Source organism: Pinus tabuliformis, chromosome 8 (assembly GCF_031772625.1).
Source record: "Pinus tabuliformis cultivar Carrire ecotype Pingquan chromosome 8, CPIR1, whole genome shotgun sequence".
NCBI lineage: Eukaryota > Viridiplantae > Streptophyta > Pinopsida > Pinales > Pinaceae > Pinus > Pinus tabuliformis.
The window spans coordinates 1,327,467,400-1,327,611,578 of NC_142294.1; positions in this window are offsets into that span (position 1 = coordinate 1,327,467,400).

Consider the following 144,179-nt stretch of genomic DNA (forward strand, 5'->3'; position numbering starts at 1 on the left):
ATGTAAGTTGGTTGATGTACTGCTGCTGATTCATCATTTGAGATGAGACTACATCCTATTACCATTGGTGTACATATTGGTTTATAATCTTCCATGCCGTACTTTTTCAAGATCTGTTTCAGATATTTAGTTTGCGAAAGAAAAATACCATCTTTATTTTGTTGAACTTGTAGACCAAGAAAATAGGTAACCTCACCAAGCAAGGAAATTTCAAATTCTTACTACATTACTAAAGAAAAATTCTGACTCATGGATTCTTCATTGCTACCAAATATGATATCATCAACATAGAAAACAATTATGAGCAATTTATCTGTCAATTTTTATATATAGATTGCTATCTACTGATCCCTTTGAAAAACCCTGTTGGTGGAGATGTTTATCAAGATGGTAATACCAGGTCCTTGGAGCTTGTTTTAGACCATAGAGAGCCTTTCAAAGTTTTCATACAAGTTTTGCATCATTTCAAAGAATGAATCCTTTTGGTTGCTCAATATAGACTTCTTCTTCTAAGTCTCCATTAAGAAAGGCAGATTTTACATCCATTTGGTATACTTTGAATTTCAAAAAAATAGAAAGAGCAAGAAACATTCTTATGGCTTCAAGTCTAGCAACATGTGCAAAAGTTTCTTCAAAATCTATACCTTCTTGTTGAGCATATCCTTTACAAATAAGTCTGGCCTTGTTTCTAATAACTTATCCATTTTCGTTCAACTTGTTTTTGAATATCCATTTAATTCCTATGATATTCTTATCATGAGGTCTAGGAACTAATTCCCGGGTATTATTCTTTTCAATTTTCTCAAGTTCTTCATTGATGGCCTTGACCCAACATTCATCTTTGCATGCTTCATTTACATTTTGAGGTTCGGTGGAAGATAGTAATGCTAAATAGTTTCAAGCTTTTGTAATAATTCTTCTTGTCTGCACACCTGCCTCTTTCTCCCCTAAAATTTGAGTCTCTGTATGATTTTTCTGAACATACCTGGATGGATTCTTTTCTTCTACTGTTATCTCTTCTTGTGGTGCTTCATTGGTTTCTTATTCAGAACCAGTGTGATTTGATTTGGGAAAATAATCCTCATCTTCTTCATTGTTATAATCTTCGGTTTTTATCTATTTTGGATTTTTTCATGCTTCATCAACCACAACATCAATACTTTCAATAATTTTCCCGTCTTTTATTATAACATTATATTCTTTACTTCGGGAAGAGTAACCAAGAAGAATACCTTCATCTACTCTGGGTTCAAACTTACCAAGTTTTTCATCAGTCCTTTTGATGTAACATTTGCTTCCAAAAACTTGAAGTATTTTACAATAGGAGTCTTACCATACCAAAGTTCATGTGGAGTTTGAGTGCTGTTCACCTAAACATTTGCTTGGTTGAGAATAGTGATGGCGGCGAATGCAGCTTCACCCCAGAAGGTTGTAGGGGTTCCAAATTTATCTAGCATAGTTCAAGGCATTTGTTGAATAGTTTTGTTCATTCTTTCTACCACTCCATTTTGCTGAGGAGTCCTTGCGGTGGAGAACTACCTTTTTATTCCATGTTGTTCACAAAAGTCAAAGAATTCATCCGAGGTAAATTCCCCTCCTCGATTAGATCTGAGGCATTTGATTTTTCGATCTGATTCATTTTCAACCAAAGCTTTGAAGGCTTTGAACTTCTCAAGTGCTTCATATTTATGCTTTAGAAGACCGATCCAACACATTCTGGAAAAATCATCAATGAACAATATAAAGTATTCTTCTCCACGAGGTGAATTTTTCCTTGATGGTCCACATAAAACAATATGAACAGGTTCAAGAGGCTTACTAGTTGACCCTTCTTTTTCAATGAAGTGAGATTTGATTTACTTATCGAATTGGCATGATTTGCATATTATATTTTCAGGAATGCTAATATCTGGAAGATCACAAACAGCCTAGAATTTGCATGCTTTTCTTATTTGATAAAAACTTAGATGTCCCAGTCTTTTGTGCCATAGCCATTTTTCATCATTTTTGCATAGATAGCACTATTGTTGTCCTCCCTTGAGTATGTAGAAGTTGCTTGGAGTTCTTGTACCTTTGATCACAATTTCTCCTGTATCAAGCTCATGAACAACACATCCGTTTGATCAAAACACCACTTCATTTCCTTGATCACACATTTGACTGACACTCAAGAGGTTATGCTTTAGACCATCAACATACATAACATTCCCAGCTTTAACTTTTTCTTTCAAGAAAACAAAGCCTTTACCTTTTATGACAGCAGGAGTGTCATTTCCAAATGAGACATTCTTTTCCTTTTCTAAGGCATTATATGAGTGTAGTTTTTTTCTGTCACTTGTCATGTGTTTTGAGCATCCACTATTGATGTACTATTGGTTTTCTTGTCCTTTTGCATACAAGGCTATACCACATATTTTTGTTTTTCGGTTCTTTCTTTCTCCATATTTTGGGATTTAATGGAGTTTGCTCCTCTTGAGATGTTTTCCTAAATTTACTCCTGCATTGAGATTCTTCATGGGAAAAGTTGTTATAGATTGAGCATATATTTCATTTTCAAGAAGAGAAAAGTTATTATAGGAACTTTTCTTGATCCCTGTCACATTCCTTTGATTTCATGCTTCTCTAGTCATGATGGTTTTGTAAGCAACACATTGAGCATCTTTGTGTCCAAAATTATGACATGGAAAACATTGACCATTGAAGAAGTTCCTGCGATTATCGAATCTATTGCCCTAGTGATTATAGTTTCTATTCATCCTTGAAGAAAATTGAGTATGATTTACCTAAGGTTGGTTGTGACTTCTGTTCATCCTAGAAGCAAATTGAGCCTGATTTTCCTAGTGATCTTCTTTATGCTTTGCTGACGATTTTCATACTGTTCTGTGTTCTTTGCTGCACCAAGATAGATTTTAGTTGAGGTTGACGTCTTTTGAGATTGAGGTGCTTCTTCATTATATCCAAGACTTATTTTTATCAGAGGAGAACACTGCACTTTGATAATTTCATTTAAGGTTTCTGATCCTTTAGTGAATCTAAGATTGAGAGGTTTTGTTTTCTTAAGATCCTTTCTTAGACCCACAATTTCACATTCTAGTTTTTCATTGTGTTTTTCTCTTTCAGCAAGTTGATATGTCAAGGTATCTATAATCATATTATTATCTTCTAAATAGATTTTGATTTTAGAAATTTCTTCATGAAGCTCATCTTCTTCTAAAGCATCCAAAAATTTATTATCTTCATAAGCCATTAGAAGTCTATAGTCATTACCATTTTCATCTTCATCACTATCTTCATGAGTATAGTAGCTCTTTTTACTTACACTTTGTTTTCTATTCCATTTTGTATATTCCTTCCCTTTATCATGTTTATCTTTATGAGGACATTTGGCAGCATAATGATCGCCTCTACCACAGGCAAAAAATTTGAAAGGTAGTTTACCTCTAAATCTTTCGGAACCCCGTTGAAGCTTCTTAACAAAGTCTATTTCATCTTCTTCTTTTGAAATATGTCTTTATTCATTGAGTTCTTCTTTTCCTTTTGCTAAAGCTTTAAATGCGGCTTCTCTCATATTTGATGGGCCTCATTTTCTCATCTCAAAGGCAGTTAAGATTCTATGAAGTTGTGTCATAGTAATAGTATGTAGATCCTGTTTTTCTTCTATGGCAGATACTTTTGATTCAAATTTAGCAGACAATGATCTTAAAACTTTCTCAACTAAGGTAACTTCCTTTATCTCTTCACCCAAATTTTTCATGCAATTAACAACCTCATCTATATGTAAGAAGTAACTAGCAATTATTTCATCATTATGCATCTTAAGATTTTCATATTGAATTCAGAGAGTTTGCAGTTTAGCATGTTTTACTTGAGAGTCTCCTTCATAACTTAGAATGATTTTGTCCCATATTTCTTTGGCTGATTTGAGCTGCATAACTTTGACAAACTCTGATTGTGACAAACTTCCCAATAATGTATTGAGAGCCTTGGCATTGGTTTCATATTGCCTTTTACCTACCATATCTATAGGAATTGCTGATGGAAATGTATATCCTCCTTCCACGATTTCCCAGACATCTATTCCAAGTGATTGAAGGTAGGTTGTGGTTCTTATATTCCAATAAACAAAATTTCTCCCATCAAAGATTGGTGGTTTGTTGGATCCCCCGCTTTCTTGATTACTCATGATGATGGATCTTCCTTCAAGCGATCAAGCTTCTTTAGAAGGACCTGGTCTCATACCAATTGTTGGAAATAATACTGAGAGGGAGGGTGAATCATAATTAGTAAATCAATAATTTTTCATTTCCATAGGCAGATTTGTATACACTACTTTAGCTAAGTGAACCAGTGTTTACACGTGATTGTTATTAAAGCAATTAATGTATATGCAGAAAACCTTTTGATTTACCCAATCTATCATGTATTGAACTTTAACGAGTATGTCAAATATTAATTAGATAGTGCAATAAAAGTAGAATAAAGCATAAGCATCACACATGAACACCAGGATATAAGGTAAAAACCCAATGTGGGTAAAAACCACCCGATGCTGTCATCTCTGTCTTCTTTTAATAATCAAAAACTTTTGTTTACAATTTTGTACTGGTGTAGACTTATACCAGTACACAGGCTTCTACCTGCAAAAGTTTGCAACCTTCTCTAATTTTCAACTACTACTGGAAGGGAGCTACAACCCCCTAGCTCTTGTACTAGCCAATATGTTTGCTGGTATGTATATGCCGACCTACAGAAGGCTATGACCTTCTCTCTTCCTCCATGGACCACGTTTCATAAATTTTCATACTGGATACTCCTGGAACACAACACCACAATCTGAAGGTCACGTTTCATTCAATTTTCATACTAGACCCATCAATTACATTGAAGCTCAAAATCATTCACCACTACAATACAACTATCAAATACATCTGCATCAACCAGTCACTGAAACTCAAACATCACAACTAAATCAATCAATCACTTTGGCAATCCATCATAACTGTAGCAAATCACAATCAATCAATCTGATCATTCACAATATTGTCACCAGAATACAGTCACCAGAATATCGGAATATAGTCATCAAAACCCAAACCAGAACCCAGAACTCTACAACAGCAAACAGAAGCAACTAAAACATGTTTTATAGGGTATACGCTACTTCCATGTGTACCTGCGTGTATACGCACTTTTCTCAAATCCAAACAATGTATACATCTGCAAATATTTATTAGAACTCTGCAGCTATTCCAGACTTCATTTATACCTAGATCATATCATTTACATAATAATATATGCATCAGTATTTAGATCGAGAATATACATGAACAAAAACACATAATGATAGTTCATTTTATGCCTTAAGATCTCGATCCATCATTAGACCTAATCCATCATCATTCACTAAGGTTCATGCTTGGTTCAGATCCAGTAATGCACCATAACCCAATTGTTATAGACATTTTTGTGCCTTACAGCTATAAGCATGAAATGTACATAAACCAAGGGATCCTAAGTCCCTAAAGGTGTTGTTCCAGCTCCTAAAGAAACAAGGTCAACAAATTACAGCTTCTCCCAGAAGTTCTCCACCAGAAACTGCTCAAAACTAGTCAAAACAAGATCATTTCAAGTGCTCCACTAGCTGGCTGCGTTGCAAAGCACCCAAATACACTGGCTAGGTGCATTGCAACGCACTTGAATGCACTACCAGGGTGCGTTGAGCGTGAAATGACAAGTGGCAGAGTCATTCAACGAGGTGGAGAGACAATGGAAGCTTCCTGAATCTTCTCCAATGACACTTGCCTCACTGAATTCGACCAGTGATGAGTAAGAGGCTCTCAGTCTCTAAGTGGAAGAAAGAACTGACAGAGAGAAGCCACTAATCAACTCATGAGCTGAATCATCCTCTTTGCATACATCTATATATGGATCCCTCACCAAGAGATCCAAAGGCTGGAATTTTGTACATTGCAGAGAATTGTTGTTGGTTTTGTGATAGATATCAGAGTATTGGGTGATTTATGCTTTGTTGGAGGTGAAGAAGGGATTCTATGCTGGGAGGCTGATGCTGGATCAGGAATCATCGGTTGTAACTCCTCCTGGATCTTCTTGTTTTATCAATAAGTTGAGTTTCTCCTACATGCTTGTATATCTGATGTGTGTTATATTTGTATGTTTAGCTTAAATCTGATCCTAAGATTTTTATGAACATAAATCCATGTCTTTGTGTAGTTTCTCTCTTCTGTGAACTTGCAGGAACTTGGTGACGCTGGGCAAGTGAAGGAGCAGATCGGTGGAAGCTGGCAAAGAGAAGATAGATTGGATCGAACAACTAGTGCAAGACACAGGTCGTTTCATCTTAATCATGTTCGTTTATAGTTCTTAAAGGAGAATACAAGAGTAGTTTTCTTGTTTGTTTCTGAGGTCTCTGTCACAACCCAGTGGGATAGGGTTGTTCTGAATAGACACTTTTCCCGAAAACAAAATGGCGACTCCACTGGGGATCGTGTCTAGTTAGTTTATTTGTGTTTCTATTGTTGTTCATCTCATAAACTTAGGAGTAGCGAATCGAACTGCATTTGCCATTTACAAATGCAAAGTAGACATCTGCTACTCTAGTCCATTCACTGGGCCTGTTTATGATCTGAACAATTGACTCACAAATGATCTGATTACCCTTTGTGATAACTCTTAAACCTCTTGTAAATCAACCCTTTGATTGTACACAATTGATTGCTTTTACCTGGCCAAAAACCATAGATTAAACTGCAAATCGTGACCCAGAACCCGGAGACAATTCTCATTTCTGCTTCAGCGCAGGCTCTGTGAAGAGACTCTGCATTTTAGCGCAGTTCCCGAGAGCGCTACCTGCGTTGCAATTCAGTTTCTCTGTGTAGTAGGTGCGTTGAACAGCCTAGCCCTGCCCAGCTGAGGTTCTTTGCTCACTTTTTCCAGTTTTGCCTCTGATTTTTGCAGCCTGTGATCAGTGTGTTTGTCTATTTAAAAGCCCCTTTTCTTTGCCTTGATTCTGCCTCAGTTGTATAAAAGAAACTGTATTTGTTTTTTGTGTGTTTGTTACTTCATTTACAGTTTCCCATTGCAAAAGTAAACTAGTCATACTGTCGCCCTTAGATCTAGATCTGTCGTAAGTGTCGTTTTGATCTTAGGAGAGAGTATATTTGTTGTTGACAGTTGATTACGATTTTACTTTTTCCTTTGGCTTGAATTCGTGAATTTCTAGTGTCGAAACAAGTGTTTATTTCAAAATCATAAAGTGTCGTAATCGTCTCTACCTTTTGATTTCAGAAAGAAGCTTGTTTGTGTTTTTCACTTGAAATCGAATTCAAATTTTTACAACAACTTTCTTTTTAGGCATCAATATTAAGAAAGTGAAAAACAAATACATGCACAAGTGCATTTTCATATTGACAGTTTGTATGGCTTGATTTAGGAAAAGTGCATTTACAGTGTGCTCTTTGCTCTTTGAGAAAAGATTGTGTCTTTCTTTTCCCCTTGTAGCTAGGATTTTCATTGCTGAAAAAGATAAAAGCTTGCTTATCATCTTTAGATTGCATTTTAGGAATTACATCTACATCTCGTGGTGAACCCAAAAGGCAAACTTCATAAGAAAGATCAACCTAAAATAAATTCAATGAACTTAACAACGCTTTGTAACTTAACGCACAACATCTAGAGGTCTAGGCTAGAGACGTATTCCGGCGTCGTAAAGCCTGGTAACTGTTGTCCTCACTGATGGTTGGGTGATTCCTCCACTTTGAGACGATAAGTGACAGTACGGACTTGTGCTCCCACGTACCGTCGAGTATATATTGGAAGACCCCTATAGGCATAAAACCTTTATCCATAGGAAGCCGTGTCGGCCGCCCTACTAATCGCAATGCACCGAACACAACATTTGGGAAGATTGACTACCGTACCCTAAAAAGTATTCTGCGGTTTTGCGATTGGTTTGGCACTCCCTCTACCTAGACCTCCAGAGCAGTCCCTTTCGTTCCTTTTCAGACTCCTTAACAGAAAAGGTCCATCTGAGCACTTGTCACTTCAGGCTCATTAAAAATCGAAGGAGACTAGAGTCATCTTTTGTTTTTTCTCGACTCTTTAAAACTGAAAAAACAAAGTTGTGTCAAAGCGTGTTAAAATTTATTTTAAACGGAATATTCATACCCTTTTCCTGCGTTTATCTTTAGGTTGAGAAAATGGAGCCTACCAACCAAGGAATTCCCCTTGGTGGAAATCCTAGTCCCTTCTCCTCTTGGGGAGATGTTGGTGTGCCCCATATGGCCACATTGTCGCTTCCAGGACTGACAATTGGCTTGCCAGTATGGCTCTTCTCAACCAATGTCGTTCAGAACACCACTATTGCTGAACAATCGAATCAGCAATTAGACGAGTCCAGAGTTACCCACCAACCTTCTACTTCCTCTAATTCTTCTTCTCCTCCTTCCTCTTCGCTTGACGGGACTAGTAAAGCTAAAAGCCAAGTTCCTAAGGAGAAGAAGGAAAAGAAGAAGAAAGAGAAAAAGAAGAAGGAGCCAAAGGCGAATAAGGGAAAACGAGTGTCGTCTAATGAAAATCCACACACAGCACTGACCAGGCCTAAATCGCCATGTGTCATTTTTAGAGGATACCACTTTCACAGAGATTGTCCTTGCATCCCCCGGATACTAAGGGATTGGTCTCCTCGTTTGCACAATCCGGTGTCATCAACCTCTGAAGATCATGTTGAAAGTACACCGTCAACTAGTGAAAGTGAAGCCCCAGGACAAAAAGGGAAAGTTAGATTTCCTTGTAGACTGTGCGAAGGCGACCATGCCCTCCACCGTTGTCCCTTCTTAGACGAGGCTAAAAGAGTTTTGGATGATCGTCCGGTTTCACCGTTACGACTTCCTCCTGGATATAAAAAACTCTTGCCGAGTCTGTCAATAGTTGAGAACCCAGCTGGCCCGCTCAAGTGGTCAGCTGAAGCGTCTATCATTGAGGATAAACCAACTGAATCCATACCAGATGAAAGTCAAAAGGTCGAGGCGGCAGTTGACCCGGTCTTGCCTACAAAGGTTTTATCTTCGAATGATACAGTCACTAAAGAGAATAAGGAGGACACCGTCCAAATTCTCTTCATCAACACAGACTCCAATGAACATGGGGGCAATCCACCCATTCCTTTACCACAGGAAGGAAGTTCGTCAGAGCCATACCCGGCCGTCTACTCAGTCCCACCTCCAAGCAACCTAGTTGTATCCTTCGACTGGAATCAACTAGGCAAACCCCGTTTGCCAGCAAGCATACCATTCTGAATTATCGTTCAAATATATAGAATGGTCATGGCTGGTACCATCATTGATGAGGGGGCTTCTGTGAGTATCCTTTCCTCTATTGCTTGGAAAGCGCTTGGTTCGCCATCGCTGTTGCCTGAAATGAGAAATCTGACAGGCTTTGATAAAGGAACCAGTCGACCTTTAGGGATCCTTCCCGATGTGCCCATAACATTGAGAGGGAAGACAGTTCGCATGAACGTCATGGTCGTTCAAGGACCCTTGGATTATAACCTACTCCTTGGACGAGACTATATTTATTGCATGGGAGCCATCGTCTCCTCACTCTTTAGAGTAATTTGTTTTCCGCACGAAGGAAGAGTGGTCAAGCTCGTGGACCAGCTTTCATTTCCCAGATCACGCATAGCAAATAGTCATATACCGTCCCTAAATGGTCTCTTCACGCAAGAAATGTCTCAAGTCCCAGTCCGTCCTCCCGATGAGCGCGAGTAATCCGGGAGGATATGACTGAAACCCAGGGGGCATGCGTCCTGGTCTGCTTCGGCAGGAAAACTTCGGGTATAGAGTAGGTTTCCGCGGGAGAATGTGACTAGTCCGTACCCCGTCCGTGATTGGAAGAGGGGTTGTTCTAGAATAAAATTCTCTTGTCAAAGTTATGGGAGTTGGTTGATCTCGCCACTCACCTTTGTCTATTTCGGTAGACATCGCCGAGGAAGTGTTTTGTTTGCACTGCGAATAGAGCAATCTTTGGGTAACCTGTAAGAGGTAGGCCTCTCCCGATAGAACAAATGTTTTGTCTGCAAATTGAGGGGTAACCTTGAAACCATATTTTATACCTGGGGGCATGCAAACCTTTTGGCATGCAAGCAAGGGGCGACTATTTATTTTTTAAATTTTTAGGTCCTCCCTTTAAACCCGTAGGCTAACCCTTTAAACTCATAGGATTAGTCGTCACCAAACTTGTATAAATAAAGGATGTGGGGCAAAAATCTAAAAGTTGCCGTTTTTATATGAGACATTCTTATCATATGACTGGATTAATCGAGCAATTTTAGCGCATAGTTCAAGCTCGTTAAAAAATAAACATAAGATCGAGCAAATGTTTCCACCCGTGTTTAAGCTCATTAAAAAATGAACTATCCTCTGGTAAATAACATCGTGAATGAAACATTTTCAGCCATTAAAGCCTTGGTCGTGTTTGCACCGTCACCTCCACTTTTCCATTGGCCGATCGTTCACCTCCATTTGATTGTTTACCCATTTTGAGGAATAGCTGCGAAGAGTGATTTCACTAGCCATCCTTGTGACACTGCCATGATTGGAAAATTCCAAACCTTACCTGGAATCATCTGCTACCCATTTTATCACTTGTTCCTCAAAAGACAAGTCTTCTTTAAGCTCTTTTCATCTGACTCGTAAAATATGAAAAGATTGCCGAGTTTTGGCCTTCCAGCTCGTTAAAGCGACCGGAAGTGCTATCCCTCCTCTAGATTTTAATCTTTTTGGACCTGAGGGATTATTGCACAAAAAGATCGAGCGCTTATTTTGTTCGGCTCATTACAATTATCGAAAATTCATCCCTTCTGTATTATTTTATACTTTTTTGGACTTAAGGGATTAGATGACGAAAAAGGAATTCCGGAGTTATCTTTACGTACCTTTTCAGACTCCCTAAAAAGGAAAAGTACCGAGTTATCTTTTTTGTTAGACTCGTTAAAAAGATTAATAGCGACAAACTTGTCTTTAGACGAGAACGAGTTTCACTATCGCTAGGCTCGTTAAAACATAGCGATGGGTTTGCCCGAAGGGCGAATTATAGAACAAGCATATGTTATCCTCCTCAAGCTTGACAAAAATAAAGAGGTACTGGTCAGAAATGACTGGGGAAAATTTGGGAAGAAAACTCAAAGAAACTTTATTGGTAGCAAGTCGCTATTGAACATGACACTTCCACTCCGTGCCCGAGTCGGGTTGGGTTGTTTCATTCACCAGTCACATCACCATGGTCACGCCATACCATCCACATTTGGGGTAAATGCTACCGATCCATCACATAAGTGTCACCGACATGTTCAAGAGAAGTCATCCAGAGAAGTCACTCGTGTCCCATCCACTACCATACATTATACTTCACTCCTTCATGACCGCCACCCTGAACCGTATATCACCAGATCCTTTTCACCTCCATCAAAATCATTTGCTCCGTTCCATGTCATTGATGTGGGATTCATTAAGGCCCTCCTTTGACGGATCGCTTCTTGTCGACATCAGCTCATTATCCAAGAAGTGGATCTAGGAACACCCCTTCAGTACTTTGAAGCTTGCATGCCTCAATGGCAAGTTTCTCACTTCCGGCGACATGTATACATCAATGACCTTCGACCGAAAGATTTTGCGTGGTGTTCGACGCCAAGTCCTTTATTCACACCACGTGAATTGTACTGTAGTACCTTGAGGGTCATTATCATTATTGGTGATTCCTCTCGCGCTTGTTAACAGTTTACATCATTGACTGGTAATCAAGCGATGTCTTCCATGTTCGACTTCAAAACATTTCTCACATGGATCGACTTGTACTTAGAGTGAAGATCGGACGAGATTGAAGACCCCGGATCTAGTTTCATCCATCCGGGCTGCGATATATATTCAGGAAAAATAAAGACATTGAAATGTACATCATTGCAGCACAGATAATCATCCTACCAAAAGGGATGATGACTTCATCAGAATCATCAGTCTACCATCAGACAATTGTCTGTCCTATGTACATGAAAATCAATTTATAAAGTTGAGCATGTGAATGCCCGCCTCAGCTAGATCATGAAAACAGTATGAAGATAATGTATTGTATTGTATCTTATTACAGGTCTCCTCCCCAGCCGCAAAAGAACTTCGGATCCTCCTAATAAAGCATTTCACCCGATAAACAGCCTCATACTTTAGGGGGCAACTGTTATAGACATTTTTGTGCCTTACAGCTATAAGCATGAAATGTCCATAAACCAAGGGATCCTAAGTCCCTAAAGGTGTTGTTCTAGCTCCTAAAGAAACAAGGTCAAAAAATTACAGCTTCTCCCAGAAGTTCTCCACCAGAAACTGCTCAAAACTAGTCAAAACAGGATCATTTCAAGTGCTCCACTAGCTGGCTGCATTGCAAAGCACCCAAATACACTAGCTAGGTGTGTTGCAATGTACTTGAATGCACTACCAGGGTGAATTGAGCAAGAAATGACAAGTGGCAGAGTCATTCAACGAGGTGGAGAGACAATGGAAGCTTCCAGAATCTTTTCCAATGACACTTGCCTCACTAAATTTGACCAGTGATGAGTAAGAGGCTCTCAGTCTCCAAGTGGAAGCAAGAACTGACAGAGAGAAGCCACTAATCAACTCATGAGCTGACTCATCCTCTTTGCATACATCTATATATGGATCCCTCACCAAGAGATCCAGAGGCTGGAATTTTGTACATTGTAGAGAATTGCTGTTGGTTTTGTGATAGATATCAGAGTATTGGGTGATTTATGCTTTGTTGGAGGTGAAGAAGGGATTCTATGCTGGGAGGCTAGTGTTGGATTAGGAATCATCGGTTGTAACTCCTCCTGGATCTTCTTGTTTTATCAATAAAACTACTTGAGTTTCTCCTACATGCTTGTATATCTGATGTGTGTTATATTTGTATGTTTAGCTTAAATCTGATCCTAAGCTTTTTATGAACATAAATCCATGTCTTTGTGTAGTTTCTCTCTTCTGTGAACTTGCAGGAACTTGGTGACGCTGGGCAAGTGAGGGAGCAGATCGGTGGAAGTTGGCAAAGAGAAGATAGATTGGATCGAACAACTAGCGCAAGACACAGGTTGGTTCATCTTAATCATCTTCGTTTATAGTTCTTAAAGGAGAATACAAGAGTAGTTTTCCTTGTTTGTTTCTGAGGTCTCTGTCACAACCCAGTGGGATAGGGTCGTTCTGAATAGACACTTTTCCCGAAAACACCAATAATCGGCATACTAGGTCTCATCCTTCATCACATATTCGATACTTGCACACCCTAGCCTAATGATCTTCTCCTCCTTATACAATTTTAGTCCTTTCTTAATACCATGGACCAAAACCACTTAGGACCAATACCTTGGACCAAATACCTTGGACCAATACCATGGATCAAAATACCATGGACCAAATACCATGAACCAAAACTTAGTTTTCCAAGATATACGTGCTTTTCCTTCTATGAAAGTGCATGTGTACGTATAAGCTACTTGTATACAGTGAACCTGCGTGTATACCCAGCTTGGTCAAAGTGAACCTGCATATACCTCTTTCTTCATTCTTTGTAGTATGATCTATACTTCTTTGTGTTGTTAACCTGTTGTACTGTGATCTGTCATCTGAGTGAGTTGCCATCAAGGACAACACCTGTATCATAATGCCAACATATGGATGGAAGGCCAAACATCCAACACAAATTGTCCTTAGAAAAGCAAGTAGACTTCTCTCCTCTCCATCATTATTCTCTCTCTCTTCTATCTCTTATTATTTGTATTTGGATATCATTGTCTCTAGGTTCTGTGATATTTATCTTGGTGTGGCTAACCTTTTAGGTTTTGTGGAATAAAAATCAATTTTGATCTACTCGCTTTTGTTTGCTTGATTAAATGTTACATTATGTAAATTATTAAGAGTTTTCAACTATTTGTCTGGGAAATTGACCAATTAGATACACTTTCTTCTTGCATTATTTTTCCATATAAAAGTTTGACTCGCAAAAAAACATTCCACACTTTAAAATTACAAATTTTCATATAATTGTTTGGCCACAGAATTGCTCGTAAAGCATTTATCTTGTTGTTTTTTCAGTGTTTTATTTCAATTTTACAGGTTCAAAAAGTAGGAACAAACATTAGGGATGCCCCTTGATGTTGGCAAGCATTGGCCCAAATGGAGAGGAGGAATTGCTAGTGACATATAGGGTAGATTTTCCTACATGTTTGCTGATGTTTGCAACTAATTTTCAGTTGATATCAACTCTAAGGGTGTAAAAATGAGTGCTAACAAGAAGTCTATTTTAAACCTCAATTTTTCTTTATTGAAGTTACATATAAACTCCAACATCCACATACAAAATTAAAATAATGGAATTAAAATTTGATTTAGAACATGTTGACATTATTAATGCAACCAGAAGAAAAGAAAGGTTGTGATGGAGGCAAAAATTTCATACATAAACACTATTCTACAACATAATAAATACTTTAGTAATTTAGATGGACTCTAGTTCAATAAGTCAATAATTTAGACTTATTGGCATATAATATGGAAAAATCTAGCAGTTATCAATTGATTTATAATATTAATATAATGTACACACAATCTATGAATATAATTTAAAATGATTCATTCCTCGTTTAATACAAAATTTGAGGAGATGCAAATAAAAATAAAAGTAGGCAATGGTGGCTTCCTTGATTAGAGAAAATGAGTTGTTTTTATGGTCCACTCTAAGGGTCAATTCCCCTAGAGGCCCAAGTGACATTTCCTCCCCTCATTGGATGGTACAGTTGCATAAGGGATTTTCTTATTGTGGATGTGATTAAAAGCAAGTCATGGCTAGCGACTAGTAGAATACATATCCCCAGTCATGGTTGCTTAAGAAAAGGGGTGATTTTGTAGCTTGTGAGACACATCTACCACATTCTAACATTTAAAATTGAATACTTATCTCTTATTGGTGTTCATTTAAACCATTTCAATCAAACGAAAATAAATTTATTCGTTGTTATTGAAGGCACTGTGTCAATGATTGCAAGCTAACATCATTGCACACATGGTAAGTTAGAACTATGTATTTGCAAAAAAACGTACAGAACAAGGTATTGTAATTATTTATAAGAGTGATAAAACTTTGGAACTACATGATCGTTTTGTAACACTAGGATTGTATAATTGGAGTATTATCAAATTTATGAGAACACCAATTTTTCACCATCATTTAAATTGAACATAATATAATTAATGCAATATACATCCTACATTACCTATTATGCATGATTTGTGCCTTTGACTTAAGATTTGAATATACTTAGACCAATTTTTAAGGTGGACTACTCTAGTCATGGATTTAGTCGAACTTTGAATCCTCAAGGAATCAGACATGGAACTCTATATGAATTATGTTACTATTTGCATAACTATCAAGCCACTCATGGGATGCCTTTAAGTTATATTTTATAATGAGAGGGAAGTAAATTTGGTTATTCACTTAACGTGGCATTTCTATCAATGGAGTAAGATTACAGGGTGACTCCATAGACGTCACACTACTCACGTCACTATTGTTCTAGCATCAGAATTTTCATTGTCTTGAGTTATTGTTAAAATTTATAACATTAGGGATTCATAAATGGAATCATCCTTGATATTTGATAGTCATCCATGCCTATAGGATATATATTATGGTCATCCCTTCATGAGGATTTATTTTGTTTTGTCATTTTAAGGTTCATCATAAACCACATGGTGGCTTTTGGTAGAGAACACCCTCATAAAAAATCCATACTAATACATGTTGTGAAAGGTAACTAGATGCAATTAAATGATGCATGTAGATATGTAGGTCCCCGTAAATTGGGATATCCATAAAGAATGAAAATGTAACATCTCCTGTTTGATTCTCTATGTAAATAAAATAAAGACCAAGGTCATGGGACATGTATTCCAAGCTGAATGTTGGGTGAAACATAGTGATGGGTATCACTGGTGAATAATTAATGGCTATGGAAATCTGCAAAGGCATTGACAAAGGAAAAGTGACATTAATTGGAATTTTATTTATGAAAACAAAATAAAATAAGGGAAAAGGAAGGTGAAAAGACACATACTTGCATGAGAGGGAAATTGAAGGAAAAATAGATGAAAATGAAGATAAAAACGCTTTTGAGGATCAATTTCTAAACTTTTGTTAGTTCATTTTTGGATCTCTCTTCTATTCTTTCATACTCTTGCACACTTAGAGTATTCTTGGAGAAACTTGGCATACATTGGATTTGGAAAAAGAAGACAAAGGAAAGAAGGAAAGCACAAGGGAACAGGTGGATCAAGAAGTACAGATGGATTGCTTTGCAGGTAGCAGGTTGCATGCATGATTTCCTTGTTGATTTATGGATGCATGGCATATGCATGTGGTTTTTTAGTTATGTGTTGTCATTGGCATGTGGGATTTCCTAGATTGACAATGGTTTTAGCCTTGCCTTGCCATTTCCTAGATAACCATGGTGTTGTGAGTTTTTCCATTTGATTATTTTTTTATTGGTGCTCATAATTCCTTATGGCTATTGGTTGGAACAAATTCTCTAGAAGCCCTAGAACAAATTGGGTTAAGTTATTAGTCACGGAGCCTAGGTTGGGACAAGCACTCTAGATCCCTTGGTGGGTTGATTTACTAGTCCTTATAGTCAGGTCATACAAACATTATGGAGCACTGGAAGGTTGTGGGTTGAGTTACTAGTTCCTTGAGCCTTAGAAAATTTGGGTAGAGACCAATATGGTTAGTGTTAGTGATGTATGACTATGAGGTGTAATCATTTTCTGAGGGTTGAGGTGGTTGGCCTCTGGAAGCCCTACTTCAGTTTTGTTATGTTTATTCCATGAGATCCCACATTCATGCTTGGAATATGGCATGGGGGTGATTAAATGAAAGAGAGATTTGGTTCAGCCCAATCTATGGTTGAGTGGTACGTGGAAGTCCTTGACTTGGTTGGTATTTTCATATGTTAATAAGTGTTATTACCCTACTTTTATCCATGTATATTTGTAGTGATTATATTGGTGTTATTATGGTTGGGTTTCCATGGTTTATATGTTGGTTATTTTCTAGTTATATGATGTTTATATGATGTGTATCATCTATGGCTCTTGTCATGAATTAGTTAACTATTGATCGATTCATGAATATATGGACTCTAAGTGTTGTTGCAACTATGTGGAGAGGGCATAGGGCCTTCTCAGTGATTCTCAGTTGAATCCCAAACTTTTATGATCAAATATGCATTCACAACCTATAACTTACATGTTTTCCATTTTTTTGACAAAATTTATGTTATGTTCTAGGAAGTCTAGGTCAAGTATTGCCTTCAAGTTTGTATGTTAGATTTGTTTTCATGTCATTAATGATTCTAAGAAGTCTTAGGCAGTTCTAGGCAGTACTATGGAAGCTGACCTAGAATCATGGTTCATATATCGGGACCACACGCTCTAAATAACACATTTTGGGTAACAATCGCACTCAAGCAGTGTTCTGTGTGTGGTTAGAGGCCTTCAACTTCATCCTAGTAGGCTTATGCATGTGTTTGGGGGTTAAGTTGTGTGAAAAGGAGCCCCAGGTTAGGGTTTGGTCACCTGGGGTGATTCTTTGGCCCCCGAGTGTCCTTGTAGCCATGAGGAATGTTGTGAGCTTTCAGTTGGTGGTCATTTCTAAGCCCCACTTCCTTAATTGGAGCTAGGAGGTCGAGTCATGTCATAGTAACTCTTGTCTCATGTTTACCCTAAAAACCCAGTGAAATTGGGTAAATGTGGGAGAGGTGGTTATAGGGTGGTATCAATGCATGGTTCACACTTGGATTAGATGGACAAAATTTGTTTTTCATTCATGCATGTTTGTTGTCTATGTGTTTGTTATGCATGCATTGTGATGGCCACAACTGTGGTCTTGTGTTGTCATGATGCTGGTATGATGATGGTAAACTGGGATGACTGATATGTTGATTTCATTACATATACATATGATGTGTTTGTTGGCTTATGGGAGCCTGACCCAAGTTCGGAGTTATGTAGCCAAAAAAATCCCTACATTTCTGGCGCTTTCGGCATCAGCCTGTGGAGCGCAAACTGAAGTTTCACTAGAAGTAGTATGGGGGGATGCTAGAACCAAGTTTCCGCACCCTTGAGATGTCTGTGGTGTCTATTTAGTCCAACTATGCCTACCTTCACACAGGTCACTTCACATATTATTCTAATCTTCAATACCTTTGCGATATGTTATAATCGTCTTTCACGTAGCCCTAACCAAGGGTTGAGATGCTTTCATGCTACTATGGTAGTGACCTACGCTGTTTCCCCAAACTACACCACATATCTTACTTATCTTCTTAACATATCTTAGTTAAGTTCGTGCAAACATATATTCTATCTTTCATTCACTTAATCGACACAATTATATACATTCACGCATCATATAAACAATAGAAGTGAAATTCATACCCAATATATTCAATACATAAAACAGGAAATAGGTACGTAGAAATGATATGAAACTTCTCTTTATTATTACTTCCAATTGTCACAGAGTTGACTCGCCCCATGCACTCAGTTGTATGGGTCTGTGCACTGAGCTGCGGACTACTAGGCCTCTGCGCACTCAGCTGTAGAGCCTTCTCCTACTCTACGACCCAAAACTACAATTTACACTTGAGATCTATCTCGCATACATCATATGTCCATATTCCACTATGCTATCAAACTACTTAGAACCTTGCTTTATTTATACAACCCCATGGTCTGTGGACCATGGGTAGATCTCTACAGCCGACTTTATAATAACAAAATTAAGGGCGGACAACCCTATGACTCTTTTACAAGCTACGCACTCCGCGCCCACAAAATTCAGAGTCTTTTCATCGGAATTACAAATTTTGACCAAAATCTAGGCTCTAAGCCCCAAAAATTCACTTGGGGGATCCCACGCCCAATAGGCCCCCAACACAAACATCATGACTCGCCCTCGAGTAACTCTATTGGTGTGGAGATCTTTGCATGCAGACCACCCAATTCTTCCTGGATCGTTGTAAGATCAGCAATGCACTGAGCATTTGGCTGTTGTACCTCCTCTACGCATTGTTCAGAGACCGCTGTGGCTGAACTGCTGCCCTGAACCTTTTCCTGTGTTGCTTGCAGCTGCACGAGCTTTGCTTCAATGGAGGCTGTAATGATATATGCCTCATAAATCCACGGTTGTAGGTGCGCCTTCAAAACTGCTTCCTTATGCTAAGCAACATCCACCTGCTCCTTGAGCGTTTTCGCCTACTACATCCTCGCGAGCCTCTATGTAAGGGAAACCATCTACGCGGTCCCTTTTACTTCGTCATATCTTTGTTGTAGCTTTTGTGCCTCTGTCTCTAGGAACTGGATGTTCAGGTCCTCCTGCATGGTGGTGAGAACCTCGAATGGCTACTTGAATAGCTTTGTGCAGTCTATCACTGCACTGTTAACCTTCCCTATTGCGATATGGCGTGTTGTTCCTTAACCTCCACTGGAGCTTAAGTCTGCACCTTCAATTGCAGTTCAGCTATCTAAAGGTTCAGCTTCAATTGAACCCTGGCCATTTATTCCTTTTCCTCCCACACCCCTGCTGCTAATTTCCGAATGCGCGTCTCCACTGGTTCTTTTGCTTGGATGGCCAACTCCGAGACCATTTGGCAGGCTTCCTCCACCACCTGCATAATTTGTCTATTTTGTGCCACTACCTTGTCGCGCTACAATCTTAATTGTTCAATGTTGATGCATTGCTCGCCAATTACCTGGAGTGCACAACCCTCCCTCACTCATAGTTCTACAGTGATTCCATCTAGAAAAACATAGAGTGTCTCCCGAGGAAGCGCAGCCACACTTAACCCAATTCCCTTCAACCCGCTGACCATAAGCTTGTTGGCCTCATTTTCTATAACGAGTGCTCCATCTGGTAGCACTATGGTGTTGGTCATTTGAGCGCGCAACATTTCCTTGGCTGCGGACATGCCTACTGTGAGGCTGGTTGACACAATGGCAGCCTGTGGAGTTCGCACCTGCAACTCCTGCATCTATGCCAGGAGAGCCGCCAACACCATCTGGTGTTCCTCCTCAAACGGCTAGAGGGCCTTTGCAGTGACGTCCCTCATCGTTTCGCCAATATCGTGCAGATCCCCCTCAGTGCGGGTTATCGAGTTGAACGAAGTCTTTGAAGCTTTTGATTTCTTTCGCGGGCCTACCTGCTCTCTTGGGCACAGACGTTTTAGCTAGGTGGATGCTATTTGTGGGTCCATGCCACCTTATTCTGTATCAGTATCTGGCTCCGGTGAAGGCAACTTCTATCCTTCGCACTCTTCTTCTACTACCTTTTGTTGTTCTTTTGCCAACTTCACAACGTTGCGTGCCGCCTAGGCCTTAGCTGTTGCTGCTTCATTTCTGTGCTTTTCTACCAACTACACCATCTACATTTTCCCCTCTTCCTTTTTCCACTGTGCGGCAAACTTCTCTGCTTCCATCGTGGAGATGGCCGGAATGTACCACTTTGGTGGCCATGACTCAAGGACCATGAAGATGACATCGTATGTCACCAGATAGGGTGGCTCGTGCCACATCTTTGCGGGGTCCTTTCGTGCCTTGATGTAAATGTGGTGGAAATCTGCCTTGAACTCCGAGAAGCTCTACAGACTGTTGTAGACCATGGAAGATAACCACAGCTTGTGAATAATCCCCATTTTGATGTTCATCTCCATGAACACCCATAAGATTTTGTTGTCCCTTGTCCTTTTTGCATCCCTGGTTGCCCATAGCGAAGTGTACTTCGTTGCCTCTGAAAGTTCTTGCACGATTGTTAAGAACTGGTTATCTTCAGGCAATTCCCATGCCACCGGTACTATGGAAAAAAAAGCCATGCATAGTGAAAATTTTTTCCCTACTCCTGTGCCTCGCGGCAGTTCTCAAGGAATGCTCTGCATAATTAGTTTGGCCATTTGAGTTGGACCACTTCTACACATTAAGCTTCTAGTGCAACCACCGGCGCAGGCACCTCATCTGGGCGACACTTCCACATAACCTTTCCTGCCAATATCTGTGTCGTGACTTTAACTACAGGGTTGTTGATGTTAGAAATGGCATACCCTCTCTTCTTCTTCTCTAGTTTAAAATTCTTCTTCATGGCCTCCACGATGGCGAAATCATCACTCTTTCCCTCCGAGATGTTCGTTGGGTCCTCCCCTTTGCAAGGGAGTCGGGTAATTCTATGAATCAAATAGTCTGTGATGGGGATGGCCTCCTCTAGCCACAAGCACCCATCATGCACCAAGCAAAGCAGATTCCCGATGACAAAAATGGTCACTGGGGCGTGATGGTAATGCGGCACCCAGAGCAAGTTTAAAAATCCTACCTTCTCCACACCTCTCATCCATTTACGCGGCTCCAACTCTATGATTCTAGTTGGCACATATTTCTTCTAGCGCATTAGCTACACGGTTTCCAAATGTGGGAACTTCTCATGGTCTGCGAGATCCCAGTCTTCAAATTTTAGTACGGGCACTTGCCCCAAGTGCGCTCCTTCAAAAATAATGTCATCAGGGAGTAGCAGAGTCTACAGAGAGCTCTTGCTCTCATCTATATCTTTGGGCACCTTTTCTTTACCCTTCCGTAGAGGAACATATGTGGGTAGCCTGGTAAGAGAGTCTGCACCCTAGGTTTCAACCTCCATTTCTACATCCTCCTCCTCAACTAGGATTTCTTCAAATTCTTCCTTCTCATCAGCCTCCAAATTGATAGCCTTCCATTTTTCTTCCATGGTAAGCTTAGTCCTTAACAGATTCCTAGGGGATACGTGCACCAGTACCATGACCTGCTTGTCTTTCTTGGGTCTTGGGGTGTGTGCAAATTTAGGGATTTTTGTGACTATCCCAGCACTTTCTTGGGCTTCCACTTCCATAATGGCCTACACGGCTTCCTTGGTGGTCATTACTCTGGTATCCATGGCTTCTTCTGGTGCTGCCATAGTGCGATTCCACAAGTCTCTCAATGTTTCGGGTAATTTCTCAAGCAATGAATTCACCTTCAAAAGATCGAACAAGTCTGGGTTCATGAATGTCTGGGCACGCAACAGCTCAGTTCTCAAATTTCCAAGTGTTTTTTGCTCGATAGGCCTTTGTAATTTATAGCACCTTTTGAATTTGAATTCAACCACCCCACCCCCCCCCACATTCGGTCCATTGATGCTCGATTGGTAGCAAATTTTCAAGAATCTAGCCCATAAAGTTCACCTTAAATGCCTCCTGCCCACTCCATTTGGTCTCAAACCAAGAATCACGTCATGAATAGTGGCTATAACGGTCACTTTTTAGCCGACCTGCGCAGTAGCGAAGCTACCCTCGCACTATCGCGAACCCTGTGACACTTCACTACTGCGTGTTATCCTGACATCACACAGCTCCCAGGTAGAGTAGTTTATAGTCCCACACCTCCTTTCAGCTTCTTGGAGTGCTAAGACTGTGCTTCCATTGGCTAGCCAGATGGCTAGGCCACCTCTGTATGGTTTCAAATGGCTACCATTTACTTTTCTGGGGAAGAGTTCTCCATTTAACTTTACCAACTGCACCGCGCCACCATCTCTGATCTCCTTAATAACATATGGTCCCAGCTAATGCATTCTGAGCTTCCCTGGGAATTTATCAAACTTACTATCATATAAAAACACCAAATCATTCACCTTAAAGGTGCATGTCGATCGTGCCATGCCTTTTTGCATTGCTTTTGTACCTGCTGGTGAAATCTAGCCAAAAATCATTCTTCTTTGAGCTCCTCCAACTGTGTGAGCCTTTCCTCCAAGGCTCTGTGGTCCGTCATACCTGGGAGCACTGCTATGTGTAGACTAGGCACAATGTATTCCATAGGAATTATGACTTCCACTCCATAGACAAGCCTAAAAGGTGTCTGTCCCATCAATTTCTTGCATGTCGTCCTATAAGCCCATAATACTGCAGGTATGTGCAGGTCCCAATCACTTGGTTGCACTTTGCATACCTTTTTCAGCGCGTTGCTTACCTTGGTGGAAGCTTCAGTGTGTAGAACCTTCTGCGCGATTATTCTTCCTGCGTAATGTCTTCCCAACGTTAAGAGCCATTTGCACATTTGTCCCCCAAACAAATGTTTATTGACCATGCATTTCGGCGCAGAGTACATGTGCATCCACATAGGTTGTTTTCCATATACCTGCCACCACCTAGCCAGATGCATGCACAGATCATCCCATCTACTGTACTTTTCTGTCAGTCACACACAAGGCTTCCCAAATCATGTGCGCATCCTTCTCCTACATTCACGCTAGTCGTCAAAGCTTCCTTTATGCGTACCCCACCATCTCGTGGGCATAGCATGCAGTACCCAGTCCAAGGCCTCGAAGCATTACTTTTCTGGCACTTCCCTTTCAAATTTATCCAAGAAGGTATCTACCTCACTTAAACCATCATAAGTAGGTAGATCTCTTACTTTTGTCGATACACAGCGCAGTGACCTTGTCATCATATTACAATTCAGCATAGTTACTTCGTGTAACCAATTCTACCATCGCTCTATCTCCTCATCAGAATCTGAAGAACAAGAGCTCTTGCACTCCCATGAAACCTGCCCATCTGCAATGGGATTCACTTAGTCTTGCTCTCACGCTGTTATCTTGTAGATGCAGTCGAAATCATCATCACTTTCATAGTCACGCATCGACTCTGTATAGCGCGATCCTTCAACAGGGTCTAAGGGTATAATTACACGTAGTGATTTCTTCTCAAAAATCATCTTGTGCTTCTTCAGATTAATCACCCCGTTCATGTCAGTGGCCTAATCAATTCCTAAGAGTGCAGGGTAGGGATTGTTGTCATCAACAATATCTATCACTTCAAAGTTTTCCAGTGCACTCGCTCCCTCAATATCCATAGTTATTCCCTATAATCACCCCATGGGCATAATTTTCTATTGGTTGGCCATTCACAACTGAATTGAAGACCACTGTAGTGTAGGTCGCCCCATTCGTTCCTATGTCTGCTTCGGCAGAACATTTTCATCTGATCCTAAATCCAGGATGACTTGATCCATCTCATATTCTCTGTTCTACACAGTTAGCCTCATTTCTCTTCTCTTCCTTGTCATATGGTTTCCGATCTTCCGGACTACGTGCAGTTCCCTTGGCGTGGTCCCAGTGCATCTTTTAATGAGTTCTTGTAATCCTTTTATAGCCTTACTGTCTCACAGTAACTTCATACATGTTTCTAGGAACGTTGTGAGCATAGATGGGTACATCTTCGGCTCTGGTTTATCTTTTCTTCCTGAAGTGGAGGCATCATGGAAGCTCTTCTTAGCTTCCATGAAGGTTTCTCGAGTGCACTCCAAATCAAACACCGCTTCTTTCATCGGAGCTTTGTGAACCCAAGTACTATCTTTTGGTTGTTTTCCTTTATCATCTCCCATCATGATTCCATTTCAGAGCACAATGTTCACATTCGAATCTTCTTCGTGCAGCTCACACTTCATCATCTGCAGGTTTTAAGCCGGGGGAGGTGGTAGCACTCCTTTGTCACGCATCCTAGCTATCATCGTAGGACAATCTTCTGTCTCATGATCAAACAAGGTGCAATACAAATGCGATGCGCATGTTGGATTCATGCAATCATGGGCATAATGTCCTGGTCCTCCACAATTGTAGCATATCAACTGTCTGCGACCTCTTCTAGGTCCTCCTCCACCTCGAACTCATCCACGCCCATCCTATTCCTGCAATTCCTGCATTCTGGTCAAGGGGTAGCTTTTCGGCCTGAACTTTATATGTGGGAGTTCTATCCATCATCAACTCATAGCTTCTAGAAGTGCACTCATCGTGTCCCACCAACCTACAAAAGTTGTAGAAAAACTGTTGTGAATTTTACGTATACTTCTGTAACAAGTGACAGTTGTCCATTGCATGTTTTACATCTATTTGACAAATCGTGCACCACAATGCAAGCACCGTGCTAGGTCTTGCTTGTGCTTCCAGCCTTAAATGCATTGGTCCTCCTCTTGTGAGGTAATTTGTAAAAATCGGGTAGTGGTCCTTATCATGACCCTGGCCCTTTCATTTTACGCACCATACCTCTTCACGCACTTCTGGTTGAGTTGTCCTATCTTGTTTCAAACTCTGCATCTCAAGGCATAAATTCTTTAGCTACGCGTGGATCTACTAAAATCCCAAGTTGGGTTCCTACATGCAGCCTCATCATTATCTCTAAGGCCTCAGCCTGAGTCATTATCTTCTGTTGCGATAGCGCACTCCTTAAATGTGGCATTAGCGAAGCTACAAACCACTCATGATATTGTCCATTCGTCAGAGTCATATTAGCTTCGTGAATCATACATTTCAGCCTCTGATCCAACTCCCAAGGAGTATTACCTGGTAGCATCATGATCTCTTTGAATCCAATGATCAAATATGCTTTAGACTTCGGCCTACTAAATTCTTTATTTAGCGTCATTTGGATATCTGTGATTCCTGCATTTGGATTGTCATTGGAGTGCTTAATATACCAGGTCAGCGCGCGATCCTACAGTGCACTAACCAGTGTTTCTTTCTTTATATTGTCATCTGTAACTCCTTGCGCTTCCCATACAGCCCTTACAACGAACCAGAATTGGTCCAAATCCTCATTTCCCAATCCTTTGAACATAGGAAACTTCATTGTGCTTGCCATATTGAATCACGGTGGTGGTGGAGGTGGTACGGGTGAAGATGGAGGTGATGGTGGTGAATCTGGTGGCAGTGTGGGTGGAGGTGGTATTCGTGGAATTCTTTGCCTTATCAGATGTATCGCACTTCACGGAGAGACCTTCATGAGCTCTTCCTCATCCCCTCGCAGAGGTGAGATCAAGGGGCTATTTTTTGGTCCCTTATCTCCTTTTTTCCTGTAAGCTTTTCCACTTCACATAGCCCTAATCATCAAGGTAACTACATATCCCTCTTTTCACACAATACCATTTTAATCCAAGTATTCAAAGACTTTACGTACTTAGCTCGCAGTCCTTTGAGAAAGTGTCGCTCTACCTCTCTATAGCTGATTAAGGTGTCGACTACGAACTTAGTAATGAATTCTCTTATAACTCGATTAAGCTAATGATCAACGACACACGCGATCTTATCCTCTGATGCTTCAAACCTTTGCACTAACTCTAGGGTCCACACAATAAGATTGTCAAGTTTCCACCTTCCTTGGCTATCTGCTAGCTTTGCGATCCACTCGTATAGCTCAGTAGGGAAGGATGCGAAGAAGATTTCATGGATCTCCATGTACAGGTAGCAGTCTCACCACTCTTCTTTTGATAGCCACGGGTTCCTATTCTCCTGTGCTACAAACTCATGAATTCTTCTGTCCAACCAGCCCTCAATTTCCTTCTTAATTTGATACTAATGATATGACATCAAACATCTCTATGCAGATTCCCGTCCCAGCAATAGAAACATTTGTTGTCTTATGGGGACTTGACCCAAGTTCAGAGTTATGTAGCCAAACAAATCCCTACACTACTGGCCCTTTCAGCATTAGCCCACGGAGCGCGGACTGAAGTCTCACCCAAAACAGTATGGGAGGATGCTAGAACCAAGTTTCCGCGCCCTTGAGATGTCTGTGGTGTCGATTTAGTCCAATTGTGCCTACCTTCGTGTAGGTCAATTTGCGTACTTTTCTAATCTTCAATACCTTCGCGATCTGTTATAATCATTTTTCTTGTAGCCCTAACTAGGGGCTGAGATGCTTTCGCGCTGCTATGGAAATGACCTACGCTATTTCCCCAAACTACACCATGTATCTTACTTATCTTCTTAACAGATCTTAGTTAACTTCGCGTAAATAGATATTCTATCTTGCATTCACTTAATCAACACAATTATATATATAAAAAGTAGAAGTGCAATTCATACCCAATATATTCAATGCATAAAATAGGAAATAAGTATGCAGAAACGATATAAAACTTCTCTTTGTTATTACTTCCAACTGTTACAGACTCGAATCACCCTGCGCACTCAGCTGCAAAGCTTTCTCCTACTCTACGACCCAAAACTAGACTTTACACTTGAGATCTATCTCGCATACATCATATGTCCATCTTCCACTATGTTATCAAACTTCTTAGAGCCTTGCTCTATTTATAAAATCCAATGGTCCGCTGGCCATGGGTATATCTCTATAGTCGACTTTACAATAACAAAATTAAGGGAGGACAACCCTATGACTCTTTTACAAGCTCTGCGCCCACAAAATGTGGAGTCTTTTCATCATAATTACAATTTTTGACCAAAATCTAGGCTTTAAGCCCCAAAACTTCCCTTGGGGGATCCCCCGCCCAATAGTGTTAATACATATTGATTGTGTAGATGAGATAGCCTCCCCTGAACTTCATTGAGGTATGTTGATTATGTTTATATTTGGCTTATCTATAATGGTATGTTTGCAGAAAGTAGAAGATCAAGATGACTAGTAGAATGGGGGACTACAGTTCATGTGATTCTATCTACAGATCATATGAATGACATGGTGATGAGCACTCCCATGACATAGAAGATGCATTGAGAAGTTTGAAAACAAAAATCAAAAGTTGTAAGGAAGATAATGACATGATCAATCAATCACAAGAAATAATTTCCAGAGCACAGGAGAAACAAGTAGAAGTTAATGCATTCATCCTTTAGAGTCTATTAGATTCACAGAGACATGGGTCACTTAGGATCATCCATGGATAGGAGGAAAGGATGAATGGGGCATATGGCAGTAGGTCTCAATAAAGATACATGTTTGACAGGGATGACACAATCAGAGATGGTATGTTCTTGGATACACCTGACAACAGGGGTAATTATGACTGTGGGTTTTATTCTAGTTCTGGTTTAGAGAGAGATCATCATCATCGTCATCACCATATGTATAGGAGAAGTGAGAAGTAGTGCTTTCCGGAGGAGTTTAAAACAACAAAGCCTCCTACATTTGATGGATAAATGAAGAAGTCACAGGATACAAAATCTTGGTTACTTGGGATGAATAAGCTTTTTAGATTACATAATCATTTAGAAAATATGAAGGTCGTGATATCTACTTTCAATATTAAAGAGAAAACATACATTTTTTGGGAATATGTGAAGAATGTCTGAGGCATTCGGGAAGAGGATCTGACTTGGAGTGAGCTCGAGAACATTTTTAGGAAGAAGTATCTATCTGAAAGATACTATGACAACAGGGCAAAGGAGTTCTATGAGTTGAAAATGAGATCTATGACCAATGAAGAGTATACTAGCATATTCTTGGAGTTGTTGATATATGTGCCTTATCTTAAGGAAGAGAAAGAAAATATTCAGAGATTTGTCAGCGGGTTTTTGGTATCCTTCAATAACATGATTTATTTTGATGAGCCTAGGTCGTTGGAGGAAGCCATAAGAAAATTGAAGCACTATTATGAGCAATCAAAGCACAAAAATAAGTCTAAGAAGGATTGGAAAGGTAATGAGAAGAATAAAGGAAAGTGGGCAAGGAAGAGAGTAAAACCTCAGGATATAGATGACAAGGAGAATGCAGTGCCATACAAGAGGTTCAATGTGGCTAACAAAGGATATGGATTTTAGTCTAAGAAGCATAACAAGGGTGATGGAAGGAAGACTTTGTAGTGTTGGGCTTATGGTAAGGATCACTGCAGGATATATTTTCCACAACATCAGGTTGGTAGACCGCAAATTTACATTGCTCAGGAGTTACAGATGGTTGAGGATGTTGGATAGAGTGTTCCTCAGATTTATGTAGCAATGGATAATAGGCAGTTTGATCATCAAACATCTAGTATTGTGATGGAAGGTAAGCTTTGTGATCAAATTATTTCTATTTTGATTGAAACTAGATCTAACTATAGTTATATCAGTCTTGACTTGGTGGATAAGACCGTGTTTCTTGAATAAAGAAGTACATGCAGAGTCTTAGTTGGTGCAATTGGCTACAGGTACTTAAAAATATTTCATCATTGTGTAACAACTTTCACATTTGAGTTGAACGATATGTCTACATCAGCGCACGTAAATGTGATTCTGTTGGGATCAGATAGTATGTTGTTGATAAGGCTATATTAATATGATAAGGCTATTGAGTGCTTGGATGATAAAGGAGAGAATAGAATCTTGCAAGGTAAGAAGAAGCCTACATCGGTAAGAATGATTACATCTATGTAGGCAAAGTGTAGTAGTAAGAAAGGATGTGTTTTGTTTGTAGTTCACATTTCTAGTAAGAAAGGGAAGGATGTTATGTTGAAGTCTTAAAGAGATATCTGGTTTCACAATAGTTTTAGGATGTATTTCCAGTAGAGATTTTAGAGTTACCACCTCATTGGAAAGTGGACTTTTCTATTGAGTTGGTACTAAGAGCAACACCATCATCGAAGGAACTTTACCGGATGAGCATTGCAGAGTTAGTAGAAATGAAGCTACAATTGAAGGAAATGATTGATAAGGGATATGTTAGGCCAAGTGTGCCACCTTGGGGTGCACTAGTATTGTTCATGAAAAACAAGGATGGTACTATCAGGTTATGCATTGATTACAAGTAGTTTAACAAGGTGATGATCAAGAACAATGTACCCTTTGCCGAATATTGATGACTTGTTTGATCAGTTGAAGTGAACAACAATGTTCTCGAAGACTGATTTGGGATAAGGATATCATCAAGTATGCATCAAAGAAGAGGACATCTAAAAGACATCATTTTGTACCAGGTATGGGCATTATGAGTTTGTTGTGGTTCCTTTTGGTTTCAGTAGTGCTCCAACTACTTTCATGTGTTTGATGCATAGTGTGTTGTCTCCTTATCTAGACAAGTTTGTCATAGTATTGATTCATGACATATTGATATATTCTAAGAATGAGAAAGAACATGTAAAACACTTATTAGTCGTGTTGCGATTGCTAAGAGGGAATCAATTTTATTCCAAGCTTAGTAAGTACAGTTTCTTTAAGACAAAAATTCATTACTTGGGACATGTCGTTTCCAAGGAAGGCATAACAGTGGATCCAAAAAAATAAAAGCTATCATGGAGTAGGCAACCCCTAGGAATGTGGATGAGGTTAGATCATTCATGGGACTAGCAAGTTATTACAGGAGGTTGATCAAGAACTTCTCATAGATTTCTTATCCTATTACTTCCTTGCAAAGAAAAGGAAAGAAGTTTGAATAGATCTAGGATTGTGTAACTAGTTTTGAGCAACTGAAGTAGTTTCTTACAAATGCTCCAGTCTCAAATACTGTAGATCAAATAAATAGTTTGTGGTATGTATAGATGCTTACAAGAGAGGACTTGGTGGAGTCCTCATGCAGTGAGGACATATAGTACGTTATGAGTCAAGGAAATTGAATGAGCACGAGCAAAATTACGTGACTCATGATCTTGAGTTAATAGAAATCGTTCATGCATTAAAGATGTGGAGACACTATCGGCTTGGCGAGAGGCTCATTTTGATGAGTGATCATAGTGGGCTGAGATAATTATTTGACCAACCTAATCTGAATGCCAGACAAGCTAGATGGTTGTCCACACTCAATGAGTTTGACTTCGAGATCAGGTACATTAAGGGTAAGGAGAACAGGGTTTCATATGCTCTTAGTAAAAGAATATAGGTGAATCATATTGCAACAATGATCTCTTATGGGACAAACTTGGAATAATGGATCTTGCAGGACGGAAAATAGGATGACAAGTACCAATGTCTTAAGCAGAGGTTAAAACAACATGGTAGAAGTGATTAGGATGTGGATTATCATCTCACAAAATATGGTTTGGTTAAATTTAGAGACAAGATCTATGTGCTGGACAACAACAAGATCAAGAATATTATCTTGAGGGAATTTCATGTGAAGCTGTATTCAAGTCATCCGAGATATCAAAAGACATTTAAAATGGTTAATAAGTTCTATAACTTACTGAACTTGAAGAAAGAGGTGGCTGAGTATGTTACGGAATTTTTGGATTTTCAGCAGGTAAATCATAGTGTCAACATCCAGGTGGGTTATTACAGTCGATTCTGATTCCAAAGTGGAAATGGGAGGTCATTTCCACGGACTTCATTATAGGTTTGACAGGGACATCAAAGCAACATGATTCTATTATGGTTTTGATCGACATGTTAAGTAAGGTAGCACCCTTGATTGTAGTTAAGTCTACTAATTTAGTTAGGGAGGTGAAGAAAATAAAAGAAAATAGGAGACAAGGAAGGTGAAGAGACACAAAATTGCATGAGAGGTAAATTGAAGTAAAAATAGAGGAAAATGAAGAAATTAGAGGCCTCAATGATAAAAATTCTTTTGAGGATCAGTTGCTAGTATTTTGTGAGTTTAGTTTTGGAGCTCTCTTCTATAATCTCATTCTCTCAAACTCTTGCACACTTGGAGTATTCTTGGAGCACTTTGGCATACATTGGATTTGGAAAAAGAAGGCAAAGGAAAGAAGGAAAGCACAAGGGAATAGGTGGATCATCAACTACATCTAGATTACTTTGCACATAACAAGATGCATGTGATATTTCCTTGTTGATTTATGGATGAATGGCATATGCACGTGGTTTTGTGGTTATGTGTTGTCATTGACATGGAAGATTGCTTAGATTAACAGTGGTTTTAACCTTGCCTTGCAATTTCTTGGATGGCCATGGTGTTTTTGGGCTTTCCATTTTATTGTTTTCTGATTGGTGCTCATAATTCCTTATGGCTTTGGGTTGGAAAAAATGTTTTGAAATCCTTGGAACAAATTGGGTTGAGTTACTAGTCTTGGAGCCTAGGCTGGGAAAAATGCTCTAGAGCCCTTGGTGGGTTGAGTTACTAGTCCTTACAGTTAGGTTGAAAAAACACTATGGAGCCCTAAAAGGTTGTGGGTTGAGTTACTAGTTCCTGGAGCCTTGGACAACTTGGGTAGAGACCATTCTGGTTGGTGCTACTAATGTCCAACCGAGAGGTGGAATCACTAGTTAAGGGTTGAGGTGGTTGGCCTTTGGAAGCCCTGGTTTGGTTTTGTTTGGTTTATTCCATGAGATCTCACATTCATGCTTGAAATAGGGTGTGATGGTGATTGGATGAAAGAGATATTTGATTCAACCCAATTTATGGCTGAGTGGTACGTGGAAGTGCCTGACTTGCTTGATATTTTCATATGTTAATAAGAGTTATTTCCCTACTTTGATCCATGTATATTTGTAGTGATTATATTGTTGTTATTATGGTTTGGTTTCCATGGTTCATATGATGGTTATTTTCTAGTTATATGATGTTTAAATGATGTGTATCATCTATGGATCTTGCCATGAATTGGTTAGTTATTGATCAGTTGATGGATGTGTGGACTAATAAGTGTTTTTGCAACTATGTGGAGAGGGCATAGGGTCTTCTTGGTGACTCTAAGATGAATCTCAGACTTTTATGATCAGATATGCATTCATGACTTGTAGCTTACATGTTTTCCATGTGTTTAATGAAATGTTTTATATGTCCTAGGTAGTCTAGGTCAAGTTTCACCTTCAAGTTTGTATTTTAGATTTGTTTCATGTAATTAATTATTCTGAGAAGTCATAGGTAGTTTTGAGCAGTGGTATGGAGGTTGACCTGGAATCATGGCTAAGATATCGGGATTGTACCCTCTAAGCTAGACATTTTGAGTCACAATCGCACTCATGCAGTGTTGTGTGTGCGGGTGGAGGCCTTCAACCACATCCTTGCAAGATTTTTCATGTGATTGGAGGTTAATTTATCTGAAAAGGAGCCCCAACTCAGGGGTTGGTCACCTAGGGTGATTCTTTGGCCCCTGAGTGTCCCTGTAGCCTTGAGGAATGTTGTGAGTTGTTAGTTGGTGTTTAGTTGCAGGCCCCACTTCCTTAATTAGATCTAGGAGGTCGCGTCATGTCTTAATAACTCTTGTCTCATGTTTACCCTGGTAGGATGGTGAAATTTGGTAAATGTGGGAGGGGTGGTTACATAAAAGTCCTCCACGATGCTCTTCTCGACATATTTCTCATCATTTTGTGCATGCCAATTGTCATACACAACAAGCTCCATATTTTTATGTTGTGTATGTGTTATAGACATTTTTGTGCCTCGCAGCATGGAGCATGAAATGTCGATAATTACAGGGATCCAAAGTCCCTAAACATGTTGTTCTTACCCCTAGAGGAACAAGGTCAGCAAACCACAGCACTTCCTATCAGTTCTCCACCTGAAAACACTCGAAAACGGGCTATTTTTGGATCATGTCAGCTGCTCCACTGAGCATCTGCGCTGAATGTCAACTGCTCCTCCTTGTACCTGCGCTGAAAGTCAACTCCAATGAAGGCTACCTGCGCTGGGCGAGATTGGCCAAGTGGCACAGTCATTCTGCAAGGTGTCAACTGCCCAGGAAGCTTCCAAACTGACACTTGGTTCAAGGGATTCGCCCTGTGATGAGTAAGAGGTACTTGATCTCCATGTGTAAGCAAGGATCTCCAAGTGGACTCAAGAACTGAAGTTTAACTGAAGAAGGAGAGGACACAAGGCAGCTTTATGTCAGTCTCAAGCTGACTCATCCTCTCTTCTTCTCTCCTATATATAGAACTCTTCTATGAGGTCTAAGGAGGCTGGAATTTTGTGCAAAGCAAGGAAGTGCTATTGGTTTACAGTTAGAGATATTGGGTGATTTCTTTTATAGAGGGGAAGAGGAGATTTCTTGCTGCTGGGGAGGTGCTGCTGGATTGGAGCCATTTATGGTTGTAACCTTCTCAGAACCTTTTTCTTCTATCAATAAAGCTTTGATGTTCTCCTATATACTTGTATTGCAATGATGTATTGTTTCTATCTGTATATTTGATTCATTCTAATCCATGCATCAGTTATGAGTAAATGTTTCTTGTAGTTTCCCTCTCTTGTTCTTGCAGGATCTTTGTGTAGCTGGGCCGGCAAAGGGAGCAAGGAGCTGGGAACAAGAGGCAAAGAGAGAAGACAGGATCGACAAAAGCGAAAGACATCGGTTGGTCAATCTTTTCTTCCTTCTCTGTACTTTCATAAAGGAATATATCAAAGCTTTACTTTCAGTTGTTGCTAAGGAACTATCGCCCTTAGAGTAGGGATAGGGTCATTCCGAGTCGGATACTTTTCCCCACAACAAACTGGCGACTCCGCTGGGGACCTAGTATCTTGTTGGTTTATTGTGTTTCTTGCTATTCATCTCATAAACAAGGAGAGCACCAAATCGAACTGCAATTGAGTCCTTCAATTGCAAAGTAGAGGGCAGCTGCTCTGGCTCAGTTTCTGAGCAAGTTTATGATTTGAAGAGCTGATCCACAAGGACTCTTGTGCTCTTTGTGATAGCTTTTCATCCTCTTGATCACCCCTTAGATTGTACTTGACCTATAGCTTTTTATTTCAGCAAAAACAGTGAATTTTTGAGCTTTTTATGACCCGGAAACCCTTGTAAACGCAACTCTCGTGTCTCAGTGCAGGCTGTCCAAAGGCAGTCTGCATTTCAGTGCAGGTACTCCCTTCGGGAACTGCGCTGAGAGTCAGTTTGACAGACCAGAGCCTGCACTGAACCAGTTAGGCTATGTCTTCCTGAGGTTTCCCACTGAGTCTTGGCCCTGTTTTCACTGTTATTTTGCTGCTGATTGCTTGTCATTTGTACTTGCTGTAAACCAACTTTCCTTGCCATCATTCCGCCTCTGTTATATAACGAAATTGTACTTGTTCTTTGTATTTCTTACTCATTTACAATTTCCCATAACGAAAAGTAAACTAGTCATGGTTTTGGCCTCTTAGATCTGAACCTGTGTCAGGCATTTTTGTTGGTCTAAAGAGTTAGCTTGCTTGCTGTCCATAGCTGATTAGTCATTTTACTTTCGTTAGTATGGTTTGATTTCATGTATTTCCAGTGATTAAGCAAGTGAATCTTAAGGTGTCTTTTGATTTTGGACAAACTTGTTTACTTTCACTTTAAATCGAAATCAAAGTTATATAACCACTTTCTTTTTGTATCCATCCACATTAAGAAAGGGAAAAGAAAATACATGCATTGTGCATTTTGCATTTGACTGTGTGCTTGACGATTTAGGAAAAAGTGCATTAGTTTGTACTGTATGAACTGTGTGAAAAGATATGCCTTTCTTCTCCCTCAGTAGTTCAGATTTTCATCAGTCAAAAAGATTTGAAAAAAGTTTGCTTCTCATCTTAGACTGCATTTAGGAATTTGTTGCATACATCTCGTGGTGATCCTTAAAGGCAAACTGATAAGCAAGATCAACATTAAAATAAATCCAATTTACATAACAACGCTTTGTAACATAACGCAAACACATAGAGGTCTAAGCTAGAGACGTGTTCCGGCGTCGTTAAACGTGATATCTTACCGTTGAGTGGTTGGGTGATTCCTCCACGGTGAAGCGATAAGTATCAATATGGACTTGTGCTCCCACGTACCGTCGAGTATATTGGGAGACCCCTATAGGAATAAAGCCTTTATCCTTAGGAAGCCGTGTCGGCCGCCCTACTGATCGCGATGCAGTGAACACAGCATTCACGAAGATCGACCACCCGTACCGTAAAACGTATTCTGTGGTTTCGCGAAAGGTTTGGCACACCCTCTGCCTAGATCTCCAGAGCAGTTTCTTTTGGCCTTTTTCAAACTCTATAACTGAAAAAGTCCATCCGATCATTTGTCACTTCGGGCTCGTTAAAACATCGAAGGAGACTAGAGTCATCTTTAGCTTTTTCTCGACTCTTTAAAACTGAAAAAGCAAGTTGTGTCTAAGGCGTCGTTATAAAATTTATTTTAAGCGGAATAATCATCACCCTTCCCTCGTTGATCTTCGAAGTTAGTCCACCACAAGTGGAAGTTCCTGTAGAATCGCTAAGAAATCTTTTGGATAGACTAGATATGTCTGAACAACCGTCGACATCTAGGACTGTGTCGTCCGACACAGCTGCAGCAGAGCCTCCTGTTGCTACTCCAATGATGTTCGCTGGTATACCATCTGTCCCGGCAAATTGTCAACAACAAGCCGGAGTCCAATCAGGGACAACGACATGGTTAGTTCCTATTTCTTCATCTGGATTATCATTTGGTATTTCTTATGTTGAAACTCGCCAAATTGATCCATTTGGAGGTCAATTTGGGCAATCGATCCCCTTGAGTTCCGGATTGATACCATATGGGGGGTAGTATTCCCTTTCATTACCTCCTCCGGGAGGATGCCCATCCGTGAGTTCACAACAAAGTTCAGGTCAAACTGGAATTACATCCAGCGGTTGGGTACCAATACTGCCTCAACAACCAGGAGTTGTATATTCTATGCAACCAGTCCGCCCTGTGTCGAATGTTGCCACTATACCTGGTATGGTGATTGCGTCGCAAGTACAAGCGCTGCCTACTGTATGTCAACCCCAAGTTTCTCAGGTTGCCATACAACAGCCTCTTGTCTCGACATCTCAATCGCAACCTCAGGTCAGTGCCTCCTTATCTGGAGCGACTCAGGATCAAACAAGTACTGTGACTCCTCATCGTGGTCAATCATCTAGTATTGGGCATCAGCAAATGATCCAACAACCAGAGCTGGTTAGAACTCAACAACTGCAATTCTAGCAATCATATCAAGGACCTGAGCAACAAGTCTTTGTAAGTAATGGACAACCATACTATAATGGTTATACCCATCAACCTTGTCAAAGTTGCCAACATTATGCTGGTATGCAAAGACCCACTGCTCAGGCGATTCCGTCTTATCCTGGATATGCTTCGCCTAACCTGAATCAACAGTTGCCCTTTGTAGCAACTCTAGAATTACCAGATCTAAACCGGCTGACGAATGATCCAATTGCTTATGCCCCTTGGTGGCCAGCGATTCCACACAAACTTCCATCAGACATTCCTAAATTTAATGGAAATCCAGGTGAAGACCCATCGAATCACGTGATGACATTCCATCTATGGTGTTCATCAAACACCCTGAATGATGATTCGATAAGACTTCGCCTTTTTCAGAGGACGTTAACGGGTCCAGCGGCAAAATGGTATATTGAATTGCCTAGAGCTTCGTTCGACAACTTCAGTACCTTAGCTACAACCTTTTTAACCCATTTTCAATTACCGATAAGGTATGAAACGGGAACAGAACTCCTTACCAACTTCAAACAGACAACGGCCACTCATATATATGATTATATACACGAATGGCGACGTCGTCGTAGGATGGTAAAAACATATGTTCCCGATCAGCTATTAGCTGAATGGTTTATAAAGTCATTACTTCCGGCCATAACGGAAGATGTGGCCAAGGGGGGAGTCGTAATAGAAGAGCAAGTTATAGCTCGTGCGCAATATCTAGACTTGGTTTATACTCAGTCTGGCACGCTCTACGACAAAATACCTGACGCCCCTAGACCAGAATTCTCAATTCCTTCTCCTCCTAAATCAAACAATGACTCTCACGCCGGCGATGACGTGATTGGCAAGCACAAAATTTACAGTCAAAATGCAAATGAAAAACTTCTTGCCTCAGAAGTAAATGCCATGTCGACCGACAATGGCAAACAGCTGAAGCAACCAGGGGGCAAGAAGAAAAAGACAGGAAGAAAAAGGAAACCCCCGGCAGGGTGTCATATATGCGATGAGGATCATTGGACGAAATATTGTCCACATATAGCTGAAGTTAAGAAACTCTTCAAGAGTTCAAAAACCCCAGCAGTATTGACTGATCCGTTTCCTAATCCAAGTCAAAATCTGGTTTCTAATCAAAATGCTTCCGGATCCCAAGTGCTTATGTTGTCTACCTCGAAGCAACAGAATAAGGCTTTGACAAGGAGTAAAGATTACGAGAATCCAAAACTGTCGAACAACAAGGTTAATGAACGACCTAGTAGTTCAACAACAACTTTGACCGAAGTTGTGCCACCCATCGTTCCTGTGCCAATGATAAAGTCGCCAAAGGGAGTAGTACACAAATCGACATTTAATCCTCGTGCCAAAGGAGCACAGAATTATAATATAGTAAAGGACCTGGCCCAATCGCCGTCCACTATGTCGACACTTGAAGTACCACAAAATTGCCCCTCCCAAGAGCAAGCTTTATTATCAGCAATAGGTGGGATTGGCCCAATGGATTCCAATCTTGTGGCCTTTGATCATAAAGGATATGACCCTCAGTTACCAGCTCAACTAGCTTTCCTTATTCAAGTGAAAGCCCTCAACAAAACTGTTCATCGAACAATTATTGATGAGGGGGCATCTACATGTCTTATGTCGATGAGTTGCTGGAAAGATTTAGGCTCACCACCCTTGTCGAAATCGTCAACGACGTTAAAAGCATTTGATGGACGATCATACACTCCATACGGGATTTTAAGTAACTTGCAAGTTGAACTGGGGGGCAAAACAGTAGGAATTGATGTTGAAGTAATTGATGGACACCTCGATTACAACATCCTACTAGGAAGGCCCTGGATCTATGCCATGGCCGCGGTTGTGTCGACCTACTTCAGGAAGATTGCATTTCCCTTCCAAGAAGGAATTACAATCGTTGACCAACAAACTTTTCTCCCCAACAGTTCATAAGTTACAGGAAGCATTCCAATGATCCATGGAAGGAATCATTTGCTTCAAAATATCGGAATAGGTCTCCTAAAAGACCCTGCCTTAATGGGTACTTTCGCCCTACTGCCTCCAAGTAATCTGGCGGGAGTGGCCATGGTGGAAACCTACAAAATGAAATCTAATCCAATCTTCTGGTTGGATTCGGAAGATTCCTAAATATTTTGTCGGCTCCGAGGATAGTTCTTATCTCGCATCAGCCTCGTTAAAAAATGAAACAAGGAGTTATGAGGATAGTTCTTTTACTATGTCAACCTCATTAAAAAATGAAACAAATCCCCTTTTCAAAATTCAAAGGTAAACCTTCATTCCAATCACCAAGTTGAATGCAATGAAGCTTGGGGGGCACCCTCCTTTGACATGCGTTATTATGATGCTGGGGGCATGCAAGATTCGAGCAGTTTTTGTGCAAAGTTCATGCCCGTTAAAAAATAAACATAATTTGTGAGCAATCTTTCCCTAGCAGTTCAAGCTCATCCAAAAAATGAACCGGTAAACAACCTCGAGAAATGTAACCTTTGAAAGCCATATTAAAAGCCCTTGGTCGTGTTTATATGCCATCACCTCCATCCGTTCATTTGGCCAATCGTTCACCTCCATATGTTTGTTTACCCATTTTGAGGAACAACTGCGAAGAGTGATTTCACTTAGCCATCCTTGTGACACTGCCGTGATTGGAGATTTCCAACCTGTACCTGGAATCTGCTGCTATCCCTGTTCATCACTCGTTACTCAAAAGACGAGTCTTCTTTGAGCTCTTTTCACTGACTCGTAAAATATGAAAAGTTTGCCGAGTTTTGGCCTTCCAGCTCGTTAAAGCGACCGGAAAGCTATCCCTCCTCTAGATTTTAATCTTTTTTGGACCTGAGGGATTATTGCACAAAAAGATCGAGCGCTTGTCTTGTTCGGCTCGTTAAAAGTACTGAACACTCATCTCTTCTGTATTGTTTTATACTTTTTCGGACTTAAGGGATTAGATGACGAAAAAGGAATTATGGAGTTAACTTTCTGTACCTTTTCAGACTCTCTAAAAATGAAAAGGACCGAGTTTTCCTTGTCGTTAGACTCGTTAAAATGATTAAATAGCGACAAACTTGTCTTTAGACGAGAACGAGTTTCCCTATCGCTAAGCTCGTTAAATCATAGCGATAGGCTTGCCCGAAGGGCAGGTTATAGAACAAGCATATGTTATCCTCCTCAAGCTTGACAAAAATAAAGAGGTACTGGTCAGAAATGACTGGGGAAAAATTGGGAGAACATCGAAGCTTAATGGTAGCAAGTCGCTCTTGAACATGACACTTTTCTTCCGTACCACATCGGGTTGGGTTGTTTCATTCACCGGTTTCATCACCATGGTCTTCGCCAAACCATCCACATTTTGGGGTAATGCTACCGATCCATCGCATCAGTGTCGTTATATGTTCAAGAGAGGTCATTCTGAAAGTGTCAACCGTGTCCCATCCACTGCCATACATTATCCTTCATCCATTCATGATCGCCACCCTGAATCATATATCACAGTTTGTTTTCACCTCCACTAAAATCATTAGCTCCGTTCCGTGTCATTGATGTGGGATTCATTAAGGCCCTCCTTTGACGGATCGCTTCTTGTCGACTTCAGCTCATTATCCAAGAAGTTGATCTAGGAACAACCCCATCAGTACTTTGAAGCTTGCATGCCTCAATGGCAAGTTTCTCACTTCCGGCGACAGGTATACATCAATGACCTTCGACCAGAAGATTTTGCGTGGCGTTCGACGCCAAGTCCTTTATTCACGCCACGTGAATTGTACTGCAGTACCTTGAGGGTCATTATCATTATCGGTGATTCCTCCCGCGCTTGTTAACGGTTTTCATCATTGACCGGTAATCAAGTGATGTCTTTCCATGTTCGACTTCAGCGAAATTCTCACATGGATCGACTTGTACTTAGAGTGAAGATCGAACGAGTTTGAAGACCCCGGATCTAGTTTCATCCATCCGGGCTGGGATACATATTCAGGAAATATAAAAGCATTTTTCATGTACATCATTGCAGCAGATGATCATCCTACTCAAAGGATGATAATTTCAGCAGAGAATTATCAGTCTACCATCAGACGATCGTCTGTTCTATGTACCGAAATGTATTTATAAAGCTGAGCATGGGAATGCCCGCCTCAGCTAGATCATGAAAACAGAATGAAAAATAATGTATTGTATTGTATTGTATTACAGGGCACCTCTCAGCACTTGAATGAACTTCGGACCCTCTGGATAAAGCATTTCACCCGATAAACGGCCTCATACTTTAGGGGGCAACTGTTATAGACATTTTTGTGCCTCGCAGAATGGAGCATGAAATGTCGATAATTATAGGGATCCAAAGTCCCTAAACATGTTGTTCTTACCCCTAGAGGAACAAGGTCAGCAAACCACAACACTTCCTATCAGTTCTCCACCTGAAAACACTCGAAAACGGGCTATTTTTGGATCATGTCAGCTGCTCCACTGAGCATCTGCGCTGAATGTCAACTGCTCCTCCTTGTACCTGCGCTGAAAGTCAACTCCAATGAAGGCTACCTGCGCTGGGCGAGATTGGCCAAGTGGCACAGTCATTCTGCAAGGTGTCAACTGCCCAGGAAGCTTCCAAACTGACACTTGGTTCAAGGGATTCGCCCTGTGATGAGTAAGAGGTACTTGATCTCCATGTGTAAGCAAGGATCTCCAAGTGGACTCAAGAACTGAATTTTAACTGAAGAAGGAGAGGACACAAGGCAGCTTTATGTCAGTCTCAAGCTGACTCATCCTCTCTTCTTCTCTCCTATATATAGAACTCTTCTATGAGGTCTAAGGAGGCTGGAATTTTGTGCAAAGCAAGGAAGTGTTGTTGGTTTACAGTTAGAGCTATTGGGTGATTGCTTTTATAGAGGGGAAGAGGAGATTTCTTGCTGCTGGGGAGGTGCTGCTGGATTGGAGCCATTTATGGTTGTAACCTTCTCAGAACCTTTTTCTTCTATCAATAAAGCTTTGATGTTCTCCTATATACTTGTATTGCAATGATGTATTGTTTCTATCTGTATATTTGATTCATTCTAATCCATGCATCAGTTATGAGTACATGTTTCTTGTAGTTTCCCTCTCTTGTTCTTGCAGGATCTTTGTGTAGCTGGGCCGGCAAAGGGAGCAAGGAGCTGGGAACAAGAGGCAAAGAGAGAAGACAGGATCGACAAAAGCGAAAGACATCGGTTGGTCAATCTTTTCTTCCTTCTCTGTACTTTCATAAAGGAAAAATATCAAAGCTTTACTTTCAGTTGTTGCTAAGGAACTATCACCCTTAGAGTAGGGATAGGGTCATTCCGAGTCGGATACTTTTCCCCACAACAGTATGCAAATAGGAGTCTACTATGCATGCCCGTTGACATAAACAACATGCCCACTAGCGTGATGTGTAACACAATGTTTACTATGCAAGACTGTCGGAATACATAGTAGGCTCTAAACCCTACCATGTATGCAAGTTTGCATACATAATAGACCATTGTCCCACTGTGTCTCTCAACACGCATACATAAGGGGGCCTTGTGTATTCATGTTAGCATACATAGCAGGGCCTAGAGCCCCCCATGAACCTGCTTCTTATTTTGGAGGATGGTTAAACCCATAAGCCCCTAGCTACACAGTCCAGTTTACAAGTAATATGCACAATTAGATTCACTTAACATTTCTAGATAAGTTCTAAATCTCTAAGTCACCTTGTTCGTGTCTGAATTCAGTAACAATTAAATTCCATAAAATTCATCATAATTCATCATTAGATATGAATATGTGTGTGTTTCTAGAGTGATTAGGAGGAATGAATGTTATCCTCTCGAAGTTGACATGTTGAACTCATGACTTTGGGTTTTATTGTTATATAACCTTAAGCCCTATAAAATATCTTATCCTTACCAACATGTTAAAGAGTGGAATGCTTTGTATATATATATATATATATCAAATTTTTAATTATATAACATAAAAAATATCATTAATTATATAATTTACATATTTAATATATAATATTTATTAAACAATAAACATATTATTTATTAAAATTAATATATAGTTTTATATTAAAATATATATAAATATTATTTGTGGGAGAGTGATTGTCAATTGCCATGTTATGAAGTATTGTGTAAACTATGAGATTCAAGGTTCAAATCCCCATTAGATTAAACCAACAAATATATATATATATATATATATATATATATATATATATATATATATATATATATATATATATATATATAACTTCACTTTATAATATAAATTGACAAAATTAAATTTTATATGAAATTTCATTTAAAACATATTAATATCAATTTATTTCTTACAACTACCATATAAATTAAATGACTAATAAACCGTGATTCAAACCTCATTGAATATGTGTCACTATTCTTCTTCCATACTCTAATGTTGTTATTGCAAGTCAATTTATCATATAATGTCTATAATACATGGTAATCATATAGTTACTTAAACTACCTTCAATGTAATAACATTGATCCTAGTGAAACAAGGCCATATGTTATGTTTAGAGACAACTGAATGCTATGCTTCCGAAGTCCCTCCAACTATGGTATTATGTCTTGTTACAATGGGCCCAAATAAATTAACATTGGACAAGTAATTGTCGATGTCAAATAATTATTGACATCAATAATCAATGATCATGGAACTTCAACTCCAGACGAAACCAAAGGTGATAGTGCTTCTCTTTTCTAGTCTCTCAGATGAGCTTAATAAAAAGCTCTAGCAACTTAGAAAGAAATGAAATGGATCAGTTCTTAAAGGTTCTTTCCTGTAATTTTCCAGTCGGCGGCTTATCTTAAAATAGGTAAATTTTTTAGGATATTAATTGTAAAGTTAAATCACATGAAATTAATTAGAAGTGGCTGACATTTCAGATTACGCAAATTGTGGTGATATCTAGAATCATCGTAAAATCAAAGTATAATCTGGTTAGGATATTGAAAGGGAACTATCTTCATCTATTGCTGTATTGCCTAGAACTTGTCGTATCCAAAATGTTTAGAGTTGTAATATATGTGTTTCATTTCACTTGGAATGGACTAAATTAGAATTGTAAAATAGTTATTGGAAACTACACCATTTTTTTCCGAAACAATTTGATTATATGCTTTGAAATGACATGGGAATATCTGAGAAAATATATTATGAACAAGAGGTAGAGGAATTTGAGGGCCTTTCTGAATGTCATAGAAGAAGGTTCTCCGAGGAGTCCTATGGATAAGGACTTGGAGATGGGAAATGTGGATCATAGAACATGGAATTGTAGAGGCTTAAACATCTGTAACTAGAAGCCCAATAATGGTAGAGCAAGCTAGAAATCATGAAGTTATGGTGACAGCATTAAAATTAATCTTCAGTAGGAAGTGGTGCAAAGCAAGGCGCAAACCAGAAGGATGTGGCAATAATGAGGCAGATGATGCAGAATCAGCTCATTTAAATCCCAATGCAGAGGTTAGTTATGCTAAACCACTTAGAAGTAGCAAGAATCACAAAGGCCAAATAATCTGTAAGATCAGTCGAAAGAATGTTGTTTCAATTATTTTGTTGACATATAGACACTTGTACGTCTTGGATGTCTTATTGCTCACGATAATGTATGATTTTTTTGGTACATAGGATAAATGGTTTGGAAAGTTACAACTTGGACGTCTTATTGCTCGCGATAATGTACGATTTTTTTGATACATAGGATAAATGGTTTGGAAGGTTTTGAACTTTAATTAGACGCAGTTTAATGCTAGTGTGGTTTCAACATTAATTAAAAAAAATTTAATATTCACCTACATATTTTCCATTTTGCTAATCATAATCCAAAGGGTGTGTTGTAACCTGTTGTTGGCATGTCAACCATCTATCAGGTTTTTCGTAGTTGCTAAACCTTAGATGCTATAACAACAGCCTATCGGGAGAAGGAGTCGACAACCTATCAAGAGAAGGAGTCGATGAGATAAATATATGGTTGAGTAAGCGTTTGCTCTATCGGGAAAAAACCCTTCACTATCTAGAATTTTTGTGAAGTGGGCAGGATGCCAATCTCTATTCATCCCTACTTTAGGAAAGGCTACCCCATCCTTGTTTTAGGAACAACTACCCTCTCTCATTGCAGAGTGTACCAGCTTCCTTTGAGCAGCTCTAGAAGCAGATTGACCAGATAAGGAGATAAATCTTCAAATAGCATCACTAGGTGCTTTAATCAAGAAATGCAAACATTTATATATTGTGAGTACTTTTACTAGCCTAACTATGTATCTATTTGCAATAAAACATATATAATTTTTTTTATCATTGAGCATATAAAATTCACTGAACATATATCTATAAATATATATACACAATTGAATAGCATATGCAGTGTGATTATAAGAGCACTATTGTTAGTACACTAGGGATTCCCTAATGTACATAGGGGCCTCATCCTCATCCTCAATTTCACTTGAGATGCCCACCCATATAGTAATCATCTATAACCTCCAAGTTCAAGGGTTCAATAGCTATAGGGTTGGTTCCATGGCTCTATAATATTTATGTGCCATTGTAATCAAAATATTATGTGTTTCAGCATCTAGGTCCCTTATAGGGATAGATAGCAAGAACTTACATTGATGGCTGATAAGCATCAATTGAATAGTGACCCAAATATTACTATTTGTATGTCCATACTTGGATTGAATATAATAATAGGGCTAATTTCTACTTAGGGAAACAACAATAATAGACCAAACAGGCCCATCTTAGAAATATTTTGAAATCATTTCATTAACAGAGTTCAAGATGGAAATTGATCTGAATAAATACATAATTTTTTGAGCAGATTTCATAGAATCAGATGAGATGCATGGATTCAATGTAAAAGGGAATAGTCTCAGTGCCATGTCAAGAATCAGAATCAATGCTTAAATATGAATGGTGGCTTGCACCACTGTAGACTAGAACCTAAACCGATAAAAGGAACTTGAACTATTATGAAGAAATTATATATCGATGGAGATCTTTGCATGAAGACCTCCCAATTCTTCCTAGATCGATGTAAGATCAACAATGCATTGAGTGGCTGTCTGTTGTATCTCCTCTTCGCATTGTTCAGAGACCACTATGGCTGAACTACTGCCCTGAACCTTTTCCTGTGTTTCTTGTAGCTACGCAAGCTTTGCTTCAATGGAGGCTGTAATGATATATGCCTCATAAATCCATGGTTGTAGGTGCGCCTTCAAAACTGCTTCCTTATGCTAAGCAACATCCACCTGCTCCTTGAGCGCTTTCACCTACTACATCCTCACGAGCCTCTATGTAAGGGAAACCATCTGCGTGGTCAACTTTACTTCGTCGTATCTTTGTTGTATCTTGTGTACCTCCATCTCTAGGCACTGGATGTTCGAGTCCTCCTGCAGGGTGGTGAGAACCTCGAACAACTACTCAAATAGCTTTGTGCAATCTATCACTACACTATTAACCTCTGTTATTGTTGTTGTAATCGCGATGGCATGCTGTTCCTTAACCTCCGCCGGAGTTGAAGGCTACACCTACAATTGCAATTCAACTATCTAAAGGTTCAGCTCCAGCTGAACCTTGGCCATTTATTCCTTTTCCTCCCACACCCCTGCTGCTAATTTCTAGACACGCGTCTCCACTGGTTCTTTTGCTTGGATGGCCAACTCCGAGACCATTTGGCAGGCTTCCTCCACCACCTGCATGATCTGTCTATTCTGCGCCACTACCTCGTCGCGCTGCAGGCTTAACTGTTCAGTGTTTATGCGCTGCTCGCCAATTACCTAGAGTGTGCGACGCTCCCTCGCTTGTAGTTCTACAGTGATTCCATCCAACAAAACATAGATCATCTCCTGAGGGCGCGCAGCCAAATTTAACCCAATTCCCTTCAACCCGCTGACCATAGGCCTGTTGGCCTCATTTTTTGTAATGAGTGCTCCATCTGGCAGCACTATGGTGTTGGTCATCTGAGCGTGCAACGTTTCCTTGGCCATGGACATGCCTACTGTGAGGCTGGTTGACACAGTGGCAGCCTGTGGAGTGCGCACCTGCAACTCCTACATCTGTGCCCAGAGAGCCCCCAACACCATTTGGTGTTCCTCCTTAAACTGCTGGAGGGCCTTCACAGTGATGTCCCTCATCGTTTCACCAATATCATGTAGATCCCCTCAGTGAGGGTTATCGGGTCGAACGAAGTCTTCGAAGCCTTTGATTTCTTTCGCGGCCTACCTGCTCTCTTGGGCGTAGACGCTTTAGTTGGGTGGACGCTGTCTGCAGGTCCACGCCACCTTATTCTGTATTAGTCTCTGACTCTAGCGAAGGAAACTTCTATCCTTCGCACTCTTCTTCTACTACCTTCTACTGTTCTTTTTCCAACTTCACAGCATCACGCGCCACCTAGGCCTTAGTTGTTGCTGCTTCGTTTCTGCGCTTTTCTGCCAACTGCGCCATCCGCAATTTCACCTCTTCCTTTTCCCATTATGTGGTATACTTCTCTGCTTCCACCACAGAGGTGGTTGGAATGGGCCACTCTGGCAGCCACAACGCAAGGACCGTGAAGATGACATTGTCTGTCGCCAAATAGGGTAGCTCGCGCCACGTCTTGACGGGGTCCTTTCGCTCCCTGATGTAAACGTGGTGGAAATCTGCCTTGAACTCCGAGAAGCTCTACAGACTGTTGTAGACCGTGGGAGATAACCATGGCTTGCTAATAATCCCCATTCTGATGCTCATCTCCATGAACACCCATAATATTTTGTTGTCCCTTATCCTTTGTGCATCCCTAGTTTTCCATTGCGAAGCATACTTTGTTGCCTCCAGAAGGTCTTGCACGATCGTTGAGAACTGGCTATCTTTGGGCAATTCCCATGTCGCAAGTACTATGGAAAACAAAATCCATGCAGAGTGAAAAGTTTTTCCCTCCTCCTGTGCCTCACGGCAGTTCTCAAGGAACTCTCCGCATAAGTAGTTTGCCCAGTTGAGCTGGACCCCTTCTACACATTAAGCTGCTAGTGCAGCCACTGGTGCAGGCACCTCATTCGTGTGATACTTCTACATAACCTTTCCTGCCAATATCTACGTCGCAACTTTAACCGCAAGGTTGTTGATGCTGGAAATGGAATACCCTCTCTTCTTCTTCTCCAGTTTAAACTTCTTCTTCATGGCCTCCATGGTGGCCAAATCATCACTCTTTCCCTCCAAGATGTTCGCTGGGTCCTCCCCTTTGCAAGGGAGCCAGGTAATTCTATGAATCAAATGGTCTGTGATTGGGATGGCCTCCTCCAGCCACAAGCACCCATCATACACCAAGCAAATTAGTCGCCTGATGATAAAAATGGTCACTAGGGCATGATGGTAATGCGGTACCCAGAGCAGGTTTAACAATCCTGCCTTCTCCACACCTATCATCCATTTACGTGGCTCTAACTCTATGATTCCAATTGGTACATATTTCTTCTGGCACATTAGCTACATGGTTTCCAAATGCGGGAACTTCTCGTCATCTGCGAGATCCCAGTATTCAAATTTCAGTACGAGCACTCACCCCAAGTGCACTCCTTCAAAAATAATGTCGTCAGGGAGTAGTAGAGTCTGTAGAGAGCTCTTGCTCTCATCTATATCTTTGGGCACCTTTGCTTTACCCTTCCGCAGAGGAACATATGCGGGTAGCGTGGTAAGAGAGTCCGCACCCTGGGTTTCAACCTCCATTTCTACATCCTCCTCCTCGACTAGGATTTCTTCAAATTCTTCCTCCTCATCAGCCTCCAAATTGATAGCTTTCTATTTTTCTTCCATGGTAAGCTTAGTCCTTAATGGATTCTTAGGGGATACGTGCACCAATACCATAGCCTGCTTGTCTTTCTTGGGTCTCGGGGTGCGCAGAAATTTAGGGATTTCTTTGACCATCTTGGCACTTTCTGGGGCTTCCACTTCCGTAATGGCCTGCACGGCTTCCTCGGTGGTCATTACTCTGGTATCCATGGCTTCTTCAAGTGCTGCCATAGTGTGATTCCACAAGTCTCTCAATGTTTCGGGTAATTGCTCAAGCAATGAATTCACCTTCAGAAGATCGAACAAGTCTGGGTTCATGAATGTCAGGGCACGCAACAGCTCAATTCTCAAATTTCCAAGTGTTTTTTGTTGGATATCCCTTTGTAATTTATAGTGCCTTTTGAATTTGAATTCGACCATCCCCCCACATTCGGTCCATTGATGCTCGATTGGCAACAGATTTTCAAGAATCTAGCCCATAAAGTTCACCTTAAATGCCTCCCGCCCACTCCATTTGGTCTCAAACCAAGCATCACATCATGAATAGTGACTGTAACGGTCACTTTTCAGTGGACCTGCACGACAACGTAGCTACCCTCACGTTGTTGCGGACCTTGTGACACTCCACTACTGCATGTAGTCCTGACATCACGCAGCTCCTGGGCAGAGTAGTTTATAGTCCCACGCCTCCTTTCAGCTTCTTAGAGTGCTAAGACTGTGCTTCCATCGGCCAGTCAGATAGCCAGGCCACCTCTTTCTGGCTTCAAATGACTACCATTTACTTTTCTGGGGAAGAGTTCTCCATTTAAATTTACCAACTGCACCGCGCCACCATCTCTGATCTCCTTAATAACTTATGGTCCCAGCTAATGCATTTTGAGCTTCCCTGGGAATTTATCAAACTTACTATCATATAAAAACAACAAATCATTCACCTTAAAGGTGTGTAACTTAATATGTCGATCGTGCCATGCATTTTTGCGTTGCTTTTGTACATGCTGGTGAAATCCAGCCAAAAATCGTTCTTCTTTGAGCTCCTCCAACTGTACGAGCCTCTCCTCCAAGGCTCCATGGTCCGTCATACCTGGGAGCGCTGCTATGTGCAAACTAGGAACGATGTATTCCATAGGAATTATGACTTCCACTCCATAGACAAGCCTAAAAGGTGTTTGTCCCATCAGTTCCTTGCTTGTCATCCTATAAGCCCATAATACTGCAGGTACGCGAAGGTCCCAATCACTTGGTTGCGCTTTGCATACCTTGTTCAGCGCGTTGCATACCTTGGTGGAAGCTTCGGCAAGTAGAACCTTCTGCGCGATTGTTCTTCATACATAATGTCTTCCCAACGTTAAGAGCCATTTGCACATTTGTCCCCCCAACACATGCTTATTGACCATGCGTTTCAGCGTGGAGTACATGTGCATCCGCATAGGTTGTTTTCCATATGCCTGCAACCACTTGGCCAGATGCGCGCATGGATCATCCCATCTACTGGACTTGTCTGTCAGTCGCACACAAGGCTTCCCAAGTCATGTGCGAATTGTCAAAGCTTCCTTTGTGCATACCCCACCATCTTGCGAGCATAGCATGCAGTACCCAGTCCAAGGCCTCGAAGCTTTACTTTTTTGGCACTTCCCTTTCAAATTTATTCAAGAAGGTATCTACCTCACTTAAACCATCATAAGTAGTTAGATCTCTTCTATCGATACGCAGTGCAGTGACCTTGTCATCATATTACAATTTAGCGTAGTTACTTCATGTAACTGATTCTACCATCACTCTATCTCCTCATCAGAATCTGAAGAACAGGAGCTCTCACACTCCCATGAAATCCACCCATCCATGGTGGGATTCACCCAGTCTTTCTCTCGCGTTGTTATCTTGTAGATGCAGTCCAAATCATCATCACTTTCATAGTCACGCATCGGCTCTGTATAGCGCGATCCTTCAATAGGGTCCAAGGGTGTAATTACGTGTAGTGATTTCTTCTCAAAAATCATCTTGTGCTTCTTCAGATTAATCACCCCATTCATGTTAGTGGCCTAATCAATTCCTAAGAGCAGAGGGTAGGGATTGTTGTCATGAACAATATCTATCACTTCAAATTTTTCTAGCGCACTCACTCCCTCAATATCCACAGTTATTCCCTACAATCGCCCCATGGGTATAATTTTCTGCTGGTTCGCCATTCACAGCTGAATTGGAGACCATTGCAGTGTAGGTCGCCCCATTCATTCCTATGTCTGCTTCGGTAGAACATTTGCATCCGATCCTAAATCCAGGATGACTTGATCCATCACATATTCTCCGTTCTGCATGGTTAGCCTCATTTCTCTTCCCGTCCTTGTCTTATGGTTTCCAATCTTCCAGACTACATGTGGTTCTCTTGGCACGGTCCCAGTGCATCTTTTAATGAGTTCCTGTAATCCTTTTATAGCCTTACTGTCACACAGTAACTTCATACATGTTCCTAGGAACGTTGTGAGCATAGATAGGTACATCTTCGGCTCTGGTCTATCTTTGCTTCCTGAAGTGGAGGCATCAGCAAGCTCTTCTTAGCTTCCATGAAGGTTTCTCGAGTGCACTCCAAATCAAACACCGCTTCTTTCACCAGAGCTTTGTGAACCCAAGTACTATCTTTTGGTTGTTTTCCTTTGTCATCTCCCATCGTGATTCCATTTCAGAGCACAATGTTCACATTTAGATTTTCTTCGTGCGGCTCACACCTCATCATCTACAGGTTCTGAGCCGGGGAAGGTGGTAGCACTCCTTTGTCGTGTATCCTAGCTATCATCGTAGGACAATATTCTGTCTCATGATCAAACAAGGTGCAATACAAACACGATGGGTGTGTTAGATTCATGCAATCGTGGGCATAATGTCCTAGTCCTCCACAATTATAGCATATCAACTATCCACGACCTCTTCCAGGTCCTCCTCCACCTCGGCCTCATCCACGCCCATCCTGTTCGCGCAATTCCTGCATTCTAGTCAAGGGGCCACTTTTCGGCCTGAACTCTATATGTGGGAGTTCTATCCATCATCAACTCATAGCTTCTACAAGTGCGCTCATCGTGTCCCACCGACCTACAAAAGTTGCAGAACAACTGTTGTGAATTTTGCGTATACTTCTGTAACAAGCGGTAGTTGTCCATGGCATGTCTTACAGCTATTTGACAAATCACACACCACAAAGCAAGCACCATGCTAGGTCCTGCTTGTGCTTCCAACCTTAAACACATCGGTCCTCCTCCTGTGATGTAATTTGTGAAAATCGGGCAATGGTCCTTGTCATGACCCTGACCCTTGCATTTTACGCACCATACCTCTTCACGCACTTCTGGTTGAGTTGTCCTATCCCGTTTCAAACTCTGCATATCAAGGCATAAATTCTTCAGTTGCGCGTGGATATGCTAAAATCCCAAGTTGGGATCCTGCATTGGGGTCTCATGTAGCCTCGTCATGATCTCTAAGGCCTCTGCCTGAGTCATTATCCTCTGTTGTGATAGCGCACTCCTTAATTGTGGCATTAGCGAAGCTACAAGCCACTCGCAATGTTGTCCATCTATCAGATTCATATTAGCTTCGCAAATCATACATTTCAGCCTCTAATCCAGCTCCCAAGGAGTCTCACCTAGTAGCATCATGATCTCTTTGAATCCAATGATCAACTATGCTTTAGACTTCGGCCTGCTAAATTATTTATTTAGTGTCGTTTGGATATCCGTGATTCCTACATTTGGATTGTCATTGGAGTGCTTAATATACCAAGTCAGCGCGCGATCCTACAGGGCACTAACCAGTGTTGCTTTCTTTATATTGTCATCTGTAACTCCTTTCGCTTCCCATACAGCCCTTACAATGAACCAGAATTGGTTCGGACCCTCATTTCCCAATCCTTTGAACACAGGAAACTTCACTGTGCTTGCCATATTGAATTGCAGTGGTGGTGGAGGTGGTATGGGTGAAGATGGAGGTGACGGTGGTGAAGCTAGTGGCGGTGTGCGTTGAGGTCGTATTCGCGGAATCCTTTTCCTTATCAGATGTATCGCACTTCACAGAGAGACCTTCACGAGCTCTTCCTCATCCCCTCGCAGAGGTGAGATCAAGGGGCTATTTTCTGGTCCCTTATCTCCTTTGTTCCTGTAAGCTTTTCCACTTCGCGTAGTCCTAAACATCAAGGTAACTGCATATCCCTCTTTTCGCACAATAGCATTTTATTCCAAGTATTCAAAGACTTTACATACTTACCTTGCGGTCCTTTGAGAAAACACACTTTTCCTCGCTATAGCTGATTAAGGTGTTGACTGCGAACTCAGTAATGAATTCTCCTATAACTCGATTGAGCCCATGATCAATGAAACACACGATCTTATCCTCCGATGCTTCCAACCTTCACACTAACTCTGGGGTCCACACAATAGGACTATCAAGTATCCACCTTCCTTGGCTATCTGCTAGCTTCGCGATCCACTCATATAGCTCAGTAGGGAAGGATGCGAAGAAGATTTCGTGGATCTTCGTGTACATGTAGTAGTCTAACCACTCTTCTTTTGACAATCGCGGATTCCTATTCTCCTGTGCTACAAACTCATGAATTATTTTGTCCAACTAGCCCTCAATTTCCTTCTTAGTTTGATTCTAATGATACGACATCAAACATCTCTATGTAGATTCCCGTCCCGGCAATAGAACCATTTGTTGGCTTATGGGTACTTGACCTAGGTTCAAAGTTATTTAGCCAAACAAATCCCTACACTACTGGCCCTTTCAGCATTAACCCACGGAGCGCGGATTGAAGTCTCACCCAAAGCAGTATGGGAGGATGCTAGAACCAAATTTCCGCACCCTTGAGATGTCTGTGGTGTCAATTTAGTCCAATTGTGCCTACCTTTGCACAGGTCACTTTGCGTACTTTTCTAATCTTCAATACCTTCGCGATCTGTTATAATCATTTTTCGCGCAGCCCTAACTAGGGGCAAAGATGCTTTTGTGCTGCTATGGCAATGACCTGTGCTATTTCCCCAAACTACACCACATATCTTACTTATCTTCTTAACAGATCTTAGTTAACTTCACGTAAACAGATATTATATCTTGTATTCACTTAATCAACACAATTATATACATTCGCGCATCATATAAAAAGTAGAAGTGCAATTCATACCCAATATATTCAATGCATAAAATAGTAAATAGGTACACATAAATGATATGAAACTTCTATTCATTATTACTTCCAACTGTTATAAACTCGACTCGCCCGTGCACTCAGTTGCAAAGCTTTCTCCTACTCTATGACCCAAAACTAGACTTTACACTTGAGATCTATCTAGCATACATCATATATCCATCTTCCACTATGCTATCAAACTACTTAGAGCCTCTCTCTATTTATACAATCCCATGGTCCACTAGCCATGGGTAGATCTCTATAGGCGACTTTACAATCACAAAATTAAATGCGGACAACCCTATGACTCTTTTACAAGCTCCGCGCCCACAAAATGTGGAGTCTTTTCATCGGAATTACAATTTTTGACCAAAATCTGGGCTCTAAGCCCCAAAACTTCCCTTGGGGGATCCCGCGCCCAACAATGTTAATATGGATTGATTGTGTAGATGAGATAGCCTCCCTTGAACTTCATTGAGGTATGTTGATTGTGTTTATATTTGGCTTATCTATAATGGTATGTTTGCAGAAAGTAGAAGATCAAGATGACTAGTAGAATGGGGGACTACAGTTCATGTGATTCTCTCTACAAATCATATGAATGACATAGTGATGAGAACTCCCATGACATAGCAGATGCATTGAGAAGTTTGAAAACAAAAATCAGAATTTGTAAGGAAGATAATGACAGGATCAATCAATCACAAGAAATAATTTCCAGAGCACAAGAGAAACAAGTAGAAGTTAATGCATTCATCCTTTAGAGTCTATTAGATTCACAAAGACATGGGTCACTTAGAATCATCCATGGATAGGAGGAAAGGGTGAATGGGGCATATGGCAGTAGCTCTCAATCAATATACATGTTTGACAGGGATGACATAGTCAGAGATGGTAGGTTCTTGGATACACTTAACAACAGGGGTAATTATGACTGTGGGTTTTATTCTAGTTCTAGTTTAGAGAGAGATCATCATCATTGTCGTCACCATATGTATAGGAGGAGTGAAAAGTAGTGCTTTCCAGAGGAGTTGAAAACAGCAAAGCATCCTACATTTGATGGATAAATGAAGAAGTCACAGGATACAGAAGCTTGGTTACTTGGGATGAATAAGCTTTTCAGATTACATAATCATTTAGAAAATATGAAGGTCGTGATATCTACTTTCAATATTAAAGAGAAAACATACATTTGGTGGGAATATGTGAAGAATGTCTGAGGCATTCGGGAAGAGGATCTGACTTGGAGTGAGCTCGAGAACATTTTTAGGAAGAAGTATCTATCTGAAAGATACTATGATGACAAGGCAAAGGAGTTCTATGAGTTGAAAATTAGATCTATGACCGATGAAGAGTATACTAGCATATTCTTGGAGTTGTTGATATATGTGCCTTATCTTAAGGAAGAGAAAGAAAAGATTCAGTGATTCGTCAGTGGGTTGTCGGTATCCTTCAATAACATGATTGAGTTTAATGAGCCTAGGTCATTGGAGGAAGCCATAAGAAAATTGAACCACTATTATGAGCAATCAAAGCACAAAAATAATTCTAAGAAGGATTGGAAAGGTAATGAGAAGAATAAAGGAAAGTGGGCAAGGAAGAGAGGAAAACCTCAGGATACAGATGACAAGGAGAATGCAGTGCCATACAAGAGGTTCAATGTGGCTGACAAAGGATATGGATTTTAGTCTAAGGAGCATAACAAGGGTGATGGAAAGAAGACTTTGCAGTGTTGGGCTTATGGTAAGGATCACTGTAGGATATATTGTCCACAACATCAGGGTGGCAAACCGTGAATTTACATTGCTCAGGAGGCACAGATGGTTGAGGATGTTGGACAGAGTGTTCCTCAGATTTATGTAGCAATGGATAATAGGCAGTTTGATCATCAAACATCTAGTATTGAGATGGAAGGTAAGCTTTGTGATTAAATTATTTCTATTTTGATTGAAACTAGATCTAACTATAGTTATATCAGTCTTGACTTGGTGGATAAGGTTGTGTTTCTTGAATAAAGAAGTACATGCAGAGTCTTAGTTGGTGCAATTGGCTACGGGTACTAAAAAATATTTCATCATTGTGTAACAACTTGCACATTTGAGTTGAACGATATGTATACATCAACGCACGTAAATATGATTCTGTTGGGATCAGATAGCATGTTGTTGAGTATGGATTCGTTGTATATTCACAGGACTAAGGTATATTGATATGATAAGGCTATTGAGTGCTTGGATGATAAAGGAGAGAAGAGAATCTTGCAAGGTAAGAAGAAGCCTACATTGGTAAGAATGATTACATCTATGTAGGCAAAGTGTAGTAGTAAGAAAGGATGTGTATTGTTTGTAGTTCATATTTCTAGTAAGAAAGGGAAGGATGTTATGTTGAAGTCTTGAAGAGATATCCGGTTTCACAACAGTTTTAGGATGTATTTCCAACAGAGATTTCAGAGTTACCACCTCATTGGGAAGTGGACTTTTCTATTGAGTTGGTACTAGGAGAAACACCATCATCGAAGGAACTTTACAGGATGAGCATTGCAGAGTTAGTAGAACTGAAGCTACAATTGAAGTAAATGATTGATAAGGGATATATTAGGCCAAGTGTGCCACCTTGGGGTGCACTAGTATTGTTCATGAAAAATAAGGATGGTACTCTCGGGTTATGCATTGATTACAGGTAGTTTAACAAGGTGATGATCAAGAACCCGTTTTTCGCATATTGATGACTTGTTTGATCAGTTGAAGTGAACAACAGTGTTCTCGAAGATTGATTTGGGATCAGGATATCATCAAGTATGCATCAAAGAAGAGGACATCTAAAATACAACATTTTGTACCAGGTATGGGCATTATGAGTTTGTTGTGGTTCCTTTTGGTTTTAGTAATGCTCCAACTACTTTCATGTGTTTGATGCATAGTGTGTTGTGTCCTTATCTAGACAAGTTTGTCATGTATTCATTCATGACATATTGATATATTCTAAGAATGAGAAAGGGAATGCAAAACACTTAGTAGTCGTGTTGAGAATGCTAAGAGAGAATTAGTTGTATTCTGAGCTTAGTAAGTGCAGTTTCTTTAACACAAAAATTCATTACTTGGGACATGTCATTTCCAAGGAAGGCATAACAGTGGACCCAAAAAATATCAAATCTATCATGGAGTAGGCAACCCCTAGGAATGTGGATGAGGTTAGATCATTCATGGGACTAGAAAGTTATTACAGGAGGTTGATCAGGATCTTCTCATAGATTTCTTATCCTATTACTTCCTTGCAGAGAAAAGGAAAGAAGTTTGAATAGACCGAGGAGTGTGTAACTAGTTTTGAGCAACTAAAGTAGTTTCTTACAAATGCTCCAATCTCAAATACTGTAGATCAGATAAATATTTTGTGGTATGTATAGATTCTTACAAGAGAGGACTTGGTGGAGTCCTGATGCAAGAAGGACATATAGTACGTTATGAGTCAAGGAAATTGAATGAGCACGAGAAAAATTACGTGACTCATGATCTTGAGTTAACAGAAATCGTTCATGTATTAAAGATGTGGAGACACTATCTGCTTGGCAAGAGGCTCATTTTGATGAGTGATCATACTGGGATGAGATACTTATTTGACCAACCTAATCTGAATGCCAGACAAGCTAGATGGTTGGCCACACTCAGTGAGTTTGATTTCAAGATCAGGTACATTAAGGGTATTGAGAACAGGGTTGCATATGCTCTTAGTAAAAGAGCATAGGTGAATCATATTGGTACAATTATCTCTTATGGGACAAACTTGCAATAATGGATCTTGCAGGAAGGAAAACAGGATGACAGGTACCAATGTCTTAAGCAAAGGTTACAACAACAGGGTACAAGTGATTAGGATGTGGATTATCATCTCACAAAATATGGTTTGGTAAGATTTAGAGATAAGTTGTGTGCTAGATAACAACAAGATCAAGAATATTATCTTGAGGGAATTTCATATGAAGCCATATTCAGGTCACCCAGGATATCAAAAGACATTGAAAATGGTTAATAAGTTCTATAACTTACTGAACTTGAAGAAAGAGGTGGCTGAGTATGCTATGGAATTTTTGGATTTTCAGCAGGTAAATCATAGTGTCAGCATCCATGTGGGTTATTACAGTCGATTCTGATTCCAAAGTGGAAATGGGAGGTCATTTCCATGGATTTCATTATAGGTTTGACAAGGACATCAAAGCAACATGATTCTATTATGGTTGTGATCGACATGTTAAGTAAGGTAGCACCCTTGATTATAGTTAAGTCTACTAATTTAGTTAGGGAGGTGAAGAAAATAAAAGAAAATAGGAGAAAAGGAAGGTGAAGAGACACAAAATTGCATGAGAGGGAAATTGAAGTAAAAATAGAGGAAAATGAAGAAATTAGAGGCCTCAATGATAAAAAGGCTTTTGAGGATCTGTTTCTAGTATTTTGTCAGTTTAGTTTTGGTTCTCTCTTCTATAATCTCATTCTCTCAAACTCTTGCACACTTGGAGTATTCTTGGAGCACTTTGGCATACATTAGATTTGGAAAAAGAAGGCAAAGGAAAGAAGGAAAGCACAAGGGAATAGGTGGATCATCAACTACATCTGGATTACTTTGCACGTAACAAGATGCATGTGATATTTCCTTGTTGATTTATGGATGAATGGCATATGCACATGGTTTTGTGGTTATGTGTTGTCATTGACATGGAAGATTGCCTATATTGACAGTGGTTTTAACCTTGCCTTGTAATTTCCTGTATGGCCATGGTGTTATGGGGTTTTCCATTTGATTGTTTTCTTATTGGTGCTCATAATTCCTTATGGCTTTGGGTTGGAAAAAATATTGTGAAATCCTTGGAACAACTTGGGTTGAGTTACTAGTCCTGGAGCCTAGGTTGGGAAAAACGCTCTGGAGCCCTTAGTGGGTTGAGTTACTAGTCCTTGGAGCCAGGTTGAAAAAACACTATGGAGCCCTAAAAGGTTGTGGGTTGAGTTACTAGTTCCTGGAGCCCTGGACAACTTGAGTAGAGACCATTCTGGTTGGTGTTACTGATGTCCGACCGTGAGGTGGAATCACTGGTTAAGGGTTGAGGTGGTTGGCTTTTGGAAGCCCTAGTTTGGTTTATTCCCTGAGATCTCACATTCACGCTTGTAATAGGGTGCGATGGTGATTGGATGAAAGAGATATTTGATTCAACCCAATTTATGGCTGAGTGGTACGTGGAAGTGCCTGACTTGGTTGATATTTTCATATTTTAATAAGAGTTATTTCCCTACTTTGATCCATGTATATTTGTAGTGATTATATTGTTGTTATTATGGTTTGGTTTCCATAGTTCATATTATGGTTATTTTCTAGTTATATGATGTTTAAATGATGTGTATCATCTATGGATCTTTCCATGAATTGGTTAGCTATTGATCAGTTGATGGATGTGTGGACTAATAAGTGTTTTCGCAACTATGTGGAGAGGGCATAGGGTCTTCTTGGTGATTCTAAGATGAATTTCATACTTTTATGATCAGATATGCATTCATGACTTGTAGCTTACATGTTTTCCATGTGTTTAATGAAATGTTTTATATGTCCTAGGCATTCTAGGTCAAGTTTCACCTTCAAGTTTGTATTTTAGCTTTGTTTTCATGTAATTAATGATTCTGAGAAGTCTTAGGTAGTTCTGAGCAGTGGTATGGAGTTTGACCTGGAATCATGGCTAAGATATCAGGATTGCACCCTCTAAGCTAGACATTTTGAGTCACAATCGCACTCACACAGTGTTGTGTGTGCGGGTGGAGGCCTTCAACCACATCCTTGCAGGATTGTGCATGCGATTGGAGGTTAATTTGTTTGAAAAGGAGCCCCAACTCAGGGGCTGGTCACCTAGGGTGATTCTTTGGCCCCTGAGTGTCCTTGTAGTCTTGAGGAATGTTTTGAGTTGTTAGTTGGTGTTCAGTTGTAGGCCTCACTTCCTTAATTAGATCTAGGAGGTCGCGTCATGTCATAATAACTCTCGTCTCATGTTTACCCTGGCAGGATGGTGAAATTAGGTAAATGTGGGAGGGGTGGTTACAGAAAAGTCCTCCACAATGCTCTTCTCAACATATTTCTCATCATTTTGTGCATGTCAATCATCATACACAACAAGCTCCATATTTTTATGTTGTGTATGCAAATAGGAGGAGTCTACTCTGCATGCTCATTTACGTACACAACATGCCCACTAGCGTGATGTGTAACACAATATTTACTATGTAAGACTGTCAGAATACATAGTAGGCTCTAGACCCTAGCATGTATGCAAGTTTACATACATAATAAACCATTGTCCTACTGTGTATCTCAACAAGCATAATAAGGGGGCCTTGTGTATTCATGTTGGCATACATAGCAGGGCCTAGAGCCCCCCTATGAACCTGCTTCTTATTTTGGAGGATGGTTAAACCCATAACCCCCTAGCTACACAGTCTAGTTTGCAAGTAATATGCACAATTAGATTCACCTAACTTTTCTAGATAAGCTCTAAATCTCTGAGTTGCCTTGTTCGTGTCTGAATTCAGTAACAATTAAATTCCATAAAATTCATCATAATTCATCATTAGATATGAATATGTGTGTGTGTGTTTTTAGAGTGATTGGGAGGAATGATTATTATCCTCTCGAAGTTGACATGTTGAACTCATGACTTTCAGTTTTATTATTATATAGCCTTAAGCCCTATAAAATATCTTATCCTTACCAACATGTTAAAGAGTGGAATGCTTTGTGTGTGTGTGTGTGTGTGTGTATATATATATATATATATATATATATATATATATATATATATATATATATATCAAATTTTTAATTATATAACATAAAAAATATCATTACTTATATAATTTACATATTTAATATATAATATTTATTAAACAATAAATATATTATTTATTAAAATTAAAATACAATTTTATATTAAAATATATATAAATATTATTTGTGGGGAGATTGCCAATTTCCATGTTATGAAGTATTGTGTAAATTATGAGATTCAAGGTTCAAATCCCCAATAGATTAAACGAACATATATATATATATATATATATATATATATATATATATATAATATAAATTGACAAAATTAAATTTTATATGAAAATTCATTTAAAACATATTAATATCAATTTATTTTTTACAACTACCATATAAATTAAATGACTAATAAACCATGATTCAAATCTCATCGAATATGTGCTGCTATTCTTCTTCCATATTCTAATGTTGTTATTGCAAATCAATTTATCACATAATGTCTATAATACATGGTAATCATATAGTTATACTTAAACTACCTTCAATGTAATAACATTGATCCTAGTGAAACAAGGCCACATGGTATGTTTAGAGACAACCGAATGCTATGTTACCAAAGTCCCTCCCTCCAGCTATGGTATTATGTCTTGTTACAATGGGCCCAAATAAATTAACTTTGGACAAGTGATTGTCGATGTCAAATAATTATTGACATCAATAATCAATGATCATGGAACTTCAACTCCAGACGAAACCAAAGGTGATAGTGCTGCTCTTTTCTAGTCTCTTAGTGCTTCTCTTTTCTAGTCTCTTAGAAAGAGATGAAATGGATTAGTTCTTAAGGGTTCTTTCTTGTAATTTTCCAATAGGCGACTTATCTTAAAATAGGGAATTTTTCAGGATATTAATTGTAAAGTTAAATAACATCAAATTAATCAGAAGTGGCAGACATTGCAGATTACGCAAATTAAGATTGCATTGTGGTGATATCTAGAATCATCGTAAAATCCAAGTATAATTTGGTTAGGATATTGAAAGGGAACTATTTTCATCTATTGTCGTTGTGCCTAGAACTTGTCCTATCCAAAATGTTTAGAGTTGTAAAAAATGTGTTTCATTTTTCTTGGAATGGACTAAAGTGGAATTGCAGAATAGAGTCTGGGTAGAATTGCTAGGCTTAATGTTGAAATACATCTACATTTGATTGGATGTATTCTATAAAATCTACTATGATTGGATGTATTCTATAAAATCTACTATGGTTGCATTTTGATAGAAATCAAAATGTTTTGGAAATTACATCAATTTTGTCCTAAAACAAATTTTGTTTTTAGTTTTGAAATGATAGGGGATGTAATCCATAAAATTTGTTGTGGTTGCATTTTGATAGGAATAAAAATGTATTGGAAATTGCATCATTTCTTTCCTAAAACAATTTTTTAATATGCTTTGAAATGATATGGGAATATCTAAGACAATATATTATGGAGAAGAGACAGAGGAATTTGAGGGCCTTTCTCAATGTTATAGAAGAAGGTTTTCCAAGGAGTCCTATGGATAAGGACTTGGAGATGGAAAAGGTGAATCATAGAACATGGAATTGGAGAGGCATAAACATATGTAACTAGAAGCTCATTAATGGCCAAGAAAGCTAGAAATCATGAAGTTATGGTGACAACATTAAAAGTAATCTTTAGCAGGAAGTGGTGCAAAGAAAGGAGAAAACCAGAGAAGTATGTAGCGATAATGAGGCAGATGTTGTAGAATCAGCTCATTTAAATCCCAATGAAGAGGTTAGTTATGCTAAACCACTTAGAAGTAGCAAGGATCACAAAGGCCAAATAATTTGTAAGATCAGTCGAAAGAATGTTGTTTCAATTATGTTGTTGCCATATAGACACCTGTCTCTATGTAGGGACCATGAAATGGCATTGGATACATGTCAGGTTGGCCATGCTATAAAGAATACAAACTATGAAAGTCTACATATCATGAGCTATTTTTTTAGCTTATGTGTTTTTCTCCACTTCAAAAATGCATAATCATATTATGCTAAAGACAAGTGCGAAAGTAGTATATTATTACTACTTTCGGGAAAGGCTATATTACTACTGTGACATATGTTTATGTTGGAATTCCATTACATTTGAGTTACTTATTACTCCTTACCTATGACAAAGAAGGGACTATAGCGATCGATATATTGTTGACAAGTATTACATCTATTTGACCTATCACTGTGTTTTAATTTTAGCCAATGTTTTAATAAAAATGTTTTGGCGAACAAAATTTTATTGAAAGTTACAACTTGGACGTCTTATTGCTCGCGATAATGTATGATTTTTTTGATACGGATAAATGGTTTGGAAGGTTTTGAATTTAATTAGATGTAGTTTAATGCTAGTATGGTTTCAACATTAATTCAAAAACATTTAATGTTCACCTACATATTTTCCATTTTTCTAATCATAATCTAAAGGGTGTGATGCAAAGGGTGTGGTGTAACCCGTTGTTGGCATGTCGATCATATATCAGGTTTCTCGTAGTTGTTAAAAGTTGCTAAAACTTAGATTCTATAACAACAGCCTGTTGGGAGAAGGAGTCGACAACCTACCGAGAGAAGGAGACGATGAGATAAATATATGTGTTTGCTCTACCCAGAAAGAACCCTACACTATCTAGAATTTTGGTGAAGTGGGCAGGATGCCAATCCCTATTCATCCCTGCTTTAGGAAAGGCTACCCCATCCCTCTTTTAGGAACAACTACCCTATCTCGTTGCAAAGTTTACTGGTTTTCTTTGAGCAGCTCCAGAAGAAGATGGACCAGACAAGAAGATAAATCTTCAAATAACATCATTGAAGCACTTTAATCAAGTAATGCAGACATTTATATATTGTGAGTACTTTTACTAGCCTAACTGTGTATCTATCTGCAATAAAACATGTATAATTTTTTTTTATCATTGAGTATATAAAATTCACTGAACATATATCTATAAATATATATACACAATTGAATAGCATATGCAGTGTGATTATAAGAGCAATATTGTTAGTACACTAGGGATTCCCTGATGTACATAGGGGCCTCATCCTCATCCTCAATTTCACTTGAGATGCCCACCCATATAGTAATCATCTATAACCTCCAAGTTCAAGGGTTCAAATAGGGTTGGTTCCATGGCTCTATAATATTTATGTGCCATTGTAATCAAAAGATTATGTGTTTCAGTGTCTAGGTCCCTTATAGGGATAGCTAGCAAGAACTTACATTGATGGCTAATAAGCATCAATTGAATGGTGACCCAAATATTCCTATTTGTATGTCCATACTTGGATTGAATATAATAATAGGGCTAATTTCTACTTAAGGAAACAACAATAATAGACCAAACAGACCCATCTTAGAAATATTTTGAAATCATTTCATTAACAGAGTTCAAGAAGGAAATTGATCTGAATAATACATAATTTTTTGAGCAGATTTCATAGAATAGATGAAATGCATGGATTCATTGTAAAAGGGAATAGTCTCAGTGCCATGTCAAGAATCAGAATCAATGCTTAAATATGAATGGTGGCTTGCACCACTGTATACTAGAACCTAAACGGATAAAGGGAACTTGAACTATTATGAAGAAATTATATATATTTAAAAGTAGAAGACTCAAAAATTTCCATAGACTCATATAAATTTGAGGAATCTAAAAAGATCAGATAAAAGGAACTAAGGAACTTGAAGGATTATGAAGAAATTATATATATATATATATATATATATATATAAAAGTAGAAGCTCAAAAATTTCCATAGACTCATATAACTTTGAGGAATCTAAAAAGATTAATTTTGCAACAAAATAGTTCAAGAAAACAATAAATAAATAAATAAACTTTGATATGAAAAATTAACTTGCAGAACAGATGACCTTTTTTACATTTTAAAATAACAGTTTTTACATTTTAAAATAAATTATTTGTAGAACAGATGACAATTTTTACATTTTAAAATTACTTGGTGGGGATCACAAGAATAATCTGTGTGGCTATTATCGCAGAAACGATCTGTAGTAACTTTCAGAAAGTATTTCTTATTGAAACATTTCGTAATTCTCGCCACTCATAACAATTGATACAGAAACACCCATTGATACAGAAACACCCATAAATCCTGTTGCGACCAAGAGGAAGAGTTATTATACTGATGCAACATGGGTTGCATACTATCGACTTTAAGTAGAAGGGGGCACGTGGTGCATACATGCCCAACTCGAGCAGGAGCTCTAGATCAAACGATAAGACCAAAAAAAATACATATTACTAAGAGTATTTTATATATATTTTTTGCAACTTCTTACTGATTTCAATAAAATTTGTTTCAATCAAGCACATCCGCACCCGCACATCTATACCAGCATCCTATAACAATGCATGGAATAAATCTGTATTGAATGTCAATAGATCCAACTTCCAAAGTTGTGTACATCCAATTCTTTTAACCAGGTCAAGAGCCATGTATAAATAATACATTGATATAAAACAATCTCCAATTCTTTTAACCAAATCAGGATCCCTTATCAATAAAACATTAATGAGATCACTGTATCAATAAAATATTGATAAAAAAATAGAAATACTCTTTGATACTGATGCAGAATATAGCTTAAATGATTATGAACAAAACATAATAGGTTAGTCTTTTTTACCCTGTTTCAAAATTACATGGGATACTTCAAAATTTAAAGGAAGAACCCAAATGTGTATAATTTATTTCTTTACTGTTATTCACAATAATATTTGGTGCATTCAAACATCATAGGATAATATTCGGTGCATTAAAAAATCATATAATAATGGTACTGTGTTTTCATATTTCATAGGCAAGTGGATCTAATGTGAAAAATGACAAAAATATAATTTATTTCTTTACTTCTATTTACAGTAATATTCGATGCATTCAAATATCATAGGATAATATTCGGTGCACTCAAAAATCATATGATAATGGTACTGTGTTTTCAAATTTTATAGGCAAGTGCATCTAGTGTCAAAAATGACAAAAATACTTTACACTTCAAGCAATTCCAGTGACTGCAATTTCATAAAAACTTAACCATAATGTCAACAACATTACACAGAACAGGCAATACCGCAGGGACTGCCGCTACGTAGTTGCCTTGTTTTTCTATTCTATTTTGTGAATTCTTTCGAGTGTCCATAGCAGGGATAGAAATAAAAAAGTATTTTAAAGATAGAAATAGGAAAATATATTAAAAATAACATGGAAAAACCGTAAAAATAAGGGTTTTAAAAATTGTAATATACATTGACAGAGTTAAAAATAAATTTGGTGGGGTTTTTGAAGTGTTTTTTAAGATTACTAAGTAAAACCCCGCATCCAATTTTTTTTTAAACGAAGTATTTAACAAATTTGATTACGTACCATTTCTATATTTGTTATTCCAACATTGAGACCATCACCAAACCATAGAGGTAAAATCCACCGGATTTTCGTCGTAACCTAAGCGGCAGTCGTTTAGTTGAATGTCTCCGGAAGTGCCATTGCATATCTGAACAAGCCTGGTCTTCGTCGTAGATGGGCATCGATGACACTCATAGTGCTCTAGATTTGCTAAGCACTGGACAAGACCATAAACAATACTATTGGACTATATGATATTTTTTTAATTGAGGTTGGTATGTTTTTAATTGAGATTTCAATGATTTATTTAAAGATTGAAAATATGGATTAGTATTCATATTTTTTATATTATTTTAAGTTGAGGTTAAATTAATGGTTTTATATGATATTTTTTTAATTTAGGTTAGTATGTTTTTAATTGAGATTTCAATGATTAAGTTATTTTAAAGTGATTGAACCTATGGATCAGTATAGATCTATCTTAAGTACAAACTATATTTGCTAGTCAACACTTGGAAATGACAACCCATGCACTAAACTCATAGCCCAGAGTCACCAAGTCCACATGTTTTAATAATTAAAAAATGACTTTTCAAGTCACAAATGGCCAAAATTCAAGAAGCATCCATCTAATCACAAGTAATTTTAGAGTCCTAAAATGACTTTGCAAGCCACAAATGGCGAGAATTAAAAAAAAATCCATCTAATCACAAGTAGTGTTAAAGTCCTAAAATCATCCATACAATCAAAAAATGTACTAAAAGTATCCATCTTAATGTCTTATATGATATTCATTTTTAGTTGAGGTCAAAACAATGTTCCCATTTTTTTCCGAAGAAAAATCCGTAATTTTATTCAAAAGAAAAAAATTACATGTTGTAGATGCTATAAGCATATGCAGAAGGCTGTCCACGAAAGGGACAAGTTACAAGAAAAAAGAAAAGATAAAATAAAAACCGCAGACCTATACTTTTCTGCCCTTTTTCTTTTCCACCCTTCTCCAACCTCCCGAATCGGGAGTGGGTGAAATAATGGCAAGCTGGTTTTCCGGAGAGGTCAATGGAAGTTCCTTGTCAGATTCAGATCCCTCCGATCCATGTGTTCTTTTTATTCCACTAACTTCCAGTTGAGGTTCATGCTGCTGTTGAGTAATATTTGGCCCCAAATTTGCTTCTGGAGTAGATTCTTCCTGATTGTGCTCCTGTCCTGAGAAAAATTCAGATTCCATTTGGTTCTCTGGAGGTTCTGGTTGCATGTCCTCCTCTTCTTCCAGCAGGTCGATCTGCTGCCAGCCCTTGGGCTTTTTTTGTTGTTTCTTTTTCCCTTTGGGGTCTTTTCTGGTCAGCGGACAGTTGTATTGGAGATGACCGGTTTGCAGGCAGTTCCGGCATCTAAAAGCAGTGTTCTCATAGTCAAGCGGTTGAGTCCTGGATGTGTTGTTGTAAACCAATGTGACATGATCAGGCAATCCTTGACTCAGGTCTACCTCAACACATATTCTGGCAAAAGTGACAATTCCTTTGCTAACTCTGTCTTCATCTATTTTTAGGAAATTCCCCAATGAATTCCCAATAGCTGATAAAACTTTGTAGTGCCAAAAATGCAGAGGGAGGTTATGGAGCCTCACCCAAACAGGCATTGTAGAAATTTTCATAGTGTTTGCATCAAACCCATCAAACCATGGAGTGATGAAAAGGCCAACATTGCCCCAAAACCAAGGCCCCTGATGAATAATACTGTCTCGTTCCTGTTCAGTACTGAAGCAGACAATGAAAAATCCCTTTGAGCAAAGGTGTACATCACAGTTTGTTGTCCATGAGGAGTAAATCCACTGATGCAGAGCATCGGATTTTGGCCAGAAGCCATTGAATCTACATATGACAGCGTTTTTGGAAAGTTCAGAGTGTAGTTCAATTACCTCAGGTAGATGTACTTGGAGCATTGGGGTTTCCTTTGTTTGTTCCACTATATAGGGACCTGGTAACTCTGTTTCTGGCGCTGGTTTATTCTGCGTTTTTCCTTTTCCTTTGACAGCGTCACGGAAGGAGCCTGAGTATTTTGTGCTGTCCCCATTGCAACCACCACGCAGACGCAGGTTGAGAAATATGGTTGAGTCATTGTTGATACCATACTCCTGAAGAGAGAGGTGGTCCTGTAGACAGCGTCCGGCGAAAATCAGGTTTTGGTGATTGATGGGAGTCCCAATCTGGTTCTGTATTTCCTTCTTTAGCTCCTGTATAAGCAGCCCCCTATTGAGCCTCATACAGTGATGGCTTCCGTCTGTCTTTTTGATAAAGATATTAATCCGTTTTTCACCCACGCAGCTTGTTTTTATAATTTTGGGGTCACAAAATGTAAAAATGGTCGATTTTCCTTCAAGCCCCACTGTACCCCAGCTGATATTAGCTTGTCTGTCTCTTGAAAGATTCAGATTTGGGTAATGCCGGTCATTTTTTATATATTCTGTCACCGTACCGCTACCTATGTGGCCCTTTGTGGTCGACCCTCCTTCCCTCGTGCTGAAATACCTCAGAGAAGGTTGGGGCCAGGATGCTGAAAATCCTTCTTCGCTTATCCGCTCACACATCAAGCCGATAGTGTTAAATCTGATGACAGGGGATGGCGCAGGCAGAACAGGGGATGGAATGACTGTATCAGAAGTCAGTGAGCCAAGAACCCCAGCCTCCGACCCATCGAATAGTGGCGGGAAAAATCGTGAACAACGCTCCGAGAAGGAAAACAGAAGGACAGAACCCCCGCCGAGGAAGCCGAGTTCCTGGAGCTGTGTATATGACCAGAAAAACCCATTTTGGATTTGAGAAAGATGGAGTGTTACCTGGACCGGACGTATATTTTCCTTCCAGAGCAAGGGAAAGCCAAGCGACCGGCTACCTCCTTCTAGCGCGATATAGCGAGCCTGGGGGAAGGACCCTGCACTGGTCAAAGGAGCGATCGCCATGGAGAGTTGAAGCACAGTTCCCGCCTCTGGTTCCTCCGTCGTTCAATCTCATTTGTTCGAACGTTCTACTTTCTAATATCCTCACCCATGAAATTTCCCTCCAAAACAATGTTCCCATATGATTATGATATCTTTTATATTTTTTTAAGTTGAGTTTAAATTAATGGTTTTATATGATATTTTTTAATTGATGTTGGTATGTTTTTAATTGACATTTCAAAGATTAAGTTAGTTAAAGAAGATTAAAAATATAGATATACATAGATATATTTTAAATACCAACTATATTTCTTAGTCAACATTTGGAAATGGCAACCCATGCACTAAACTCATAACCTAGAGTCACCAAGTCCACATGTCTTAATAATTAAAAAATGACTTTCCAAGTCACAAATGGAGAGAATTCAAGAAGCATCCATCTAATCACAAGTAATTTTAGAGTCCTAAAATGACCTTGCAAGCCACAAATGGCAAGAATTCAAAAAACATCCATCTAATCACAAGTAGTTTTAAAGTCCTAAAATCATCGAGACAATCACAAAATGTACGAAAATCATCCATCTTAATGTCTTATATGATATTCTTTTTTACTTGAGGTCAAATCAATGTTCCCATATGATTATCATATTTTTTAAGTTGAGGTTAAATTAATGGTTTTATATGATATTTTTTTAATTGAGGTTGGTATGTTTTTACTTGAGATTTCAATGATTAAGTTATTTAAAGAAGATTGAACCTCTGGATTAGTATAGATCTATCTTAAGTACCAACTATATTCGCTAGTCAACACTTGGAAATGACAACCCATGCACTAAACTCATAGCCCAAGTTGTAAGACAATCAACTGGAAACCAAATAAACTGTATATTAAATGATCTCAAAGAATTATGTACATGTTGTACATATAAATACATATAGGAAACAATTGAATTATTTCCTGGGAGTTCTTGGACTCCAATAACTACCCAAACTGACCCAAGGTTTGATCTAGGTGGATATTGGTGGCCACCTGCCAAGTCCACTTAGAACCCCACCATTGTTTCTTTCAGCTTTTCAGTTTCCTTAATTATAGCATAGTTTACTATTTTTAGCAGCTTTTTTGGGTCCTAAACTTCCAGAGCCGTTTTGAGGCCCTAAACGACATTTTTTTGGGAAAACTTAGAGCAACATGGGTCCATGGACCGACGTTGCTCTTCCCAAAGTTGTAGTTCTCGGATAGATATTTCCAGCGAGATATTGTGCACGTCAAACGGAGATCGTATGCCAAAGTTACGACCCCAGGAAGTTGATGTACCAACTTACCCAAACAGGGCCCACAGTTTGGCGTTTCATCTTCTAGGGTTAGGTTTTTGGATGTTTAGGGTTTTCCATTGTTTCTCAACAATAAATAGGCCTTCGAGCCTCATTTTAACATAGTTCAGAGGCATGTAGCTGCCACATCTCTTCTCAGAGATAAGCTACCATCACCATAGCTGGTTTATTTCCATTCTTGTTTGTAAGCATATTTTAGTATATTACATTAATGAAATGAAGTAATATTTCCGCTGCATCTCTGTGTTTATGGTTATCTCTGTAATTTGTTGCATTCCTGTTTAAATTCGGATCAATGGTATCAGAGCGATCTTCTTTTTCTTTGTTTTTCTTTGCATGTCCCTAACGAGGTCGGGATATAAGGAGTTAGGGCTTGAACTGGTCGAACCTTTGAAAGACTAGCCTTGCAAATCTCGATGGCATCCCATGGCGGATGAAAAGAAAGATGAGGGGGCAGGAGATCCTATCAAAATCTTGCTCGAAGAAGCCCTCGAGCGACAAAGAAATGTGATGATGGACAGCTTTGCCTAGATCCTTCAGCGGTTACCCAGGGGCGACGCATCAGCTTCCAACAGCTACTCTAGAAACGCCACACCGTTTAAGGTACAAGTTAATTTTGAAATCCCCATATTCGAGGGTCAGATAGACACAGATGTCGTCGATAAATAGTTATATCTGCTAGAGGGTTATTCTTTTGTTCATGATTTTTCTAGTCGGGAAAAGATTATTTTCGCTCTTCTCAAAGCAGCCGTGCACGTTAAGGACTAGTGGGAAACCTACTATGAGGAGAAGGATGAAAGTACAGGCTCACTATTTTCATTCGCACCCACTTGGGATTCATTTCGGGATGCCATCAAGGAGCAGTACTACCCTTTCAGAAGCTATGAGGATCAATACATAAAGTGGATCACACTGCGGCAGGGAAGGGACCAAGATGTGCCGGAGTTTACCAATATTTTCCATATCCTTCGCACAAAGTTGGGTATCAAGGATTCGGAGTAGCATTTGGTACTCAAATACCACGGATGCCTGCACAAGTACATCTAGGAAGAAATAGAATTCCTAAACACCCCCTCGCTCGACATGGCATACTGATATGCTGTCAAGGTCAAGAAAAATTTTAAACATAAGAAGCGAGACTTTGGATCTGCAAATCCAAAGTAAGGGAAAGGTGCTCCCAAACCGCAGAACAAAGGACAAAGCCTAAACAGGGTGACCCAAGACAACCTGACAAAGCTGCAAGCAAAGAACAACATCGTGAAGCTGAAAAAGGACACGGGAAAGTGGTGTGAGTTCCATAAGAGCTCCACTCACAACACAAGTGAGTGTTGGGCCAAGCAGTCACTGGTGGCCAAGCTAAAGGTTTCAGAATCAGATGCATGTTCTGATTCTGAGTCAGAACTCGACAAGGGGAATGACAAAGGGAAGCAAATTATCGATGCGGAGCCCAACACCACTGTTTCCACTACGAAGATCTAGAAGGAGGAACCTGAAGATCCAGAGGAGGAGGAGCATCTCTTCCACTCCCAGATGTGGGTAAAGGGCTCTCCACTACAGTTCATTATCGATAGAGGGATCCAAAAGAACCTCATTTCGATAGAGGTCGTGAAGCGGCTCGGCTTATTGACTACAACACATCCACCACTGTACACCATCAGGTGGCTTCACCAAGGATGGGATCTTGGCATGAGCTAGCAGTGCTGCCTTCCATACAACATCAAGCCCTTCACAGATGAGGTATTGTGTGACATTGCTCCCCTTGAAGTTTGTGATGTATTATTAGGACAACCATACTTGTGGAAGTGACATGTTGTATATGAATCAAGGCCCCATGTTGTTATTGTTACTTTGGAAAATAAGTTATACAGGATACTGGAGGTAGCACCGCCTACTGCCATCTCCTTGGTTATTGCAAAACAATGCAGTAAGCTCATTTCCAAAACCGAGATTTTTTTTTTCCTAATGAATGCCCTCAAGGAAAGAAGAATACAATGGCCACGACCTCCAGACAGGGCCCCTCTACACGAAAATTACAGATGGGCAAGGTCGTGGAGGAATATGAGGACAACTTCACCTCCCCTGCAGGGGTTCCTCTGCACTGTCAGGTCAAGCACTCCATCGATATTAACCCAGGTGTGTCACTGCCCAATGGACCAATCTATTGACGCTCCATTCTAGAGAACAATGGAATCAAGAGGCAGATTCAGGAGCTACTGCAAAAAGGTCACATCCATCCAAGTTCATCACCCTATGGGAGCCCGATCGTGTTGGTACAAAAGAAGGATGGGACGTGGAGACTCTGTATTGACTATCAGGCACTGAATAAGATCATTGTCCGTAATATGTACCCCGATCCCACAGATTCATGACCTCCTGGACCAACTGAAGGGGGGAAAATATTTCAGGAAGATCGATTTGAAGTGAGGATATCACCAGGTACCAATCGAACCCTCCGATGTGTGGAGGACTGCCTTCAAAGCCAAGGAGGGCCTTTTTGAATGGTTGGTTATGCCTTTCGGATTAACGAATGCTCCTACAACCTTCATGAGGCTAATGGACGATATCTTGTAGCCATTCACCAACGAATTTGTAGTGGTATACTTGGATGACATCCTAATCTTCAGCCAGAGTTGGGAAGAGCACCTCCACCACATCTGATAGGTTCTCCAAACACTATGGCAACACAAGTTATGTGCCAATTTGGAGAAATTCACTTTTGGCATGACCCAGGTTCAATATTTGAGATACATTATTTATGAACAAGGGGTGCATGTGGATCCAGCCAAGATCCAAGTCATTCGGGATTGGCCATCTCCAACCACTCTGATAGAGCTCCGCAGCTTTCTAGGTCTTGCCAACTTCTATCGCAGGTTCATGTTGGGATTTTCTCATATCACTTGGCCCTCAAGTCAAGTCACCAAGGGAGGAGTGAAAGAAAAATTCTTTTGGTCTGAATCTCAACAGAAGGCATTCACAGAGTTGAAAGATCGCCTCTGCACGACACCAGTGCTCACATTACCAAACTTGCAACAACCATTTGAGGTTGAGACAGATGCCTCTGACTATGCTATTGTGGTAGTCCTTACTCAACACGGGCATCCAGTGGCATATCACAGTGAGACAATTTCATACACAATCCTGAAGTATCCCACTTATGGCAAAGAGATGTATTCCATTGTGCAGGCATGCCGACAATGGAAGCATTACATTTTGGGAAAGGAAACGGTCATCCACACAGACCACCGACCCCTGTAGTTCATACAGACCCAAGGGAAATTGCAGAATGATCTCCATGAGAAGTGGTCCACATACCTACAACAGTTCCATTTGAATATCAAGTATAAGAAGGGTAGCACCAATAATGTTGTAGATTGCCTCAGTTGACCATCGATCATGGTGTTAACCACCGTGCTCAACTCTTGAGGGCACGAGACTTCTAATTAGCCACTTCTCTACAAAAGCGACCCAGAATTTGGCCACACATACCAAAAACTCTTGGAGGCTCAGGATGTTCCATATTTTCACCTCCAGGATGCCCTATTATGCCACCTAGGTCACCTTTGTGTTCCTTCAAGCGAGCATGCCAAGATGATTTTGGAAGCACACTACAGTTGGGCTACTGGGCATTTCGGGGTCAAGAAAACAGTGGCAGTACTGGAGAAGTATTTCTATTGGCTAAATCTTCAACAGGATGTCAGGAAGTACATCAGATCATGCACTGCCTGCGCCATTGCCAAACTGACCATCAAGAAGCAAGGCCTCTATACCTCGTTGCCTACCCCTATTCAACCTTGAGAATCCATCTCCATGGACTACAAGTAAGGCCTCCCTTCCACTAAGCATGGAAACAACTGTGTTTTTGTGGTCATCAACAGGTTCTCGAAGATGGTCATTATGGCAGCCTGCAAGAAGAATATCACAGCAGAGGCCACTGCTAAACTCTTCTTTGAACAAGTGTGAATACACTTTAGGATCCCACAGTCTATCATCTCAGATCGAGACATCAGGTTCCTCAGTACTTTTCGGTCCAGTATCTGATCGATGTTGGACACCAAACTCACTAAGTCCACAACCTTCCATCCTCAAACTGATGGCCAGACAGAGGTTGTCAACAGGATGATCATACACATTCTGCGCATGTACAACTCAAAGCATCCATGCACATGGGACGAGAGCCTCCCCTATGTTCAGCACAGCTACAACCGGGCTCTCCACAGCTCGACTAGCCACAACCCTTTTTAGGTGGGCTTGGGATTCCAGCCATTATGTCCCATTGATGTGGCCATGCCATTTACAATTACTCACATAGATTTAGCTCATGTCTAGTCTAAAACAAATAAGGAAAACAACTTCATTGAGCACATCCAACATATTTTCAAGTAGGTCCATGACATTCTGGAGAAATCAAATGCCAAGTACAAGCAGCGACATGATCAACATCGGGTGCCACACAAGTTTCAGGTGGGCGACAACGTCTGGTTGCATTTGCAAAAGGCACGCCTTACCAGATCCTATCAGAAACTTAGACCACTCTTATATGGTCCTTACACCATTACCAAGTCTATGGGAGACAATGCGTTTGAGCTCAGCATTCCCCCATTCCTTGGCCTACACCCAGTATTCAATATGGACCACCTTCGGCCATACTTTCCACCATTACTAGACACATCCAACATTGCAGAACAGCTCACACCCACAAAGTTAAATCCATATTGCATGGAACAAGCTGTAACTGATCAGATCATGGACACACAGATCAAGCACACTCGCCAGCAGAATATCCAACTGTATCAAGTTGTCAAAGCAAGCCAACTCCTTCACCAGGGCAAGTGGCTCACTAGGGACCAAGTTCAGTAGAAGTTTCCTCATCTCATGGAGAAACTCAATGCAATGGGGACCATTGCTTCCTAAGGGGGGAGGAATGATCCAGGTGGATATTGGTGGCCACCTACCAAGTCCACTTGGACCCCCACTATTGTTTCTTTCAGCTTTTCAGTTTCCTTAATTGTAACACAGTTTACTATTTTTAGTAGTTTTTCGGGTCCTGAACTTCCGGAGCCGTTTTGAGGCCCTAAACGACGTTTTTTGGGAAAACTGGGAGCAACATTGGTCCATGGACCTGTTATCACCCCAAGAAACTCTCTTAGGTTGTATATCAGAGATGCTGGGGAACATTACAAACTCAGCAAAAATGTTGGAAAAATGGTGGATGAATGAAAGAAATGTTGCATATTCAAGCCAGATAACCACTTCTACTATGCTTAACCCCGAACATGGGTGAACACCCCTAGACTACAAGGCTTTAGACCACCAATTACTCATAGTTTAAGGAAAATGTGATGATGGAGAATACTGATCACACCAGCAGATGCACAGGACCCTGTGATGGCCAGCTACAACTAGTTAAAAGGTCTGTAAATCTGTTTCCTAATACACAGACAGGATGGCAGCTCTCTGGCATTAAAATAACAGAAACCTGCATACAAATTCAATGATACATGCTAAATTCTAACATAGAGGTGGGATGATAGCCCCTCTAATGCTAAACATCAACAACACATGAATAAATGCATAGCAGGCACAACCTAGAACAAAGAAGAAGAAGTGGAAAGTGAGAAATTAATAGCAAAAGAAGCTTGCATTAGCTAAAAATGAAGACCAGACGCTGCAAGTATCACAATAGTTACAGTCTCCAGAAGTTGCACCTTACAACAGAATAACATTCATCAACCCTTCTCATTTTGAGTTCTGGATATATATAGAGGTTGGTTACAAAATTGCTCTGCTGTGTTATACGAGGAAGGGTAATAATGGGCCAACAACCATATTAACTCTTTGGAATGGGCCTCTACCATGATCTGACTGTGTCTGCGCATGAATTCGACTTTCTCTGGTGCTCTGCAGTCCTCCTCTGAGTAGGTGGCGTGAAATATAAATGAAACCCATAACCATTGAATGCTTTGAACTGCTTGAGGTTGTCATGTTCCCTTCTCGACCATGTTGTTGGTTAATTGCAGTTGTTGAAGAGTAAATGCGCCAAACACTAATAGATGGCTGCTGGATTGCACAGACGAATGGCGGATATGACTCGGCGGGAGCACGAAGGCAGGAAGACTGAGTATAGGAAAATACACTATCGGACGCGGAAAAGCGGACTTGAAACTTTATACAAGGGAGTGGTGAGCCATATCGGGTCCGACACCTGATATCGCATCAGCGGAATGGAATGGTCAACATTAACATCAAGCCCTGACCCTGCGACTTGCGATCGCCGATGAACATCGCATTGGCACTTCGGAAGCGGGCGCAAACAAACGTTGGCCGTTGGATCGTTGGGACTGATCGGACGACGGAGGAGCGATCACAATATCACATTGGCAGAAGCCAAGGGGGGAGCCTTTAAACACACATGGATGCGGTTGCGATCAGCGATTAAAGCCCGGACCCGATATAGGAATTACTGCTTTTTAAGAGTGGAAGGAGAAAATGACTATTGAGATGGGGAAAGACGTTGTGAAGGCGTGCAGTCATGTGGCTATGGTGATATGGGATTTTAAGCTTAGCGCTTGGGGCTTTGAGGGAAAGCGGGTTTATACAGAGTTTTGGAGGAAAACAGAGATAGCGGGGTTATGAGAGTATAAGGAAAATGAAGGAAAAGAAGAAAATAGACTGCTGCAATCTCTCTTTTAGCATAATCACATGGCCAAGCTGGTATTTGGTCCTCCAAATGCTGAAGTATGTAGCAGAGCTAACACTAGCTCCTTCTGGGGATGAGATCCTCCCTGTGAGGTCTCAAGAACTACAGACCAATGCCTTCATAAAAAACAAGCTTAAAAACATTTGCCTAGTATTCCATTGGGCATGGAGTCTAATTAAGTCTACATTAAAAGAACACAGTTACAATATTAATGCCGGAAACTTGAATCTTCAAAAACTGCCCATTTGCTGGGCCATCAAAATTGTTTCTGCTGCTCTCAGTCAATCTGTTCATCATAGAATAGCAAAACAGGATTTATTTCATCTTCTACCTCAAAAAGTTTGGGGCATTTGAGCTCATTAGGTAGAGATGATCTATACTTCATCCCCTCTCTGTATGTTCTCATCCTTAGATGTTCTTCATAGAAGCCTTTGTACTCCTACTGAATAGCCATGACTGGTGTGTACTTGTCTATGTCATCTGTGGTCTGCACAACTAATATGAATGGTGAACCACGGTGTTCTTGTGCAGGGGACACAAAGACATCATCTACTCCTTCACTTTTCTCAGAACATTCCTCATCCAAGGAGGAGTCCCAAAACTGCGCATCTTCTTCCTCTGTCATCTGGCAAGTTGCCCTTTCATGCTGTGTGGAGGCCTCCTAGGCAGGCTTCAGAATATCAAGACTGAGATGATCAACCTCAGCCTTGAGCATTGAATTATATCCTACCTCAGTGCCTAGTGGGCAACTGTGAGGGATTGTCATTTGAGTAGACAGAGAAACATAAGATGATGGAGAGCTTTCCTCTCCCTTTTTGATTGCTGGACTGGGGATAATAGCAGGATGGACGATCAGCAGATCTACATAGTCATTGGAAGCTGGGCTGGCTTCGAGCTCTTCGAGGAATGGTGGGGCCTGCTGCTGGCTGCCTCTGCTGATCAGCTTGTTGTTATGCAAGTACAACAAACTGGTGAGCAGTGCCTCTGGATAATGCTTCTTCATAGGCAGCTCTGGTTAGGAAAGGGGCACTGCCCTTGTCTTCCAAACCATGGACCTCATCCTTTTCTTCATACTACTCTTCTTCCAAGACTATATTCTGACAAAGGGTCTTCACCCTTTGATCTTCGTTTGCATCTTGATTTCTCTGCAAAATCTGCAACTGCTCCTGTGCTCCTCTATATGGATTTTGCTTTGGAAGATTAAAGGAACAAGGAGCTCCTGCTTCCTCTGAATGCTGCTCAGCTTCGAGTTTGGAAACTTTAGAGGCTAATGCCTTTATCATCCTGGCCAATATATCGATCTTAAGATCAGAGGATGATGAGGATTCACCCCCCTGCCTTCTCCTTTCAGCATCTCCTTCGAGTCTTTCTGCAGCCATGATATTTGATTCTACTTCAAAAGTTGCATCTTGCATATCAGCCAAAGAAGTACATCTTAGTTCTCTTAATAATAAGCAGAAATCAGAGTCGAAGGCATTGGCATAAGTAATCATAGCAGAAGCAGGGGTCGGTTTTATTTCAGCTGGCATTCTGCTATACACATGATTGAATCTGATGTTAAAATCAGACAGCAACTCACCATCTTCCCTCTGCAAGTTCCCAAATTCAATATGATAAAAGAGCAGATCTTTATTATCCCCCCAATGCCTTAAAAACACATCATCTAAAGCCTCAATGTCTGCAATAGACCTAGGGGGTAAATCTCTGAACCATTTTCTAGCCTCCCCATCTAGGCTTTGGACAAAAACCCTCATCCAGACATCCTCTTCATTGATATCCAGGTTATCAGCATAGCTATAAAAGGCCTCTAAATGCTCTTCAGCTGTTACTCCTTCTGTACCAGTAAACTTCGGCATGTATTCCTGATAATCTCCTGCAGGCATGGGGTTCAAAGGACCAGAGGTCCATACCTGGCAGCAACAATTCATTCTATCTTTGTGAGAGCCTGCTGACCTGCCATGACTGAGGTATATGAAAGGGATATTGGTGGACTGAGTGGAATGAATAATTGAAAAGAATGATAGAAACAGAGGAATATGATGGACAACGTGGATTCTTCTTTCAACTGAGGTCCGAAAGGGAAATGAATGACTAAGGAGCTGAATGAATCTCTGAAGGTGACATTCACTAACAGAGATACATGTAACTCTTAAGGCTTACCTGATCTTGGTGCTCCTTATTTCAATATTTTCTTCTATTAAATGATCTTCCCAGGATCAGGCAATGGTTCAGCTGGTGATTTCTGAAGATTTCTCCAAGCATGCCTCACCAACTGCGCCAGAACTGCAATGTGGAGTTGCCGAAGGTTGGTCTTCCTCCAATGGAGTCACCAGATAGATGATTACAACCAAAATATGTGCCCAGACCTTGTTTATCATCAAAATTTGGAACTGTGTCATTCTCCCAGGGAAGCTAAGCTTCAATCTCCTCTCCCCTGCAACGGCGCCAATTAATGTTATCACCTCAAGAAACACTCCTAGGTTGTATATCAGAGACGCTCGGGAACATTACAAACTCAGCAAAAATGTTGGAAAAATGGTGGATGAATGAAAGAAATGCTGCATATTCAAGCCAGATAACCACTTCTACTATGTTTAACCCTAGACATGGGTGAACACCTCCAGAATACAAGGCTTTAGACCACCAATTACTCACAGTTTAAGGAAAATGTGATGATGGAGAATACTAATCACACGAGCAGATGCACAGGACCTTGTGATGGCTAGCTGCAACCAGTTAAAAGGTCTATAAATCTGTTTCCTAATACACAGATAGGATGACAACTCTCAGGCATTAAAATAACAGAAACCTGCATACAAATTCAATAATACATGTTAAATTCTAACACAGAGGTGGGATGACAGCCCCTCTAATGCTAAACATCAACAGCACATGAATAAATGCATAGCAGGCACAACCTGGAACAAAGAAGAAGAAGTGGAAAGTGAGCAATTAATAGCAAAAGAAGCTTGCATTAGCTGAAAATGAAGACCAGACGCTCCAGGTATCACTGTAGTTTTTTATAAAACCAGCTCAAGAAAAGATAGAAAAGAAAGATCAACGCCTTAGAATTCAGCCTCTTCGAGGGGGCAACCTCCTTTACATTACATAAATGAACAATTCTTGGATGATACAAATGACAAAACCTCCTTTCTATATATAGGAGTCTAAGGAGTCACAATATAATCCAGCCGACCTAACAATAATAATATAAAGCCACAAAAATAACAATAGAGGGATTCTATGGGGCACAGAAATAACAATATGGGGGTAATAGGGGCACAAAAATATAAATAAGGGGTATAACTACAATAGTAATGGGGTAATCACTAGTATTATAGGGACCCAACATGCCCCTCTCCTTCAAAAAAGTGTTGTCCTCAACGCTTGAGTAGTTCTGGATACTTCTGCATAAAATTCTCATCCTCCCATGTGGAATCTTCAGCGGATAAGTTCTTCCACTTGATAAGATACTCTGAAATTGATCGATTTCGTAGCTGTCGAGTTCTTGTTTCTGTGACTGCTTCCGGTTCCAATATAATTTTTCCTTCCTCGTCAAGTTCTGGCAATATTGTTTGAACTGGGAGCTTGTCGCCTATAACCTTCTTTAAACATGAAACATGGAAAACTGGGTGCAATCGAGAAGCTGCAGGAAGCTCCAATTTGTATGCCATAGTACCAATCTTTTGCAACACCTTGTACGGACCATAATACTTTGGTGATAATTTATTATCCTTCTTAGCTTGCTTTAGGGACATTTGCTTATATGGTTGTAGCCGTAGGAATACCCAATCACCTACATCAAAACTTCTTTCACTGCGATGTTGATCTGCCTGTTGTTTCATTCTATTTTGTGCCAACACGAGGTTATCCTTTAAGAGTTGGAGGACTTGTTGTTGATGTTCGATGTGATGTTCCACTGCCTGAACCTTAGAATTTTCTCTTAAATATGATGTGATGGATGGTGGTTGATACCCATAAAGTGCCATAAATGGGGTCATTTTTGTTGCTGTATGGAAGGAAGTGTTATACCACCATTCAGCCAGAGGCAACCATTTGACCCATTGTGTCTGTTTATCAGATACAAAGCAACGAAGATATCCTTCCAAACATTTGTTTACTATCTCAGTTTGCCCATCAGATTGAGGATGATAAGATGAGCTATGAGCTAACTGAGTACCAAGACAAGAAAATAATTCTGTCCAAAAATTTCCAGTGAAAATGGGATCTCTGTCACTTACAATAATCTTTGGGTTTCCATGTAGCTTTTGAACTGTTTCCATAAATGCAGTAGAAACTGTACTGGCTTTAAATGGATGTGATAATGCACAAAAGTGTGCATACTTGGTAAGTCTGTCAACTACCACCATGATGACACTCTTTCCCTCAGACTTGGGTAAACCTGTGATAAAATCCATTGAAACCTCCTCCCAACGTTGGCTTGGAATGGATAAAGGTTGTAATAGACCCGGTGTCTTAATTGTTTCAACTTTATTTTGTTGGCAAACCAAACATTCCGCCACAAACTTTTGAATATCTGATTTAAGGCCATCCCAAAAAAATTCCTTCTTAACCCTGTGGTAAGTTTTTAAAAATCCTGAGTGCCCTCCTAAGGGAGAAGTGTGCAATTCCATAAGAATCTTTTGTTTTAGCTGGGAATTCTTACAGAGGTATAAGCGATCTTTGTACCATAACGAATCATTTTTCCAGCTAAATGTATCAGAAGTACTGGAATCTTGTTGTAGCTTTCGAATAAGTGCCCACACTTCTTCGTCATTCTTCCATTCCTCCCTTGCTTCGTTTATCCAATCTGGTTGGATAATAGAAATGGCACACAACAATGCTTCCACATCCTCATCCTTTCTTGAGAGTGCATCTGCCACCACATTTTGCTTCCCTTTTTTGTAGATGATTTCAAAGTCATAACCCAACATCTTTGTGACCCACTTTTGTTGCTCTTCAGAGGATAATCTTTGTTCTAAAAAGTATTTAAGGCTATCATGATCCGTTTTTACCTTGAAGTGTCTTCCCATTAGGTAGGGTCGCCATTTCTTAAGTGCATGGAGTATTGCCAACATTTCCTTCTCATAAATAGCTTTGCTTAAAAACTTTCCCTTGATTGGACGACTTTCAAAAGCAATGGGTCTTTCATCTTGCATTAGAACAGCACCAATTCCATTTCCTGAAGCATCACATTCCACAATAAAGGTTTTTGTGAAGTCCGGTGTAGCTAAGACCGGTGCTTGGCACATTGCCTCTTTAAGATGTTCAAAGGCCTTTGTTGCTTCCGGAGTCCATGAAAATGAATCTTTCTTCAATAATGTTGTTAGAGGTGCTGCTATTCTCCCATAATTCTTAACAAACTTGCGATAATACCCTGTCAACCCAAGAAATCCTCGCAGATGCTTTATGGATGTGGGGATTTTCCATTCCTTAATGGCTTTAATTTTGCTAGGGTCTACCTTAACTCCTTCATGAGATACAATATGACCCAAATATTCCACCTCCTGGACTCCAAAGAAACATTTGGATCTTTTTGCATATAATTGTTTCTCCTCCAATAGTTGTAGCACCTTGTCAACATGTTCAACATGATCCTTCCAAGACTTGCTGTAGATTAGTATATCATCAAAAAATACTAACACAAATTTTCTAAGGAATGGTTTGAAAATTGAATTCATCAAACCTTGAAATGTTGAAGGTGCATTGGTAAGGCCAAAAGGCATGACCAAAAATTCATAATGACCCTCATGAGTTCTAAATGTCGTTTTCGGAATGTCTTCAATCTTCATTCTGATTTGATGATATCCCGAACGAAGATCCAACTTGGTGAAGTAAATTGATCCATGCAATTCATCCAGTAATTCATCAATGACAGGAATGGGGAACTTATCTTTAATAGTGAGCTTGTTGAGCTCCCTATAATCTGGACACATGCGCCATGATCCATCCTTCTTGTGCACCAATACTACTGGAGCTGAGAAAGAACTTTGACTCGGTTGAATTATACCAGCCTCTAGCATTTCTGCAACCATACGTTCAATTTCACTTTTTTGGACATAGGGATATCTGTACGGCCTGATGTTTGGAGGAACACTTCCTGGAATCAGATGAATAGCATGATCATGATCACGCATAGGTGGGAGACCTTTGGGAGTCTCAAATACCTTGGAATGATTGTCCAGGACTTTTTGGAGATCTGGAGAAATAGATGATTCCAATGTGGAAACATCTAGCGAACATAATTGTGCAATTACACCTCTTTGCTCCTTTTTTAGAAGCTTTGTCATGCCATTAGAGCTGATTATCTTTCCTGGTTTCCCTGCAATACCCCTTAATTCAACTTCCTTTCCTTCCATAGAAAATTTCATGAAAAGTTCTTGAAAATTAAAAGCTATTGTACCCAAGGATTGTAGCCATTGGACTCCTAGTACAACATCAGCACCTCCCATTGGAATGGAAAGCATTGGGCTAGTCAATACATATTCTCCCATGGATAGCTTGATATTATGGCACTTTCCAGAACAATTTATTGTTCCTCCATTTGCAATCATCACTTGACACTCTGGTGCTGGATATAGGAAGCAATTCAATTCTTTTGCTACCCTACAATGAATAAAATTGTGGGTGCTTCCTGAATCAATCAACACTATTACCTTTTTCTTCTTGATTTGTCCTTCTATCTTGATGGTTTGAGGAGTGGTAATTCCCGCCAATGCATTACAAGATATGGTCGGATTTATTTGTTCTTCATCTAGGCTTTGTTCCTGGAATATATCCTCTTCTTTTGACCTTTCTTGCTCCTTTTCTTCTTCCTCTTCACAATCTATGTAGAATAATTTCTTCTCAGCACACTTATGACCTTTTGTGTATTTGCTATCACAATTGTAACAAAGCCCTTTTGCTCTTTTTTCTTCCAATTGTTGTGGTGTCAACCTTGTAGGTTGTGGAAGACTATGGGCAACAACACTTCCGTCTTTATAGTTGTGAATGGTATGCTTCCTAGTTGCCATAATTTTGCTTTCCATTTTTCTTGCTAACCTGAATGCCTTCTCTAATGAATCAGGTTCCCAAAGGCGCACATCATGTTGGATATTATCCTTTAAAGACCCTATGAACACATCAATCCTATGCTCCTCTGGAATATCTTTTACCCTTATGTTCAATTTTTGGAACTCCTCAATGTGCTCCATTATTGAACCCTTTTGTTTGAGACTTATCAATTGGCTAAAAAAAGTGTTGCTTTTTGTATCCTCATAATGTGCTATCAATTCTTCCGTAAAAATTGCCCAAGTGATAAATTGTTTACGAGAACAAAGCCATTGATACCATACAAACTGATTTGGTTCCAAATATAAAGTTGCCATACGTACCTTTTGTGTGTTTTGCACATTATTGAGATCGAAGAATTGCTCCATCTGTAATATCCATGTGGCGGGATCCTTGCCATCAAACTTCCTCATATCGATTTTTGGAACATGGTGAGTCTTCGATCCAACATTAGAGTCTATGGAATCATGATTAACATTTCTTTTGTTCTCATCATGAGTTTCCTTTACTACTCTTTCACCATTAGTGACCATTTCTTGTAGAAACTTATTCATATTTATCTTCAATTCTTCCATCTTATCATCCATGCCATCAATTTTAGCGTCCATGCCATTCACCTTAGCTTCCATACCCTTTATCTTAGATTCCACGCCATTTATCTTAGCATCTGTTAGCTTTTGTGAGCGTGACATTTGTTGCACTTGTTCTTGTAATTTTGATATATCATGTAGCATTTCTTCCTCTTCTTCATGAGTCATGCTAGAGCTTTCAGGTTCCTTACTAGGTGTTTGCATTTTCTTTCCTCGGGGCATCAGTTACCGATAATAATGCTTTACTATGCCCTTTGAATTCCTTCAAACCAAGCTTATGCAAAAATTAAAAAAAAACTACACACCTTTTTTCACTTTGTAGAAGCCTGATATTGAATCTGATGTATCTCTGTAATTTCGAATCATCCAGTTCTGAAATTGTGACCTGTAGTAGCCTTCTATGTCCTCTTTCCAATGCCACTAGTCTGATCCAAATTGGATTCTCCAAGAAAGAGTTATGCACAATCTCGCGCAGTGACCTTCTTACGAAATTTCAATCTGATGCTTAGAAAGAGAGTTAGGACGATTTTCCCCAGGTCACCTGTTTTGAGTGTAATTCAGGAGTCTGCAAAAAGACCAACTTCCTCAGATCATATCTCTGAAAATATCGCGCGAAAAGCTCTGAAATTTGGACCCAAGGTTCAGCGCGATTTCTTCTCAAATGGGTTTTTTTGCGACTTCTGAAACGTCACAGAAAAAAAGTTATAGCGAAAATGCCACGATGACCTGTTTGGAGCAGCGAAACCCTAGAATCCAAAGCTCTGATACCAAATGTTATGAAACCAGCTCAAGAAAAGATAGAAAAGAAAGATCAACGCCTTAGAATTCAGCCTCTTCGAGGGGGCAACCTCCTTTACATTACATAAATGAACAATTCTTGGATGATACAAATGACAAAACCTCCTTTCTATATATAGGAGTCTAAGGAGTCACAATATAATCCAGCCGACCTAACAATAATAATATAAAGCCACAAAAATAACAATAGAGGGATTCTATGGGGCACAGAAATAACAATATGGGGGTAATAGGGGCACAACAATATAAATAAGGGGTATAACTACAATAGTAATGGGGTAATCACTAGTATTATAGGGACCCAACATAGTTACAGTCTCCAGAAGTTGAACCTTACAACAGAATAACATTCATCAACCCTTCTCATTTTGAGTTCTGGATATATATAGAGGTTGGTTACAAAATTGCTCTGTTGTGTTATACGAGGAAGGGTAATAATGGGCCAACAACCATATTAACTCTAAGGAATGGGCCTGTGCCATGATCTGACTGTGTCTGCACATGAATTCAACTTTCTATGGTGCTCTTCAGTCCTCCTCTGAGCAGGTGGCGTGAAATATAAATGAAACCCATAACCATTGAATGCTTTGAACTGCTCGAGGTTGTCCTGTTCCCTTCTCGACCATGTTGTTGGTTAATTACAGTTGTTGAAGAGTAAATGTGCCAAACACTGATAGATGGCCGCTGGATTATGCAGACGAATGGCAGATATGACTCGGCGGGAGCACGAAGGCAGGAAGACTGAGTATAGGAAAATACACTATCGGAGGAGGAAAAGTGGACTTGAAACTTTACACAAGGGAGTGGTGGGCCATATCAGGTCCAGCACCTAATATCGCATCAACAGAATGGAGTGGTCAACATTAACATCAAGCCCTGACCCTGCGACTTGCGATCGCCAATGAACATCGCATTGGCACTTCGGAAGCGAGCACAAACAAACATGGGCCGTTGGAGCGTTGGGACTGATCGGACGACAGAGGAGCAATCACAATATTGCATCGGCAGAAGCCAAGGGGGGAACCTTTAAACACACATGGATGCGGTTGCGATTAGTGATTAAAGCCCGGACCCGATATAGGAATTAACTGCTTTTTAAGAGTGGAAGGAGAAAATGATTGTTGAGACGGGGAAAGACTTTGCGAAGGCGCGCAGTCATGTGGCTATGGTGAAATGGGATTTTAAGCTTAGCGCTCGGGGCTTTGAGGGAAAGCGGGTTTATACAGAGTTTTGGAGGAAAACAGAGATAGCGGGGTTATGAGAGTATAAGGAAAATGAAGGAAAAGAAGAAAAGAGACTGCTGCAATCTCTCTTTTAGCATAATCACACAAACAAGATGGTATTTGGTCCTCCAAATGCTGAAGTATGTAGCAGAGCTAACAGGACCCATGTTTCTCTTCCCAAAGTTATAGTTCTCGGATAGATCTTTCTAACGAGATATTGTTTGGGTCAAACGAAGATCGTATGCCAAAGTTACGACCCCAGGAAGTTGATGTACCAACTTACCCAAACGGGGCCCACAGTTTGGCATTTCATCTTCTAGGGTTAGGCTTTTGGATGTTTAGGGTTTTCCATTGTTTCTCAACAATAAATAGGCCTTCGAGCCTCATTGTAACAAAATTCAGAGGCATGTAGTGGCCACATCTCTTCTCAGAGATAAGTTACCATCACCCTAGCTGGTTTATTTCCATTGTTGTTTGAAAGCATATTTCAGTATTTTACATTAATGAAATGAAGTATTATTTCCATTGTATCTCTGTGTTTATGTTTATCTCTGTAATTTGTTGCATACCTGTTTAAATCTGGATCAAGGTTAATCCAGAGGATTAGTTATCTAATAGTCCCCCCTTAATCCGAAGGGATATACCAAAGTCCAAGAATGAGAGCTCAAAATGTAGAAATGCATCTTAGCCAAGAGCTGAATGTCTCTCAATCAACTCTAGAACCTTCATAGTGGTTCTCAGAACAACAAAAAGTGTGGTTTTAAGGTGACCACAAACTCTGGAACTATCATAGCAGTTCCTCGAACAATTCCAAACATGGAAGTGCTCAATCAACTCAATCAACTCAAATCTGACTCAGGCTCGCTTGACATCTCAAACTCGAACCTGTAGCAGAGCATCCAATCAACTAAAATCTGACTCAGGCTCTCTTGACATCTCAAACTCGAACTTGTAGCAGACCATCAACCATTCCCCCCTTGTCGGATACAAGGTGAGAAGTGCTTTTCATTGCTGCAAGGCTGCTCATCACTTTGGAACATTTTTTTCGATATGCCTTGTAAATCTTCTTGGTTGTTTTGGTCCAATCCCAAGAAGCAATCTATCCAAAATTTACCTTCTCTCTTACTATAGACTTTTTTCTAGAACATCTATTTGTATGATGATTTCACTTTCCGCAATGTTCACATGGGTGAAGATCAAAAGACTGATCTTTCACATATCCAACCCTGTTACATTGTTGGCATCTATAAACTTGTTTTGGAATGACACCGTCTAGAAATTCAACGCTTTGGAATTGTATTGGTTTAGCAAAATCTGGTATGTGAAAAGATACATCCAGAATATCCTCTTTGTAACCCAAACCAGTTATGTGTTTATTGTCTCTAATCTCTTCCCATGGCCTTATGAAAGTTTTGGGAATATCAGGCTTCTCATAAGAACTTTCAGTTGCATTTCCTTTTGTAGATTTTCATAAAGGTTGCTGAAGTGGTTGTAAAATAGTTTCAAGAACAGGATCTTCAAGAGAAATTTTTGGTCCTGCAGAAACATTACTCTGATTATTTTCTAAATGATGATCTAGCTCAAACACACTATTATTCGGAACAAGAACGGGTTCAAAATTCTTCTTTTGCAGTTCTTCTTACTGAAACTGGGTTTCTAGTTCCAAAAATTCAATTTTGCTTTTCGCATTTTGCAAATATGACTGGATGTCAGAGAGCATGTCCTTGCTGACTTGGACACTGTTATGCATAGAAGATGACATTAAATTGTTTAATAACTGTAGTAAATCATCGAGTTTTGCCATGTTTTTGAGCAATCAACTTTAAAAATGGGTGTCGGCTACCACTGAAAATGCACCCAATACAAACAAATTTGTGATAATTGGGTGTCGGGTTCAACCGATCAAGCACCCATCTACAACATAACTTTAACTTCAAATCTTCAATTCAGACTTTGACTTTCCAACTTTAACAAAAAATCTTCTAAAATTATCTGTCTTCGACTTTGACTTTACAACTTTAACAAATTTTGTGATAAAACACAAAAAAATTCTAAAATTATTTTGTCAACGATTTGAACCTATGACCTTCAATCCACCAAATAACTATGTAAATTTTACCAACCACTATGCCTTTGATTTTCTTGTTTTTATAATCATAAGTTAACCAAATTAAACTTTAAAAGGCAATAATAAAAGAATGATGTCGACTTCTTATTTCTTTCCTTGGAATTGGTCTCCTAAAATTGTTGCAACCTTCTCGTACACTGTAGCATGTAAACTGCCCTTGATTGGAAATCCAATTGAAGTTTCCTACTTGTAGTTAGGGTTTTAGTGCAAATGAGTCATGAAGTAATCTTGCCACCAATTATGATTTTTCAATTACCTGTCCTCCTTTACTCACATATCCCAAATATCCATATATCCCAAATATTCTTCAAATCCTTTCAAATTCAAAATGTATGCAATACTTCTGAAAAGATATAAATTTGTTTCTTCTCTTCTTTTAAGAAAATTGGCTTTTGTGGTTTAGTGGTAAGTTTCAAAATAGCCTAGCAAAGAGCTAGGTTCAAATCTTATTAGCCTCCATAAACAATTTTATTTTACCAATGGCCATACACTCTTCAATTAAAATTTTATCCACTCACTCTTCAATTAAAATTTTAGCTACTCAGCCACCATAAAATATATATCCTCCCCAGAAACCTAGAAAATTGACCACCCTTTAATTAAACCAAATAAATTGTATATTAAATGATCTCAAAGAATTATGTACATGATACCACTGTAAGACAATCAACTACAAACCAAATAAACTGTATATTAAATGATCTCAAAGAATTATGTATATGTTGTACATATAAATACATATAGGAAACAATTGAATTAGTTCTCGGGAGTTCTTGGACTCTAATAACTACCCAAACTGACCCAAGGTTAATCCCAAGGATTAGTTATCTAACACGAGTCACCAAGTCCACATGTTTTAATAATTAAAAATTGACTTTTCAAGTCACAAATGGTGAGAATTCAAGAAGCATCCATCTAATCACAAGTAATTTTAGAGTCCTAAAATGACTTTGCAAGCCAGAAATGGCGAGAATTCAAAAAACATCCATCTAATCACAAGTAGTTTTAAAGTCCTAAAATCATCCATACAATCACAAAATGTACGAAAAGCATCCATCTTAATGTCTTATATGATATTCTTTTTTAGTTGAGGTCAAATCAATGTTCCCATATGATTATTATATTTTTTTATATTTTTTTAAGTTGAGGTTAAATTAATGGTTTTATATGATATTTTTTTAATTCAGGTTAGTATGTTTTTAATTGAGATTTCAATGATTAAGTTATTTAAAGAAGATTGAAAATATGGATCAATATAGATCTATCTTAAGTACTGACTATATTTGTTAGTCAACACTTGGAAATGACAACCCATGCACTAAACTCATAATCGAGAGTCACTAAGTCTACATGTTTTAATATTTAAAAAATGACTTTTCAAGTTACAAATGGCGAGAATTCAAGCAGCATCCATCTAATCACAGGCAATTTTAGAGTCCTAAAATGATCTTGCAAGCCACAAATGGCGAGAATTCAAAAAACATCCATCTAATCACAAGTAGTTTTAAAGTCCTAAAATCAACCATATAATCAGAAAATGTATGAAAAGCATCCATCTTAATGTCTTATATGATATTTTTTTTTAGTTGAGGTCAAATCAATGTTCCCATATGATTATCATATTTTTTATATTTTTTTTAAGTTGAGGTTAAATTAATGGTTTTATATGATATTTTTTAATTGAAATTGATATGATTTTAATTGAGATTTCAATAATTAAGTTATTTAAAGAAGATTGAAAATATAAATAAGTATAGATCTATCTTAAGTACCAACTATATTTACTAATCAACACTTGGAAATGACAACCCGTCCACTAAACTCATAACCCAGAGGCACCAAGTCCACATGTTTTAATAATTAAAAAATGACTTTTCAAATCACAAATTACGAATTCAAAAAGCACCCATCTAATCACTTTGCAAGCCACAAATGACGAGAATTCAAAAACATCCATCATCTAATCACAAGTAGTTTTAAAATCCTAAAATCATCCATATAATCTGATTGGTGCATCTCAACTGCTCACATTAAAGCTATCACGTCAATTCCCACCTTACCATTCAACTATTACATCCATATTTGTTTATTGGAAAATAATGTAAAAGCTGTGTACGTAACCCTTAATTTCCACAACTTTTGTGTTTCATGTGCGACTAGAGCAAGTCAAATTTACATAAAGTCTATGGGTTATTGTGAAAAGATATTTACCCTATAACAGCACAATCACAGTGTAAATGGGCTAAAAATTTACATAAACATAAAGTAGTTTATGAGATTTACATAAAGTAGTTTATGAGTTAATTTTTTATTTATTATTATTATGAATTATTACGAAAAGATATTTAATTTCTATTAACATAATTATATTATTGAATGTGATTGATATACATTAATAAATTTATATTTTAGAGATATAATAATCAATAATTATGTTATTAATTATTATTATATTAACCTAATATCTTATAAATTTAAAATAATATTATTGTATTTTTATTAAACATAAACTTAGTATTAATATAATTTAAATCTAATACTAATATAAAATATTGTATATTTAATAAATAATATTAAATTTTACAAAGAAATATTAAATAGAAATTGCCCATAAAAATATTAATAGTTTAGTATTAATTAAAAAATAAGTTATTTACCAATATGGCTCTTGATATATACAAATAAGTAATATAACAAGAAGCCATGGAGTGGCGTGGAGGTAATTGGTTTTGATCCTTATAATTATTGTCTAAAATCACACAAAAATATTAATAGCTTAGTATTCATTAAAAAATGAAGTTATTTAACAATGTGACTTTTAGATACATACAAATAAATAATATAACAAGAGGATGTGGATGTAATTGGTTTTGATCCCTATAAAATATTTCATCTAGATTTGGTATTTGAATTTGACTTATGCAGAATCATCTTTTTCATTTGAGAATAGGTTAAGTTATTTAACAATGTGACCCTTAGATACACACAAATAAATAATATAACAAGAGGATGTGGAGGTAATGGTTTTGATTCCTATAAAATATTTCATCTAGCTTTGGTATTTGACATATGTAGAACTGTCTTTTTCATTTGAGAATAGGTTAAGTTATTTAACAATGTGACCCTTAGATACATACAAATAAATAATATAACAAGAGGATGTCAAGGATGTGGAAGTAATTGGTTTTGATCCCTATAAAATAATTCATCTTGATTTGGCATTTGACATATGCAGAACAGTTTTTTCCATTTGAGAATTGGTTAAGTTATTTAACAATGTGACCCTTAGATACATACAAATAAATAATATAACAAGAGGATGTGGAGGTAATTGGTTTTGACCCCTATAAAGTATTTCATCTAGATTTGGTATTTGACATATTCATAACTGTCTTTTTCATTTGAGAATAGGTTTGACATGTAGATACAAATTTAGGTTGTAGAATATAATAGGTATAAAATTATAGAATTGTTGGCTTAATCTTTTTGGTTTATATAAATTTATCCTGATTTTTTTATTGGTAATTCATTTAATTGATTTTTTGTAAGGTAATATATTTTGTATAATGATGGAACTGTATGTTTAGTTTAGAGATTAGATTTTAAATTTAATTTCATTAATAAATTATTAACCAGTTTTTTCAATAATTTAATTTCTTAATCCATAAAAGTGATATTGAAGAATCTTCAATTTTACTTAAAATTAAGTAGAGAAATAATAACATTAACGAGCCAAACAAAACATTCAAAATCAAACTAAAATTATGTTTAGCAAAAACCTTATCATATAAACACAAATCCAAATCATGCTCCCTGGAAACAAAATATTGCAAGAAAAAAATAAAGTTGAAAAAAATATAATAAAGAAAGTTTATACCCATCAGATTACATATTTGAATCCTCCAAATTTATAGCAATAAATGTGCAGTGATAACTATACTTACTGAGTCATAAAGCAAATATGAAATAAAAATTGAATCCGATCCATATCCTTGTACACTGGCACATACCTAAAACCAGATTATAAACTTGCATGCGCAGATATAAAGTTGTTTCAATTATATTAACCAAAGTCGTTTCATGGGCACCACTCGACCCACGAATTTTCCCGAAGCAGTGGCGGGGACACGTATTTGGTATTTTTTAACAGTCAAAGCAGTGTCAGGGATAGGTATTTGGCCATCAAGTTAGCCATGGTGGCGTTTCAATTAAAATTATCAGGAAAATAATACAGTTCTTGGATTAATCTGGGCGCTCCACGGGGTTATTCGACTATATTCTGCTCACACTCAATCTTATTTATCCATTATAAAAAAAAAATCAACTAACCTCCATCGTTATGGATATAATTAATTTTTTAAGTCAAATTTATTTGAAATTTTGTAGAGGATTATTGAAAATACAAATTTGAATATGAAATCTACACAATTTAAATGCTCCAAAAATTTTAAATACATTAAAAAATATATTTTAAATATTTAAAAATCAAAATTTAATTAAACATTATACCTTGTATTTTTACTAAAAAATCATAACTTAAAATAGATAAAGAAAATCACTCTTATGTTTTAAAGTAACTTTATGAAATATTATTTTTTTCATAATCTTATGAGATTCAAATTCATCACCTAATCAAAGTTAGGAAAAGTGAATCAATCAATATGTCAAAGTGAGAAAAAAATACTATCTCCACATTATTTCAATTGACAAGAAATAAGTTCTTTATTGAAGTGCTTTATGGGTTGACATTGTCTTTTCATTGATTCAATAATCAATGTAATATCTATTATTTATTTTTTAAATTATTGTGGATTGGTAGTTTGTTAGAGTAATTTAGGCTAGGCCTAGGATCAAACCTTTAAGTTGCCACTTTACCACCAAGAGTACATCCGATCTACCTGTAAGAAAAATATACTAGGAATATATGACTTAGCAAGAACATCCTATATTGACTATGAACATAATAACTCACTAGGTCCACTTATTCCTTTAGCCAACTATTCTTCTAACATCATCACAACACGCTTAACATGTCATTTCGGGGAGGAGTTAACAACCCATCTTAAACACTTGGTCTACCCTTACTTGATGATTAATGTAATATCTGTTATTAACAATCACATAGTTAAAGTGAAAAGACAATAGCTTCTCTAGTAACTAGCGGGTTTAATTCACCTTCCAACCAGGTTCTACTCTCTTAAGACATGTTAGCCTCTGTGGCAAAAATTTGAACAAGTTGAAAATCCTGATGAGTAATTCCTCTAAGTCCAAATGGGATATCTTGATATTGAGGTGAATAAAATCAGTTGTTGTGATTCAATCTCGCGTCTTACCCAATCATTTTCAATTATGTAGTTATAATATGTACAAGAAAGAATTGTAGATTTGTGAATAAACTATATCAATATAATTAATAATGAAAACCTTAAGATATTTAGTATGGTTGAGAACAATAGATTATGGCTTTCCATTTTTCATGGTTGATTATGGTTAACCATGTTTCATTATTTTTACCATTAGTTAACTTTTGTTACACATCGTATATCATGTGGAACAATGTTTGACTATGATTGACTTAATTCAACCATGGTATACTATTTTTTAATGTGGTTGATTATAGTTTACTATGGTTAACCATTTTTTATTATAGTTGAATTTAGTGTTACTTTTGTTGACTATATTTACAATTACTATGTTTCCCCATATTTTACTATGCTTGACCATGTTTTACTATTATTGACCATAGGTGACCATGTTTCATTATGGTTTATCATGTTTGACTATGGTTGATCATGGTCAAATTTAGTTTTAGTTAACTATGTAAACTATCATTGCCCATGGTTAACTTTGACTCTCCATGTTTGACTATGGTTGACCATCGTTTACCATGAGTGACCATATTAACGGTCGTTGACTATGACATGGTTAACCATGTTTTTGTATGTTTATCTTTGATTGACCATGGTTGTCTATGGTTGAAGATGCTTGTACACAATTCGCTAAAGTTAAGTTTGGTTTCCTATGGCCAACATATGGTTGATTTTGTTTTGATGTTTCAGTTACAATGGTAAGATTATGGTTGAATTTAGTTTATGTTTGGTATAATATGGTTGATTATAGTTTACTATGGGCTCATTGTCGTTTACTTTTGATTATTATGGTTGACTACATTCAACCATGTTTAACCATGGCTGACTAGGTTGATTATGATTCACTTTGGTTTGCCATAGCTAGATAAGGTTAGCCATGGTTGATCATCATTAATTATGATTACTATGGTTGACTACATTCAACCATGTTTAACCATGGTTGACTAGGTTGATTATGATTCACTTTGGTTTGCCATGGCTAGATAAGGTTAGCCATGGTTGATCATTATTGATTATGTTTAACGATGGTTTGTATGGTAATTCCACATTGCAATGTTCATCATGGTTGACTTATATTGAATTGTTAGCTTCCTCAATTGTTATTTTGAAATGTGACATCTATTGAGGGTTATCTCACATTCCAACATTTCTTAAGGGTTATTGTTGGTCTAATTTATTTGCATAAATTAGGACATAATTTTATCAACTTGAGAGTCCATAAACTTACAAGCACACCACTATATGTGAAGAATTAGCTTTATATTTTCCTTGTCGTCACTTAAAGTTAAAGAATAAAATTGCGTGTAGGAAATTTTAAATAAAATCTAATTTTAGGGCTATCATTACTTAACAAAAGAACAATTTTGAAAATGAAATTCAAACTAACATAACATGAAAATGTTAAAACTGACTAAGTTAATGGAGTGGAAGTAACAAAAATTCTAACTTGCAAAGCAAACAAAAGATTCTAGTTTATCAACTAAATCTTTAGTGGCAGAATGGAACTAATACCCTTCAATATAGGATGCAAAAATTTACAGAGGCAAAAAATAAGGTTGTGGAATTTTATGCCTTGAGAAATACCCACACAATAGTTCTCTTTTCACTTATCTAGATTATTGACTAAAGAAGAAATTTTAACAAGACATTGTTTGAATGAAAATTATTTTAAAAATTGAAGAGTACAACTAACTCAAGTCTAATTGGTTGATCAACCATACATTAGGGTCTCTACTAGTAGCAACTTTGGTTGTAGTGTCTTTATCCTACTCCATCAAGTGGATTAAATACTTGCAAAAACATTCATTTGACTCCTCAATATTTACTCAATCAAGCAAGCTTAGACTTGGTTTCAAAATCAAATATCAACTCTATTCAAAGGAAACTAAAGTGGTATAGGAATAGTGAGAAATTTGTACATACATAACCATGAAATGAAAATAAATTAAAAAAGCATTTACTAATAAATGAAAGTCATAATAAACTACCTTATGTAAATGAAAGAAATGGTGCACATTTCAAAGAACTAGGGGTCCTCCATGCATGAAATTGCACATTAATAAATATATATATATATATATATATAAACTCAAATTTGTTGCATATATTAATTAAAAGAATGCAAGTATAGTGCCTTTAACTAAAAGTTCAACTATAAATGGAAATATTCACACCACTCCCATGCCTTCACCTCTACAACTATTTTTACAAAACAAAATAAAACAAACATGCTAATAATCTTCATTCACGCAACTGATCTCTTAATTTAGTAGTCTTCTAGATCAAATTCAACTTCAATGATGTCCTGAGATCATGCAAAATCGAAATTGTGTGCAGTTCTACGAATACATTTCCCAAAACATGCATTTTCTCCCTACTAAGTGGTCACATTGATTATGCATTGATTGCACCCTTGTGGTTGGTTTTTCATAGATCTAGGAGTACAACATCTATCTTAGGAAACCTAGCAGAAAAATCCATGTCTTCAATTTTAGCCAGAACACCTAGATATATCTCAACAAATTAGGAATTTCCATAACACATTATTTCTCGTAAAATTTGGTAAAAATAAATTTCGAATGTATAAAAAATAAAAATGAGATGATAAAAATAATTTTTTAGTGGTTTTATTGGTCAAGATGAAGACAAAGTATGACAAAATTGATGGGTAATGGATTTATTATGACTGAAATTACATCTATATAGATGGTCATTTTTCAACAAAAATAAGGATCAACATCTCCTCCAAGAAGCAGGTGTTACATGTCTTCACGCATACAAATTGTACTATTTGGATCTTTGAATTTCCCTTGCTGCCTTCTGGAGAACATATACATTGGATATAGATTCTCTTTCAATTGACTTCCTTGGTCTTTTCTTAAGTACCTTTACCTTTAAACTTTATCTTTTTTCCTTTAATGTTTTATTTTGTTGATGCAATGGATAGGCCTGCTTTGAAGTTACAATATTTTTCTCTTGCAACTCTTATTCTATAAATTAAGCCTAGCAATTTCATTAATAATATTCATGTTTTTCTTGGAGAGAAATTCATTCTATGTTTTAATGTATCTTTCTAAAACCTTCAACCCCTCCACCTGTCTCTTTAATCTTCTAATTTTCCTCTTATTTTTCCTCATATTTGCCTCTAAAACTTCATGGGAGTTTTTACTTTGGCCTCTTGATAAGTTCCCTTTAAGATATACACAAAATCTTCTTCAGGTGATGATTCTTTCTCTTTGGTGGTGAAAGGTTTCTACTCTATTGTATGGTTCTTCATTTTTTCCATTGTTGTGGATGGTTCCCCTTCTTTAGCCTCTAATGATTCAACATAGTCATACAAAATCTGTTGATCTTGTCCCATTTCTAATGCTAATGTCATAGGTGTAGAAAATTTTGTCCTATTCCTTTTAACAAATTTTAAAAAATGGTTGTTCCTCTTGCTAACTTCTTTCTTTGCCCTATTTGATGATTTATTTAATCATGACTGATGAGCCTCATAAATGGGTAATTATATGGGCTCATTTTATCTCCTAACCTAGTCAAATCAACCATTCTCTTAGCTTATTGTATGATTTTCTGATTATATTTATGCTTATAGGGTGAGTTGAGTTAGTTATGATGCCATGTGGTCTAACATGTATTTAATGCAGATTATTGATGGATTTCGAGGTCAAAGTCAAGGATCCAGTGGTCAAATGGAAACAATAACTCGAAGTAGACAAACGAGAGGACTTATAGGAGAGAATCCCCCTCATTTATTACTCCTCACTTCGAATTCCCCTTCATTCAACTCGGAGTACAAGCAGCCAAATCATGCACTAGAAGGCAGCCGAGCAAGTGGAGGATGACTGATAGTTATCTCGAGTTTTGGGAGCCAAACCTCCCTGATTTTAAGGAAGCTGTTGGTAGCCTTAGATGTATAAGTAGAGAGGCCTAGGGCCTCACTAAGGTTAGAATTTTTTTCTTATGTAAACTCTGCTCAAATTTCGAGCTTATTATTTTGTGACAGTTTCATGTAATCTTGCTATTGTTTTGATAATGGAGATGGAATCCTTTTTGAGCTAGCATTGAGTTACCTCAGAGGGCTGAAGCTCTTGGGTTAGGGCCCAATCCAAGCAACCAAGCTTCTCTTTACTTGTATTTGTATGCTTTACTTCAGTTTGTAGATTAATTTGTTGTTAGATGTATTTTTCTTATGGTTAAGAATAGGTTGCTTTTGATGATTTAGTAGTTTGCTTCCATTTGTGCTTTTTGTAGCAGGTTAAGCAGTGATTAGAGAAGATTTCAAAGGCTAGCAATAGTTCCTTGGCCTCTCTTCCTCCCTCTGGGACCATGAATTGAGGAAAAGACTCTCTTGCTTCCCCAAAAACACAGATTTTCCTCATCCCTAGGACTTCTAGTGTTTGCGGCTCTTTAGTAGGTTGATAGTCCAGTTTTACTTTGTTTTAGATCTGTTTTATCATGTTCACTTCCTGATTTGCAATAGTCCTCTTTCATGCTTTCCTTTATTGCAGCATTTCCCAACATTTTCTTCTACACATCATAGTTTAGGCCATTTTAATGCAAAATTCTATTTTCCTAAGATGCACTCATTTCATTTGTTGCTTGATTTTCTTGGTTGACTGTCAATTCCTATGCAGCATATCTCTTCCAGCAGCAGGCCAGCTTATCAACAATCACATCCTCCATCTGATCCATGCCCTACAGGTCTCTCAAACCTCACCTCAATTCTGCCCTAGTTTCCTTCATTTTTCATAGAACTTCTTCCTCTCTCCTTCAGCAAATCCAATTGTCTTTCTATCTCCTGGTGACTCATGGTAGACCTTAAGCGCTCTAACACATCATTCCAACCTTCATCCACCTTTTCTACCCACTCTCACACCCTCAAAACAGTGGAAATTTCTCTCGGCCTCCTCCTGTAGGCCTCGTCTAGTTTCCCTGTTTTCCTCTGTAGTTTTCTTGTCCTTTTGTAGTTTTTCTTGTAGGCTTTCTTTTGAAGGCTGAGTGTGGAAAAATCCTCCAGAAGGCCACCTAAGACCTCCTAGGACCCATCCACACCATCCTACATCCTCCCAAGCTCCAAAACCACCCTCTAACGCCACCTGTTTGCTGCCACACTCACACACAATAAATTAGATGCATGATTAAATTCACATAAAAGACATAAAAATCCAAAAATATGTTTTTCACTTATTTACTTCTAGAAATAGCATGGTTAGATGTTGCTTACTTCCTTGAGTAGGTAATGGCATTTCTTTCATGGTTTTCATAGTGTTTTTGGCAAAAGTAGAATTAGCTTGTTAAGTAGGGTTTACTAGGTTTTGCTTTACATTCTAGTCTTTCTCCTTCCTGCGATTAGAATAACCTCTGTAGAGTAATCTTTCTTTCCTTTCATCACACATAGAGCTTCTTATGAAATCTATAGAAGTTGGCTTGATCTCCTAGTGATCTTGCACCGGCTGACCAAGTGACAACATGCAGTGAGAACTAGTACTTGTGCATACAGCACCGACGCTTCCAAGTTTGTTACGAACTACCGAGTTGATAAAAGTAAAGTTGGCAGCCCAGGAGTTGCAACATCCTTGCTGCAATAGTGGCACTCACCACTTTTTGGTGCTGTTGCCAGGGAAGCGTCAGATTATTCTGTGATTACTGCTTTCTTCTATTTCTTCTTTCGACATTCTGCTAATAGTAGACTAGTCATTTCTTTTCTTTCAGTTCTGCATTTCCTTGCTTTCCTTTCCAATTCTGCAAATTTAATTTCGGAAAAAGTAGACTAGTCATTTCCTTTCTTTCAGTTCTGCATTTCCTTTCTTTCCTTTTCAATTCTGTAAATTTCCATTCAACAAGTTCATTTCAATTAGTTGCAATTTGTTTTGTTCAATCACAATTTCACTTTTTGCAGGTACTATCAGTGTGGGGAAAAAGAAAAACCAACCAAAAATATTTCCTTTCATGCCTCGTAGGAATAGAGGTAACTCAGAAATTTTTTTTCCCAACACCCCGACTGCTTCACATAGCCAACCTTCTCTCTTCTTCGGTGGCTACGATCAAGAAGAACCCTTGGGTGAACAACCAGACATATTTGAAGAACCTATAGGGGAAGAAGAAGAAGAAGAAAAAATTCCTTTGGAGCCAATGGCTGAAAACCGAAATTCTAGGGGAAATGGAGAAAGAATAGAGGGTACCTTTCCCATTCAAGAGACCAATGGGGACACAAAAATGAAAAATATAAGCCCGTCAGCCCTACCTCACTTCCATGGTCTGACTACAGAAGATCTTGACACCTTCTTGTTTGAGTGTGTTGTCATCTGTCGAACTTATGACTATGCAGAAGATGAGCAAAAGTTGAAACTGTTCCCTTCTACTCTCAAGGATGCAGCATTGTGCTGGTTCATGGGATTACCTGGCAATAGCATCACAACTTGGGATCAAATGCAGTAAGCCTTTAACAACAAGTATCGAGACTATTGTAGGTCAAAATATACTAAAGAAGAAATCTTCCGAATGACCATGGGGAGTGATGAGTCCCTGGAAGACTATGAAGAGAGGTTCCAACTCAATTACAAAAGGGCTAGGTGTACACTTGACCCTGTCACACAGAATGAGTCAATCTTGCGGACAAGATCGACCTCCCTAGTATCTAATGATATCTAGTGACAAGCAAGCCAATCAAAAACTATCTTTCTCTAAATATACGATTATAAACAAAGGCAAACAAGTGTTTTAGGCCTACCTTGGGTCCAATGCAAGTTTGTGGAAGCCTCGCTCCTTTGATCCAAATGAGCTCCCTTGTCGCGAATCTGCAAACACAAACAAGCAAACAAATTAAATAGCACCTGAAAAGCCAATATCATAAAGCATACTTATCATGATGATCAAGGAATTCATGAAACAAATGACATAAGACAATTTGTTGAGAAAAATGAATCTGATTGTATTAATTCAAATCAAAGAAGAACTTTACAACCTGTGCCTTGATGCTGTACAAGCTCCTCCCAGGGTCCAACAAGAAGTCTCCTCTACTTTGACAAGTTTCACTCTCATCCCAATGAAGCCAAAAAGGTATGTGATCTCTCCTCTCAAGCTTAACTAGGAAGTCTCAGTTCCACCATCATTTACCCTAAAAAATGTTCAGCTTCTAACCTCCCTAGCAACCAGCCCAATGCCTTAATTTATAGTGCAATGGAGGGAAGTTACTAGGTCCTCCTTCAAAGGGATAAAGCCCTCCTTCAAAGGGATAGCTCCTCTCATCAAGGGATTAGCTCCCTCTCTTTTGGGATGCATGAACCACCTAAGAGCGAACAATCCACGTCAAAATTCCTTCTAGAATCATCTAGAATTAACCCAAAGTGAGTTTTTTTATAATAAACTTGCGCCTTTTTGAATTTCACAGGGGTCCGCACCCACCCCTTTACAGACAGAGCAGGTAGGTCCGTAGGTAACATGAACAAAAGGTGCAGGACCACAGGTAACAGTGAGAGAAAGTGTGGAACCAAAGCTTTATTGATTTTTAATGTCTTTCTCTCATTTTCAAAGCTTGACTTGAAGAGCTGAGGTCCGAGACTTGCTTAGGAGGACAGTACAAGTGATGATAGACCCATACTGACTGCAAATAGTCATGGTGACAATATTTTTTTGTAACAGATTGCCCCCTAAAGTGTGAAGTCTGTAGTAGATGAGGATTTCATTTATTATCTAGGAAGAGTGAAGTACTTTATCATTTCGAGGATCATCTTATGGAGAGCGCGGTTGGAACCTGTAAAAACATTCAATGCAAAATATATATATGAGATCATCATCGCTGAGGTAGGCATTCCCATACTCAGATCAACACTGACTAGAAAACTAACTACTGCTCTGATATAGGAATGATCTTGTAATACATCATAGATATAGACACATGTAGACACAGTATGGACGCAACCATCTATTTATGAATAGTCCACAGTATAATGAATACAAAATTCCTCGCAGCCTAGATGGCGGAAACTAGATCCAGGGTCTTCATTTCTACTTCCCGAGATAGTATGATTCTATCCATGCGAATGAATGTGTTGAAGTTGAACATGGTAGAAACCACTTGATTACCAGTCAATGATGTAAACTGTTAACAAGTGTGAGAGAAATGACCAATAATTTCAATGGCTCTCAAAGTACTCAGTACAATCCATGAGATGTGAATAGATGTGTTGATGTCGAACATGTCACGGAATCCTTTGATTAAAGGTCAATGATGCAACCTATCGTCGAAGGTGAGAAACCTGCCATTGAGGCATGCAGATCCCAAGGTACTGACAATTTCTAGATCATCTTTCTAGATAATGAGCTGAAGTCGATAGAAAGTGACCCGTCGTAAGCAAGCCCACAACACGAAATCATAGATCAAGTTTGAAGAAATTTAGTTGCAAGGACTGACTCAGGGATGGTCAAGATGGATGACAGATATTTTGCAGATGAATGGCTTATTGGCACTAGCCTCTTGAACACATAACGACACAGCAGATGGTTTGGTGACAATTGACCCAAAGTTAATACCCAGAAACCGGCTGAAGACGTTCAATGTGGTTTAATCAACTGTTAGGCAAAGGATTTCCCAACCCAGGTGAATCAAAGTGTCGTGTTCAAGAGTGGTTACAAAGTATGACAAACAGGCTCATTTTTCTCTCTTTCCCCCACCATTTCTGGCAAGTACCTCTTTATTTTTGACAAGCTTGAGGAGGATAACATTTGCTTGATTATAAGCTCATCCTTCGGATGAGTCCAACTTAGTTTAAATTCGAACCCTAAGAAGGAGTGGTCCGTTCTTGTTTGTAATTGAATAGGTCCTTTACTGCTAAATTTTAATGAGTCGAGTATAGGAGAAACTCGACGTTTTTCAATTTTAGAGAGTCTGAAAAAACTTAAGAAGACTCCAGGGTTGACCTTTCTTTGTAAATTTGTGTCTCCCAAGCCCGAAAACGTATAAAATAATACTTGAGAGAACCGCTTGATCTTTATGAACAAGGAGTAATTTTTGTAATTAGTGCCTTTGATCCGACAAAGTAAAAAAGCGATCAACGACACGTCGTTTTATAACCAATATCGAATTTGAAATGACAAAAATCCGGCAATCTTTTCATGTTTTTATGGTCAGAAAAAGAGCTGTAAGTGGACCGTCTTTTTAGTTCCGTTTTAATGAGTTTAAAAAGAAAAACTCGGCAATATTTTCATGTTTTAGGAGTCAGAAAAGAGCTTAAAGATGACTCTAAATGTTTTTTCGTCGAAAATGACCGATTTCACCTGAAAAATCCGTTATCCTGCACAAAAATTGAAACATTACTCATACCTGTTTAAAATAGATAAAAATGCTTCAAAAATTACCTTTTCAAAGTGAAAAATAAACAAATTAATAATTTATTCATCCAAAAAACTTATAAAAAGGGCTTTCGTCAATTATTTTTTATCGTTTGAGATTTGGGTGAGAAAAGAGGGCTTTTGGTCAGAAACTTCCCGTGAAGATTACGGAAAACCCGTCCGTCGGAATCGAATGTCGTCTCCTCCAGGTAATCCACATCATCCTACTCTTCAATTTCTTCCATTTCAAATTGATTTTTAGGGTTTGATTTCATTTTTTAGGAGCTTTTAGGTCAAAAAACCCGCGCGCAGGGGCCCGCAGGTATAACACAGGGGACCCGCGTACCCCGACTTTTTCACAGTGGGAAAAAAGTCAGGGGCCCGCACCTGCCATGAAGGCAAGGTGCGGACCCACGCACTGTCTCTAACAGAGAGGGTGTGTACCCCACACAAAGGTTTTTAAACCCTAACAAACTCAAATTTCGGATTTAAGAGATCTGTGGTTTGTGTCTTTTGAATCAGTGATCGGAGAATCCACAGTATGGACATTTTTATACCAAAAAATTCCATTTTATACATTCTAATTCGCCTTTTTGTTGGATGTAGAGTATACATCATGCTTGATTGGCGAGAACGGGAGCATGAGGACGTAGATCTTGCCGCGATAAATCACCAACCTTCGATTGATGCATTGAAGGCATGCGGCTTATACAAATTCTGGGCCATACCTGGCATGAGAGCCTAGGTGGACTTCTTGCAGTGGCTGGTAGATAGGTGGAGCATACAGGACCAGTGCTTCTTCATTGGTGGCCACCAGCTCGAAATAGAGCCGGCAGACATATACTTTTTGACTGGTTTGCCTAAGAGAGGTGAACATTTGACTCTATTCGGGACTAGGCCAGGTGGCCAGTCTGTCGATAGCCTCCGGCTAGAGTACTGCAATGTCCAGACCAGAGACAAAGGGATAGATATCAAAACCATATCCCGTCCTGAACTCATGGTGATCGCGTTTACTGTTACCAGAATTTGCAGGAGTGCCGCACTACATGTTGCCACTAGATCCCAGATGTAGATGGTAGTTGACTGCTTTCGAGGCACCATCTTCAACTGGTGCGATGCTGTGTTGGCTAATGTAAAAGGCCAACTGGCTAGAGCCAAAAATGGACAACTAAAGACCTTCGGATATGGTGCTTTAGTTGTGAGCTTTGGTCTGGAGAGGGTCCCAATGTTGGTCCCACAACACCTCATTGTTGGAGCTGGACTTCCTCGAGAGCCCAAAATGATGAGATGGGTTGCAGTTATGGCCCGTCATCCTGACGAGGGGACAGAGGTCGTTCGATTCAAACCTGAGTATTTCCATTGGTTGGAAAACCAGGTTTTTACTATTCAGGACTTTCCTTATGCTGGGGTAGATTTTCGCGGTGACCCAGACATGGCTCTTCCACCATGAGAGCAATGGGATGACCCAGGTAAAATCATTTTCAACATTTTCCTAATTTTATTTTTTTTCGTTTTATATCGCCCTAAAACTGATAGTAAAAGTTTCAAATGCAGATGTGGGCCCACAGCGACTAGCCGCTCTCCAGCCTTACGAGAGGAAACAACCAGCTGCAGCGGCACCAGCCCCACAGGACGAATCAGCAGAGACCTTGGCCGAATTGGAGAGCCATCTAGAGCGCTTGACAGGAGACATTCCAGAGACCGGTATAGATGACATTCCTCGTCGACTTCAGCGCTATGTGATTGGGGTCCCAGGACCTTTTAGGAGGTTCCTTTGTAAAGTGGCCCGTGCAGTGGTTTCTTATCGAGATCATCACCAGTGATAGGATGATCGCCTATCGTAGACACATATGACATTTTTGCTTTTTGTACATATCATTTTTGTCGATCATAAGGTGTTTTCAACCTATGATCGAGGACGATGTATATTTTGACACACTCCTATATTATGCTATATCACTATTACCGGCTTATCTTGTAAAACATGTTATGGAATGCTTTTAAATTTACATGTATGATTATTGCAAATGTCTACTTAACATTCGAGAAGCAATTGCATAAAGAACTTGGAATATGTTGATATTCAATATAATCAAATTCACGTTCCAAGAGACGCACTCTCAAAAATAATCTCAATAACACTAGATTTCTAATGGAATATACTCTATTAAGCTGTAATACAATGAGTTCAGAATCTAACCTCACTATCAAACTCCGAATCCCAAATGAAATAGATTCAGATAATAACTCAATCACTGCACTATACTCTGCAATGTTGTTCGTTGTTTGACTGAGGCTTACCCCATGCATAGATACCAACTCGTTAGAGGGCGAATAGATAACCCAAGCTGCGGAAGAAATGTTCCGTGTACTACGACAAGCACCATCAGTGAAACCAATGTATGTTTGGAGAGGCATCGACATCTGCAATATCAAGAGTAAAACCAATATAAGCAGAAATAATGACGAAAAACACTCTCTAAGCTAAGCACACTTTTTAAACTAAAACACACCAGCTAGAAAGAAAACTAACCTAACTAAAAATCTCCACACCCATTTTTAAGCATAATACCTCTTTAGGTAAAGACCATTTCTGGGTTTACCTAAAGAGACCTCGTCAAAGTCTACCAATTCATAGGCCCATTTTGCTAGCTTTCGCTTGACAACATAGGGACCATGCCACATAGGCACGAATTTTCCAGTGCCTAATTTATCATTTTCTTGACCGTACAATAAGACTAGGTCTCCTTTCGAAAAATTTCGAGGGGTCACATTTCGATCATACTGAGCTTTAATACATTTTGCATGAGTTTTGATCGCTAATGCAGAATCGCATCGATTCTCATCTAGTTGAGCCAAGTATAACAAACGTCTTTCCTCTTCGGAAGTGGCTGGAAGTAACTCGATGGCCATTTGCAATGACGGGATTTCACATTCAATGGGTAACACAGCTTCCAGACCATAAACTAGTTGGAAAGGAGTGAACCCTGTTGACATTTTCACTGAGGTTCGATACACCCAAAGCGCTGAAAATAGCATGTTATGCCAATTTGACCGATGAATCCCAATGATTCGTCAGATCATGATAACTAGAACTTTGTTGATGGATTCAACCAGACCATTAGCTTGTGGATAATAAGGAGTTGAACTATCGTGACACAAGCCAAGCTGGCCTGTAAATTCAGTCATCATAACGTTTCGAAAATGATGCCCATGATCAGTGATGATCGCTTGTGGAACACCAAACCTAGCAATTATATGATTGAACATGAAAATCGTAGCTGTTTTTCCATCTGCCTCAAATGTAGGCATCGCCTTGGCCCACTTGGTAAAATAATCTACCGCAAGGATGATATATGCATGCCCCCCGGTCGAGTGAGGGTTACATGTAATAAAATCGATACCCCATTTGGAAAAAGGACCAATGGCAATTATAGGGTGGAGAGGAGTAGGTGGAGCACGCATCTTTTGATCAAAAATTTGGCAGTTGTGGCATTTTTGGACCGCGTTAATACAATCTTTAAACAAAGACGGCCAGAAGTAGCCAGTGTGCAATATCTTTTGGGCTGTGGCATACCCAGACATATGACCGCCACACGCTCTAGAGTGACAGTCATTAAGAACCCTTTCAGCTTCCTCATGAGTTAAGCAACGTCGAAAAATAGAGTCCACCCCACGGCGATAAAGAGTATCTCCAATAATTCTGAATTGTTGGGACTGGAATCATATTTTCTGACGTTCTGACCTTGAAATTTCTGGCCGAAAGGATTGGGTCTGGAGATAAATGATGATATCCCCATACCATGGATCTAAAGTGCTGATTAGAAACAAGGATTCGTCCACAATGGGCTCCTCCGCCACAGTTTCCGTGTCAGCACGCGGGAAGTCACACTAACTCCGCGAAAACTAAAGATTTCTTCGACTTAGACTTTTCAAACTCCAAGTTGAACTCCTGCAGGATGACAATCCATTTGGAGTACTTGCCCCCTAGCAATTGCTTGGTCAAAATATAGATCATAGGGTTGCAATCAGAAATTACTATAGTTTTACGTAGTAAAATGTAATGATGAAAACGTTGGACAGCTTGAACAGCTGCCAATGCCAATTTATCCACATGTGAGTATTTTAGCTCAATTGGATTTAAAGTTCGACTAAGGTAATATATCACATGTTCAGTACCAAATTCATCTTCTTGAACTAACACCATTCTGATGGTGGAAGGTGAAGCGGCGAGATACAAGAAGTAGTCCTGGTTGTAGTTGGGAGGATGCAATAACGGTGCATGGGTCAATGCGTGTTTTAGTGCATCAAAAGATTTCTCAGCTATCTCATCCCAATAGAATGGTGTATTCTGTTTCAACAACCAGATAAAGCCCTTTGTGACCTCGACGTAGTTAGGAATAAATCGACGTAAAAAGTTTGCTTTCCCTTGCAAACTTTGGAGTTGGCGAAGACTCGAAGGAGGAGGCAATTTGACAATGGCTTCAACCTTCGAGGGATCGACACGAATGTCGGATTTCGAAACAACAAACCCCAGTAACCGATACAGAAAACACACTTGTGTGGATTCAACCTAATCCGATAATGCCTACACCTCATAAATATTGCTCGTAAATGGATGAGATGATCAGCTCGATGTAATGAATGAGTAGGCAAATCATCGAGAGAGGGTTGCAAAATGTGCTTGATGTCATGAAAAGCATAAGACATGGCCCTTTGAAAAGTTTCCCCGGCGTTCTTGAGCCCAAAAGGTAATTTGCAATAAGCAAATGTCCCCCATGGACAAATGAAAGCTGTTTTTGGTTGATCGGCAGGTAGAATATTGATTTGATTGTATCTGGAAAAACCATCCATGAAGGAGAATATTTCACTGCCGGCACAATCATCAATGATTTGATCGATATAGGGAGTTGGGTAATTGTCCTTTGGACAGGCTCGATTAATGTCCCTATAATCGATACATATTCTTATTGTCCCTTGCTTTTTGTTAACAGGAACAATATTCGATACCCAATCCATTAATGGAATTGGATAAATGAAACCTGCTTTGAGTAATTTTTCAACTTCTGCTTTAATTGCAGCATCTTTTCTTGGGTGAATCTAACGCAAACGTTGCCGGACGGGTTTAGCGTCCGGGTAAGTTTTGATTTCATGAACAACAATTACGGGGTCGATTCTTGGCATTTCCTCATATGACCAAGCAAACACGTTGCAAAATTCTTGAAATAAGGCCTTATATGTTTGAAATTCATTTTCCATACAAGAGGCACCTATATGAATGTTTTCAACAATTCCAGGCTTAACCGAAATATCAATAGGAACAGTTCGAGAAATGTTTCCCAAATTTAACTCTGAATCAAGATTTTTCATTGGATTCTGAGCTTCCTTGACATATTCAGTCATAAAAATAGATGAAAAATCATTTTCAAAATGATCACTCTCAGGTAAAAACGAAGATCTATGATGAAGATCTTCCCATGGTAAATCATCAACACATAGAATTTCACGAATTTGCTCATTAGTATGAACAAGTTCGGAAAATGTTGTTGAATCCGAGTTTGATGTTGAAAGTGATTCCTCATGGACCACATTCATTGAGTCAATTTTGGTTGAAGATTGGTCGGAAAGCGACTGCACGGCCTGATACGTAATTTCATATGGACTCAAACGCATAACATCACAAAATGAGTCTATCTCAGATTCAGAAGGTACGATCCAAGGATCATCATAAGCAATGGTGTCTGATGAAATCATATGAATGGTTTCAAATGAAGGTGATGCGTTGATAGGAGGAAAAGGAAAAGTTCCCAGTAAACCAGCATCTTTAACTAGTCCTACTCCAACATCCTTATATGGGATAGTCGTTTTACCGACATGCTGAATGCTTTCAGCAGAGGCTGGGTCAGATGAAAAGTAAGCCAGCTGGTCTATTGTTACGATCTTTCCATTATGAGGGAACTTTGTAAGTCGAAAGACCGATGAAACGACAACTGTCATAGCGTAAGACCAACTACGACCCAAGAGAAGGTTGTAATCGAAAGGGGCATCAACCACCTCCACATCTAGATTAACAGTTTTGCCTTCTACCCCTATAGGTAAATCCTGTAGAATGCCAAAAGGATGAAACCCACAGCCATCAAAGGCCTTTAGAATCGTCGGGGATTGATTTAGCGAAGGAGAACCAAGCGATCTCCAACATTGTATCGACGTAATACACGTTGAGGCTCCCTCATCAATCACAGTCCTATGAATAGGTCTGTTTTTTACTATCACTGGGATCTGGAAAGCCATTTGATGAGGTAACCGAGGTGTACTATTTTCTAGATCAAAAATTATAAGGTTCGCATCCTGAACATCAACAGCTCCTATAGCCGACAAAAGTAATTTACGCTGCGCTGGACATGATTGCAACACTTCCAAAGCCGACATTGCTGAAGGTGAAACTGCTAAATCTTCAACAATGTTATATTTCCGAGCCGCTCTCGCATGTGGATTGAAAGCTGACTTTCGAAGTATACCCTTGGCGGGCAGTTTGATTACTAAGTCTGGATTAGGTTTCTCGATCTGTAGTGAATCAGAACCGGGAGCTGAGGTTGATGGGTTAGAATGAGAAGATTCTGCTTCTTTGCCATCAACAGGGCTTTTACTACCATAATCATGTGATCGAGTTGCAATCCTAACATGGGACATCATCAATATGGGTTCTTCGTTGGCATTTGAGGAAGAACCTATCATCTTATTGTCTTGACTTGGAAAAGGATCTTTCAAAATAGCAGGAGTTTGGGAACCTTTGACAATCTTCGCAACCTCTGCACGATGAGGGCAGTCTCTTGTAAAATTCTCTTCGTCACAAATGAGACAAGGATAACGAGGTTTGCGTTTCTCATCAGTTGATACTGCTTTTTCTGGTTTCTCTTTCGAATTTTTATCTGTTTTATTTTTCTTCTTCCCTTTCTTCTTACCGCCAGATTTTGATTTGCCTCTAGATGACTCTACAGCATGAATATTGGCGGAAATTTCAGCGAAAGAATCTCTTGTCAGGGAATCTGGCAAGGTTATGATAGGAGAAGAATTCTTGGAAGACTTCTTCTTACTTTTGGTATTAACCATACCAATCATATTGTCAGCGGCATGAGACCCTGAAGGAGCTGCAGCGATTTGATTTTGCTTGGGAAGATCGGGGATTTTCTCGTGTAACATACCTGACTGAGTATAAACTAAGTCAAGGTACTATTCTTGAGCAATTACTTGCTCCTCAGTATCGACTCCGACCTTTGCTACATCCTCAGTGATCTTTGGCAATAAAGATTTTACAAACCATTCGGCTAAGATCTGATCCGAAATAAAAACCTTCACTAAACACCGTCGACATCTCCATTCATGAATGTGATCTGAAATGTAAGTGGACGTCGACTACTTTAATGAAGTTAGTAATTCCATGCCATTGTCATATCTGACTGGCAACTGAAAATGAGTTAAAAACGAAGTAGTTAACTGACTAAAGTTATAGAAAGTGGCTCGCGGTAACTCAATGTACGAATTGGATGCAAGACCAATTAGAGTGTGCTGGAAAAGCCTTAGACGGATTGAATCATCTGAAATGGAATTAGATGCACACCAGAGGTGATAAGTCATCACATGGTTCGACGGGTCTTCTTCTAATTTGCCTTCAAACTTAGGAATATCACTAAGCAACTTATTCGGCATTGGCGGCCAAAACGAAAGATAGTTAATTGGATTGTTCGTTAGGCGCGACAAGTCAGGCAAGTCCAAAGTTGTGATAAACGGTAACTGGCGATTAGGATCCCTAAAACTCTGGGTCATGAGACCAGCCACAGGAGGAGGATATCCAGGATAACTAGGAATTGGAATTGCATTTGGGATATTGTATCCTCCCGGAAAACCAGGATTAACCGGACCATACTGGGGTTGTTGAGGTTGTTGATATGTATACCCAGGGTACGGTTGATACTGATAGACTGGCTGCTACACAGTAGGACCGAATTGGTACTGTCCCTGGTACGGTTGATAAGTAAATTGAGGTTGACTTGTGACAACCGTACTTGAACCAGGTTGTCCTACAGGCATCTGAACCGAAGTTTGAATTGTGGATCTAGACTGAGGTAAAGATGTCTGAGGAGTTGATATAGGAATAGTAGAAACCGGAGCTGTCGATACTCCAAAAGTAGGTGGGGTAGATTGAACAGATGTTGCAGCAGTTGCAGCAATCGTTTGAGATGGAGTATGAGGCGCACTAGGCCCAGGCTGGGAAACTGCAGAAGGTACAGAAGTTTGAATAGTAGACTAGACTGGTTACTGGGGTGAACCAAAAACTAAGGGTTGTCCAGTTTGAGATGACAACTGTACATTCGGTTGCAAGACCTGTTGAGTTTGAGATGGATCCCACACTAAGTTCATTCCGGGGTATGGACCCATAACAGGTTGAGAATATTGAGGACCATAACCGGGTTTAGGGTAGGGTTGATAATTCAACGGTACATTTCCAGATCCTTAAACATATGATTGAACAGAAGGTGGTTGGTAACCTTGGGTTGGGTACTGACCTTGAGGTTGATAACCTTGAGGCACGTACTGATACTGGGGTTGACCTTGAGGTACATATTGATATTGGGGTTGACCTTGAGGTACATATTGAGTCTGGGGTTGACCTTGAGGAATGAATTGTCCCGTAGGTACGTACTGTCCTTGAGGTTGCCCCCCAGGCGCAAATTGGGTACCTTGAGGTTGCCCTCCAAGTGATACTTGATGATTTTGAGGTTGCCCCCTAGGCGGTAATTGGCCACCTTGAGGTTGAGGATTAGGAATAGTACCTGACATCATGAGAATATCTTCTACACTCAACGACTTAATACCATTATTTCCAGTTAATAACCCTTGTTCAATAGGTTGAGGAGACGCTCCCGCAAAAGTACCTGAAAGTGACTGATACCCAGAGGGAATAGAAGGACCATCATATAAAAAGGTTTCTGGCGATTGAGAAAACATGGACGACTGTCTTGACATATTTAATGGAGGATAGTAACCTCTAGGTGTTGGGTGATAAGGAATACGAAGTGGTGAAAAACTTAGACTTGGGTTTTCCAAAAAGTTAGTCAATGAAAGATACCAATCACTGCTCCTAGGTGGACTGTAAAAGATTGATTCATGCTCCCTAAGCTCTATAACAGGTTGATTTTCAGGGATAGGGATGCCTACTTCCTCTTCTGAAGTAGCAAGTTCTTCAATAGCTATAAGTCCAGAAGGAAGATTTTGGGTAATTATTCTTTCTACCCTGGGTGAACCAGGACCACTAGAAGTTGGAGAGGCAAACCTCGATGTTGGAGTAGCAGCAAATTCACTTTCAGGTTCAGATATTTCAAGTTCTTCACCTATATCACTAGTAGATGAAAAGCTACCAGTAATTTCGGAAACAGACATCGATTGTGGATTATAATTTTCTTCTAAAGCTTGAAAATTAGGATGTACCACCAAAGAAGACTCTCCTTCTTCAGGTGACCCAACTCTACTGTCTCTAGGAGTTACCAGGGCTCGTAGCCCTTCAGGCTGCCTTGGTGAAAACTCAGGAGGTTGGCCCCGAAGTCTATGGGACTTCCTCGGTAATTCAACCACGATTAAATATTTTAACTACTTCACACGCAAACAAAGTAAAATCTCAATGAAAACGACCTAAAGTCTCTAAAGAACCAAACAAATTTGAATCACACGCCTAAAGAATCTAGGAGATCAAACCACATACAAACAGTAACTTTTCATACTGAAAACACTAGTTGGTGATGAAACTCAACGTCGCAGATTTCAATACAGAAATGGTGGTTGGAACAGTTACCCCGGCAACCTGCTTAATGAATAGACTAGCACAAGTTCCTCCACTAAACTATCTCGAGTGAAGATAACCACCTAGAAAATCCAAGTGAGTCTAGCCAACGTCTGCTCCAGGTACAGTGGGATCTTTCCACCACTGTCACCTTAGGAAGAATCCTATAGAATATGGTCACTAAGGTTACCAATGGAAACAAATATACCTGGGGGAACAGTCTACGATCCGATACGCACGCAAGGGCAGAGTAACAAGCTCAATCCCCTTGAAGGCTCCTTGACATAATCCAAGGTTTACCAACAAGTGATCCCAGGCTCCTCAACAATGGTTAATCCGAGGTTTACTGTTTTTAATACATGAATATCTGGCGTCGTTCCCAATGAGGAAGGATTGATTCCCACACTGGCTGGGACACGATCTCGTGCTTCTCCTTTAAGAGGAGCTTTCCCAGAGCATAAATGCAACAATTGGATTTTTCTCCTACCGCAAGATACAGCTGCTTGTTTGTTTTACTATCTTGGAGAGTTAATTACTCCCTACTCCAAGACACTAGCCTAAGCTATGTTGATGTATTAGAGCCCTAGAAATAAAAATATTACTAGATAGATTTTACTTTAAGCGTTATTTTTATTGGTTTTTGTTTAAGTCAAGAGGTGTGGAGATGAAACTCGTGGTGTGAAGACTTGACTCGAAATCACTAAAAAATGCACTTAAGATGATTAAGCAATCTTTTCCCTTCAATGAACTTCTAGCTAGGAAAGAGTTTGAGAATGCAAATACTTGTAAACATAAATCTTTCTTAACAAACAAATTAAAAGAAGAGCTTTTTCTTTTCCAATGCACTCAAAATGAGACAACTAGTTATATTCACAAAAATTTCCCTTTTCTTTCAAACACTCAAATACTACAAAAACAAACTTTTTCCAAAAGAGATTTTTTATTTTTTATAAAACACTCAAAACTATGGAAATAACTAATCTTGAGATCTATAAACTATAAAAAACTATTTGAAGTCAAAGCTTAAAAGATGTCTTTTTCAAGGATGTTTTACTTAGCTATAAGCAAACTAAGGACCAATTTATGCAGAATCACAAATCAGTCAAAAAACAAGCAATTTTTGTTTCCTTTCTAAAAATGAAATCCAAACTTTTAACACAAGCTTTCGAAGTTTCGCAAAGAGAAAACACAAGGTGGATTCCTCAACAAAGGTAGATTTTGCAAATGGTCAGACTCATAAGAAGGCTAGTAAAAACCAAGGTGATCTGAGGCTTCTATAGCTTCTAAGCTTTGAGCTACTACAAGACCAAAATGAAAACCAAGCTCGACAACCAAAACTTCTAGGAATTTCACCTAAAACCCTAACACCAATGGAATTAACCTAAGGAAATTTCTTAACAAGTCATTTCCAGGTCTGGGTAGTGGATAACAACATCCAAACAAAAATAAACTGACTGAAAGAGAAAATCTTAAGTTTTTCAAAATTTTAGCAGGGTTCACAGGCCCACAGTTGACACAGGTGCGGTACCGCTCTGTGCAAAAAGCAAAAGTGCGGACAAGTCCGCACTGTGTTGCAAGTTGAGGGTGCGGTCCTCTCCAAAAGTTATGAAAAACAAAATATAAAACTAGATCTACTAAATCTACCCAATTCCACACACAACAAACCAAAAACAGAAACAAAAACACAGTTTCTCAGGTCAAAGTAAAAACAACGTAAAAATCAAGTCCCCAGTGGAGTCGCCATTTTGTCACACGGAATGAGTCAATCTTGCAGACAAGATCGACCTCCCTAGTATCTAACAATATCTAGTGACAAGCAAGCCAATCAAAAACTATCTTTCTCTAGATATGTGATTATAAACAAAGGCAAACAAGTGTTTTAGGCCTACCTTGGGTCTAGTGCAAGTTTGTGGAAGCCTCGCTCCTTTGATCCAAATGAGCTCCCTTGTCACGAATCTGAAAACACAAACAAGAAAACAAATTAAATAGCACCTGAAAAGCCAATATCATAAAGCATACTTATCATGATGATCAAGGAATTCATGAAACAAATGACATAAGACAATTTGTTGAGAAAAATGAACCTGATTGTATTAATTCAAATCAAAGAAGAACTTTACAATCTGTGCCTTGATGTTGTACAATCTCCTCCCAGGGTCCAACAAGAAGTCTCCTCTACTTTGACAAGTTTCACTCTCTTCCCAATGAAGCCAAAAAGGTATGTGATCTCTCCTCTCAAGCTTAACTAGGAAGTCTCAATTCCACCAGCATTTACCCTAAAAAATGTTCAGCTTCTAACCTCCCTAGCAACCAGCCCAATGCCTTAATTTATAGTGCAATGGAGGGAAGTTACTAGGTCCTCCTTCAAAGGGATAAAGCCCTCCTTCAAAGGGATAGCTCCTCTCATCAAGGGATTAGCTCCCTCTCTTTTGGGATGCATGAACCACCTAAGAGCGAACAATCCACATCAAAATTCCTTCTAGAATCATCTAGAATTAACCCAAAGTGAGTTTTTTATAATAAACTTGCGCCTTTTTGACTTTCACAGGGGTCCGCACCCACCCCTTTACAGACAAAGCGGGCAGGTTCATAGGTAACATGAACAAAGGGTGCGGGACCGCAGGTAACAGTGAGAGAAAGTGCGGAACCAGATCTTTATTGATTTTTAATGTCTTTCTCTCATTTTCAAAGCTTGACTTGAAGAGCTGAGGTCTGAGACTTGCTTAGGAGGATAGTACAAGTGATGATAGACCCATACTGACTGCAAATAGTCATGGTGATGATATTTTTCTGTAACAGACCCTGAGTCTCTGAAGTTGGTTCTGCTCAGGGAAATCTGGGAAGACCTTTTAGACACCCTCCATCTACTGTCCGGGGGAGACATTTACCAACTATCCTATGAGGACATAAATACTGTTTTTAGAAACCATTCTAGAGTAGCCAGAAAGAAAGGTAGGGGGAGTCAACCCATAGCCAGTACCTCTTCTTCCAATTCATCCATTAAAGCGGAAATTGGAAGCATGCTGGAAGACTTCAAGAGTGAGATGCTACAGACTCTTGCCATGCAAATGGATACCTTACATATCAAAAGGAAACAACAGGAAGCAGAGAGGGCTTTGGCCATTTTTTTCCCTAGATGCACTAGGAGGCATCCTAGGAATGAATGCCCATTGACCTCTATAGAGGTATGTTCAGTCTGTGAAGAAAATCATTCTACAGATAAGTGCCCTTCCTTGCCCGGACTTAAATCTCTATACCAAGGGGCCAAAGGAGGCACTGAACAAATCTATTACATAAACAAAATTAAGCTGCCTGGACCTAGACCATACCAACAGGGGATGCAAGGGACATCTCATGCATACTACCACCCCAACCAAGTCACCTCCATACCTTCTTGGGGCCCCCCTACTCATCCTTCCTAGTCCACGCCTCCTCCTTGGTCCTTCACATCTCAATATCATGCCCAACCAGCCACCCATTCATTTCAACCCTATGCTCAGCCGCAACCCCAGTGGAATGCATCTCATCAGGGGTGAAGGCCCCAATACCACTCTCTTCCTGCTCTTCTACCTCCACCAACTACCCAACCCCAACCGTTACCTTCTGCTCCACCAAGGCAACCCCAAATGCCTGCCTAGCAAACCCGAACACAAACAACAGATAGGCTTAGCAAGAGTATAGTGGGGAACCGTCATGCCCAACTTATGATGTGGAGATTCAAGAAATTAACTTGCGATCCAGGAAAGTTCTCCTAGATAGCCAGCCTCCACCTAAGGAGGTTGAGGAAGATAAAGAGGAAAACGCACCTAAAGAAAATCCATCCTTTCCTGGGAGACTATCCATGATAATCCGGCCTACCCCAAAAGATACTAAACTCTTAGGAGAATTGAAACATCTATGTGTGAAGATACCACTTCTCCAAGCCATAAAAGATGTGCATATCTACAATAGGTTGATCAAAGAGAAGTGCTTTAGGCATCCAGGAAGGTGCAAGAGAGATGCCCCAACCATCAATGTCATAGGACAACTATCCGACTTGATGTCGGGCAGTTAATCTGTCCAAAATATATGGATCCTGAAAGCCCAGTAGTTGATGTCCACATCAATGGCACAATGGTCCCACATACCTTGATTGATCTGGGAGCTGCCATTAATGTGATGAAAAAGGACATAATGCTCAATCTTAATCTCCAAGACTCCTTGAGGAAGACCACGAAGTGCTGCAGCTAGCAAACCACTCCACCGTGATCCCTAAGGGGGTTGTAGAAGATGTGATGGTATCCATTGATTCTTGGGAGTACCCTGCTGATTTCTTAGTTCTCCAGCCAAAGACAAAGCTCACTGGGTATCCTCTCATCCTAGGAAGACCCTGGTTGGCTACAGTTGATGCCTACATCAGCTGCCGAGCTGGGAACATGACCATAAAGAACGGGCACATGTCCAAGCAATTAACCCTATATCCTCCTGCTCAACCCTTGCTAGAACATGATCTACCTCTCTGGTTGGAGGAGGAGGATGAGGATGAAGTTTATTCTACACCACTTTGCACATTGGAAATCGCCATGGGAGGAAAACCACAAGATGAGGATGATATGATTGAAAATTTGATTCAGAATCCATCTCCTAGTGCATCACCATTATAAGACATAGTAAGAGAAACAAAAAACAACCCATCAACTGATCTTTGTGTGGCCAACCCCATTCCTCTCCATGTTAAAAATGTAGAGTTCGGCCCAGGAAGAACATTGAAGATCAATCCATCCCTATCTACTTCCCAAGAGAAGGAGCTATGCAGCATACTGAGAAAACATCTAGATGCCTTTGCTTGGAATTATAAGGAGATGAAGGGAGTGCACCCTTTAGTATGTACTCATCATATATACATCAAGGAATATTGTAAACCAGTCAGGCAGCCTCAAAGGAGGATGAATCCAGCACTTAAAGATATTGTTAAGGAAGAACTGCAGAAATTGCTTGATGCATGATTCATCTATCCCATTTCTGACAGTGAATGGGTCTCTCCTTTGGTGCTAGTGCCAAGGAAAAATGGTAAGTGGAGAATCTGTGTCAACTATATCAAGGAATATTGCAAACCAGTTAGGCAGCCTCAAAGGAGGATGAATCCAGCACTTAAAGATATTGTTAAGTAAAACTGCAGAAATTGCTTGATGCAGGATTCATCTATCCCATTTCTGACAGTGAATGGGTCTCTCCTTTGGTGCTAGTGCCAAAGAAAAATGGTAAGTGGAGAATCTGTGTCAACTATCGGGAATTGAACAAAGCCACTAAAAATGACCATTTTCCTTTACCTTTCAAAGACCAAGTGCTAGACGGTCTGGCAGGGAAACAATTTTTCTCTTTCCTAGATGGGTTTAGCGAGTACAATCAGATTCAAATCAGCCCGGAAGACCAAGATAAGACCACTTTCACTTGTCCTTGGGGTACATTTGCATAACAGTTCCTTCCTTTTGGCTTGTGCAATGCTCCAACCACTTTCCAAAGAGCGGTATTGAGTATATTTTCTGAACTGGTTCATGATGCAGTAGAAATATACATGGATGATTTTACTCCTTATGGCTCTAACTTTCAGGAAGCCTTATCTAACCTAGGAAAAGTTCTAGATAAGTGTATTGAGATGAACCTGTCCCTTAGTTTAGAAAAATGTGAATTTTTTATGACTGAAGGGACTGTGCTAGGTCATGCAATATCTCAACAAGGACTGTAGGTGGACCCCAACAAAATTTTCCATCATCCAAAGGGTCCCACCATCTCCAAAGGTGAGAGATGTCAGAAATTTCCTAGGCTTAGCTGGATAGTATAGGAGATTCATTAAAGACTTCAGCAAGCTAGTCTCTCCTTTGTTTAGTCTCTTAGGCAAAGATGTTGAGTTCATATGGTCAGAAAACTGTTAAGAAGCCCTAGATACCTTGAAGAGCAAGTTAGTGGCTACCCCAATTCTTAGAGGCCAAAACTGGGCCCTATCATTTTACATCCACACAGATGCCTTGAACAAAGCGATAGGAGCAGCCTTAGGACAAATTGATGGAAAGCTACCTTATGCCATATACTTTATAAGCAAAAACTTGTCAAAGGCAGAGTTAAACTATACAGTGACCGAGAAGGAACTCCTGGCTGTCATGCATTCCTTAAACAAATTCAGACATTATATCACAGGCTATCAAACCTTTGTACACACTGATCATGCTGCAATTAGATATTTAATGAAAAAACCAGATGTAAATGCTCACATTATTATATGGTTTCTTTCACTGCAGTAGTTTGATTTGACAATTATTGATAAGCCTGGTAAAGTGAATGTTGTTGCTGACTTTTTGTCTAGAGTGAATTTGCCTACAGGTGAAGAAGGAATGGTGGATGAACCAATTCCAGATGAACACCAATTTCCTGTATCAGTAATCTCTCCTGGTTCGCTGATATAGAAAACTATTTGGTTTCAGCACAGTTCCCACCACACCTATCCTGAAAAGAGAAGGGCAAGATGGTAAGGAAAAGCGCCCCTTTTACCTAGATCAGAGGCAATCTCTTCAAAATTGGCCCATATTAGATCTTGAGAAGATGTGTTAGGGAGGAGGAAATATTTGACATCCTCCTGACCTGTCATGACGGGCCTTGTGGAGGTCATTTTGCAGCAAAAAGAACCGCCTTCAAGATATGCAAGCAGGCTACTACTGGCCCACTCTTCATCATGATGTGAAGAGATACACGAGCTAGTGTGATTGGTGTCAAAGGATGGGGAAACCCACTCCAAAGGATGAAATGCCCATGCAACCTCAAGTGACCTTTGAGCCATTTGAGAAATGGGGCATGGACTTTGTGGAGCCTATCAAGCCCCCTTCAAAGAAAAAATAGTACATCATTATGTGCACCGACTACCTGACAAAGTGGGCAGAGACAAAAGCAATCAAAGTAGTGACAAAGGAAAAAGTAGTTGAGTTTTGAGGGAAAACATATTCTACAAATTCAGGTATCCAAGAGAGTTGGTCACAGACCAAGGCAGCTAGTTCACTTCCAACCTGATTGAAGACCTGCTCACATCATAAGATCAAGCATAGGACTTCCACCCCTTACCGTCCACAAGCCAATGGGCAAGTGGAGGTCACTAATAGAGCATTGGAAGGGATCCTAACCAAGGTAGTGAGCAGCAGTAGAAAAGACTGGGTGGACAGATTAGTTGAGGCCACTTGGGCCTACAACACAACATGGAAGACCACCACCAGGTTCACACCCTATGAACTAGTCTATGGGAAGAGGGCTTTGTTGTCAATAGAGTTTGAATTCAATACCATGATGATGGCAACTCAGCTGGACCTAGAGCTCAGCCATGCGTAGAAGGAGAGGTTACTTTAGCTAAATGGATTAGATGAATACAGATTACATGCCCTTCTCCATACAGAGGTAGTCCAACTTCATAGAAAGATATTACATGATATAAATATCAAGGAGAAGCAATTCCAAGAGGGAGACTGGGCACTACTCTATGATTCAAGATACAAGGATTTCAAAGGCAAGCTAAGGACAAGATGGTTGGGACCCTACACTGTGGAGAAATGCAATGAAAATGGTTTAGTTCTGATCAGAACCATTGATGATGAAGCCATCCCCATGCTTGTCAATGGACATCGGTTGAAAGTCTACAAGAAACCCCTCTCCAAGCAAGAGTTTATTGAAGATTTGAATAAAATAGTGACGGTAGTGGAGCATGTCTTAGCTTCCACTTCACTTACTCGCCGAAGAAAAAAGAAAAAAATAAGGACTGAAGTGAAAACCTCCATGAGGTGCTTGAGTCCCATCATTGGGTTGAAAACATCTTTTGAGGCAGCCGAGTGATGTCAAAAAAAAAAGAAGGGAAAAAAGGAAAGAATAAGATCCCTGGGTGAAAACATCCCTTGGAGGTGCCCAGGGTAGGCAATTAGGGTGAAAACCTCTCTGAGGTGCCCTAGTTGTTTTCAAAAAAAAAAAGAGAAAAAAATAAAGAAAAATGAATTTTTATTGCATTGCAAGTTTGCAGGAGGACTACAGGGAGTAGAAGAAGGTGCCAAGGGAACCCTGACATTCATACCAGCACCCATCTCATCTTCTTCACACCTTCCTCCATCATTTTTGGCATCTCTTACACCCCACTATACCTTTTTCTTTAAAAATTGTGTTTTCTGCAGGAGGCTTTGTGTTTTCTACAGGAGGCTCCTGTAGGAATGACAGAGAGACAAAAGTGTCTACAGGAGGAAATTTGAGGGACAAGAACAACTTCACGAGGAACCTATGATCCCTCTTACCACCTTCAAGCCTCCTTTCCATCATTTCCAAGCCTGCATCACACCCTAAGCATCATTTTCTTTCCTATCCAAGAAAAAACACAGAAGAAAACAGCTTTTTAGTTTTGAAAAAAACAAAAATAAAAAGAGGAAAAGGCACCAATAACCTTACCTGAAGCTTACCTACCATCCCTCCATCATTCATGACACCTCTGGAATTATTCTTGAGCTCCAAGCATAGGGAAAAGCTAAAGTTTCCAGGGGAGAAGCAACTACAGGAGCTCCTGTAGGAATTCTTGTAGCAGTTGATCCCATAGAAGTCCAGCACCAGCAGCAAGAGAGTGCACACATGTAGGTTGAAAAGGCACATGAAGCTCAGCTCCAGCAAGAGAAGAACCTGCACAAGCACACAACCACACATTAGCAAGTAGAGACAACATGCATAAAGGGAAATGAAGGCATGCAGCAGAGAAAGCCATAGCACCTCACAACAAATACACTCAGATCACAGGTAAGTAACTAAGTCACTCCTCTATTTGCATTTGTGTAATTAGGAGTCATACGAAGGCAACGAGATGGTTGAGATTGAACGAAGGGAAAGGTGGCCAATTAACTTGGCCACCTTCATTTAGTTGACTCCACTCAATCGAGATGTCACCCACACATGCGCATAGTCAACTCAAGCATAAGATGCTAAGGATAGGTAGTGGAAGGAAGAGTTAACTCCAGCGCAGTCATGAGGGGATGATTACGAGGAGGGCCATGATGACCAAGCAGGTGGGGACCAATGGTCCTAATCGGGCCAACGTACACCTTGCTAGCTCAGCACTCATAACTGAAAATAGCCATAAAAAGAAATGAGCACTCCTCCCTACGCATTCTCACCACCTTTTCTTCATTTTCTCCTCATAACTCAGCCACAGTAGTCTTCTTGTGCCCCCATAGCCTCATAACCACCATCCTCCATCGATTTCCTCCCTATCTTTGCTCTCGACGTTTTCTACAGGAGCAGCTATAGGAAATCTACAAGAGCACCTACAAGAAATCTACAGGAGGGATAGTGAGCTTCTACAGGAGGGGCAGTGAGTCATTTTGAAGGGAGAAACCATGATTTTTGGCACAAATTTCAGTCTGAAGAGGTAGGGTTCGCGAATGGCCCCTGTTGAATATCAATATATGAAATAAGTGGTCTCAATTTGAGGATGAAAAAAGTCTTTAGGAGGGTAGAAAATACATAAAAAAAACACAGTCTCTTCTCTTTCTCTGTTTTTCTCAAAACGCTTTGTCTCCACCTCCATATTTGGTGTTTCCAAAGAAGCACAGGTAGTATGACAGGGGGGTTTATGAGAAAAGAGCCCACTAACTCCACTAGGCTCCATGCACATCCTCAAGTGGTGGACATATTTACAAGGGAAAACTGGATGAATTTCTTTGAGAAGTTTAGAGGGTTTGATGATGAAATTGCCCAAGAATTTGCTCTCTCCCTCACACAAGAACACATGCCACTGTAACCATTAGAGGCCTCTCCATTGAAATAACCCCTGAATTCATCAGTAGGGTCACTACCCTTCCTCTTGGGCTGCGTTGGAGCAAAGATGAGAAACCAATTGGCCAAGCTGCTAAGAAGAAATTCTTTCAAGATAATGAAACCCCTATTGAAGACAAGAATGGAATTAGGAGGGCTAGTATACCATATCCCTAGGATGAGGTTAGCTACCAAGTGATAAAATACATTTCTTGTGAGGGGAGGCACATCATTGTCTATGGTTATCATTTCAGAATCCTCCATGACTTGAGATATGGCATGGATACCCTAGCACCTCAAAAGATCAGTATCCCTTACTTTCTCCTTCAGTCCCTCATTGAATCCAGCACTAAGGTACAAGAAGGAAATTCATAGCAGCTAGCTCACCATGGCCTAATCAAGATCCTAGTAGAAGAAGCCCTCCATACCCTTACACTCCCTATAGCATGGGAAGTTTTCAGAAATATGACAGCTGAGGATGACATCAAGGCATTAACTTATGATGTCAGTCCTGCTGTCAGTGAGGAGGAAGAATAGCAAGGAGGAGAAGATGAAGTCAGTGGTGACATAGCAGAGCAAGAAGGGAAGGAGGAAAGAAAGGAAACATAGGAATGAAAAGTTGAAGAGACAGAGTAGGAGGAATAAAAAGAGACAGAAGAGGGAGAAAAGGAGGCAGAGAATGCAGAGCAAGGAGAAGAGTCCCATAAAACTTTGGAAAGGGAAACAACAGCTACCCTCACTGCCGTCAGTACACCAGTCAAGCCAAAGCAAAAGAGGAAAAGAAAGACCTCCATGTATTTTAGGGAAAAGAAGAGCACAAGAATTAAAACAGGCAAACTTTAGCCCTGTTCAAAATTTCCCATTACCATTGAAGATTCACTATCTTCCAAGGTGAAAGAATCTCCTTCCAAGACACCTATAACCTACGAAAGGGGGACTCCAAGATCTTCTACATGGAAGGGAAAGGCAGTACTATAGGACCCAAAACCAGACCTATAGGAGGCTTAGACAGTCCTACAAGAGACATTGTCCAAACTATAGGAGACACAAAAGCTTGAGAAAAATATAGGAGGATAGCCAGAGGTGAAGGGGGAAGCACAAGAGCTACAAGAACCTAACCCCCAGCCTAGTCTTGACTCCTATTACAATCTACTTGAGGGAGGCAGGATAATCCCATAGAAATTTGCAATTCCACTTTTTTTCGAATTGGAGAAAGAAAGAGTGAGAACACATAGGTGGATGCAGATAGCCAAATCCAAAGGAGTTGAGGATGTTGGCCACATGGAAAACAAACTCAGGGAAATGGGCAGAGAATTGAGTGCTCTCAGAGATAGAGATGCCATTACAAGAAGCCACCTTGAAAATGAGAATGAAATACTAAGGAGGCAGCTGCAAGAGAAAGAGACTCAGCTGACATACATGGCCAGCTTATCCATGGAAGCATTACAATGCAGAACACTAGCCAAATCTTATGGCCTCTATTTGAAGGATCAATGGCTTCAATTCCAAATAAAGACTTTGGCACAAAGAGACACAATGCCTTTCCAAGACTATAGGCAGTTCATGGATTTGTGTGACCAAAGCACCTCAGAGGATAAGGAAAAGATGGCAAAGTTCTACCTACAAAACATGGCCCTCATAGACATGAATGTGTGGGACCCCAATGCCAAGCCAGGGGATCTACAATTAATGGCCATGGCCTCATGGATGAATCATGAAGAATTGAGGGCAGCAAAAATGAAAAGATTGCGAATAAAAGAGAAAAATGAACCATTGATGATAAGAGCTAAGCCATCAGATCCTATGGCGCTCATCAGCACACACAACCTGCTTGCCAATGACCCTCAAATTGCCCCTAAATATCTAGCCAATCAAGAACAAGCCATTGCACACTTTGAAGATATGTTTAGGCTACTTGGGGAGGACTGTGTGCATGCATGCATGAGAAGATGGAACACCCTACCCCACAGTTTGCAGATCAAAGAATATCATTCCCCCATGAGGTTGAAGGACGCATTAAAAAGAGTGACAATGTACAAGCACTCCATGCAAAGGCTGAAGGTCAACTAGATTGGCCTCAAACTGAGTCCTCCACTCATATTAGGCATGCTGGAAGGCAGAAGAGAAGAAGAAGAGGAGGAGCAGTGGAAGGATATAGACAGAAAGGCAGGATTTTATGGGGAACATGAGTAGACCACATCAGAAGCCTGGAATGCTAGGGAGGCCACCAGGGCCATAAAAGACGAAGAGCTTGACTAGGTTGCTCAGAGGACGAGCAACACCTTTAGTAGGGGGTGATGATGAGCCTCATTAATGGGTAATTATATGGTCTCATTTTACCTCCTAACCTAGTCAAATCAATAATTCTCTTACCTTATTGTATGATTTTTTGATTATATTTATGCTTATAGGGTGAGTTGAGTTAGTTATGATGCCATGTGGTCTAACATGTATTTAATGCAGATTATTGATGGATTTCAAGTTCAAAGTCAAGGATCTAGTGGTCAAATGGCATCAATAACTCGAATCAGACAGAGGAGAGGACTTATAGGAGGGAATCCCCCTCATTTATTACTCCTCACTTTGAATTCCCCTTCATTCAGATCGAAGTACAAGCAGCAGAATCATGCACTAGAAGGCAACCGAGCAAGTGGAGGATGACTAATAGTTATCTCGAGTTTTGGGAGCCAAGCCTCCTTGATTTTAAGGAAGTTGTTGGTAGATTCATATGTATAAGTAGAGAGGCCTAGGGACCTCACTAAGGTCAGAATTTTTTTCTTATGTAAACTCTGCTCAAATTTCGAGCTTATTATTTTGTGACAGTTTCATGTAATCTTGCTATTGTTTTGATAATGGAGATGGAATCCTTTTTGAGCTAGCACTGAGTTACCTTAGAGGGCTAAAGCTCTTGGGTTAGGGCCCAATCCAAGCATCCAAGCTTCTCTTTACTTGTATTTGTATGCTTTACTTCAGTTTGTAGATTAATTCACTGTTAGATGTATTTTTCTTATGGTTAAGAATAGGTTGCTTTTGATGATCTAGTAGTTTGCTTCCATTTGTGCTTTCTGTAGTAGGTTAAGTAGTGATTAGAGAAGATTCCAAAGGCTAGCAACAATGCCTTGGCCTCTCTTCCTTCCTCTGGGACCATGAATTGAGGAAAAGACTCTCTTGCTGCCCCAAAAACACAGATTTTCCTCATCCCTAGGACTTCTAGTGTTTGTAGCTCTTTAGTAGGTTGATAGTCCAGTTTTACTTTGCTTTAGATATTTCTTATCATGTTCACTTCTTGATTTGCAATAGTCCTCTTTCATACTTTCCTTTCTTGCAACATTTCCCAACATTTTCTTCTACACATCATAGTTTAGGCCATTTTAATGCAAAACTTTGTTTTCCTAGGATGCACTCATTTCATTTGTTGCTTGATTTTATTGGTTGAATGTCAGTTCCTATGAAGCAGATCTTTTCTAGTAGTAGGCTAGCTTATCAGCAATCACATCCTCCATCTGATCCATGCCTTACAGGTCTCCCAAACCTCACCTCAATTCTGCCCTAGTTTCCTTCATTTTTCATAGAACTTCTTCCTCTCTCCTTGAGCAAATCCAATCATCTTTCTCTCTCCTGGTGACTCATGGTAGACCTTAGGCATTCTAACACCTCATTCCAACCTTCATCCACCTTTTCTACTGACTCTCACACCCTCAGAACAACGGAAATTGCTCTCGGCCTCCTCCTGTAGGCCTCTTGTGGTTTCCCTGTTTTCCTCTTGTAGTTTTCCTATGTCCTCCTGTAGTTTTTCCTGTAGGCTTTCATTTGAAGGCCGAGTGTGGGAAAAGCCTCCAGAAGGCCACCTAAGACCTCCTAGGACCCATCCACACCATCCTACATCCTCCTAAGCTCCAAAACCACCCTCTAACGCCACTTGTTCGCTGCCACACTCACACACAATAAATTAGATGCATGATTAAATTCACATAAAAACACATAAAAATCCAAAAATATGTGTTTCGCTTATTTACTTCCACAAATAGCATGATTTGATGTTGTTTACTTCCTTGACTAGGTAATGGCATTTCTTTCATGGTTTTCATAGTGTTTTTGGCAAAAGTAGAATTAGCTTGTTAAGTAGGGTTTACTAGGTTTTTCTTTACATTCTAGTCTTTCTCCTTCCTGTGATTAGAATAACCTCTGTAGAGTAATATTTCTTTCCTTTCATCACACATAAAGCTTCTTATAAAATCTATAGAAGTTGGCTTGAGTTCCTAGTGATCTCGCGCCGTCTGAACAAGTGACAAACTGCAGTGAGAACTAGTACTTGTGCATACAGCATCGACGCTTCCAAGTTTGTTACGAACTACCAGGTTGATAAAAGTAAAGTTGGCAGCTCAGGAGTTGCAGCATCCTTGCTGCAATACTGGCGCCCAACAATGACCTTGGTTATTCTCCTTTGATATATGACAATTTATTTATTTTCTTTCTGTGGTGCCTATTTGGGCTATCGGATAAATTTCATAAATTTCCTCTTCAATTAATGCCTTATAATAACTAATAGTCCCTTCTACAAACTCTTTTTTTAGAAGAAATTGTTCCCAAGTCTAATCATGATTTTGCAATTCATATTAGACTATCATCTTAACAATTCCATGATGATAGAGGCTTTTGCCTTCATTCTTTGGTTTTCTCTGAATGATTTTAGCCATCCTTGTGAGGTTGTTAACAAGTAATATAGCATATTCACAATCTTTTCTTTTTGAATTTTGTAGAAACCAAACGCGATATAAAAATATCACATTGTATCTACCTTCACAAATGATGTATTTTTAAATTAGAAAAAAGAACTCCTTCCATGGAATTTTTAACCAACTTCTTGATATCTCATTATTCTAGTTAGGTTTTAGTTTATATTTGTTCAAGAAGGGTGTCCAATCCTTCTCCTCTATTTTCCCATTTTAAAAATCTATTTCACCGTGTTGTTAAAATCTAATGAACAGTGAAATTATATGCTCCAAGATATGGATAGTAAGGGTACCAATCCTTGAAATCTGTCCATAAAATTTATGGGAAAAATCCCTTGTCGCTTATATGTTATATCTATGAAATTTAGTAAAGAAGCGTAACCATCTTACATCTTGAGTAATTCACGAGAATTCTAAGTGTAATTGTGTTGTTTCTAATTTATAAGGTTCAATACTTACAACCATTTTGAACATTATATGAACACCATGTGAAGAGTTTCTCAACTATCAATTCTAGGTTTTGAAGAGTAAATTCACCATGTTTAGAACTTGAGAGGACAAAAGAGAGAAATACTTAAACCCTATAGGTTGAAAAATTCATATAGACTTGAAAAAAAGTACTCTAATATGTTATTTGAATTTATTCAATTGTAACTCAATAGCTCAAAAAATTCTTATAAATATTAATTAGTTGCTAAAAACCATTCCATATAAATCCATATTCATGGACAAACTAAAAATTGAAAGTATTTCCTCTTAGAAAATTTGAATGGAAACATACTTGTGTTGAGCTCTATATTTTATTTTTATTATCATTATCAATAATAATAACACAACTCGTTACTTATAACACTAGAGTGGAGTGAGGAAAGATGTGATTGTATCATTTGAAACCATAAATTGAAAATTTTGTATCAAGTGAAAAAATTGAAACTATAAATTTGACAACTAAATCTCTGGAGCAAGGAGCTAGAGCAAGGGCAAGGTAATCAGTGGACAACCAAGACAAGTGCTAGTAGTGTGGTTGTATCTACGTGACCTTTGGTGTTTGGAAGATGCATGGCTGAATGATGACTACCCAACTACATTATAGGGTTCTTACAACTTTGGCCTTTTTATATAGAATATCTATTTTGCTTTCTCCTCTTACGTCATTTTTTAGGTGTTTTAGTCTCTTCGTTTTGGACTTGACCTGATTGCTTCCTAAGGTGCACCCCTTCACTGTTTTTTCCACAAGAACATGGTCTTCTCTGTTCCATTTGGGGAAGGTATTCATGGTGTTCGAAAGCTGGGATTTTCCCCTTGTTGAGACTTTTAAAATTGTCCTTCTACTATTTTGTGCGGTTTACATTCTGTTTAGAATTTATGCAGTGCACTTAAAACCCATGAAAAATGTGATAAATTCATGGGTGGCGGAAAGTATTTATTAGAATCTCTTCGATGGAAGATATAGAAGTTTGTATTCAACTGGAACAGAAAAATCTGATTTTCCTGTGGTATAAGTGGATAAATTCCTTCATTGTCTCATGCCCATGCAAGGCTTTTCCTATTTGTATATGTGATATGTGGTGGAATTTTCTCGGATGCTAGTGCTATTGTTGCTACCATTGTAGGGTTTCGATCTTCATTCTCTCTAATATTTTTAAATATCTATGTTCGAATTTTCTATTTCCCTTCTGGTTTCACATTCTCGACGATCTAGCGATTCTTTTTTTGGCCACCTCTGGTGAATTTTGTTGTTGTGGAAGGGAACTTGACTATTTTTTTCCTTTTTCAAAAATGGTGCCCTCCTTTTTATCCTTAAACTTGCCATTTTTAAAATTCTCCTTACATAAATTCTCAGGTGGATCTCTGTACTCGTGATGTACATTCAGTGGTTTGGTTAGGGTGGATCATCATTCATGATTGTTGCTGGGATGCTCTTCTTCACATGCATTTCAAGCGATCTGCCATTTCTAAGTTTTGTACTTTCAACTGATGGATAGATGAGGTGGATTGCACTAGATACTTAGGGAATATTCATTTTCATCTTTGGCAGCATATTGTAGTGTATTCCTCCAGATTTCCTTCTTTGCTTGGACATGCAGTGGTAGGTGAGATTGGAAATTCTCTCTAGGTTGAAAATTTTATCTTTTTGTCTAGAAGAACAGGATGCATGTTGGGGATGTGGTGGATCGCGTGGGTCCAATCTCGGGAGAATCTATAGATGCTGATGTATCCCTCTAAGAAAACTACATTCATGCCACTCTGGAGGTTGAGAGGAGGATTTCACAGCACACAAATGATGTCCTAAGAGACCCACATGGAACTTTTCTCACTCCATCTCATGGTGACAAGGTGACACTCGACATACATGAAGCCACAAGCCATGTGGCAGGAACATCTCACCTTCCTAGCTGAGAACACGAGCCCATCCACAACCAAGCAAAAACAAAACTTCTCAGTTTGGGGCACGACGTCCTATGGGATAGAGTCATTAGCTTGCATAATCAGGCCCTTGTTGGACGATGGCATTTCTCTAAGGCAAGAGATTTGGACATGGATGGATGGGTCGCTACACAATGAACTCTCATATTGGGATATACTCCGAAGGAAATCCTCTTACTCATTCACTGGTTCTCTTTCCATTTTCTTCTTCACCAGGATGATGCGGGTCACATCTCCTTAAGGCCATGGGACTGCGGGAGGGGGTTTTGCAGTTATGTCAGTGGTGAGTGTGTTTCAACCTATTGCTAGACACCCCATATAATAATCTAGTATGGGTAAGGAAGGGTGGTAGATGGTGTCAAGGTCCAAAATTAGGTTAGGCACAATTTGTGGATTTGAATGATGTACTTAATGGTTTACAGTAAGTGCCAATTTTAGATTCTTCCTCATCTGGGGACCTTAGAGAATCTATGTCCCTGGGTCATGGTTCATAATGAATATTATTTATTTGAAGTTAAGGGTCCTGGGGGATGCCTCAAAGAAGCTCGCCCTTCAATTTCTTGTGAATTTTGTTCAAAATTTTATCATTCTTATTAAGGATACGATGTCCGATGCTCCTCGTTTCATATCCTATTTTATTTCCATTGCCCCAAATTGGCATGTGGTTGTTGATTAGTTTTGTGGTTTGTCGAGGGGGCTGGTGGCTCTACAGGATCCATACTGGGCTAATTTCAGTGCTCACAAATTCTTTGCTAGATTACACCTCTTCGGTCACATTCGCAGGTTGAAAGAAAGGGTTCATATATGTAATATATATGCCCCGTATGAGAGTTGAGACACATTTTGGGAGAGGATGGACACATCTACTATCATGTAGATTGGGTTTGTCACCTTTGGTGGGGATTTTAATGCCATCTTGAACAACAAGGAGGTCTGGGGCAAGAATGGTTAGGGTGATTCCATGGCTGCTAGACTAAATGAGCTTTTCGAAGAAAAGCATTTGGTGAATATTTGTCCTGATCCGCTGGTTCCTACTTGGCACAATGGGAGGAGTGGTGATTCCTATATTGGTAAAAGGCTTGATAGATTCCTGGTCCATCAAGAACTATGTGCTACTTTGGGAATCTTCGATCACCTGTGGAACATTCTTATTTTTTCGACCATTGTACTATTGTTTCAACTTGAAGGACAGAGTCGATTTAAAGAGGGATAGCTTTCAAATTCAATCAGACATGGATTGAGGATGACTCTTATACCTCTATGGTCAAAGATATTTGGAATTCATTTATCAGTTCCAGATACTGATCGGCCATGGACAACATCATACATAAACTCAAATGCCTAAAAAGCTAGACTAGAATATGGGAGAGACATAAAAAGGAAGATTTATTGCAGGAATTGAAATTTTTGTTTGCCAAGGTCTGGGATTTTGGGGAGGTCTTTGTTACAGAGTCACCTCTTGCACATATTCTAAACATACTAAATTTTTTGGGGACCAAGAAGAGGCAGATTCTGGAAATCCAGGAGGCCGCATGGAGATTGAAGAGCATAGATATCTCGATTCGGGAGGAGGATCGTAACACAAATTTTTTCCATCACTATGCAAATTAATGGAGTAATCACAACGCCATTTGGAATATCACTGGGGAAAATGGCCACAAGGTATACTCAAATGAGGAGATTCAAAGGGAAGTAGTCACATATTTCAAAAATTTGTCCATTGCCAAGGAGGAGATAGATTATGAGGAACTTTTATGGGGAGTCTAGGAATATCCCATCATGTTCGATGTTGCAGCAAATGAGGCCTTATACAGGTCAGTTTTGATGGAAGAACTTCTTTTGGTCCGCAAACCCTTTGCCAGAGATAAATTTTGAGGCTCAGATAGATGGACAGTGGAGATTTTTCTATATTTCTTTGATATTATGAATGATGAATTACTGGCGATGGTAGAGGAATCTAGACTTGGGAGGTTCATCCCTAGGGCCATTAATTCCACCTTTATCACACTCATTTCAAAATTCTTTGACCCTTCCAGTTTCTATGATTTTAGGCATATCTCCTTGTGTAATATTACGTACAAGCTCATATCCAAGATCATCGCGAAGAGGATAAAATGTTCCATCTCAACACATATATCTATCGAACAATTTGGCTTCCTCCCAAACCGGTCCATTCACGATGCTATTGCCATCTATCAAGAATGTATCCATTATATTCATATGAAGAAACTTGATGCAGTGGTGATGAAGATTGATTTACAGTGGGCTTATGACAATGTGGACTGGACCTTTCTCCGGATGGTTTTACAGAAGATTAGACTTTCTATCTTTATTATCAAATGGATAATGGCATGTGTTTCACATGATTGGATGACAATTCTCATAAATGGAATTCCCATGTTTTTTTTCCAAACTAGTCGAGAACTATGACACAGATTCTTCCTTTATCTACTCCTCTTCATACTTGTCATGGATGGGATAAGTCAAAAGATAAATTGGGCAAAGGCGGGAGGGTAGTTTCAGGATGTGAAGATACTCTGTAAGGTATGAATTAAACATTTATTTATTTTTATGATATTTTAACGTTTGGTATGGTGTCAGTTGTCGAATCGGAGTCTTTATTCCACATTTTTCACCATTTTGGTTTGGCCTCTATCTTGAATGCCAATGGGCATAAGTCAGTTCTTATTCACTCAAATGGAAATATCGTTGAGATTAAAAAAATTGTGGGCCTATTCAGGGTCTCCTTTAAACCTCGTCGTGATGGATTCACATATCTGGGATACAAGTTGAAGCCAAATAAACACCAGTTATGTGACTGGCACTGGTTGTTGCAGAAATTCGAGAAGAAACTTGGATCTTGGACACACCAAACACTTTTATTAGTAGGAAAATTCACGCTGATACAGTCATTTTTAGAGCAAATGGAAATCTATTGGATGGACCCTGTTGTTCTGCCTGTGCACATTAGCAATAAGACAAATTATTTAATGGCCCATTTTTTGTGGTTAGGACTGATAGGAAATTGAAAATATCACTTGATAAAATGGGACAACATCTCTAGGCCACATGACAATGATGGATGGGGAACTCTTAATGTAAAAATCTTTGGAAAATATCTCCTCATTAAGTCGATGTGGAGGTTTTTGTTTGGTGAATGCACTATCCAGAGTATCTTTAGAGACAAATACCTTAAAGGAAAGTATTTTTCAGTATGGTTCTGCATAGGTGAACTTGGCATAAAAAAGGGCTCTTACATCTGGAGGAGTTTCCAAAAATCCAAATTACCCTTTATTCATCACTTTATATGGCCCTTTGTAGGGGGCAATCATATCTTGATAGGAAGAGACTGCATCATGGGTTTAAAAAATGATTTTGGACTCCCGACGTGCATCACGGAAGCTCTACATCAATGAGGTTTGTTTTTCTTGGGTAAGGTGGTCAATGGATGGCGCGGACACAACTGATTTGGAAGGAGGCAATGCAGCTCAACATGACAGGACACATAGCCCAGTTTTGGAATGTATTTGTAAACATGTTAAGATAGGCTGGTCTTTGCAAAAATTTGGACAAAGATTTCCTCACTTGGGAGGAGTGTCTAATAAACAAATCCGTGGTGGTGGTGGATGTCTACAAACACCTCTTGTTGTAGGGCCTTGAATATGCCCCTTCATTTTGGTACAGATCAATCTAGAAGTCACTTGTGCCATTAAAATTGATTTTATTTTGTTGGCTGGTACGGCAGGATCGTATTCTTACTTGGAATAACTTGTGCAAACATGGTTTCACTGGCCTAGGCTACTGCGTCCTATGTCCGGTGAGCAAAGAATAAATATCACTCATGTTCCTTCATTGTATATTTTCTTTACATGTTTGGTATTTCATACTTTCTTCCTGCAGGTTACCCTTCGGGATTTTTTTATCCATAGAACATTGTCTGAGATGGAGTGCTGTCAAGGGTGGAACTAGTTCCTACATTTCCTTGTTCATTCTGTGGGAAATATGGAAGGTTCATAACCATTTTATTTTTCATGGGAAGCCTTTCTATGTTCACCATGTATTTGCAAAAAATATATCATGGATCAATCATATGAAACAAAAGTGCCCTCGCATCGGGACATGTCCAAGTGTTTCTCACCCCCACGCATTATTTTACCAGCAGGATACTTTGATGGAGTGTCACAAAGGGGCAAATGGGGTTGTGGGGATTGGCTCCACCTAGATGTGCATACTTGTTATAGGTTGCATTGGAGTGTTAGACATAGAACAAACACCAGGGCGGAGATGATTTCCCTATGGGGCTTGTTGTGGTTTTCCATAGGAAAAGGGATACAAAACATTCACATTTTTGAAGATTCACAGACCATCATCGATGGTTTCAAGGGAGCTTCATGGTTTGATCCAATAGATGTTCAGGGATGGAGGGATTGCATCTATGCATAACTTGGTCTTTTTGGGAGCTATACTTTGACACATATATTCATGGAGGTTAATCCGGTTGCCGATAGTCTCTCAAAACAAGGATTGCAAGACCCAAAAGGCATCATGTTATACTATGCTACCATGGAAGGCAACCGAAGGGAAGAAGGAAAAATCGAAATTCTGTAGCTGATGGGTTTTTATGTATTTTATGTCTCTCTTTATGATGTTCTTTTTCTGAATTTTTTGTGGACATTTGAGGTGGCAAGATATACATCTTTTGAAAATGACTATTTTTTTATGTATGGTGAGGAGTAATATGTTTTCAAAATCTCTATTATAGTGTCTTTAGATGTTACATTTCCATTTTGCTTTGGGTAAACTATCATGGGGGATGCAAGCATAAATGTAATTGGGTTCTTTTTTAGTATATATAAATCCAGTTAGTTTTTTTATTACGAAAAAAACACAACCTGTTACATCCTCACGCCATTCCTTTTATATGATATAAATTCATTCAATGACCAATTCTTTCTATTTTAGCAGAAAACTCTATGGTATTCTATTCTAATTTTATAGGGTTGTATGATGTTGTGTGTACATAGTGTGTGGAAACACAATTTTAAATAAAAGGGCGGCATAGGGGTTATTTTTTAAAGTTTCAAAACAAAGCAGGTTTTGCAAAAATATGTTGTGAAAATGTCTAGAGACTCTTTGAAATTCTTACGAGTAATTTCATGAGTTGAGTATGAGGACAAGTGTATGGGATAGAAATGAGTTGGTATAATTAAGTAATGATGAAGTTGTGTAGTAAAGGAGTGATGGGGGTATGAATTTATGATATGATAGGAGTGTAGATAATAATGGTTTGGATAAGTGATTGATAGGATAGGATTATTTATAAAAGTAACAAGATTAATAGTTGCAATGCAACATATTCCCTGCTTCTACTGCTATCATTAATTAATCAATTAAGTGCATACATTTTCATCTCTCCACATGCTTCCTCCGCACAACCATCTATGCACTTCTTCCTTTGCACATCCACCTCTGCACCTTCTCTCGCAACTCACATTTCACTCGAACTCATTCTATTATACTTGTACTTACTCCATTCTTCGTTCTGCCGATCACCAAGATGACAGATGAGGATTTTTTGTAGACTATACTAGAGGGCAAGATGAAGCCTCGCACAGGTGGTGTGAGCACCTGACTAGCCATAGGAAAAATGGTCTTAGCACTCCACGTAGCTAAAATGGAGTGCGAGACTATAAACTATTCTACCTGGAAGTTGCGCGCTCTGACAGATGCGTGCAGGAACTGCCTGTCACAAGGTTCGCGCCCGCGCATGGAGGAATGCGGTGTTGCACAGGTGGGCTGGGAAGTGACCGTTGGTGTCATTGTTCATGACGGGATGTTCGATTTGAGGCCAAATGGAATGGGTGGTGGGAATTTAAAACAAGGGTTATGGGCAAGATTTTAGAAAATCTGCTACCAATAAAGCATTGATGGCCCGAAATTGGGGGGAATGGTTGAATTTGAATTCAAAAGGCACTATAAAACTCAAAGGGCTAGCCAGTGGACAACACTTGGTCATTTGAGCATTCAACAGTTGAGTATAGCATAGAGTGTTGAGAGTCGAGTGATAATAGAGCCCTTGAGTTCGTGAGAGACAAAATACTATGAAGAAATGATGATGGCCACTAAGGATGGGTTGGGAATTGAGGAAGGAACCGCCGACAAGGCCACGCAGAACCCCATGGTATAGGATGTTCTTGAAGGCACTGGGGTTGTGACAGAAATCCCCAAATCATCCTGGATCCCGAGACTGAAGAAAGATAAGCAGGCAATGGGACCAGTATGTACGTCCCCGAGGAATTCGTGGCACAGTAAGTTATCAATGGAGAAAAAAGGAAAGCAGTTACCATTGAAACAGATGAAGAGGAAGAAGACTTGCAGGCCTTGATTTCCACCACAGAGGAAGAAGAAGATGTGGAGGAAGACATCCAACTAATGTGCCCCGCAGTCAAATTTTCCAAGTATGTCTCTCCGTGGAAAGGGAAAGCCAAGGTACTAAAGGATCTAGATGCAATGAAGAGTGCACTCCAGGCCCCGCTCCTCCTCGATGGAATTACCTTTGAGGGTCCACTTCTAGGATGCACGCCCACACTAAAATTTAAATATTGGGACCTCGTGGATAGCGAGAAGTTCCCACACTAAGAAATGGTGAACCTAATGAAACAGAATATGGAGGGGTTGGTGACAATGTTAGCGCCGCAAAAATGGTTGCACGGTGTGGAAAAGGCCGGGTTGCTTCATCTGCTATGGGTACCACATTTCCACCATGTGCCCATCACCATTTTCATCATCAGGCAACTGCTTTTCCTAGTGCATGATCGGTACTTATGGTTGGAGGAGCCTATTCCCATCATGACAGATCTCATCCACCGAATTTCTTCATTCTATTATACTTGTACTTACTCCATTCTTCGTTCTGCCCTCGAACTCATTCTATTATACTTGTACTTACTCCATTCTTCGTTGTGCGGAAGTGTGAACATTTTTGTTTAATAATAATATTTGTGTTTTCTTTGTGCGGAAGTGTGAACATTTTTGTTAAACAATAATATTTTTGTTTTCATTATGCAGAAGTGTGAACATTTTTTTTTAGTAATAATATTTTTGTTTTTGTTGTGTGGAAGTGTGAACATTCATATTTAACAATAATATTTGTGTTTTTGTTGTGCAGAAGTGTGAACATTTTTGTTTAATAATAATATTTGTGTTTTCGTTGTGTGGAAGTGTGAACAATTTTGTTTAATAATAATATTTATGTTTTCATTGTGTGAAAATGTGAACATTTTCATTTAATAATAATCATAATAATAATAATAATAATAATAATAATAATAATAATAATAATAATATAATACATTAGTAAAATATTAATGATAGAAACAGGGCCAAGGTCGACTCAATTGTCAGCTTACATACATTTTACGATTTCCCAAGTATTTTCAAAATATATATTGAGAGCCAATTCTTATTTTAAAAAGCATGAAGACAATGAAAACAACTTTATTTTTAGAGGAAGCCTGGATGATAAGTTACCGTCCAAAAAAATTAGTGAGAATAATGTTACTGTAACCGTGTGAGAAAGTATTTTAAGTTCATTGTGCAAAAATATGACTTGAAGGAAGCTTCAATTTGATCCCATGCATGAGGGTAGTTCATGTTGCCTAATTTTCTAAGCCGGTTGAGACTAATATGAAGAGGAAGCATTACTTCGTCACTGTCATTACAACTGTCTCTGTTGGGTGCAGTATAGGGTCTATAAATGTACCAACATTTAATTTGTCAATTCGGAAAGTTTGAGAACTTCGAGACACCGCACTGGAAATGCCAAAGAAAGCCCCTAGAAACCTACAAAATAAATGCTACTCTATCTTGTGTATTAATCTCATCAATAAATGAAATCCTGCACTAAAGAGAATTCAAGAAAACATCAATCTAGGTAATCAAAATCATATGGGAAATACAAGCAATCAATGCGAAAGGAAATTCTAATTACAAGCGAATAGAAGGGAAAACTGAACTAGAAGTAAAGCAGTGTCAGCATAATAACAAAAAGACTATAAATGTTGGAAGCAATTCAAAACCATTCTACTTGCACTAGTTCTACATGCACTAATTCTGCCTATACTAATTCGGTGTAAAGTTAACTTGAAAGCATCAACAACATAACAAGGAAATTTACTGTGTAAATGAACTCATGAAGGAAATTAAATTAATATGAATTTCTCGCCTTCCTTGTCCTGAAAATAAATTTTGTGAATCTATCCAGAAGTTAAAGTAAACTTTAATGGTAATTAAACATTTATTGATATCAAGACAGTGTAGTTTCCTTATTTATAAATGTGAGTTCTACAAGCGTAAAAATCATAGCTTTAGATAATATATGTGATTGGTGCTTCTAGAGGATGCACAGTTTCTATAACTTCACATCAATGAATACATTAAGACCTTAGAACCATAAACATTTAATTGATGTCATACTCTGAAATATGAATTAATAGATCTCAATTAATTTACAGAATTCGAGTTACACGTTGGAGCTCATAAAGGCGGAGTTGATCTGGACGCAAATTGATAAAGAGAAATATCCAAGCACAACCCTTGATGCAACAAATGAAATAGGAACAATTTGCAGCAAATCAAATTAACTTTAAAAACTGAGAATAAAAGATGGCAGCAAATTGAATTAATTCTAGAACTGCAAATTGAAGGCATAAAGAAACTGTAAATAAATAAATAAAATTCATACAACAAATAAGAATTGATAAGATATCTAGCTTAAAAGATGAGAGCAGTGTCACGCTAGTCTGGTGGCCAACCAACCAACTCACACCCTCTTTGAGTGCCTGGTTCACACAGAAATCGAAGTCATTAGATGCAATAGATAATTAAATAGAACATGCTAGGAAATTGCTTCAATTAATTAATGAAAACAATGTTTACATTATGCAGACATCACTCAACTCTAGCAAGACTAGAGGAGCGATCCACGGCTGATGAATTGCATGAGGCTACATTGGAACAGCTCCTCTTCCCTTCTGCACCTTCCTCTGATGCGCACTATCCCTGGTTGGGTTGATTTCCTTCCTTACTTTAATTAACTGATTAATTTCTGGCTATCGCTCTAGGCAGTTTATATAGGCATCGATTTACAAATTGTGGCTTTTCAATAGCCAATTAAAATACATGAGGGAAGATTATTAGTTTTAACAATATGCCAAATTAAGAATTAGTTTGAACTGAGTGTTGAAAGAGGGAACGATTCTGGTGAATCGTTCCTCTTTTCCTGGAATAGTTATTGCTGGAAGGTGCAATTTGACTGAGGGATTTTCTCCTTGCGTGAGCTTCTCAGGGTTGTAATTGGCACATAACTCCTTCGATTAGATTTGTATTGACTCGGACTATTGAGCATCGAATCTAGAGCGATCACCATAACTCCACTCTCCATATCATTCACACTAGTGACAAGGTGATTATCAAGGTGGAATTTAGCCGAAAGCACTAGGGAGAAGTCCTCCACTTCATAGAGGTTCTGTAGAGATGGATGAGTGTTGTGAGCTCTGAGTCTGACTTCATATCGTTGAAGTGCTTGATGCGGATGAAATTTCTCTGTTGAACTTCACGCAGATCCCTTCCGAGCTGAGACAGATATTTAGATTTTCTAGGGTCAGTTGATGAGCTGATGATCTCTATCGATCACATCCAGGAAGGATTTCGCTCACTCAGAGTTAACACGCCCATCCCATACAACTTCAAAGTCTTTGTTAAAAATAAGTGGAGGTCAGGCCCCTTGTAAATGTATTGATTGCACCATTTTCCATTATGCTCTGGTTGCTTCACCTTAAAACTTTTATTGATGCATATAATGCGGATTATCCCAATAAGTCGTATAACACCCACAAGGCGCAGTTGAGCAGAGCGAGATGCTGCTCCTTGAATATAAATCTGAGGCTCGACAATGCCTGTGGAATGGAACCTCTGATCTTACTTTGCCCACATGGTCTTGGAGTTGAATCAGTAACAAGGAAAGATCCATCAACAGAATGTATGAATTATGTGCTTGAAGCTCATGCAATGGCTCGAAGTTCATCATTGTCTATGTTCAACACATCAACCTCCAAACAGAGCATGTTCCATGATTATTTGCAGATGCAACTAGACTTCCATCCCACATAACTATCACTTGTTTCAAACTAACAATACGTAGACATATTACTGCCCAAATCACCTCATCACCGAAGATGCAATTCGTGATAAAAGAAACTTCAATAAATGAAGGATGTTCTGGTGAAGCAATTAAGAGCATCAATGCAGAATCATTGGACTCATAATGCAGGAATGTGAATGTAGTTTAGGAATCCTTCATAGTGTAGGAAGCCCACTATAACTAGTGCAAGAATCCCAATGCATGTGCAGGCAGGTAAGTGCAATGGTGCAGGCATGTGAATGCATTGGTGCAGGCATGTCCCAAAGTATAATAAAACTAGCTTTAATCCTGCAACATACAAGCCTTAACTAAACTCACATTAATCCTATTTTAATCATGTTAAAACAAATAAGTAGCAAATACTCTTCAAAAATAATCATTTATCCAATCGATAGCATGAGAGATATAGATAAAAAATAGGACAAAATGGAGTCCCCCCATGCTAATCATCTTGTATGTCCTCATGCAAGGAAATCTGGTGTTGTTACTACCTCGCAAAAAAAAAATAGAATATTTGTAGGCGTTCAAAATGATGTTCCTGAAATTTTTCATGATCACTTTTCCTGCGCTAGATAAAGCTTGCTCTAAAACAGAGTGTCTGTTGGACTCTTTATCTTCTTAAACTGATTTCAAGAAAACCTAAAACGAAAGCTACCATAAAAAAAAAATTGCACGGATGGTGTTATTACTTGAATAAAATAGCTAACTTTTAAAATTTCCACAAGAATATCTCACAGACATCCCTTATCAGAAGTGACACTTTAAAATCCCCATTGTAGATACGAGTGACATGATTTAAAAGAAATGACATTAAAATTAGACATAGTAATATTTTACCATAGTGACCATTTTACCATTATCCATGTATAGTTAAATCTCTTCTTGCCTGGGCACAGTGAATTACCTACACTAAGGGTCCCACGTCTATAAAAAAACCATTCCAAAAATGTAGAACTCCAAGGTATAACAACAAAAGGATTTTAAAGCCATTCTCAAAGAGATTGATAGTGAGTTTAGGGAAAGAAAAAACAGCCAAGTAAATTATAGTGTAGAGTTAAATTTAATACCACAGGTGTTAACACCCAGGTTGTTCCCTATGACTCCCAAGGGAATACGGCCGGGGTAACCACTAACCAATCTTTGGATCACCGCTTCTAGCCTAACAGTGATCAGAGAGGGCTCTCTCTTTATGATTTGTAACTGTTTGTTGTAGGGTTTTAGGCTAGCTATTATGCACTGTGTTTTGTTTATGTTTGGTTGGTGAAATTCCTTTTAGGTTCTAGTGAAGTAGTTTTCTGAGAAGTTGAGTACCATTGGGCAATGGAGTCTGTAGCTGTATGTGTTTGAAGTTTTGAGATGAAAGATGGGACTTACAGGGCCATTTGGGAGTTTAATAGAACAGATTTTTGATTAAAAGACTGGAAACAGGTAGCACGAATAGTGAAAGCATTCAAGAATTTCCACTATTTATCTATGTGTTCCCAACAGATAGCTTTAAGAAGAGAAAACAGAGGTCTTAGGGGCAAAGTTGAATCCCTGAGAATGACTGTTATAATAAAAACACAGTTTTGAATTGCAGCATTTAAGAATTACAATTCTGTTACTGTATAAGAGGAAAACATTTATAATAGCTCAGTTTGAGTCCAGGGTAAACATAGTTAAATCCTGGTACTATCCTTTCACCTTGCTATCAAGTGTAAACATAAGAACAGTAAAGAGAACAAAAGACTCAAAACAGACACGACAAAGAGATTTGAGAATACTTATAGTTTTATGCAACACCCATGGAATCCTGTAACATGCATCCTTCACCACAAGATATCAAACACACCAAACTTCTGGAAGTTCCATTCCTCCTTTGTATTAATTCTCTGAAAATCTTACAGCAGATGGAAGTTATCCAAGAGAAAATTCCAGCAACCTCTTCAGCATCTGTGAAGGGTCTATATATACTAGCGGTGGTCTACAGAAATATCTGAGTTCTGCGTTATCTCAGTCTTTACATTCTCACCAACTATCTAAGATATTATGTCGAAAATTTATTACACATTTAATACACAGCACAGGCATCTTAATGCTCTGTCAGAAGATATTTAGCTTTATAAGAATAGCTAAGTCGGTCTGAATATTTGGAGTTAATGCATAGAAAACCCGACTGTAGGCTGGTACACTATGTCTCGGACCTGTCAGCTGTGACTTTGACTGCTGCTGGTGGCGAGTGACTGGTCTGGCTGAGTTGGCTCAGCCTCTGCCTTTTCATGTGGGTATTAATTCCCAAAATTGTCACTGTATGTACCTGCTTCTTCCTTCTGCGCTATTGGTTCTGGCCTGTCAAAATTGTCTGGGTCAAATGCCTCCAGACATCCTGTGTGGGCAGTTGATGTGCCAAAATTGCCCCTAGAGTCTCATCTGCTTCTGTGAACTTGAAGAAATTGGGTGGTGTATCAAACAGATGCTCTATCTCATTCATGAGAAAAAACAGGTTCTCCACTCTGTCATACATCATTTGCCCTGTAGCTGGCCCTGGCTCCTTTGAAGTGCTGGGAGGTTTTGCAATTTCTGCTACTGCATGGGCATCAATTCTCTTGTTATAGTTGTCCAGGGTGAGCAGTCTTCCCACGCTGCTCAAAATGTTGGGGAGGCCTCTGTTCTGCAGTGTTACAAACTTCTCCAGGAACCTGTTAATTTCTGTTTGCATGTCCTGTGTCCTTCTCTCCAAGGTTCCAATCAAGTTTCTCAATGTAACAACTCTCTTGGCTATGGCAATTGTTTCTGTCCTGTTGTTGATTCCCATGCTAGCCAATTGAGTGCTGGTTTTATAATTCAGGATATTGATCATCCTGGTAGCTGCTTCTGGCATGTGCCCAAGGCTTGCCCTTGCTCTCTGTATTTCCTTGTTTGCTTTGGTGATGAGCACCATTTGTTCATCCATGGTTTCAATGTATTGCCACTGCTTGGCAATGGATCTCCCAATGTTGCTCCACAACACTGCTTTCATATCAGCTGTCACCCTTTCCAGTGCAAGCTCTTTTTCCAGCTCAGCAATCCTTCTCTTAAGGGTTTTCACCTCTCTCTCCTTGGTTGCCTCATTTTGTTTGCTTTTATCAAATTTCTCATTAACATTAGCCAAGTTCTGTTTGAGCCCATCCAGCTCTTTCATTTGAGCTTCCATAGCTCGGATCTCTGCTTGTAGCTTCTGCATGTCTAAGCTAGCAGCTTGCTCTGATGTTGTTGTGGGGGCTGTGGATGGTGCTGTAGCTCCTGTTTGCTGAGGAGGAGGAGTGATGATCGGAGGTGTTTCCTCAAGATTTATTATTAATGGAGGAGGCTGGGAGGATTGACCTTCCCCTTTCTGTTTCATGGCTTCTTGTAGTGCTGCCTTTGCAGCTTCAGTTTGTCCTAGCTGGTCTTGAGTCCTAACCAGCTCTTTGTATAAGGATACCAGCAGGTCTGTGGTATCTTTTTCTTGCCGTTGCTGGGCAACTTCATCTGTTTGTGGATGGATGGTGGCCGGGAGTTTGATTTTCTTTCTTAGGGCTGCCATGTCTGCATCCCTTATTTTCAGCAGTTCTTGGATGCCTTTGACATCCTTGGGATCATGTCCTATCTCTATGATTACCTCCTCCAAGGATTTGATCCTGTTGTCCTTGGCCTGTGAGGATGCTCGTTCCAATTCTAGCTGGGATGATGTATTGTCTAGGCTGCTCTTTAACTTGTAATTTTCCAGTGTCTCATCTGCCAGGGAGGCATACACCATTTCACCCGTTTGTTTGTGTAACTCTATCTTATCCATGG